Source organism: Leptosomus discolor, chromosome 6, assembly GCF_034619465.1.
Source record: "Leptosomus discolor isolate bLepDis1 chromosome 6, bLepDis1.hap2, whole genome shotgun sequence".
Lineage (NCBI taxonomy): Eukaryota > Metazoa > Chordata > Aves > Leptosomiformes > Leptosomidae > Leptosomus > Leptosomus discolor.
Window position 1 is genome coordinate 21,365,238 of NC_141396.1, and position 144,179 is coordinate 21,509,416.

The following is a 144,179-nucleotide window of genomic DNA, read 5'->3' on the forward strand; positions in this document are numbered from 1 at the left end:
GTACATCAGCTGCACAACTCTGACCTGACAAGCCCCTAAAAATAGCAGGTAGAAACAGGGAAACTCACTGCCTAGCATCCCCTGAAAAGATCATAAGGCAGCTCAGAGTAAAGAGCCTGGTGTCTACTTTGAGCTTCCAGAAACTGGCCTCTTCTGGAGCATGAGTTCAATCTGGAGGTTTTATTGTGAATCAGAGACCTCCAAGCATATGTGGCGCTCACAGTTCTGTTGTATCGTTACAATATCTTTAGGAAGCAGTCCTCCAATTCTTACTATTTTAAGGCTCTATGGTCTTCAGACTATCTTCAGCCACCTGAAATCTCCAGTACATGCAATGTAAGCTGACAGCTCCTGATGAACCATCATTATATCTTGGCTGGATACCCAGCCTAGTGAATCATGAAGCTGCCAAATCTTTTTATTATGAACAATCTCTCAAACTTCAGTGGGAATAATGAAGAAGACTGAGCTAAAATCCCTGCTTGGAAATGAGTAAATACCTCAAGCTCCACATTTGCTTTAAGCAAGTCTTATGAAATACAGGAGCCATTTGGAAGTGCAGATTAAAAGAAAAGCTTCCAAGTTTCTTCTTATTTTCTCTGAAGATAGGGAAAGTTGAAGTGGGCTCTCTCCTGATGCAAGTGGGCTCTCTCCTGATGCATGGTAGCTGCCCCACAGGCATGCAGATCTGCCTCTCCAAAGTAGATGTAGACTGAATCACTTCTCCAAAACTACCAGAACGATGCAATTTCCACTCTTTACCTGAAGCCCAGGAACAAAATGCCAGAGATTGAGCATCAGATCTAGCCTGATGAGAAAATAACAGATTTGAACAAGTCCCAGTAGAGTCATGTACCCTAGCCGCACTGACTATCAAATGGCAGCTCAACACTAAACTTCCCTATGTTCTTGGGAATTTTCCACATTGAACCCCTATTTCTACTGCCATCATCTTCCACGGCAGGAAACAGGGTAGGCAGGAGAGGAATGGACTATCCCACTTATCAGGAAAGCCTGGTTAGTCCTGATTTGCTGGGATGTGTGATGCAATAGTATCTGCATAGCTCCACGTGAAGCCTTCTTTGATTTAGCAGACCTTGTAGTAAACTGGAGGTTTTCAATCTGGCGGAACATGAGCGACAGAGTCACTGAGGTCTCTGTTCCACACCTTCCAGTGCTTGAATACAAGAAATGCAGTGCAGGCACTGGGAGGGCTCTTGATGTTTCAGGCTGGACAATGAGCAACAGCAACACCATGCTGCCCTAACTAGAAAGGATTAAATATGTTTATTTTCTGCTATCCCAATGGTTCAGACAGACTGGGTCTAGGAGTTTGGCTCTGTGACAAATAAAATGTCAATATTGCTTTCCAGTTGGGTTGGCCCCAGAGGCATAATTAGTGCTTCTGTCTGGCACTGCATCTGATCTAACGGACCCTGGTGAACGGTACTGGCTTGTACAAGTCATTTGTAAGTCAGACAATCCACCTGTGGATAAAGAGGAGTTGACTACAGCTTTGTAGTCTGCTGGCTTTCAAAGACTCAATTTTTTTTTGCAGGGCACTGTACTGAAGGGGCTGACTTTTCACTAGGACTACAGCTGTTCCGTCTAATGGAAGCATTACCTTTATCCACCACCTTGCTCTTGTGGTTTCAAGACCTAAGACCTAAAAAACCAGCGTTCCTGTAGAATAAAAAGAGCATGTTTTAACTCTTCAGCCAGGATTGAGTACTATTAGACTGTAAATGTTATGAATTAACATAATTTCAGCTGCACAGTACATGCAGTACACTGTGTGGATATATTTCAGTTCAGAGCACACAGTATTTCATATTCCAGACCTGAATTGTGCCAGTGGTCACCTCACAGACTGGTTCTAGTTTCTGCTTTGGCTGCTCTGGTATTGTTCACCATTCAGCAACAGACATAATGTCCCAAAATGTCACAGGAGTTTTGAATTCTACAAAGGACAACCAAGAAGGGAGAGAAAGCAGATGTAAAAATGCCTCTACTTTTCCCTCTCACACAAAAAGCATACAGCATGCATTTTAAAGCAACAAAGTTATTCCATGGGAGAGGGAACAGAGAAGGCAATTATTCATCTGTCAACACAGTATAAGAAAGCTAGTTGTCACACAGATGTGTGTATCTGCTTTCAGCAAAATCCTTTGTTTGAGTCACAAAAATAGGAGCCTCGACCGTGGCAACTTGCGCTAACACATTTGTTCTCACAGAGATGTGTGTATTTATTCCTTCACCCAGGCATCCATGCAGACAAAACCACCATTCCCTATGTGTAGCCACAGAAAACAGAGAAACAACCAGCCAGCCAACCAACCAACCCAATCCAAACACAAGCAGACTGAACCAAACACAAACAGATTGAACCAAAATGTGTAACTTGTGAAAATAGTCACAAATTTTTCCTCTCTCTTCATACAGTTCACATTCATGTATCCTTTTCACAAATTAAAAGAAATTACATTATCTGATTGATGTTCAAGATATATACAGTACGTTCTTGATTAACAATCCTCCTATCTATTTTTGGTAGCTCTTGATTTTAAAAAATGTTATATCTCTTCAAATGTTTCTTGCTGACAGGAAGAGTAATCATATACATATATATATGTACACATGTATAGACACACACACACACACATACATGCATTCACAACTATACTTAGAGCTATAACCTTCTATGATTTTGCCTGTTCATCATCGGCATTTGAAGAGAAATATTTTAAAACTAAGAGCAGTCACTTTCACATCATTAGTAGTGGAGATTTCTTCAGCAGTACTAAGTAATACTAACTTACTTTAATCTTATTTACATTATTGATAAACTTACTACATAATGTCAACTCCAATAACAGAACACTAAGTAATGTGAAATTGTGGGGAATGACATAAACAACTTATTTTACACAACAGTGAAGCAAAGAAACCTTTTCATGGAAAGTGAATTTTGTAAATTAAAATAGGTCTGACCAAAAATTATTTGTTTCCCAACAAAATACTTTGTTCTGTGAGCTGGTGTTTATTAATAAGCATTTGCAAGTAACATATGACTGTACTGTAGGAAAATTGTATTAACTGACTCACAGCATTAAAGACATGGAAATATCCACATAGAACATACTAGGATTTAGCCAAGTAATTTCTTCTGCAAAATCTTGTGTACAATCTATAATTCTTTACACATAATTTATTTTTGTACTTTCTCACCTGGTTGTATTATGTTCAGATAATAGAAGTTAAAGTAATATTTTGACTTTACATTAATATTTCTATGGCTATAAATCTATTTTTTTCTATAGGATGATATCTCTACAGAGTTCTATAAGGCAGCTCTACTTTGCTTTGAAATAGTGGAAGAAGCTTAAATACCAAATAAATTGGCTTTTTCAAAGAGCAGCCTATGCTTCGGTGCAGTTTTACACATGGAAAGAAATACATCTCAAATACAATCTCCCAATCTTCCCGTTGCCTGAATAAATCCCTCTCTCTAGCACCAATTTTCTTTCATAAATGGTAACAAGAGCTGTCAAGCACTAGATTTTGCATTTTTAAAAGCCAGAAGTAAAGGATACCTCCTGAGCAATAATTTATTATTAAATTCTGAATTTCCGAATGCATGAGTGCAACCGCTTTTTATTTAAGAGCAACTATATTAAAGACATAAAAGTATTAAAAATCATGTCTTCCGTCAAGTTTTTACTGACATTTCTTCCAACCAGTACCTGTCAGATCACAGAATAATGTCATTAAAATGTTTCAAACATATCTAGTGGATGGAATTCCTAAAGAAACCTTTTCATGGAAGGATTTGCAAATGCAAAGATCAATATGACATTTTGCAGTGGCAACAATAGCAGCTCCTAACTTACTTAACCAGTAGGAAATTTCTACTATGGAACATGGGTAACCTTCTATTAGATACAAATAGAGAATAACGATGTCAGCTATTCCAGGGAAGTCCACCAATTTCTTAAAAGCTAATTAGACCCTAGGTAAGTACCTAAAACCGCCACGATGCTCGGATCACCGGTCGAAGCTGGGAGGCTGAGGAGAGCTGTCACCAATAGAAAGGGCAACCGGTGCTCGGGAGATATCAGCGAGAGTAGAGGGGCCGGGAGGGAAGGAAAGTGCTATCACCTTCGGGGCTGCCGAGGGGGGCCGCCTTCCCCCCCGCCCTGAGCCGCCTCCGGATCGCCCCCGGGCAGCCCGGGGACGGTCCCCGCCGCCCGGGGGATTCCCGTCGGAGTCTGTCGTAGCCGCATCGAAGCGGGCGGTGACAAGGTCGGGGTTAAGCACTAGTCACCCCGTGCCCTCGCCTGCTCCTCGGCAAACCACCCCCCCACGCCCCCAGGGCAGCCTGGCCCCGGGCACGGCAGGTGCCGGAGCTGCGGCAGCGCCCGAGCTGGTCGGGGACCCCCTCGGGCCGCCTCTCCGCCCCCGCCGCCCCCTCGGTGCACACCGGCCGCCGGCACGGCCCGAAACGCCACGGCCCCCCTCGCCACCGCCGTCGCCCGCTCCGGGAGGGCAGCGCAGCGCTCCGCGGCCGCGCAGCCCGGCCGGGAGGGACGGCGGGGCGCTGCCCGCTTCGCCGCGCTCCGCCGGGCCCCCCTGCGGGGCCCGTCCCCCGGGCCATTGCCGGCCCCTCTGCCCCGGCTCCGCTCACCTGGGTTCCCACTGCAGGCTCTCCGCGGGCAGAGGCTCTCCGGCACCGGGGTCCCCGCTTTGCCCCCTTCCCAGCGCGCAGGGCGCAGCCCTCTGCCGGGATCCCGCTACGGCCGCGTCCCCGCCGAGCCCTCACCCCACCGCCGGGGCCGCCCGGCCCCCCAAGAGCTGCACCAGCAGCCCCCCGCCGCCGCACAGCCCCAGCACGGCACCATCCTCCTCCCCCGCCACGGCTCCCCGCCCAGAGCAGACCCCGAGAAACGCCTACCGCAGCGCCTGCCCCCCGGCCCCCCCGCCGGCACCGGGTGTTCCCCCTCCCCCGGGACCCGCTGCCACCCCCGCCCGCGGCGGTCGCGGAGCCCTTCCCGAAGCAGAAACCATCCCGGGAGCGGCCGCGAACCGCGGGGGGGGGGGGGGGGGGGGGGGGCTCAGAAGGTGGGCGGGATTCCCCCTTGTAACGGTACTTGACGAAGAGGAGTTTCTCTGAAAGTTGGGGGGAAAAAAGCCCAAACCAAACAAAACCACTTCCAAAGCCTTCTTGCCCGTTGTCCTTTAGAGCATCTGACAACGCTTTTGAATATAAGGCTGTTCTGGGAGCTGCAGGTATTGATGGGAACGGCTGAAAAAGAAAATCATTGCTTCACAGAAAGTACTCGCAGGATACAAAATTAGGAATTCGTCTGAGGTTTCAAACGATTTGTGGCACAGCTGGTATGCAAAATAAAACCATCAAACGTCTTGTCATAATCAAATATTCCCTAAATCTGGACTAGCGACATTGCTTTTGAAAGATGTCGTTCCATATAAATGCCTTTACCGCCTGGTAGAAAATTCTTATGAACATGTTGACAAATGAAATAACCCGGGTTATTTGATTAGTGTCCATGTAATCTGAATATTGGCTTGTATTGGGAAAAGAAACGTCAATCCTTTAATGCTTTTGAAAGGATGGATTTTCGCTGCAATTAAAGAGCAATCTTATACCAATAAAGAGGGTGAATAACGCTCTACGTGTTTTGTGCTACGGGGATTAAAGAGGAGGAAGTCAAGAGTTTATGTTTTCTTTTAAAATTCAGCTCAGGCAGCACGGACGAGTTTACAGAGCCTAACGGGGTGTTGGCAGCTGACGCATTGCTGTGGGAAGATCTGCGTCCTACCACCCTCTCTGGGACGGGTTTGTGTGCCGGTGGCATCTCTTAATACTTCTGTGGAAATACTTTCTGATTTGGGGTGCAGATGTCAGGAAACCGAGATGAACAATTCCCACTGAATTCATATCGCAAGAGCTTACATGTTTGCAGCCTCTATGCAATCAGCTACCGAAGGCGTAGGAAGGGATAAATTAGACGTTGTCCCTTGCCTTACGGAGCTCGGACCTTGTGGGACAGTGCGCTGAGGTAACCTGTGTCCCAGGGTAAGATCCGCATCTTACGGTCACCTCCTCTGGCGGTTGGTTTGACTTTCCTTCGAGCGACACCCGAGCACATGAGCCCGGGCGCCCGGGTCACCGGCAGTCCTGGGGCTGCCCCCCCCCCCCCCCCCCCCCCCCGCCTGCCCGCTCCCCTGCCTTGGACAAAAGCACTAGCCCCTCCGGTTTCGGACCGGTCAGGCTTGCCCGGTGGGTGTCACTGGAGGGTCTCACGCAGACGGGAAACCCGATTTGTGGAAAACGGGAGGCTGTGGCGCCGGGAGGATGCTCTGCAGGGGCGGCCCGCAAGCCCCAGCCGCGCCCGAACGTCCTGGCAGGGGCTGGCCAGGCAGGGAAGGGGCGCTGGCCCCACATTCCCCAGTACTATTTCTGTTCAGCACGAACCCTGGCAGTCGCCAGACAGCGCTAATCGCGGGGGTACCATGGCTTTTGCCTACGTCCACCGAGCCTTAAAGCATGCCCCCCTCGCCAGGACCGCGTATACTTTGAAGAAGGCAGGTGAGGCTGCCTGCTCTCTTTGCAGAGTAAGACGATTTATTAGTGATCAGAGAAGGGCAATGCACATTATCAGAAAACAGTTATAGACAAATTTGTCTTTGTCCTGCCTTATTCTGCTTTGGAAAATCCCTTGAAGTCTGCCAGGTGATTTTACGAAACAGTCTGACGTTCACGAAGCACGGAGGGAACCTGAAGCTATTAGCGGGTTTATTTCGTTTTGGAAGGCCGCAGTGGCTGCGGAGCAGGACGGCTGCTTCGGGCAGGGGGTAGCGAGGGCGGCCGGGACGCGGTGCCGGGGCTGCGGCTCCCGGGAACCGGGCAGGCTGCGGGCGCTAGTGGGCACCGTCGAGGCCGAAGCCCGGCGGAGAGGGAGGAAGGGGGGTTCCTGCTGCCCAGCAGCCGCTTGCTCATTTTTTGTGAATGTCACCAGGGAGGATGTGGGTTTCTTGTATTTCTCCATGATCTAAGTAATCGCTGGGTCTCAACTGGCCCGTGCACAAAAACCTTTAAAGTGGTTAGCTCAAGCAGCACATTCAACTTCTAGCTGTGCATAGCTAAAGCCGGGCGAGCGGCTAGAAGCCGGTGGACCCTCTAATCTTTTCTTGATAAGTCCCCGACCACCGCCGCGGTTGGATCTCTCTGAACTCGGTCCAGCCCAGGAACAGGGAACTGAAACGGAGATGCTTTTCCCGCAGCGCAAACTTTATGTCAGACTCGCAGGCGGCAACAAAACACTCGAAGGGCTGCTGGAGCGGGCATCGGCTGCGGCGGGGAAGGAGCTCAGCGCGGAGGGGGCGGGCGCGCCGCGCCCACGCGTGTCCTTGTCGGGCGCAGAGGGAAAGGGCCGGGCGGCTGTGCCGGGGCACCCCGCCGCCTCCCGATGGAGCCGCACACCCACCGCAGAGCCAGCAGGGCCCAGGACAGAGCTGCCGTGTGCTGCGGGGAACACCCGCACACCCACATGCCGCAGCCCTTCCAGCGCCTCCCCGCAGAGTCCCGGGCTGAGCCTCCACGGGCGGGCCGTGCGCCCCCTCGGCTGCCAGCTTTGCCGGGGGGAGGACAGAATCAGAGAATAATAGAATCATTAGGGTTGCAAAAGACCTCTAAGATCATCAAGTCTAACCATCAACCCAACACCACTAAGCCTACGAAACCATGTCACAAAGTGCCACATCTACACGTTTTTCGAACACCTCCAGGGATGGTGACTCCAATGCTTGACCACTCTTTGAATAAAGGAATTTTTCCTAATATCCAATCTAAACCTCCCCTGGCACAACTTGAGGCCATTTCCTCTTGTCCTATCGCTTGTTACTTGGGAGAAGAGACCGACACCCACTTCACTACAACCTCCTTTCAGGTAGTTGTAGAGGGCGATAAGGTCTCCCCTCAGCCTCTTTTTCTCCAGGCTAAACAACCCCAGTTCCCTCAACCGTTCCTCATATGACCTGTTCTCCAGACCCTTCACCAGCTTTGTTGCCCTTCTCTGGACACACTCCAGCACCTCAATGTCTTTCTTGTAGTGAGCGGCCCAAAACTGCACACAGTATTCAAGGTGCGGCCTCACCAGTGCCGAGTACAGGGGCACGATCACTTCCCTACTCCTGCGGGTCACACTATTTCTGATACAGGCCAGGATGCTGTTGGCTGCCTTGGCCACCTGGGCACACTGCTGGTAGGAGGTGTCACTTTTTCCTGTTATCAGGTAGAAGCGGCTTCTGGCCGGAGCATTATCGCTAGACTTCTCAGGTGAAGAGGCCCCCAGTGAAGCAATGGCTGTTTGGGGGGCTACTGCCCGATGGGACAGCGTGCCAGCACCCCACAGGGGATGGACTCCCTCGACCTTGACTCGTGTTCAAAAGCCTCCCCCCAAGAAAAAGACAGAAACGTCTAGTCCCAACTGTCATGCAAAGTGACTCTGCTCGCATCCCTCCCCGTGGCTCTTTTCATTAATTAGGGGCTGCAAAGGGTGTGGGGGAGGGGGAAGCGGCTGGAAGCCACTAATTATTCAAACTTTAGAGACAGCATCCAGATGAGCTGGGTCAGCTCTTTAGGGCAGTTCTTTGTAACCTGTGTGTATCAGGCTGAGGGTGATTATGCTACTGTGCAAAGCCTCCGTTAAGAGACTTCCTTTCATCACTACTAATTGCCTGCAGCATGTGTGCAGGCTCCAATGTGAGTAAACTAAGTTTTTTTTACCACGGAAGAGGAGCAACTTGCTGTGGCATGAGAAGGTCGTGAAAACCTGCCCTCACCCCCAACCCCAGCCAATAATCTTTTTAATTGCATTCATCTCCTGCAACTGAATTTTTCACAAGTGCCCCCTCGCTCCCCCCACTCCCGGTTTGTCACAGATTTTTGCAGTGGCACCCATCTCCTACAGCACCTTCTTTCCGCCTCGGCGGCTAAAGCCCCTCAGCCTCGGTCACCTGGGGCCCCTCATCGCTCCCCGAGCCTGCGGGAAAGAGGCAGAGCGGGATGCGCAGCCGAGCCCCGCCGGGCTGCCCCTGCCCTCGGCCGGGGTCCTCTCCCGCCGGCGGCAGAGCCCCCCGCCCCTTTCCCGCTGCCCTGCCTCGAGCGCAGCCGGCGCGGAGCCGACTCCGCGGAGCACCGCGCACAGCGCCGGGGGCGGCCGCGCTCCCTCCCCGCTGCGGCTGCCAAGCGCCCCGCGGGCCCTGGGGCGCAGCGCTCCCTCACCTCGGCCGCCGCTCGCAGCAGCCTTTCCCACCTCGGTATCCCGGAACAGGAAAGTCCCAGTTCAGCTTTCCCCCATAAGATCCTGTCTCCCTCCCCCGCTCTCCTCCCTCTGCCCCTTCCTGCCGCTGGCCCTTACGAGAGGATCCGCTTCTCTCCGCTCGAGACGGGGCTGAGCCGCCCGGGGCAGCTGCCGAGGCGGCGGGGTATGGGGAGGGGGCGCTGGGGACCATCCGGCCGGGCTTGGTCCCCAGCCCTGAACCAGCAGTCCGGTCCCTGGCAGGCAGGGCTGGCTTGAGCCCGCAGGGCTGAGCCGAGATCCTGAAGTTAGTGGGGTTTTAATTTTTTTTTTTTTTTTTTTTTTTCCTTTTCCCCTCTGCCCTTGGTGCCTCCGAAGAGCCCGTAAGGTCTGCAGCGAGAGAGAGACAGACTCGGGGGAGGAGGAAGAATTAAAGAAGGGAAAAGATGGCGAGTTGCAGGAGCAGTGTGGAGAAAGCAGCATTTTTGTGCTGCTTCTTGCTGGCAATAGGGAGCTTAACCTCCTGCGCCCGGCCGGAGGAGGAGGAAGAGCAAGAAGAGCAGCGCTCCTGTCACGGTGCCTTTGATCTCTACTTCGTCCTGGATAAGTAAGTGACAGTCGCATTTAAAAACATTTATTCACCCTTCAGTGCCTCCTTGAAGCGGCAGGGACGTTGTTTCCCCCACCTCCCCGGCTGCCTTCCCCCACCTCCGCTGGTGCTAAACACAATTTGCGGTGCACGATCTTTATTTTTGCTCCCTAAAACTTTCAGGTTTCCCAAGTGGAACATTTAGGGGAGCACCGTGCTTTATCCTGGGGTAGTGGCACAGTTGCACATGCAAACCTGGGAAATCAGGTCGCCTTCAGGTTGTAGTGTGTGGTGGGTGTGCTGGAAGCATTGGATTTGAGGGGATGTGAGTCAGTGCCCCTAGCACTCTTGGAGTTTGGTGTCAAGACCCAGGCTAAGCTCTGAGATGTCAGCTGTGGGATTTAGCAGTGCCAGGACTGCGCAGACTTACCTAAATTTCAAGACTAGACTGCCCATATGTAGTGGTTGCTTTTTTACAGACTCACTGTAAGGTTTTATAAAACTTGTTCTGCTGAACTTCTTTGGGTTTGTCTAAACTTGTGTTTGAGTTACATCTATTAAAATAGGTTGGCAAATACTTTTCTTTAATACTATGTTAGCGTAATTTAGGTATGGCCAGAGGGTATGGTTAAGCTCACAGTTATAGGCATGTTACAGCAAGAACTAGCAAAGTGAGAGTAAACTGGTGCACCCACAGGTGTTTTTCAGGAGGCACAAATTTCTGTTTATCCTGGTGCACTGCTCCAGCTTGACAGCCAAGGGTTAAACTCAAGGAGTCAATTGTTAGTCTCCCACATATACTCAGTGTGTTATCTAATATATCCTGGGTTACATATGTGACATGGTATGATGAAAGACCGAAGACTTTTCTTCGTGATTCTTACCCACAAGCCAGGTATGAAGTTTGTATTGTGCTGTTTCCCAGTTGGGAGAACTCTTCAGTCCATCAGGCCTTCTGCACGGCCTGCGTGAGGCAAAAAGCCACCATCACTCAGCAGCCAGTATATTCCCATGTTCATGAAGGACAAAAGTAGCATTAAGTAGTGATTCTGGTTTTAGAGCAAAAAGATAATGAAGATCAAAGGCATTCTGCCTTTCTGAAGGATGCACTAACACACCATGTGGTCACTACCTTGTTTTATTTCACTAAGAACTTGTTCCTGAAGTAACCTTCATGTCTAGAAAGAGCGCTGCGGGGGGCTAGTGTTAGTTCTCAAATTCATTCTCGCCAGACTTTCAAGAAGTGACTGGTACTGTTGTTATGCTCACTTCCAGTATTGAATTTCCACTAACAATAAATGTTGGTGATTGCGATATGGATTCTCGCTGTGACATGCTATCTGTCTTCTATAGTGCAATTTCCTTGTTTACAATGGCATTGTGTGTGTATCCTTAGCAATCACCACACTGTGCTCATATGCTACTTTTCATCTGTAGATCAGAAAGCACTTTACTGGGGTGATCACTGTTAATCACTCATGTTGTATTTGGGGAAATTGAGGCAGAGAAGAGAGTGATTTGCTCAGTTAACTGATATGTCAAGCAATAGGAAGTTGGTTATGTAAGCAAGTTCCTCTCCACATGGACATGAAATCATACATCCTCTTCCCTGTGGACATTAAATCATACGTTTTCTTTTAGCAGGCTACAGGTCTTGTGTCTGGGCTCAGGTGCTATCCACTCAGCACAGCGGTCCAATGAAGACCGGACCTGATTATGGTTGAAGTGAAAGTCATGCATGTCAGTTCCAGTGTGAAAATTCTCTTTGGCTTCAGTCACAAACTGAGTGTTTATAACTTTTGAGACTTATATCAGAGTTCTGTTTTGGTAAAAAGCTGTAGTAAAAGTTACTTGGGCCCCTGAGTAGTTTCAAAATCCATCCCTGCCCTACCAAGTCTGTGGCAATGTGGTGGCAAAGATGCTTTTGGCCTCAATGAGATCACATTACAATCCATATGGGTAATATTAGTGACAGATCTTAGGAGCTATAGGTCCCATGCTGGCTGAGGGTGTATTTAGTCCCAGCTGTATTCTGTGACATCTGGCACAGCACAAGGAGCTCTGTGGAGGCAGGGAGGATTGACTGAGTGGATAGATTCTAGATCTTGGGACAGTTCATCTGGAAAGAACTAGGTAATCCGTTAGTGTTGAGAAGGGTCAGGGTATTCCTGGTGGGGAGAAGGCCGGAAGCTAGTCAGAAGCAGCTGGTCAAATCTGAAAATACAGTAGACACATTTGTGTTTTAGAATTGGATCCATGCTGATACGTATCTGGGAAGAATTCTGGTTTTAATTTCTAATGGGAGAATCCCCAGAAAACCCATCTTACACACCACTGAGTATACCCATGTGGCCTGGGGATTGCCTCCCTTCATTGGTGACTTGCTAGTCTGGAGTTACATGCATTCAGTCTTAATTAGCTGTCTAACAATGGGATTGAAGCATTGGCTGTATGAAAACTGCAGGCTTTAATCCTATGACCCTGTAGCGTGCTCTTTAGCTGAATGACAGGCCCTGTCTTAAAAATCAGCCTGGGTGAACCAAAATTATTTTAAATCTACTTTGCTTTGCTTTGTTTCCTCATAGGAAGATGTAATCTCACATCAGTAGGAGGCAAATTGGAAGAAGATAACAAACCTTTCTCCTTATGCATGTAAGCACTACGTGTTACTGCAATGACTTTATTGGGGCATGATTTTTCCTTTTCATTTTGCCAGGCGAAGTCTGTGGGGATTTAATCCTGCAGGCAACAACAGTCAGATGGAAAATATCATCTGCTGGTGAAGTTATTGGTATAATATATATGCTGCCAATTAGAAAAAGAAACTCACTGATTTCTTGCAGTTTTTCTCTGCCTGAAGTTGATTGTAGCCCTTTATGTTAACTCCATGGGATAGGCAAGATCAAAGCAGTGGAACTAAGCCTTGGATGCCCAAGAAACTGGCATGGTGATACGGAAAAGCAGCATGTGTGGGAGGGAGAGCTGCCACCGTCCTCCTTAGGATTGTCTGACTGTGCCAGAGCCACATTAGGACTGCCTTGTCTCTGAGGATACTTAAATGAGCAAATCTCTTGAAGCTAGGAGAACTGGACATCTGTTGGCTGCAGAGATGGTTGCCTAGAGTCTGCAATCTTGTGCTGTCTGTGTGTCCTGTGTGTCATACTTTACAAGTTATGCAGGCTTGAGCTTATTTGGAGGTGTGGAGGAAGACTTTAAAGTATCATACTGAAGCAGCAGAAATTTTTCTGTTTGCAGCTAAGTCAATCCCTCTGCATGAGGTAAGGCAGTATGCAGTGCAGTTGGCATAGCCATCTCTTCTATGGCATGTAGTAAGATCAAGTCACATGTGGTATCAAAGATCTCATGTTTACCTTTAAACAAGCATTGCTCTTAAGCCCAACCTAATGGATAGCTGAGTAGTTCTCACTCGCTTTGGTTGCTTCATTTACTTTGGTTGTCCAGGTGCGTGAAGAACTTGTTTCAGTCCCATCCCAAACTGCCGAGGACAGGTCCTCTTAGGGATTTGATTACTTGACTGTCAGGTCTTGTAGTGACATCCTTGTGCTTGAGTGTGTAAATAACTCCTTTTCATCCCTGCCTTGATGTTAACATCCAGTTGTTGTTTGTAATCATATTGAAATGCACTTGCACAGTAAAAAGGATGACTGACCTCTAGTGTTTTCTAATTATAACAGTGCCTGGTAGCATCGTTATGATTGTTTATTAGTGCAACAAATAGAAACCCCTTTAAAGTAAGGATTTATAACTGCCATAAATATCTACTGCTGGTGATGCTTGATGTGACAGATCTGAGCTGCAGAGCCATCTGTATTTTATATTTACCAAATATGAAGAAATTTCTTTGATTATTTTTTGACTGTAGTACAGAATGGGAAATGGGAGGGGTAGAATGTGGGATAGTCAAAAGTATTTTCTCAGTTTTCCTGCTGGGCTGTTTGGTAAGAAGTTGTTTGGATTTTGAGGAAAAATGAGCTGCAAAGCCTTGGGAAAATGTTTTCTTTTTCCACAGCATAGACCATGGCAATGCAAATATCTTCAGTGGGACCCTGGGTAATTCTCTTTTAGAGCACTGATTATAACTTTTTTTTTTTTTTTTTTTCCTGCAACGATGCTGGCCTAACTACACTTTTGCCACTCCTCATCTTCCCCCTGACCTTCTGGGTAGTCCTTCTTCATGGTACTCCCATCTCTTGGGCCCATAACAATATCGCCTTTCACATCAGTTTTTCTTCGTCTCCTGTGCTCCCAAGAGCATCCCTGTCAACAGCAACTTTGGTAAAGACATCAGTACAATGTGGCCAGTCTCTCACTTGTAATCCATTTTCCAGCTGCCTCTCTTTAAACTTGGTAATCCTTGCTCCAGAGGTGAAAGTCACTGGTAGGGAGCTGGTGGGGAGGAGCACAACCTCTGATCAGATGGAAAATTAGCTACCCCATCCCATGTCCTTCCTGGATTTGATTTTTGGATCTGTGTCCCCCTCCCCAACTTCCCCTTGAAAAGCAAGTTTTGTGGGGGAGGGAGGTGTCAGGAGGGAAACAGGAAGATACTTCCTAATTCACTTCAGGCAAGCCAAAAAGCCATCAGAACAAGAGGCATTTCAGGAGCTGCGAATTCTGGGGCAGCTTTTATCGTTATAAGGCAGTATAGTGAATTGCTGATCTTCACATACCTTATTTTTTCACCATACGCCATATTTAAAGCAAACGAAGAGAGTTTGGTAAACACATTTTCTTTCTCCCCCCTCCCCCCATCCCGATGATTTCCTTGCCAATGATTTGAATGAATTTAGCACTCAAGTACTAGTACATACAAGTACTAGTGACAGCAAGTATTTTTGGCCTTAGGCTCGCACTGTAGCCCTCTGCCTCTCTTCCCACACCCACATAGTCCCAGCCCAAGACTGTTAGGATGGAGCTGGACCTGTGGGAACTTCTGCAGCTTCCCTCTCTCCACACTACCTAGGTCCAATGCCATTCTGTGTGCTGGTTTTACACAGTGCATGAGGAGGGGAAGAATACAGCCAACATTATGGTTGGAAATCAGACTGCTGGCAAGGATGGGTGCCTGAACATGTGTTCTACCTCCTAACTTAACTGTATTTGAAAATCTTGTATTGACTTAAACCACTGCTGAGCTCCCTTGTCTGCAAGCAAGAATATCTACTTACTGCAACCAGGCTTCAGTTCATCATAAGATGTAGGACCTGATGCAGGTTAGCTGCCTGTTGAGATTGAGAGGAGTTGCTGTCTGAACAAAAGTATCAGCTTTGTTCCTTAGATTAGCATCGATTACTGTGCTTGTATAATTAAAAATGGCTGTGTCTGTCTTCCTCCTTTGCTGTCTCACTTTTTTTTCCCCTCCCTTTATGATATAACCACATCATCTACGTGACACCTCTCATACTCTCCAATTGCCTGTGAGCAATATTCTTTATTGTTTTCAAAACATAATCTGTTGGTATTTTGCCTTTGCATCTTTCTTTATTGTGGTTATATCACAGCCAGTGCTGTGATTTTCTTACAACCAGGTATAATTGCTTGGAATGTTCCAAAGCAAATTTTTACTCAGCTTCAGACATACCTATGTTATTGGAACCAGGTTTTATTTGTTTGTATTTTGTCTGATATTATTCTGCCAGATTTGCCTTTTGACAGGAAAAAAATATTGAGGAAAACCAATTCTCCCTTCTGCCCCAAGAAAAAAATTCTTTATAAAACACAAGGCAAAGCTAATGGGTACTGGTTATTTGACATAAAATGCGTACAGTTAACGGGAAGAAAAAGCCATGGCAGCTTGTCATTTGCAGTCTATTTATGCATGTAACTAAATCTGATTTATTTGGGGCTTGAGCCAAGGAAGTAAACCGTTAAGATTCCCACTGACCTAGGATTTTTGTTTGTGCACACTCAGTGATTGAGAATTTCATTACTTTTGTCTGAGCTTGCAGGCCAAATGCTGGTGTGAATTGTTTGTGTGAGTCGTAGTAGGACTGAACCTTTTCATCTCAAATGCAGAGAAGATGAATTGACTCCTGTGAGTTATTCACAGATCAAGAGTTGTATCTCCCTGCTCCTGGCTATCATTTGCACTTTAAGGGTGCTGCAGTGTGCCTGGGATTGAGCGCCCTGCTTTGCTCCCCATGTTGTGCTGAAGAGGACTGGGATGCTGAGAGCAAATCTTCCAGCCCTGATGCTGTGTCAAGCAGCTCTGGAGATTTACAGGGAAATCAGAAGTGGTTGGATGCAGTCTAAGCATGGCTTCTAAATTTCGCTTTGTGCTCTTGTGTTGGCTGGGAATGTAGCAAGAGCTATAGGACCAGGCGGACAGGACTTGTGGATTACTGTAGGAGCAAAGGGCGGTGTTTTGAGGTATGACTTACAGAAGTCTGTAATGTTGCTGCAGACTTTGTCAGTAGTTTTGTAGGAGAAAAACTATCTATAAAATGAATATTTTGGTCATGAAAGCTTTTGGATTCAAATTCTTTGGGTCCTGTGCTTGGGGTGCTAGCCTACAACTAAAATCTGTTTTCCAATCACTTTTCTGCATCTTACCCTCCCCATTCCAGCCCTTGTCTTGTCCATTAATGTTCCAAGTACTCTGAAGCAAGGACTGTCTCAGAATGGCTGTCTCTGCCAGTGTTTCTAATTGCCGCTGGAGCAGATAATATAAACTTGTCCTTCCTTGCCTGGATGAATCACCCAGCCAAGGTCCCTTCCATGCTTGCAAGAAGCATTGTTTGGAAGAGGAGGGTTCTTGTCACTTTGAATGCTCTGCTGGCTCAGAAGGGAGCAGAGGGGTGGATGAACACACACGCGCGTGCATGTCTGAAACCACAACAAACTAGATGCCCCAGGGTTTGCTTTTATTTCAGAGCCGCTATTACCCACGTGCAAGAATTCTGTTGTCTACAGCGTGATTGTGACCACAAAGAGCTCTCCAAATAACACAGCAAAGTGTCACGTTTCTGAGCAATGAGCTGTATACAGGGCCACCATTATTTGGCAGAGATAGAGACTTAACAGAGACCTGCAGACTCCATGGGTGTTGTACTCTCCTGACACCGTACTCACACTGAACCCAGCATCAGTAATAATGGGTTTGGGTTTTGCTCCAGAATCTCTGGAATTGCTGCCTTCAGCTAATCTGTAACAGAGGCAACTGTGCATGGAGGGAGATAAGACTAGAGGCAGCTCTGTATCTTTAAGGGGTTTCACTTTCTCACTTTCAGCAGGGAGGAAAGGCTTTGGGTCTTGCTGCTTCTCTCTGTGTACACGTGGTAATAAAAATATTTACTGTTTGGGTAGTGCTGGGCTTCTAACTTTCACTGCTAAGCTGCAGGTCTGATGTATATTGCACAACGTTGATCTGTATAGGCTCCTGACAATAAGTTTAGCTGTAACTGTGAATCGCATATACCCGAGGACAGACACGTCACAACTGACCCTCCTGGTTTTTGCCTGCTGAAGTAGCTGGGCTGAGAGCAGCACCCCATATGCTGGGGCTGTGTTGCTTGATTTCTCTGAGCTCTGGCTTCCACTGCCTCTGGGACGCTGTTAGGAAAGAAGAGGAGGTTTCCAGCCCATCTTGCACTTTGTTGACTTCACAGAGAGTGGTGAAATACCTCGGATTGCTGTAGGCGTGACTCTAACATGCTCACTTTTTAGACTGATGTAGAGCTCCGCTAAGCTAGAAGGAGTCACTCCAAAGTAAGCAGGAGCAGAATCAAGCCTTGCAACCACATCACTTCCTTCCACGCCCAGAAATACTCACTGACCTCCTCTTTTCCCCTCCCATCAAGCAGTAGCGATGTGAAATTCAGGAAAACAGCAGCAGCAGGAGCTGCAGCAGCAGCTGCTCCTCCAAGTGAGTCCCGATGAGGCCGGGAGCACATTCTTTCCTATGTTGTGGTTTGCTGACTCTTCTCTTTGTCTCGTGTGTAATGGGAACACAGCTCGTGTAGCAGGGAGCACACTTGCAACAAATGGCTCCTGTGGGTGTTTTCACTTTGCTTGGGCCTAATTCTGATCCCAGTTGCATAGCTATGAACCTGGGGAATTTCTGCTGTTTCTCCGGACCTTCTCCAGGTTCACTCCAGCAGAACCAGCAGCAGAAATAGGCCCTGAAATACTTTCTGTGGCACTCTGGCTGCCCGCAGCAGCTGTTCATTGCTTTGCATTTCCTTTCGCCGTGAGAATTAGGTAACCTCTGAGGGCTGAAACCTCACCATCCCGCTTTGACTCTGAAAGGCGCATGAATGCTTGTTAGCTGTGGGTCACTATCTACAGAGGTCTTTATCTTGTGGGGCTTGGTACTTTGGAGAGAACATCAGGCTCACTGGGCTGCTTTAGCGGGGAGAGTGTAGGAAGGAAGCCTGGGGCTCGGCTGGGTGGTGGTGGCCATTTTGATTGCTGTGAGGAGTTGAACCAGGTAGATGATGACTGAAAGCAGGAAATCTCTAAGGCGTGAGCCAACAAGATAGGTCTATCCACTGATACAAACCTCCACAGCAAGATACGTAGGATTCCCTGATTGCATCGCTTCCCCATGGCTTCTCCTAGTTACTGGTGAGGGAGAACAAGTGTGTGTCACATGCCCAGTGCTTTTTCTGCACAGCGCTGATCCTTTCCATGCGTTATTTATTCTTTCCTTATTATTCAGAAGTCTTCAGAGTTCCTCTGAAATCTTCCAAGAGTGTATCATTTGGTGGCCAAACAGGCCAGGCAAGGAATCTGTTTGTGGTTAGTTACTGATGGCCTTTTGGGACAACATGCCAACTCTGTCCAAGGCTCCTATTAGCACAGATACGCTGATTAACAGAAGTTTGTTCTTAGTCACTGTAAGGTTCTAAGGGAAACAACAAAGCACCAAAACTGCTGAAAAAATCATGTTGTGTGGATGTCCAAGAATAACCAGTAGGGTGGAGCATCACTGAAAGACCCTGTGCTTTCTCTGGGCTTGGTAACTGTGGAATTAAAAATAAGTATGCCTTTCAAGCATTGGCCATGGTCAGAAAGGAGCTTAGAGTATGCTTGGAGCCTCCCACTTGCCGTGGGAAACCAAAGCAAAAACCTCCTAGTCTGATCCAGCCATGAAGGACAGCAAGTTAGTTTATACTGCCAGCAAAAAGTGATTCTGCAGTGTGACAGGTAAGAGCCCAAAAGTGGTGAAATGCATCAGTGTTTTCAATAGTGTTGGGCAACTTCTCTTTGTCAGTGTTGGGAGTAATATTTGACAGCATTTGGCAACTTGGTATATAGTTTAGCTACAAATTTACTGTTGTAATTTTTTGCTACAACAAATTTATTGTTGTAATAATCTGCCATTAAAATTGCCGTTGCTGGTGGTGCACGTTAAGGCCTCTGGGTCAACAGAGGAAACTATCAGGAAGAACCCCAGAAGCCTCCAAAAAACAGCAAATAAAAATGCTTTACAAACACGGATGTTTAGAGACAAGCTTGGGCAGGAGGCAGAGAAAATCAGGTTCTTCTATAAGCCGGGTCATCCCCCCGGTGTTCATGAGGGGTTTGATATGACCGGCATTCTGGCATTTGGGCATCATTTGCAGTGGGAGATGACACACCTGGCTTTGGAGGAGTGTAGTGTGTAAAGTGTTTAAGTGCTGACCACTTCACTGGTACTCTTTATATGGGATTTTGAAACAATAACATTTTCTTGCTAGAATTTCTGTCTGGCTTTGGCACTTCCCAGTTGATGGATTGGACCACTTTGACACTTCCTAGCTGATAACCAACACATGGGTGCAGAATTCCTCCTAGTGGAGAAGGAGACCCACTGCCATGCTGAAATACCTCTGCTCAACAGAGTTGTAGCTCAGTGGTGTAGAGCCAGGGACTCAGAGCGCAGCATGATTCCAGTGAGGACTAGCCCATGACAAAGACCTCCCTGGCTTTTCAGAGGTGGGCATCTATAGATTTATTACTGCCAATTCTTAATCTCACTGGCTGTACCCTTTACAAGAAGGGTTGTTTCATTGTAATCATAGTACATGGAAGTGCACAGTATTAAGGTTATCTGTGCATTTTCACTTTAAAAGTCTTCATGTTTTTCCACCATTAGTGGCTTATGATTTTCTTGAATTTTCAGTGTCTAGGCTGTTTTACCAAGGTGTTCTTTGGCTGAGGGGTAGACAAAAAAAAAAAAGGGTGGGGGGAGGGGGGGGGAGAGTAATTCCAACAGTCCTAAAAAGGTACTGGAAATGATGATTTGTTGCTGTTATAAAGAAAATTCATTGCTATTTTCTTTTTTTTGGATTGCATCAGTGCCTCTGCAGCTGGCAGTAGAAATTTGATACCTCATCCAAAATAGGTCAGTCTTTTTCAAGTAAGAAACTGTGGTTATTCTATATAGGAAAGTGACTCCGTTGGAAGTTGCAGGAATTGGATTTAAGTGTGATGGAAAGCTCAGAATGAAACTGAAAGTGTCAACTCTAGGGGGGAAAGAACTAAAAAAAACCCAAAACTGGGAGCTGTTAATTCATCTTGCATAGATTCAAGGAAAATCTCTTTGAGTTCATCACATTTAGAGATTTAGCCTGCAACTTTCAGAAAAATCCTGCAGTATTATAGGTGTTAATCTGCCTCAGATCCCTTTTGGAAAAGCAGTCTTTAAAGTACATACCTTGCATCAGTAAGGATTATCTTTTAATGGTGAGAAAAGGGCTCATTTGCTAATAGTGTCAGCACCCTTAATTGGTGCTTTTCACAAATACATAAACGTGTCATTGTGTAGCACATATGATTTGGAGACTGTAGAGGATCCAGACCCTTGGTTTGAGCAGTCCTTGGTGCTTTGTTGCCCTCTCTCAGTGTCTGGCAATTTCTTCATTCTTTGGTAACCATTTTGTTCTGCGAATGAATCACCAGTTCTCCAGAAGAGCAGTGTGAAAGCACAGGGTTACGTGAGCAAGCTTATTCTAGCTTGTGTGCTTCAGGGGTCTCCTTTTGGTCCTTGTCCTTTTATCTTTGCTCTTCTCCTCCACTCCATCAGCACTGTTGCAGGGCAGGCAGTGCCATATTATATTGCACATGTGGGCTTCTGTATGCTGATCTGTACCTGACGTACAGGGGCAGGAGTGACTGGCATAGGGTCGCTTGGAAAGCCCATAGTAGAACGAGAATTGTAATACGGGATCATTTTCTCTTTTTTTTTTTTTTTTTTTTTTATACTTACAGAGGAAAAATGTCAAACAGCAGTTGGAGGAAACCTACAGCTTCGCAGTAGTTAGATTTCAGAAATTGTATAGTTCTGCATCTAAGCCTCTGTGATCCTTCTGTATGTGCTGTTGTTTTGCTTATCTTTATGCCTAAGACAACGGATACATGAGTTTGCCTTGCAAGGGAAAGTGAACGAGCTGTTCTTTCATAAACACCACAGTCCTAGGGAGGCCTTTTAAAACCATTGACTTCTCATGCTTCGTAGCCTATTAAATGGCTTGAAAGTGTATGGCATAGATCCACACCGTAGAAATTGCCTATCATTTAGTATAGGGTTGCTGCGTGCAAGGCTCTGTTTGAGGTCTGAGTCCCAGCAGACTGTGAGGGTTCCTGAGAATGTAAGGCTAAGCAGAAAAAAGCCAGGAAGTGCCAGTAGTGCAGTTTTATATGTTCAGAATGGCAGCACAAATGTGTAAGTTTGTGCATGTAACTAAGTTGCCCTGGTTTTCACAAGAAATCTGTGACGGAGCCAAGCATTGACTGTCCAGAATGCTAGTCCAGCGAATTAGCTACGAGTACTGCCTTTCCCTTCTGAATTACTTCAAAAGCTTTCTCTCTTGAAACAAACAGTAATTCATGCAAACACTCTCCCATGCATTCTGGGAGAACAGAAGATCAGTCAAGACTTACTGTATGACTGCAAGGGCAGAGCTGTGCTCTAGGAAAGTGAATAATCTGCTAGCAGATGATTTAGTGAAGTCAGATAAAATCAGTTAAACTAGAAGAAAATGTTTATATTTTATGTTATAAAAAGAACATAGGTGGAAGAGGTACTGAACTTGTTTCAGAATTGTATACTAAACCATTTCTACTTCTCTTTGAGTAGGTGGGTATTTTCATGATGGTCCCTGTTACAGCTTCCAACACAACTGCTATAGAAGCCTCAACAGAGTTAGCTGCCTTGTCTCTACAGACGTCTATGTAATTTGTATCCCTAACCACCGTCGGAGTAGCTCAGGCTTAAAATTCAGAGTGGAACAAGGAATTTTGCTGTGAAATAAGATTAATGTAATCAATTATGTTTTGTATGCAGGTCTGGAAGTGTCAGAAATCATTGGACTGAGATTTACTCTTTTGTGGAAAGCCTAGCTGAGAAGTTCATAAGGTAGAGTTTTCTTAAGATGATATTTTAATTTGCTGTGTATATAATTTATTTTTTTCATTCACTGCTGCTTAGCAAATGAAAATCTGCTGAAGTAATATGTGTGTATGACATGGATCTGGCTTGTTCTTCTGTTTCAGTCCAATGTTGCGGATGTCTTTCATTGTTTTTTCTTCACGAGGCACTACAGTCATGAAACTAACAGAAAACAGGCAAGTACTTCCTGTAGCTTTCATCCAGAAATACCCTCCATCCCTCCTCTCAAGCAGCGAGTGCCCCCAAAACCAGAATTCAGAGGTCCTTGGTGTGGCACCAACTCAGGCACCCACTGAAATCCTTTCCACCATTCCCAACTGAAAGAGGGCTTAGAAGGCCTTTGGGTGTCGCATTACCATTTTGTTTTCAGCCGTGTAAGAGAAAGGCAGCACTGGGCTCTCTGTCCTTTATTGCAATATTTCAGGGGAAAACTGCATTTTCCATGAATGATTCATGTAGTACATCCTCATTATCCCAAACTACCCAAGTACAGGCAGTTTTTGTGTAAGAGATCTCAGACACTGAGCTGATGAGCGAAAGACTGTACAAAAGTCCTACAGTGCCCTTTGAAGTGACCCAAAGCCCTGAACTTTGTGCCAGCAGCTGGTTGTACCTAATGCTGGAGCACTACCTCACCAGGCCGTCGCACTCCTCTCCTGGGCTGCCTTCAGACAGCACCCATGCCAGAGGGGGTTTGCAAAGACAAATGACAGGCTGCTTAAGAAAGGGAGTCTGAGGCTGGAGCAAAATACTTGTTGCCACCTTCACAGCTATATAGTCTGAAAAAGCCAAACAAACCACACCTAAAAAAACCCACCAAAAAACCAAAACCACCACTACCAAAAACCCCAAAACATCCCCCCCCCAAAAAAACCCCAACAAACCACCAACCAAAAAACCGCAAACAACAAAACAAAAAACCCCCAAATAGTTTTGGATTTAATTTGCCTTACACACAGAAATTCGTATCTTGGAGGTGTTTCTAAGTATTTTCTCTCATTTCATCTTAAAGCTGTTGCTTTTGCTACTGCTTCTGTCTGTGTGAGAGGCCCTCAGTAGTACCGTGCACCCTGTAAATAAAGGGGACTCTGGATCACTCTTGAAAGAACCACACTACCCTCCCTTTGGTACTCCAGGGCCTCATCCAAAGTCGGAAACCCTGCAGGGGTCCTGTGTTTCTGCTGGCTCTACTGAGTCTTGGCTCAGATCTCCATCTTGTACCTTGGTGACAGAGCTCAAAAATGCTTACTTCTCCCAGGTGGATTTGCTCTTTGCAAGATGGAAAGTAGACAGGAACCCTGTGGCAATGTGTTGAATGTGGTATTAGAATGTTCCCCCGCCTAAACTCCTGTTCTCTGTAAGGATCACCATGTGTGCCTTTTCAGCTCATTTTATACTTTGAAAGGGTAAAAATGCGCTTTTTGCCCTAAGGACATCCCCAATCCCAGCTCCTGATTTTACCTTCACCCTACACGGACTCCTGTAATTGGGATTGTGCCACCTAAAATGCCCAGTTGCAAAACGAAGCTTAGAGAGGCCATCACTATGTTTTTAAAAAAGGATGCCCCATAGCATCTGGAGCTGATGTTTGGACTGCCTACATCTTGCCTGTCGAATATTTGTGCCTTATTTGCCTTATTTGTGTTCCATTAATTTAATGAAAATCTTTGCCAAGGATCAGGGTCTTTTAGTGATCAATGATCCATAAAATTATTAATTTCCCTGAGCAATTCCCTTGGTTAACAGGTATCTGTGGAGTAAGAAGCTATGCAATAGGGGTCATGGTATCAAAGTCCCTTTCTTACCAGGGTGCAATCCGTGCCCCAGGAAGGCTGATCAGTCCCTGGTCTAGGATAGGAAATTCTTGTCATTCCCATCCTGTTCTTTTATCTTTTGGCCTCTGTCTTTATAATGGAAAAGCCCTGATCCCAACTGTCCTGATAATTGATTGAATACGGAGTTTTTATTTGTCCCGTTTTTGTGATGGAGTCATAAGCTTTTAAATTCTCATTCCGTCTGCAGTTTGTCAGGGTTTAATATCTGGCATTTGCTTTAATTCAGTCTTACGCTGACTGACAGGATACCAGAATGAGGGAGCAGGGACAGAATTACATCCTTAAAATTTGTTAACTCTAACATCATATCATATGTCTGGTTTTGTGCTCCCATGGGTATTTGGCTGAAAAATTTTGGGGTTTGAAAAGTCTTGGTTTTACCAGTGTTTTAGCTGATGTGTATGCACTCTGTGCAATATCTTGACAGGGTGCATAATCTACCTGTGGTACGGGCATATCTTAAGAAAAGAAAAAAGAACTTTCATTAAAATTTTCTCTCTCTCTCTCTCTTTTTTTTTTTTAATCCAAAGGGAAGCCATAAGACGAGGGCTCGACATTCTTCAGTATGAAGTGCCTGGAGGAGATACGTTCATGCATGAAGGATTTAAAAGGGTACACATCACAGTATCTCCTTTCTTTGATTTATACATATAAACTTTGCTTTGCTTGCTGCCAGTGTACTTAAGAGCTAACAATGTTCTACACTTTGTTGCAGGCAAATGAGCAGATTTACCATGAAACCTATGGAGGTATGTGTTGTATATCACTCATGTTATATATCTGCATTGAAAAGACGGGGATGATAGTTCCTTATATGACCTGCAGTAAACCCGCCAAAAGAAGTGTTGGAGAAGGAATTGGTGTTACACAATCACTACATTCCATTTTGACTACGGCTCTACTTTTAAATGCGTGATTCATGGTTTATTAAGACCAGAGGAGACCAGTATGATCACAGATCTGACCCAGTGCAGAATACAGACCAAAGCATTACAGCCAGAGCTGCCTGTCCTGCACCCAGGGGACAGAAATACCCAGATTTTCCTCTGCCCTTCTGTCCTGATGCACTCAGCCCTATCTGCCTTGTGTGCCCAAGTCCTTCTTCTCATTAGTGTTGGTATAAATACAATCAGCTGAGATTTTTGCATCGGGGTGAATGATTTGGGATCAGATTCTGAGTTCCTAAAATGTAAATTCTCACTGAATTTCAAGGGGGAAATGTATTTGTGGGGTTTTTATCTGTACCGAAAGAAGACCTAATTAGTTAAACTGAACACTTCTTGTCTGGTTTGTAGCCTGGTGTGAGGTTGTTCTCATTTGTGGGCTGACAGTCCCTTTGGAAGATGGAGAGATGGGTCAGTGCCTTTTTAATGAAATAAGCTGAGAGTATAGAGTCTTCAGCAGTGACTGTGTGGCTTCTCAGGCACTTCTGCCAATGAAATCAAGAGTCCTGAGGAGTCCAACTGAAAACTATTTTACCTCTTCGTAACATGTAACTAGAAACTAATCAACTGTAAGTTGCTTAGGAAGGAAGAAAGAGTAGGTGAAAGCTGGACTTATAAGCTAAAATATCAAGGAAGAAACAAGTATTCAAAAGAAAACAAAATAAGATCTCCAGTTTTTCAGCCTTTTTCAAGCATGCTGGGCAGAAAAAAAATGAGGAATACAGGAATCCAAGCTATTTTTTTAAGATTTATGTCTGTGTCTGACATGACATGGGAAGGACTGCATGGCATAAGAAACTTGTCAGAACTAATCAGTCTTTAATTTCAGACAGTATGGGGAAAGACACTTGAAATTGTAACAGCTTATTTGGAAAAAATAACAAATACTTCCCTGAAAGTAACGTGGGTGGGTATTAGTTACTGTGCTTAAGAACTATTGAAGCAGAATGGTTGATTCAACCATAGTTTGCATATTAATTTGGTTTAATTTTGTTACCATGTCACATTTTTCTAGGTAGTATTGTATTCTATACTGCGTTACATATATAGCTATCCAAAGTGAATGCAACATTTTCACTTAAGCGAGATATGAAATGTCTTATCACAAGACATGAATTTTCTCCAGTGGACCTGATCTTAAGGTTTTTACATGCTCAGAATTCCTATGAACTTTACTGACGGCTCTTGTTGCTCAGGAAGTGTGGGACTGAACCCCCCTGTAGAAGCACATTTCATGCCATGTTCAGTGGGGTTGTTCCTTGAAAGTCTGCTCGAGGGGAAGGTAGGATGACAGGAAAGCTCCTTTTGCAGAGGTATCTCCTACCACAATCTCTGGGCAAGGGTTGTGTAGTGACATATTCATCAAGAGAAGAGAGGAAACCTCTCACGCTCTGCGGGTCCATTTTGCTACTTCTTCCATGAAGGGTCTAGATGTAGTCTTGGTGGGTGCTATATGTTACTCAGAACAGTGAAGTTTGTGTGTGGACCTTGTTAAAGCAGTACTCCCACTTCAGTGATGCTTGTGATATGAAGGTGCACAGGTTTTGGCTTATTGCATTCTCTTACACATCTGACCTTCAGCTAGCGTATATCCAATAAAGTCCGTAAAATCAGGCCAAGAGTCTGACCTTACGGTTTTGGGTTTATTTGTTGGCAAAAAGGAATGTCTCGCTTCAAACTTGCTTTTCATTGCTGAATCTTGTGTCATACATATGCAATCTGTTAACTGTCCTCCATGTAGGAGTTCGGACCGCTAGTGTGATTATTGCTCTGACGGATGGAGAGTTGCAAGATGTTCAGTTTTATTATGCAGAACAAGAAGTAAGTCATCTTCATGTTTACCCAAACTAGCTTATGTCAAACTTGTAGGTATTTACTACTGGCTCCATTGATTATATGGCTTTGCACTTAATGGCAATTTTTTTTTTTAGGCCAACAGAGCCAGAAGCTTTGGAGCTATTGTTTATTGTGTTGGAGTGAAAGATTTCAATGAAACTCAGGTAACTTTGCTTGCTTTCTTCTTGTTTTGTTTTTCTGTTATACTAGTGCAAAAGTAACAGCATCAGATGAAGGCATTTAATTACTTGAGGCATAAATCATTTCGTGTCAGTATGATGTCTTTTAGTAAGTATGAAAGGGCCCAGTTTTGTTCACTGTAATTTTGTTTTCCTCATGATTTATGATTGTCTTTCTTTGCAGCTGTCAACAATTGCTGACAGCATCGATCATGTTTTTCCAGTTACGGGAGGCTTTTATGCCCTGAGAGGAACCATTGATTCAGTAAGTTGAATATTCTCAAACACAGAAAAGGGTACCCTTTCCTGTATTAAAAGCATAGATAAAAATGATTGTCAAAATGCCATTGTCTAAATCTTCTAGATTCTCAAGAAATCTTGCATTGAGATCCTAGCGGCTGAACCATCGAGTGTTTGTGCAGGAGGTAAGTTTCCACAAGAACAATGTGATAAGGCAAATGACTGACAATGATGAAATGTCAGTAACTACCTAATGTGGTATTGGAGCTGAAGCCTGTGGATGTGTTAGAGCATCCCCTCAGGCCGCAGCTAAGCTCTGTGTGTTCCTTCTCACTTGAGGGGAAAAAAAATTGTGCTGATAAACACGTAGCTGCTGTGGCTGAATGCCAGCTTAGAGAGTTGACTGAGGTAGCACTCGGGGAATTGGGGACGCTGCTTTTTAAAATATCCAGGAGAAGGAAGAGACAGAAGTGATGTAAAGCCAGGCTGCCAGAGGTGCTTTAGGGTCTAGAGGTCATGTCTCACAAGTTTCTGGAAAGGCTTCATCTCTGGGATCTGCTAGGTCTTATGAGCAATTAGAACAAGATTTTGCAGAACATTCTCAGAAATTTCAGGTTTATTGAACCAGATAAAATTAGCTGCACAGGCCAAGGTACCTGATGTGTTTTCCAAAGTACTACTGTTTTTTTTACTTAATTGCAATGGAAGAACTGTTAAGTGTATGTGGTAAACGGGAAGAATCCCCAGAGGAGCTGTTGATAATTTCATGCCTTTCATGTCTAGTATATTTAACTTGGGTTTGTTCTGGTTTACATTAGCAATGCACTTGCTGCGTTTTTTGTCTACTTAAGAAGCTATTGCAGCAGAGTAAGAGTGACACCATAAGTTTGCTGGAAGGTACAGTTTACAGCATGGTTATTTAGATCTGATGTTTACTGTCTTGTGTTCATTTCCTTATACACTGTGAAAATGAGCACATAAAAATAAAATAGCAGTGATGCATGAATGCTGACCTTGAAAACAGATAAAAATAGGAAACTCAGGAAAAATCTAATAAGTATCACAGAGAAGAGGAATTGTTCACTCTTCTTTTCCACATGTCGATCACAATATGATCTTGCCCTGAGTATTTAAATTTAACATGAAATATCCTTGTATCTTTTGAACTGTTCCTAAATATATAATTGTGGAGCAGACATTTGTGATAAAATCTTGTCTGTGGAAAAAATTAAAAAAGGAATGATTTTGCTTTTAAAAACCTCCATGTGGAGTTGATAATAAACAATTTTGAAGATTTGACATTTCAAAGCCTTTTTATTTCATAGTGATAATTTTTTTTTTTTGCATACTTATTGTATACTAGTCATTTTTTTTGTGCAACAGCTTATTGCAAGCTTTCCTGTTCACCAAAAATTGCATTTAGCTACAGAAAATGTGAGCGTTCCAATAGGAGGGATTTCAGTAGTATTCTTGTAATTTTTTGGAACAATGTTAAGAACATTGGAAAGTTGAATTTGAAACCATTTTTTAAATGGAAATTTTGCAAGCTTCATAGGTAACCAGTTTATGACAAATGTGATTAAAAGGACAGAAGTACACTGAAAAATAGTTTGCCCTACTTAATAAAAAAAAATAAAATGTTGTATTACTTGCATCTGTAAAAGTTTTTCAGTGTCTTTGTGGCTTTCAGATCTGACCAACATAAATCAGGCAGGACCAGTTTCTGTGTATTGCTTTTGATTCAGCAAAATATTGGCACTTATTTCACTTAAATTCTGAGGTTTGTTCTGTCGCTGTTGACAAAGCCATCCAGCAAAGGCTGGCACACAGCAGAGTGTGGTGCTGAGTCACCAGGGCATGAAGACTTGGATCTTGTGTGCTTGCAGCTTTGCTTGTAGCAACAGGGAGCTTGAAAACAGGAGGAAGCCAAAACTGCACCTCCGAATGGTGCATACTGTTGTAGTGGGTTAAATGGTCTTTAGCACCAAGAACCAGGCCTGTAATAGCTTTTATTATGAGTCTAGTCCTGCAAGACCTGGCTGAAATGAACTTCTGCAAGAGGTTTTACAGCATGAGGCTGCAAATATTTACACTTCTTCTTGGCTTTATTATCCTTTATGATCCCACTTATTTCAACATAGCCAGAGGTTCATCTTTATAGCTGTGTACACCACTGTCTCCTGGAAGGAATCTCCTGGGATTGAACAACTTTTTTCATGGTAGTGTGAGTCCAGATCCTGAATCCAGTTCACTGTACAGTCAGATATAGTTCCACTCTATATGTAAGCATAGAATCATAGAATGGTTTGGATTGGAAGGGACCTTTAAAGGTCATCTAGTCCAACCCCCCCACAATGAGCAGGGACATCTTTAGCTACATCGGGTTGCTCAGAGCCCCATCCAACCTGACCTTGAATGTTTCCAGGGATGGGGCTTCTACCACCTCTCTGGGCAGCCTGTTCTAGTGTTTCTCCACCCTCACAGTAAAGAGTTTCTTCCTTACATCTGGTCTGAATCTACCTTCCTTTAGATTAAAACCATTACTCCTTGCCCTGTTGCAACAAGCCCTGCTAAAGATTGCCACCATCTTTCCTGTAGGTCCCGTTTAAGTACTGGAAGGCTGCTAGAAGAACTCCCTGGAGCCTTCTCTTCTCCAGACTGAACAACTCCAACTTTACCAGCCTTTCCTCATAGGAGAGATGCTTGCAGCCCCCTGATCATTTTTGTGGTCCTTTCTTGATTTATTTTTTTAATGTATTTTATTTGGACTTTGACGCAAAAGTGCTGAAGACTATGAAGTCACCTCAGAATTTTAATGCATTTTAAATTTAGATAATTACTAATATAGTTTACTGATATTATGTAGGTAAGAGATATAGGCATTGAATCCTATATAAAAGTATATATAACCTACTTTTAGAACTGGCTGAAAATTAACACTTTCTAGAAATGCAACATTCCTCCCTCTTTTTTCTAAGTTAGGAATTGTGGGGGTTTTTGTTTTAAAATACATAATTGAAATTTGCATTTCAAAATTTTGATCGAAAAATAGTAGACCTTTTGAAAGAGTGCAATGTGTTATCACATTCTCCAGCAAAGAAGCTGGCTTGTTTACAGCCTTGAAATGTGGCTCTGTCTGTGCTTTTTGTATGAAACTTTTCTGAGCGAGGAGGTGATAATCAATTTGGCTTTTATTTAGCATTTTTACTAATTTTTAGAATCTGGTATGAGGTCATGAGGGCTTTGTGTTGCCCAGTGGAAGCCAGTCATGATTGGGGCTTAAAGCAGAGTCTGACCCACTCCTTGTAGCTGTTCTTGCAACTCATAATTACTACTGTGTTGGTGATTACTGGTGATCTCTCTTTCACTTTTGACTCGCCAGAGGTTTAGTAAAATGCTGATGAAATGATTTCCATGTGGTGACAATTCCAGTTGGGACTGGCTCTCTGTGACAAAGCTCTCTGGCAAGTCCATTTACAAATTGATCTCATCACGTTATGACAGCTATCGGATGCTTAATGCTTTTTGACCCTGCAAATTTGTCATCCCGTTGTGGAGCAATGTAGTTGGGTCCTTCCTGTTCCCTCTGATTTAAAGTGACCAAGACGTGCAGCCTGTAAACAGGCTATCGGTGCAGAATCAGAGGTGCCTCATATCCTGTTTGACAGCATCATTGCTTTGATTATGCTTACGGTACACAGATGTGATTGAAAGGTTTTGTTGGATGTGGCATCCTACTGGCCACGTCAACTACCAGGTGTGGATGCAAGCCGTCAGCTTCTCATCAGAGTCAAAGAAGCGAAGCCGACAGCACAGCCACCACACACCAGCTTCAACCTACCATCTCGCTGCCAGCGCCGCCCGGTTATTTCAGTGCTGACCTTTTTCCCTTCGCTGTCTTGTCAAAAGCTACAATCTACGATCTGACAGTAACTAAGGAAGAAAAGGACGCAGCCAGAGCCAGGGCGCAAAATTAAATGGAATTAGCCATTTCAACAGACTATCATCCAGAACACATTAATGCTCTGGAGCATCTGAAGGGGCAGGCTTCTTAATAGCAGCAACCAAATCCAGTACCAGCTGTTTACATTTCCATGCAAGTCTGGTATTGAAACTATATTGTCAGCTTGTGTTGGTGGACAGGTTACTACTCAGTCGGTTGTTCATGACTGACTGTGCAGAGTGGCAGTGATGGTGAAAAGAAAGGCAGGAGAGGTAAACTGTCTTGACAAGACTAAACTTCTAGATGTAGTTTTTATCTTCAGTGTTTTGTGTTGAAAGTCTCTTACTTGCTGTGTCTTTTAAAGCTACTGAAATAGCTATCAAGTAAGCCTTTGTGGTTGCTGCCTTTTAAGACCATTAGTTCAGGGGGGCGGGGCGGGGGGGAGTGTGGAATCTAAGTGAAGTTTTATTTTAGCAAGCCGCTTTTATAATATAAAATTGAGAGGGGGTAAAAAAGTAATTATCGTCTTAGCTGGGTCTTCAAGTCAAGGTGGAGTGGGCTGACTACACAAGCAAGTCTGGGGTAATGCATGGTCCCAGGCAGGCAGTTCTGGCAGGTGGGCAGAGGTCCAGTTGCCCTCGGGGCTGGCCGTGACTCTCAGCTCTGCTGGCAAAAAAAGGGATGCTCTTCAAGAATAATTCTCAGCGTATCAGCTGGATTAGGTGTGGAATGGCTCAAGGCATGAATCAGAGTAACTCCAGATTCTTATAGAGTAAGAAGCAGCAGAATCTGCCCTACAGTCCATTTTTATTTGCTTAAAGAAGTGCCCCCCACCTCCAGTGGGAACCAGGAGGTATAACACTTCCCTTAAAAAAGAGGCCAAATTCTGATGCTGGCTTTGTGTGTTTGGTTGTTGATGTGCTTAGTGAGGTCTCAGAGTTGATCATATTTCTTCAGCAAAATGCCAAAGCGTGTTTCACTTTAATATGCACTCTGGTAGCTATTTTCTTTTACCCCTTCCAAAATATCTTCTCAGATTCCCATATTCCTTGCGGCCTCCGTCAGTTCAGAGTACTGCTCTAAAGGAAAGTTACCATGAGGAAAACCAGAGTATGGGCTTCCAGTGCTTGAGCATAACTTGTGCATGCCCTTGTCCAATTCACCTAGAGTTGCATTAGACTTTAGTGTAGTGAGAATGTGTTTTTGGCAAGAACATGCTGTTTGCATGGAAAAGTTAAAGCACTCCACATCCTCATGCTAGCTTGCCTTGCAGTAACTTGATAGTGAAGAGCAGGCAGACTAAGCTGAATATGTATTTCAGCCACCTTCAGGCCTCCTGTGGTGTTATCCAATAACAAGTCCTTCCTCCAAAGCATACAAGTATCATGGCAATGTATCATATGAGATGTTGTCAAAAGCCAGATCTCAAATCACTAAAAATTAGGTACTGTTTCCCTCAATCCTATCAACATTGTTTTCCTCTCATTTTTAGTATGTTGATCAAAATATAGTTGATAATGCATGTGGATTTGTTCATGGCTTTACTTGCTGCTGGTGGGGAGCTTCTATGCAGTTTATTCTTATTTTCGTATGTGTACCTTGAAGATTAATTGGTCTTGTGTTGTGCTGGTATTCCCCTGGTATTGGGCTGGTCTCAAATGCTGTTCAGTGGCTGGTATGAGCGAGCTCTGTGGAGGATTCAGCTAAAGCAGGAGATTTATGTGTGAAAGTGCAATTTTTGTGCTTTCTCTTGCTGCATGCCATGGGTCTCGGCTGTCAGCTGGCTTCTTTCACGGTAGCATCAAAGGGAGTTTCAAAAAAGTATTTGGCACAGAACAAACTTGTAACATCTTTCCACCTGCCTGTGTTAAAGGTGTTATCTCTGTGGTCCGCATAGCAGCTACAATGCATTTTCTGACCTAGGGGGGGAAGTTTACCTTGATGCTTCCCCTCCTGGTGCATCTTGTACCTAGCTTGGCAATTCAGGCTGGCCCCAAGAGGAAGGAGACTGTGGCTCTGCGTTGGGCTCCACCTGTGTAAAGTGAAAGGGAAGGAAAAGCAGCAAATAGTTGTGTTGTGGTGTTATTGAAGCTCTGAGAAGTGTTACCTGTATAGGTTACTAAGAAATACTTTTTAAAGCTTGCTGTGGAGAAACTGAGAAACCAAACCAGGCTTCTTAATACCTTCTTCCTCAAATTATCATTCCTGTTTCTAACTGTCACTGACTAGAGAGGGTTTCACGATAGACCTAAACTCACCTGATGCTACCATGACTTGTCTCTGTCGTTTCCCTTCTCCTGCACATTTCTATTCCCAGCAGATGCTCAGCCAGGCAGACCACTTTACTGGTCTCTCTGGCAACAAACAGAGGGTTATTTTTCAGGTGTGTGAGCAGGCTCAGTGCACTGCTACAGGATCAGGGGTGCCAACAGTGGAGTGCATGTGAAGTTGGGATCTCACTTCTGACAGCAGCCTTCCTAGCTTGGCTTTACTCAGATGTGAAACTGCTCTATCAGTAAAAAGACCATTGAAAGGTTGGCTTAAAAAATTGACAATGCTTTTCCTTACTTGAATGAATCATGGTTGCCTATCGCAGTAATGACAAAAATCACAGGTCCGTGTGTCCCCCGCCCCCATCAAGACTGAAGCAACAGAAGTTGAGAGCAGATGAAGGGAAGATTTAGGAGCACTTGCTCTGGCCATCAGACAGTGTGTGTGATGTGGCACATCTCTTGTGCTACTGGTGGCTTCTGCTGCTGGGGCAGGGGTGTGGGGGAAGAAGAAGCACAAAGAAAACTAAAGCACCTGGGTCTTCAGTCATTCCCATGCACAGCAGATGCTAACAGGGCTGTGCACAGGCTCAGTTCTTATACTGACTGAAAGATTGTATTTTTCCAGGACTTGTACCAGATGCAAAGCTTCCTCTTTGATTCACAGGGGGGTTATGAGGGGAGTCCTGTTTGTCTGCGTCTGTCTGAACAGACCTGCTACTGAAAGCCAAGTGCCATCTGCTGTGGAGATAGGAGGAAGGACTGGTGCTTATGGTTAGCAAAGGTGCCTGGCACAAAAGCTATGGAGGAACCACGAGATGCCATCAGCCATGTCAGGCTCACAGTGTTTCTGTGGCACCTTTAATTAAGGCATTAGGCATCAACGGGATGCCTGTGGGAGCAACCTTGAGGTGAGTGTTGCTCTGTGAAGCATCAGTGCCACTATAGCACTCTTGACCATTGCTGCTGAACGTTGAGTGAACATTTGTTTCAGGTACAGGGCAGAGAACAGATGTTGTCATGTTGTAATTCAGATCACTTTGGAAAGAAACACTGTATTTGAGCTATTTTTCATTACTCTTCTGTTTTACTTACAGAATCATTTCAAGTTGTGGTAAGAGGCAACGGCTTTTATCATGCAAGAAATATCGACCAGGTACTCTGCAGCTTCAAGCTCAACGACAGCCTTACTATCAGTAAGTTTGCAGGCTGATGGATTCCAGTGCCCCCTGTGGTTGTGTCACCTGATGAGTGACAGAGGTGACACAGCCCATCTGTCATCCATGTTGGGGGAGTCCTTGCAGTGGATATCGGGGGAGCTAAGTAGGGATCTACACCTAACAGAAGCTTGAAATGCATCTTCAGTCAGTCCTGTGACCTATGGGCATTGTGTCACAAGGGCTTACATGGGGTGTGCTGCTGCACAGTGAATTTTAGCGTAGTTATAATGGTGCACATGGGTGATGCATACAAGTGAAGACTGAGTATCAAGTTTTAAGAGGGAGAAATAAAATTTCTCCCTATTCCCTTGTTCACCACCAGTAAAAAGAAATCGTGCTATCTTGATCCCCTGGTGGTGTCTTTAGACTCTTTATTCCCCCTGCTATAGACACTCACTATAAAGCAGGGCCTTCCCAGACGTGCTCCGTCCCTCCCTGATGCCAGTTGCTGATCTCATCGCAGCAAGCATGTAACGTGGAAACTCCCTGTCATTGCTGTGCAAAATAGGGTCTTTTGTTTGCTGTCTCAGCAGCCGGGCGAAGGACTGAATGGCCAAAAATATTGAGTGTCCAGTTTCTTAGCAGTCCTCATTTATTCCCGAGAAGTTGTGTATGTCTGGCAGGGTGAAGCACGGCATGGAGAGGGGAGCTTTGCTCCTGTTCTATATATGCTACCCTTGTTGGCTGAGCACAGTAGGGGCTTTCATATCCTGTCGTGGTCAGACTGGAGCTTTCCGTAGCAGTGAATTCACTTACAAGTGGGAGCACATGAATTGCTCCTTCATTTCCCATCCTAGTTGCCTACGTGGAGGCTGCATTAAATAAACTCTAGTAGTCTGTCATTCCACTTAGAGATGCCCTTTGCCAGAGGTTTGTTTCTTGTGATTTACCAGGTAGACAGACTTTCAGTTTTTTTCTTCCTTGTCCCTAATGCACTGGCACCTTGACTGGACTTCACACAGTGAATGCTGATCTGGGCCTGGAAGTACACAGGAGGAAAACTACCCTAATTCCACATCTCCTCCATGCTGTGTTCTCCTTGGGTCAGGTCTGCAACAGATGTTGTGATGAGACACTGATCTGTGCTGGCTGGCTTTTCTCCCCTCAGGCTGGGCCTAAAACATCACTATGGTTTCCATGGTCTTATCCCTGCCAAAACAGGGAAATGAGCTTTGTCTTCAGGTGTGTTTGGGGTGGGTAAAGTATGAAAGAACAACTTTCAAATCTTTTGTTGCTCAAGTTAATTTTTTTTTTTTTTCCTAGGTAGAAAGAGTAACGTAGTCTCTAAGGTTTGAATAAGATGGCAGCTTTTACTGTCCCCTAATTCACTTGGATTATACTTTTGTGAACCAGTCTTTCTCTGGACTAGCACTTTCTCTGCTTTGGGCCATTCAGAGCTGAGGTGCAGTCACAGCAGTGACTCGTCTGCTCTTGTGCCTATCTCAGCTTACGCACTTTTAGTGGAGTGACATTGCAGGATTACTGCTAGGTCTCCTCTCTGTGTTCATGGGACTTGGCTTTCTGGATGTGGCTTTTCAAAGCAACAGGATTAGCACTACTGACTGGAGCAGCAGAGTGCAGGGAGGTAGGAAAACACCCATGGCCTTGCTTTTGACTCTGTCTGCACCAGAACCCTATAAACATGCGCTGTTTCTGGGTGATGCTGCCACACAGGGGAGATTGGGGACAGGAAAAGCAGCAGCTAGTGCAGGACAGGTCCTCAGAGTGACATCACTCATGGCCCTTCTCTGCCTGTCTCCTGTATGTGACCAACCGTGGTTTGTTGTGGTTTTTGGTTTTGATTGTGTTGTTTTTTCCCCTAGTGTCTGTCCACTTCAGCTCTACCCCATCTCTGTTCTTCCTTTTCCCTGGGCTCAAACAGTGCACCCTTGGCTTCTCCTGTGTGTGTATTTGGAAATGGCTAAGAAAAAAATCGAACCTATGCTTTTGACCCCATGAGTAACTTGTGGTGTCTGAGTATTCAGTATGAGTAGAGTTTGCATGCACTTGTCAGATAGACAAGATGAATATTGCTCAAAGCTGGCTTCAAAAGGGCTGATCACTGCTGTCGGGAACAGAGATATACTTCCACTTCTTAGCTGTGGTATCTCTAGCCTGATAACATTGTATTGGCATCAACAAGAATGGTCATCATAGTACTTGGCTTTGTAATCAGTACCATTGGGGAATATTGATTCTTGCCTATATACTGAATTTGTCTGTGGCTCTCATTGGTGTCAGCACTTCTCCAGGGGGTGCCCTGCTTGGGACAATTTTCTTTTTTGCATCCCTGACAGTTATATTAATTTCTTTTCAGGTGAAAAGCCGACCTTTGTTCACGATACTTACTTACTTTGTCCTGCCCCAGTCATAGAAGATGCTGGACAGTAAGTATTCCTTTCCAGCATGTGTCAAGAAAGAGGGGACTTCTGGATGTGGATGTTATTACTGAGCCAAGGACTCAGAATTTTACCCAAAGTACCAAGCTAATAAATTTGTGTGTGTGTGTGTATGTGTGTGGCAGAATTGCCTCTGTCCCTTTTGTGCCAAATTCTTTCCCAGTGTGAGCCGGTGTAGCTCTATTCAGTGTTGGGTCTTTAGCATAGCTTAACCAAAGGCCTTGTTGGACCATGGTCCCATATCGCAGAATCATAAAATGGTGATTTCTCATTGTTCCTGTATCCTATTTTTTCAGACCAAAAGGTAATTGAATTCCAGGCAAACTTTTCAGTTTGATTGAAAAGTGCTTGATTTGAATTCTTTTGCTGCTGTTGTAGGTGTTGCTTCTTGTGTTTTGCCCTGCTCTGGCTAGTGTTGGCATTTTTCAGCTGTTGTAATCCTGCAGACTCCTGGGAGACATGGCATAAGGCACTGCCTTTCCCCTAGGTGATCTTGTGGGTGCTTAAATATTGTACTGGGTGTGAGGGGGGAATGCCTCTCTCCCCCTTCCTATTTCTAGGTGAGGGAAATTTGTTTGGTGGTTTTTTGTTTGGTTGTGGTTTTGTGGATTTTTTTCCTCAGTCCCTTTCTCTGATATTGGAGAAGGGCTAGGGCCAAATTCTTTAATTTCATTGTCACTTCAGTATTTTTACCTCTCAACCTCAGTGCAGGTATTCTGGATTTACTTGGATATAAAAGAAAACACATTCTGGCTCTTTAAGCTGCAGAAGGGATTTTTTTTAAAAAAAAAAAAAGCTTTAAAGTTTCTTTTGCTATCTAGGGTAGTATTACAAATGTCTGAGACTTTACATTATGACTCACTAGTACCCTTTGCCCCAGGTGGGATAGAGGGTTTTTAATAAAAAGCATATGCCCCAACTCAATTAAGCCTATAAAAAAGGTAGCTCCTGGGCAAACAGAGAGACAAATGCAGGTGAGCACCTGAAGCTATGAAAATGCCTTGACTCAGCAGGACATTTTACCCATGCATGTTCATGAGCCAATGGCTAAAATGCAGCCAGAATAAAGGGAACAATGGGTATAAAGATGACACTAAAAATAAGTGTATCTATTTTGTGCTTTAGGGTGGTTTTCCTACAAGTCAGCATGAACAACGGGCTAACATTCATCTCCAGCTCTGTCAGCATCACCAGCACACAGTGTGTAAGTAATTGCAATGGGGCTTGACAGAGAAACCATGAGATCTTGGAAAGAGACGGTGGCTCTTCAGGCAAAGCCTCCTTGAGTGAGCATGAGCTCTCTACAGCTTCTGCATCATGGTTATTGACTGGATCCCAGCGGTTCTTTGAAAAATAACCAGGGCTAGTTAAGTCATTATTGATGACGCGCAGACCATGATAGATTTACTGAATAAAAAATTACAACAAAAGACACCCTGCCCATTTCTATCCCAGGAAAGATTGGTCTTCCAAAGCTAGATCTGACTAGAAGAGAAAATGAGGGAAGGAGCATCAGGAAGCAACACCCTTTTGAGCTTTGGGATCCCTTATGGGATCTGGGGTGAAAGGTGCAACTGCCAGGACTTGGATCTGGAAGGACCACAGCATGGAAGGTCCTCTAAATTTACATGGTTATTTTTTGTTTGGAGCTTACAGCATTTGTTCTTAGATCACCACAATTTGCCTTTACTAGTTCTGGATTTGCTAAGGCATTTTTACAGTTTTAGTGACAGGAGCTGGTTGCTTTTCTCTTGTCGTCATGGGGGATGACCAGAAAGAGATAGCAGCCTCAGGTCCTGGGATGAGCTTCTTGATAAAATGCTGCTGCTCAGCCCAGCTGAGGGGAAATATGCTGCTGTGGGACAGTGATGGCTGTGATATGAGCATCTCCTGATCAAAAAGACCACCTATCCCCAGGTGGAGTGTCAGAGACCAACAGCTATATGTGATCCTTTATCAAAATCTGATCTTAGAATCAAACAATCAAATGAAGAAGCTGACTAGTAGATAAGCAGTCATCTTTCTTCCCTTGGAATAAAAATAGGCAACACCCATAGCTGGTGCAAGCAACTACAGTAGCTAAAGATTTGGCCTTGTTCTTGTGGACTAAACAAAGTTTGCTGAAGTACCTGATAGCAAACACTTTGTATCAAAGTTGAGCTTTATTGATATTAGTGTCAAAAGGACTTTTATAGCCCACGCCAAATGCTGTCATATTGATTTGTAATCATTGTTGGCCTTTTTGACAGTTGCAGAACAGAAGGGCAGGAATGAAGATAGAGTCAGTGACTGGAACTTGCAAATCTGATTTTCTGATGTTTTCAGCAATGAACCTGGGAAATCTCACACCAGATTGCTGGAACAGTCTTGGGTGCAGGGACTCAGAATTTAGCAGTGATGTGTTTGCTGCTTCATCTGATTATTTTTACAAAATTTTCCTCCAAATTTTCTACACTGAAGACTAATATTTTAATGGTTTATTCCTCTCTTCGACCTCAGGTACAATAAAACCTTTTGAAACACAAGTGTTAACTGGTGCATTTAGTTACCCATATGTAGCTTATTTCTGGTGAAGACTGAAGTCTTAGCCCTAGCTGGGCTTCCTACAGGCCAGAACATGGACAGAGGAAGCTTTCCTCTCAGTAGCCTTAGGATAAAGAGAAGAATCCGATCTCCACTCCTGTCAATCTGAAAATTTTTGACCAGTCTCTTGCAGATTGAATGTGAAGGAGGCAGGGAGACTGATTCTCAGATGGTATAAAAAAAGACTGTCTCTCTCCAGTTACATCCCATAAGCAGGGAGGTTGGCAATTCAGTTTCCAACTTTGTCTTAATTTCATGCATTTCACTCTTCTTATTTTAGAGACTCCCTCAGTTTTCTTTCCTCTCCTGTTTCCTTTTCTGTGAGTGGCAGTCAGCTGGCCTGCTGAGCTCTCCTCCACAGCTGGCCATTCTGTTCTTTCTGTGCAGTAAGTATCATCACTTTACTCCTAAAGCCTCTGTGTGATCACTGTGCTTATTTCTGTTCAGCTGCATGAAGTCTGCTATTTCCTTTTCAAAGTCCAGCTTCACTATGATGCTTTGTATATTTAATCATTACAAGAGGACTCTTTAGCTTCTTGCTGCCAGCAGCTCCTGAGCTGCTGCTGGCAAATGTCTCAGCAATTTGTATGAGCACTTAGCATGGGAAAAGCAATGCCTGGGAACAAAGGCTACAAAACAAGAAGCTAATGTGTGTTTGAAGTAACAGTAGTAGTGGTATGTGCATCTGTGGCTTACACACTGCATTGGTGCTGTGCCTGGATTTCTTTTCAAGGAGTGCAGCAATATAAAGTTATGCTTGACTTTTATTTATCCTTTTCTTAGCAAATTGACTTCACTGGGAATTTATGCCTCTCAAGTGTCTGCTTGCCAAATGCATTAGTGCTACATGAGGCCACAGGAGGGCCAGAGAGGAGGATTGCAGCACTAAACTGCAGCTGGGTAGTATGTCTTTTAACAGGACCCATTTGAGCAGGGGGTCTTGCCCATGTCACAGCACTCCACCTTGGCTTGCAGCTGCTCCCTGACCAAATGAATGAGGTGAGCTGAACAGTGTATCCCAAAACAGGTCAGCTTGTTGCATCTATAACAAGAAGCCACAGAGCAGTGGAGGGATGGTGATGCTGTGACAACAGAGATATGGGATACTAGGCTACCTGCCTAAAAGCATGGAGTAGGAGCTGTGGTTGTGTTAGTCCCATCTTGAACATGTCAGTCCTGACAGCTCTAGGACTTGGCCTGAGAAAGAACTAGGTACCACCCAAGTCAGCCACTCTGGGATCTGACCCAGACTTTGCAAAGTTCATATCAGCGGGTACTTTCTTTTCCACTTTCAGCCTTTTCGTTGTCCAAGGGGAAAACAAACCGACTTGGAACAGTGAAGCGAATTCCTGTTTTAAGAAGGGGCTAAACATCAGTTACTAGTGTCATGGGAATTGAGCAAGTAGTTTCAGATTTAATAAGGTTCATCTCAGGAACATTATTCTCCATAAATCTTTAGAGTCTGCTTTCTTTCCATTTATCCTCCCACCTATCCTTTGGAAATCTCTTACAGCTTCCTCTCCAGGCAGCTCCTATTCCCTAAGCCTGATTCTTCAGCTTTTCTTCAACCTTTCTTCAAGCTTTTTTCATGTCTTCCTAGTCCCAGACTCTCCTCTAGCTTGCTGCCAGGTTTTACCTGTCCTCTGGTACCCCTGTTGCTGGTCAACTGAACCCCTTCTCAAACTCAGAAAATCTACCGTTGAAGAAGTTTCTTTTCCCAGTATAAAAGAAATGGCTGGAGCACCAGCACTAATCTTAACCTGCTCCCAGAGCCCGATGCAGTCCAAGGAAATGGCATGCCTCAGCATGCCACTGCCCTTCTGCAACAAATGTTTTATTTCCAAAAAGCCATGTGCTTTGTATGTTCTGCAGGGGCCAAACAACATATGAAGACCTACTTTCTTGTAGTCATCAGAGCAATACACAGAGTCAATACCTCTCCTGAACACACTGACATGAAATGCTCCGAGTGCAAAGAATCCATCAGATTTACCCAGGAAAATCAGAGCTGTGATTCTCTTTGGTTGCCTGGCTGCTCTGAAAAGCTAATTTCAAGTGTTAACACTTGAAATTTTTTGGATTCTAGTCATTTTAAAGAAAATTTAACTTTGATTTTAAATGTAGACCCTTAGCTATCCAGCCCCAGAGTCCCTCCATTCTCTGCAGAGAAATGAAATATAAAAATCAGAAATGCTTAAGATTATGAATACAGCATCTCATTAAAAATAATCAAACCAGCCCTAGGAAGAATACCAAGAACCAGCAGCATTAAAGACTAGTTTGCATAATCACTCAGTCTGGGATTATATGTGAATCAAGAAGTGATACAGGCAGGCTTGGGAGCTGAGGAGGCTGAGCGAGTAAGTTGTGCTCTGTTCTGTGATGTTGACATGCAAACAGTTACCCATAAGCTCTTAGCTCCAATGTTCTTTGAATATCAGCATTTGCATATTCTGCATCTCCAGGGATGAAAGACTACTCTGCACACCAGAGAACCTGGGGTGATACAGTTTGCAATCCCCCTCTGACAGTATTAAGTGACCTATCAGCGCAGATTTGGGAATGGTTTGTATACAAGTTTAACACCCTTGAATCTAGTGGGCTATAAACATACCATAAATTTAGACATAAATTATACATATACACACCACAAACAGGAGGTACTTCCCTGGATCACGACTTCAAATACGGACTTGTCACACCAAATACTGATGTGACCCTAATGATAATAGTGATTACTGTGCAGTCTACCTGAGACCTCATAGTGAGTGGTCTAAATGTGTAACTTCAGGGTTTCTGCCTTGTTTGTGACACATGCAGATAACTCAGAAATAATGATCTTGTTTGCAGCTGACTGGGACCATCCTTTTCATTGCCCTCTTGATTCTCTTTCTGCTGATGGCTCTGGCTCTTCTGTGGTGGTTCTGGCCCCTTTGCTGCACAGTGGTAAGTACAGGGTTTTATTCCTTTGACTTCTCTTCTCTGCAAAAACGTAGAGTTAAAGTGTTAGAGTGGGTGGTTAACTCTGTTTATGAAAAATGCTGCCAGGTTTGTAAAGCCTTGATTTGACAAATTGCTTGAAGTTCTTGTTGAAGTCACTCTGGTCTGGGGCTTTGAATGTTGCAAGGCCTACATGATTTTGGCACAGAATGAGAAGTTATAAGTGAGCTTGTGGACATGGGCCAAGTTTCTGTAGGGATCGAGACCTCCTTAGAGCAAGATTTGAAACCTGCTGCAGATAAGTGTAATAGAACTGATTCATTAATATGTACGTAAGCTGTTACGGTCGTTTTTAAAGAAAAGAGTTAGGCTTTCTTTTTTATTCAGAGGAGCTGTGGATTCTGAATGAATATTTTGCACTAGCTTGGTAATTATATGACACTTTTAAGGCAGAACTAGCAGAATATGGAGCTGTATTATGAGTTACTTAGTAGGGCACTTCTTGACTATTCGGGTAGTTCAGTGTGGTGGGTTTAACTTCTCATCTGCATTTATTTTATGCCTGCTGAAAAGCAGTGGGGCTAATGAGAGGATTCAACGTGGGGGAATGGAGCAGGGCAACCCATCTGTGAGATGAGTAAGAAAGCAGAAAGGATATAGCAGAGATGTATGAACCCTACCATTATCTCAGATTCCTCCCATTGTTTATGTATTCCAGGTGATCAAGGAGCCGCCACCACCACCACCTCCAGAGCCTGTAAGTATGCTGGTTTTGAGCTGTTGCACTGTCTGCAGCCACTCTAGTGTATTGTGCTGCCGAGAAACGTCAGCCCTGTAGGTGTCTTAATGACACCTTGAAGGCTGTGAGAGGAAGTCTCTTGGGTCAGGACAGTTATTTCTGCCTTCTGGCCTCTTTATATACATACAGAAAGATTATTTCTATCCACAGAGAAAATAGTTACATAACTGGGAAGTCCACAGACCAACAGTTCCTGTGGTATTTTTTTCCTTCTGCCGAACATCAAATGGGGGGTGTAGGCAAATCTTTGCTTCTCAAGCTGTGCTGAAAGCTGTCCCTCCTCCAGTAAAGCTGCCGTTGCCCTCAGCAGGAGTTTAGCCCAGAATGGAAGTAAGGAACAAAGTCTGGCAACTGGAAGAAAGGACGGTGAAGGCCACTTTCTTGTGGTTTTGCTACAGGAGAGGGAGACAAGAGCCTGCCCTCGCTGTAGCTCTACTGCAGAGTGACCTTTGGAAAGACATTTAGCTATTCTCCATTTAGAATGTAAGCTGTTTGAGGCAGTGTTGTATTTAGCTCTTTTTGAGACAGTAATACACTGACCCTGACCTCAGCTTAGTTTCACTGTGCTAATTTCATTAAAATAATAGTGATTAATAAAAGTACCTCCAGAGAAAACTCATGCCTGCCTTTATTTCTTTCCTAGGCATAGACAGTTAAATGATGGAAAAATACTTGCCTACCCACAAGAGAAGCTTACAGTTTGCTGCTAACTTGCTGTAATTTGGCATGAATATCAGGAGGCAACCACAGCTGCTGTTTTGAGGTTGCCAGAGGCCAACATTACTGTGTATGTGATCCTGTTGCTTGTCCTGGGCAGCAGCATTGTGACAATTTAACTTTAGAATATGCACCAAAAATCATGCTGGTTGTTCGGTGATTATTGTTGTCATGAAGCATGCAATTGCAGCCATGCTGTGTTTGAAGGAGGTTTCAGAGAGCATCACACCCCTGCAGCAGTTCACAGATGCTTTGCAATTATTCTGGTCAGCAGAGATTTTAAATACAATCAAAGAGTCTGTGAGCTGATGTAAACCTTCAGGAATAACACAGAATACGGATGTTATCCATCCCTTTACTTGGTCTTTTCTTTATCCAGTATGAATTGTTGTTTCATTATACTTCGCACTAGTGTCCCTGTGTATGGTGACTTGCCCTTTGGCTGATGTAGTCTGGGATCACTGCTATTAAACTGAATATAGTTATCTAAAACTTGTTCTAAACAGCAAGCATTAGATTTCCATTACTTTTCAAAATGTAGGTAGTAGCTGTTGATGTTGCGTTGCTATGTTCAGTGTAGGGGATATTTGGTATAAAACCTTTATCAGCTGGAAAAGTATCAGTCATCACTATTAACTGTGTCATGCTATTGTCAGGCTTGCCAGCAGTAAGAGTTGTTCTAGACATGAAGACTTGAAATCTGTGTTACATCCCATGGAGGAGGCAGGATATTTTATATAGTACTCAAGTTCAAAATGAAATCAAATATAAATTAATTAAAACTGCTGATGTAGTTCACTGGGTACTGTTTTAGTTGTGGCATAAAATGGGATAAAATTTGTGTACCTGTTATACTCTTAAAAACAAAGAAACAAAAAACCAAAACCAACAACAAAACCCACCACCAAACCATATTGCCTTCCTTGTGTATTTATTTCCCTGACTTAGGATAGAAAACAAGAGAACAACAACAACAAAAACCCAAAACAAAACAAAAAAATCAAACCCAAACCCCCTTACTACTTAATGGAAATCTCAAATCTAGTCTTGCCTGGCCAACTAAAGAATTTGTTGGAGGAACTGACCCGTGAACCATAGCTGAGAGATCAGATGTCATTGAATAACTGATGGGAATAACTTTCTCCAAGGCATAACCTGAGAGTTAAATATGAACAAACAAAAGTTAAGGCATGTTTTTTAAAAACTATTATTGGTTTTGGGACTTTCAATTCCTTTTACATTCCAGTAGAAACATGTAGGGCAATTTTGAGAAAGTGTCACCTAGTAATCTGACAATGATTTGTGTCCTCTTCTAGCATTTGTATTTCACTTGATTTTTTTTTTTTTTTAATAAAAACTAAGTCCAGTGTTTCTAGAAACATACTTGTACTGATGAAAATTAGCGGAAAGCACTGTGCATGGCCAGTCCAAGAGCAGCATGCACATCTGCATGTCAGCATGAGGTGTAGTTGCTTGTCTTTGTTAAAGAGTGTGGGGAATGAAGATGGTATTGTAGGAGGCTTGTTGGGCCCTTTCCTCAATGATGTGTGTACTTGGAGAGTGTCATGGTATAACTTTCATCTGCCTTGACGCAAAGTAATGATAGGGAGTCTGAGAAATCCCAGTGACTTCTATGAGCTCAAGATGATAGAGCTGGAGATGTGTTCCCAGGGTTGCTGAACCAGAAACACTTGCCAGCTTTTAGTTAAGAAAGAACAGTACAATAAACCTGAAGTAAAACCATGACTCAGACTCTTCCCACGAAAAATAATCTGCAGTCTGTATAATTGCAGGTCAAAAACTCTGGATCTGAGTTTCCTGGTTTCCTGATAATTTGGAGACGCTCCAGTCTGAGTCCTGGTTCCAAACTGTACAGCTTGAGCCAGACTCTACAAAGAATCAAGCAGCATAGAATAAGTGGTTATAACTGCCATGAGAAAAGAGTCTGATGCACATGTTAGAAAACTCACAGTGGTAGCTTTTTTCCCCTGTTAGGTGACATTAAGTTCTAAAAGCACAATTAATAAATGATTTCTTTGGGCTAACTGATTGCTACATTTTCTGCATAGCATAGTGGCAAGCCAGTATAATGTATGATTCATCTCCACTTTGCCTTCCCTTACAAGTCAGTTGTGATTTTGAAGCTCAATGCATATTTGACTAAATAAAAGCTGCCTGGAGAGAGGAATAGGCAATCCTCTTTGGCTTCCCTAGTTAAAATTGCAGCTGCAGAGACAAGAGACTTTTGTTTTTTGTCTCTGCAGTATAAATAAGTATTACACACAAAGCCAGATCTCCAAGCATTGGACCATAGGATGTTCAGTTGTTTTCCATAGCTTATGCTGTTTATGTGAGAACAGCATAATGTCTCCCTGTCTTTCCCATAGGAATCAGATGATGAAGATGGATTGCCGAAGAAAAAGTGGCCAACCGTGGACGCATCTTATTATGGAGGTCGAGGTGTTGGTGGGATTAAGAGAATGGAGGTATTTGGCTTGTTCTTTAGTGTTGTAAAAATCAACACATTTCATTATAAACCATAGCAATATGTTTTTATGTGATTTTCAAAAAGCTACCTTGATGGACTAGTGACTGGGATTTAATTAGGGCTTGTCCATCTGGTTGCACCTGCTGTCCAAGTAACAGACATCAAGCTGCCATCATTCACATGAATAATTAAATTAATCCAGCATTATGAGCCAGAGAAAATTTGCAGCTTAAGAAATGGGATAAGCACCAAAAGAAGTTTTAATTTACTGAATCAAATCCTTCAGTGCAGTTGGGTACGGTTCTCTTATCTCAGGCAGAGTTACACTAGTTTTGAGTATTTGAGGGTGCCATTTACACTGCCTGGCTGGCTGGAAGCAGTTGGTTTGGGGAATTTAAACCCGTGATTTTTCTTTTTTCCCCTCTTTTTGTCTGTCTTTTTTATTTGTTTTGGGTTTGGTTTTGGGTGGTTTTGGGGCTTTTTTTTTTTTTTTTTTTTTTTACAGTTAGGCGTTAACTCCTAATGCCTAATGTTCCAGGGAGTCAGTGGATAATGCTGTGATCAGCTGCTAACTCCTGTAAATAATGATGTTAGTGAAATCAATTTGATGTCCCTAACCATGGATAATGTAAGGCAGGAAACTGTCGCTCACCTATATCAGCTGAGAGCCTAATGATGACTATTAGAGATGTCACACCAGAAACTTTCATTAGATTTAATTAGTAGCTGAGGGAGGTGGGCTAGTGTAAGTCAGCCAAGGATCTGGTCCAAACTAGGGCTAAGAGAATGAAAGCAATGGCTTCTCAGCAAGTCCCTGCGAGTCTGCAGTTGAAGTATTGCATTTTAATATCCTTAACCAACCTTGATGCTGAGTAACCCTATGGATCATATATTGCCCTTGAATGCAGGGTCACATTTTCGTTTGACCTAAGTCAGACAACAAAATCAGAATTTCAGCTTGAAATAAGTAGTGTATAGCATGTGAAGATAAACTTACTGACCTCTCCTGTGACTGTGCAAGGTCATCTTTAGAAGACCTGTTTTTAGTAGTACCTGCACATGTTTGAGGGCTGATGCTCTTAAACCATTCACATACTTGTCCACTGGCCCTTGTTTCACTTTTGAACTGAACAACAGCAGCTGATTAGGGCTAGCTGTAAAGACTGCATGCCTTCAGGTGGTGCTGCTGCCTGCTTTTAGCATGAGGCAATGGGAAGCCTATTACACCTGTGTCATAGCAGAGCTGGGCAGAGTGCTTCAGCTCTCGCTTGGAAAAGAGTTAATCTGCCCTGGATGCTGTGAATTCCCACAGCACCTTAGGCTACTGGGAGGTACAAAGGCTGGTAGTACAAGAAGCTTTTGGGTGAGACTATTTGACTCTTAAATGTGTATTTCTGATAACAGTGAGAGTTTGGTGCCTTCATAAATTTGGTTTCATGTCTGGTGGCATTGGGTGATCTCATGGGAACTAGGTTAATGTCTATGAAAACCACCTGCTGGTGAGGACTGCTGAAATGTCTCTACTTACAGTGTGCTCTCCTGACTTCAGGTGCGATGGGGAGACAAGGGGTCAACAGAGGAAGGAGCAAAATTGGAGAAGCCCAAAAATGCTATTATTAAGTTGCCAGAACAGGAGTATGAGCCATGGGAACCCAAGCCAAAAAAGCCCCATGTGAGAAAGCCACCTTCCCAGAGGAAATGGTATACTCCAATCAAGGTAATGTGTCTGTCCCTCAGTTTTACCAAGTCTCTTATGTCATGCATGTTGCTACATCTATCTTCCTTAGCACAGCCTTTCTTACAGGAGAACTATTTAGAAAAATGGCCAGTAACCCTCAACTTTGCCCATTTCTTGGAATGTGCATTTTACCTGGCCCTGTGTTGCCATAGTTTTTTGAGGAAGAGTGGAGGGTATTGGAAGGCATGAGCAGAGATCTCCCTTCCCTCAGCTCACACCTTCTTTTCAGGTACTTTTGCACAGCCTAGATTGCAACAGCAGATATCTCAAGTCTTGGAGAGCGTGAATGCTGTTTTGTGCCATCTCAAGGGTCAGATAAAGTGCACCATCCTTGCTTTTGATTGCACTGTGGCTAAGGTCTTGGGTTGGGATTCAGCTCTGTTCCCCTCTAGTTCAGCCACAAGACATAGTGTTTGATTTTGGGCAAGTTGCTCAGTCTCTCCACGTTTTCATCCCTATTTCTCCCATGTCATTATAGTATCTGGTGTCTCCCTGTCTTTTAATGTATGTATCCTCACACAACCCTTGAGGAAGGCAGAGCTGTTATCTCTACTTACAGAGAAGGAAGCTGAAGGGCTAGCACAGGCCAAGGGAGCAGCATACCACCAGAAACTTCTGGCCACGTCTCAGACCAGTGCTTTGTGGGACGAGGTCCCCCCTTGCCACCACGCTCACCGATCAGTTTAACAGTGCTTGAATTTATTGTCTGGAAAGTACCTGTGAATTTTAAATCCTGCCTAGGGTAGGTAGTCTTGTGTCTATTTATCCATGTTTCAGCTCACCTTCCATCAGTACAGTACTTTTGTCATTCTGCCTTGTGTTAAGGTAGCAACTGTCTAATTGTGCCTCTTAGGGGAGTTGTTCATGTTAAACTGCAGTGAGTTTCAAGCAGGTTGAATTTGGCCCATTACATATCAGGTATATGTTACCCCATTGAGGTCTCTTTTTTGGCTGTCCAGATAAGCAGTATACAGAGGGCAAGGGCACAGGAGCAACGTTTGTGTGGACAGTTTAATACAGAAAGGCTGTATCATCTCAACTGTAGTTTAATCTCATGCTGTTTTTCTCAAATTTCTTGGTCATGTCACTTCTTGAAGTGTTTGTTTGTTTTTACTCCAGGGCAAACTTGATGCACTGTGGGCTTTGGTTCGACGAGGCTATGATCAAGTCTCTCTTATGAGACCACAGCCAGGGGATAAGGTAAGGTGTCACAAACGCACTGGCATGTCACTTCTCTGTTAGCACAGCAATGCTTTTCCCTCCCAACTACCCCATCTTTCTTTTTTTTTCTTTTGTTTTTTTTTTTCCTCTTTGTGAGCTTGTCTCTTTTCACATTACCCTAAGGCTAAAAATTTGTCACAAGAAATGAGCTAAAATGTTTGCTGTGGCATCTGTTTAAAAGTACTGCCCCAAAAGGTCAAAAGCAATGTCTCCACTGTGATGATCTGAGCAGACTGAGGAAGAAGTTGGCTGGCCACAGTGGTATATGAGACCTTTTTCAGCCATATAAGTTCTTAGCCTTTTTTTTTTTCTGGGCACACATGTTGAAGTCAAAGGATAGGTTCTTTCTTTGTGGCTTGTGCGGGACTGCTCATTTTGAATTTAATATGCAGTAGTCATTCTACAACAGTAATTATCCTTCCTACCCGACTTCATAAAAATGCTTCTCAGATTTAATAATAGAGTTAAGTGATTAATGAGAGAAATTATGAACTGTGCAGGTGATGAAGAAACAAATTATAGCGAAGTTAATGGAGAGTAAAGTTTCTGTAGGATTCTGTGTAAAGACACATTTTTGGGGCATATCCTACATGTAGGCAGAGAGTATCTCCTGCCTTGATAAAGTCTATTGGCCAGGCATGGGTCAGGAGTGGATTCCTGCTGGGAGGAAGCAGGGAGTTTGTGCCTTTCAGAGCCACAGATGTCTGTGTGCTGCCCTGGGTCACTTGCGATAGCTTAATTCAGAGCTCTCAGTTTCCTCATGAGGGCCTGGCACTGTTACGGTTGTCTCTATCTTGTTATTCTTGGGGGACAACTCCGTAAGAATTGAGTGCTGCTGCTTTGGGCTCTTGCATTTTCAGATTTGTCTTTCTGTGGTGGTACTTTGAAACATGAGGACTGAGCAGAGATGACAGCATCTTTCTCCCCGCTGTGGCCCCTCTCTGGCCAGAGTCCATACATTTCATCACCTTTGCTCTCAGGGGAAGGAGTTATAGATTTACAGTAGGGGCCATAAAGTGCTTTTCTTGGGTAGGAGTGGTGCAGATGCCCAGAGGCTGCACCTGTTTGCCTGGGTGACTTTCACGCCTAATAACAGACTTAAAAAATAGCCCTAATTTGCATCATCTAGGGCAGATAAGTTGCATCCCTCTGGCTTTTGGCAAAATACCATTATGACATTTATCTAGTTATTAACCAAAAATGCAGCTTCAGTATTTAAACTTTAGTCTTTTCCATTTTTATTTTGCTGTGTAAGGAAACCAAGAGAACAAACTCAGCTTCCTATGATACTTTGTAAAATGGTCTTAACTGTTTCACTAAGCTGCATTTTCAAGGCAGCTGTGTTTGAGACACCTTATTTACTTTTTAAGCACGATCTAGAGCTTCTGAATAGGCTCTTTAGGCCCAGCTGTATTTTGATAGCACTAACATTGTATAATATGAACCTATTCTCTGCCTTTCACTCCCTCAGTTGGTACATTTCTATCAGTGCAGAGCACAACAGAGCCTCTGTTAGCCTGCGCAGTCAAGAAGCATGCAAGGGGCTGGCTCCAAACAGGGATCCTCAGTTCCTTGCTTTCCAGCTCTGCTGTGGGGAGGACAAGGGGCTCAAAAGAGGCAATGTAAAACAGAGCAAGCTGAAGGGAAAACATTAGAAAAATCAAATGTACATCTGGGAAATAGGGTGGAAAGAATCCTATTGAGCCAGATTCCGTGGAAGAATAGGATCATCTCTGTTCCCTGGCCTGTGAAATTAACTAAGGCTGAAGAATATTGAAAGCGAAACAAGAAAATGACTAGACATCCTTCTGCTGTTTAAAAATAAAAAATAAAGGACATCACAGGCCTGTATGTCATGGAGAAAGCTAGCACAGAAAGGAGCAAGGTTATTATATATTGTTGGGTTGACTTCTCTAGTAGCAATCCCTCAGTGGAGAATTGGCTCCTTATGAGTTAGGCTTTTGGTGGGGGGGAAGTGTATAAATGTACATGTATGTACACGTAAGTATATATGAGCATACACACACGTGCACACACTTACCTTGTGGCTGAAGAATGGGGAGAGCAAGTCAGCGCTATGAGTGACTGGCAGTGTGGAGAGCCTGGAGTTCTGGCTGTACAGAGCTGGAGGAGCCTGGCAGCCCCAGGAGCAAGCCTGAAGCTCTGCTCGACCCAGCCCTGGTGGGTACAAGGTCACTCCTGTACAGGTGTGCTGACAGCAGTCAATGGATTTTGGTTTACTGTTGGGAAGACATGAAAGTACAGTCTGACCTGCCTCCCTGCATGTTGTTCTTCCAGACTGTGCCATCCAAAGGCCAGTGACTGCGTCGTGGTCTTGGAGAGAGATATTGCTTTGCTTTATGGAGTTTTGAGGGATTTGGGGGAGCAGGGGGCAGAGTTCTTTGGATATTTTAGTTTGCCTTTGTTTGTTTAATTTTCAGGCAATTTCATAGTTGTCTTAGTTGTTCAGGAAAACTTAGAGCTCAGAAAGCAAAAGGAACACAATTTAACTCTGTTTTGGGAGTGCCATTTGGACTCATAATTCAGAAAATTCCTATCTCTGAATTTCCCAGAATCAGTCAAATTATTATCTTTGCATTTTCAGAGATTACCAGAGATACAGGTTGTTTCCCACTGAAACAAGATAACTCACTGATGTTACATTTTCGAAATTTGTTTCACACTTTATCTCCATTGAAAAAAAAGTTTAATTTTCCAATTTTACTACTTCAGTTGAACATATGTTTACTTTTTGCAGCCATTGGGAGAAATTATAGCAAACCACTTTTTTCTGCGTAATGAAAATACTAATTATAGAGAAGAGAACATCCACAGTACAGGGAGAAAAATATTTTTCACAAGGCTTTTGGGGCAGGGGAAGATGACAAAAGAGAATTTTTTTTACATTAAAATATTTTTTAAAGCCTCTTTTGAAAAGTGTAATTTCTTTCATCATTTGAAAATGAATACTGTGGTTTGGGAGATTTCAGCACCTTCACCCACAACGCAGCCCTCTTATCTTTGGCTCTGCAAACCTTACAGCGAAGGTTTTCAAATCATGACTTCTCCCCGACTCCCATCATGAAGTGAAGTTAGAAATGTCACTGTATTTTTTTGAGTCTTCATGTGGTCAAGGCCATTTCAGAGTGTGTGTGTGAGAGCCTTTCTGTGGAAATTCGGGCTGAAGCATGTGTGCAGGAATACAGGGCTTACTGCTGCAAGTGACTTTCTGTTGTCCTTTGCCCTGGGTGGCCAGTGCTGCTGTTCATCCATCCTCATTTCTTCCTTCATCATGATCCTGTTTGCTTTCCCAAACCACCTGCTCTTTCCCTTACCTGTGCCTCACTTGGACTGCTGCCCTAGATAGTCCCTTCCATTTCCTTCTGTGGTTTCTTGCTGTCTCAGTCCTTATTTCCTTGCACTTCCCCTTGTTTCCTTGTACCTCCCCTTGGTGAGACAGACTGGTGCCTGCAGTCCTGCCTGCTGGGAGCAATGGGTTGGTGACCAGCCTCCTTCCCCTGTTCCTCTTACGCTGCAAGAACTGAGCTGCTGGTAGCAGCATGCCCTGGGCTATGGCCTCGCTCCAGAGCTGGCTGAAGCTCCTGAGAGCTCCCCTGTCCTGGCTCATGCCTTCCACAGATTTATCAAGAAAAGGATCTTAGGCAGGATTGTATTAATAGGACTGGTGGTGAAAATAACAGGCACTTTTCAGAACTGCTTATTTAAAGAAAACCAGCCAAGCACAAGCTCTGCTGCCCATTCTCCTGGGAGCTGTGCCCACAGTGTTTGGCTTGGCTCTGCAGACAGCTCCTCCTCTTGGTCCATATTCAAGATCATGTCATGGCACCACTGCTGAAATTGGTTATTAGTTTCACAAGTACCTCAGTAAATGGTCACAGGACCCCAGTCACTCGAGTTCTGCAGGTCACCCCTAGCAGAGGCTTCTGTTGCATCAGGATGGGACAGCAAGGGATAAACACACTTAGCTCTACCCCATCATTAGCAGATAGGCTGCTATTTGTGGGATGGCTTTTTGCTGAGCTCTCAGCATCAGGAGAGGAGCAAAGAGATGAAAAAGGGCTAGTGACTCTGCTGCAGATTGCTGGGCTTTCTTCCTTGCAGTAATGTACAAAGGTGAAGTCTTCATAGGCATTTGTGCTGCCGTTGTAGTGATGGATCCCTTAGAGCTAGGCTGCTATTCTTCCCTTCCTCCTGCAGAAATTTGCGGTTTAGAGGAGCAGCAGTCACTCTTTTGGCCCAAGAAAGGGATTGCTGAGGTGGGGACACTGCTCATCCAGTGACAGGGAGCATATCAGAGTGGCCACATGGCCTGGTGAGCTATGTTTTGCTCAAGATACTCAGGCTGCCTTGAGGAATTGCCCATCACTTTTGGTGTCCTTCTGAGCTTGCAGGGGGCTGTTATGAAGATCAGAGTTTGGGAAATACTAATGTCTGGCTATCTTGAAGTGTCTCATAGAAACCACAGTAGCTGGTGGGGCAGGTTGTCAGTAGTGTCTGCAAAAATAAACTTTCAAGCTCTTCCCCTTGGCCTCATGGAACAAAAGTGGGGCTGTTAGCAACTCCAGCAAGTAAAGCCCGAATGTGTGCAGAGAGGAAGATGAGATGCTTCTTTCAAATGGTCTGCTTAGTTGTTGGTTTCAGCAAATCCATTCAATTTTGCATTTCAGCACATACTGTCACAGGAAATTCTCAGCGGCTTGGTTTACCAAAAACCTCAACTAAAAAAAAAAAAAAAAACCAAACCCACATTTTTCCTCCCAGGCAGAATTGCTCTTGTTTACTTTAAACCTTTAGAAAGTGATCTCACTTTTGTCACTGAAAATTACCTGAAACAGAGAGTGAGAGTGTAGACTGGATTTTACTGTCAACATCACCCTTGTATACTCATGGAGCTTTACTTAAAAAAGCAATGCATTAGCAGTACTACCCTGTGGTTTGCACACACAAACCCCTTTCCTGGGCAGGCTATTGTGCAGAAATATGAAAACTTTTTTTTCCTTCTTCATTCCGTAAAACTGAAGGTAAAAAGGCTACTTTGCAGCCAAAAACTTCACAAACTATGAGCTGCTGGTCATTTTGGAAGCCAGGACTTCTGTGTCCTTTCAAGTTCTCACCATGGAGTTACTGTGTGACTTTGAACAAGGCACAGCAGCAGGAATTTTAAACAGCAGCCTCTGAAATGATAACAGGAGTATTTGGGTTCCTTATTCTGTGCATCCCTTTCAAAGTGATCACTCTTAAGCTGGTAGGTTTGTTAAAGCTCGGAAGGTCGGATTACCCTCAAATTTTGAGTGATTCCTTGTCATGCTGATCATGACATATGTGTGCCTTAGTTTTCCCGACTGCAAAATAATCGTGAGAATGCAGTATTTACCTGCCTTACAGCTGTGAGGTTTAGTTAAATCTTGCCAGGCACTTGGGACTCCTCAGATGAGTGGTGGGACACCAAACCTGTGGATTATTAATGATTACTAATTACTTGCTGGCTGCTACTTACAGGTGGTCAGCAGTTTGAATGCAGCCTATGGAGATGGCAGCACCCGTCTGTCACTCCATGCTAGCTGCCCCCATGTTAGTGCTATCTGGAGCTCATTCTAATTATTTCTTTTCAAGACTGAGTAATGGCTTTTAATAGGCTTCCCTGCTACTTGCTTGGAGATGTGTCGCCCAAGTAGTAACTGACAGAGCTACAGGGGTTGCTGGAAGAGCAGCGCCAAGCTCCTTCAGACTGTATTCGTCAGCGACTGCTGCCTGGTTATGGAGCTTTTCTCCCTTTTCTTAACCTTTCTGGAGCCAATTACTTTCATAAGCTGCTGAAAAATTAAAGAGACTGAGACATTGCCTGCCACAGTAGGTGATCTCACTTTGTCATTTTCAATGAAAATGTAACACATGTAGCTCCTGTTTTCCTTTTTTCCTTTTTTTTTTTTCTTTTTGCAAAGGACATCAGTATCTGTAAGGTTCATGCCTGCTGTAGCAGGCGTGGCATGGGCGGGGGGAAAGCTCTCTGGTGTGCGACCAGTGTCCTAATGCACAGTTCTCAGGATGTGCTGAGCACTGCAGCTGGAAACATGTAATCAGTGACTCATGAATTTCCTGTCCTGCAAGAAGCCCACATACTGGCATTACCGCTCACTTGTGCCAGGATCATGTTATTTCTGATGTGGAAGAAGAATTCACAAATAGGCTTTGGGGATAGATGCTACCAGTCTGCCCTTGGGTGGATCTAGCGGTCTGTCCACATCTGTGGGAGCCAGAGGCATGCTCAGTAACAGCCACGAGGCTCTTTTGAAGGATGGGTACAAATCTCAGGGCTGGTGCCACTTAGCATGCACCAGGATGAAGAAGAATTTGCCTTGTGGTTAAGACACTGAGATGTGATTTCTGAGACCCTGGCTGTAGCTGATGTAAGCTACTACACTTCTGTTGTACTGTAGTTTGAGTGATAAGTGAGATGAACAGTAAATTCTAGGAGAGTGAGACCATGTTCCTGACAGCACTTTGAGCTGATGGACTCTGTTAGGTAGACAGGGGGCTCTTCTGCCACTCTTAAAGTGTGCGTACCACTTTGATATTTCTTTGAGATTTATGATAAATGAACAGATTCATCAGGTCTGATTCTCAGGTTTTTATAGGGAAGGTGACTTTGGGATAAGAACTGGTGACTTAATCCCTTGGTAAAGGTAACCGTGACATATCTACCTTGGGGGAATAGGCTCTTACGTGTCGTTATCAGAGTTTTCCAGGCAGCACTTCATTGATGCTCCACAATTACACTTAGAGTACAGTGTGTCTAAGCTATGCAGGTCTGGCTTGGAGTCAGGTGATTATCTTGAGGCTTAGGAGGAAGCCCATAACTAAAGGTACATCTTTCTTGATAAGACAAGTGCACAAATGCATATGCATTTGCTTACTAGGACTGCATGTACAGAGCTACGATTTGCACATGCAAATGAACAGATATGCTGCGGCCAATATGTTTATTTGTTTTTTGGCAGCACCCCTGAATCAATGCTGAACCCCATGTTACCTTGTTTCAGTTTGATTGCTGGGAGCTGTCCATCCCTCATTGTCTTCTGAGTTGGGTAACAGTCCAGAAATTAACCTACCCAGCCTTCCTTAGCTCTCTGCTTATGTACTTCTAGTAGCTGTGTAGGAATCTGTTTCCCCATATGCAGAATGAGTAATGCCATGACCTTCCTCTGAAGGTGTTTGAGCACTACAAATAAAGAACACTGTGTAAGATAATGTATTAATACTATTATTCATACAAAAGTTATTGTACAACTAAAAATCAAAAAGTATTGCATCATTACTTTCCTCAGAGGAGCTGTAGTTCAGAATGCCTCTGTTTTTGTATAAACTACTGTAGTTCATGTTGTGATACCAGAAGAAAACCCAAATCACTGTGTCTGCTGTTGTACAAGTAACACAAAGATCCTACAACCTGAAGAGCTTATGAGCTACGTATGTTAAGTCTTAATCTTAACTTAATCTTGCTTTGAACATAAACATCAGGTTAATAATAAAATCCTCTAATTTTATATGCCAGTTTTAGTCTCAGTTAGGAACTGTTCCTGGAACAAGATGACTGCAAACACTTTGTACTCTTTGCAGCAACACTAGTGGTTTCTGCAGCATTTCAAGGTCTTTCTGGCTTTTTTTTTTTTTTTTTTTTTTTTTCCCCCTTGGCATGTAAACATACTCATTCTTTTCCTCTGCTTTTTGGGTTTCTTCTAGGGAATGCAATTACCCAAGTAAACACCTCAGTCTTCACTGGCTAATAACTTTAAGGAGTGGGATATACAGAAACTTTGAAGCAAGGCCTACCAGGAGCAGTGTCCCTCCTCACAATGCTAAAGGCCAGGCACTCTGAGTGGAGCAGACATTTGAAAAATGAGAGAGGGTATACCTGGTTTTTTTCTACTGTTGGGGGGGCAGACCAGCAGATAAGCTGAGACCAGGGTGTATAACAGAGTTTGAATGAGAGAGGTGGCAATGGGGTGCTCTTGGAAAAGAGTAACTTCAAAATGCAGCACTGGTACTTGATAGACGGGTTGAGCTGTATAAGGGAAACATGGCAGGGATAAATTTGCATAGAGTGTTAGATCTCTATAGCATACCTGCAATGGGAAGGGAAGTTCCATGTCAGGGCTTTGGTACTTGAGTTGCTTCCTAGTGTATTCATTCCTAGAAATAATTAGGTGGTTATGTCTCAAGGAGCTCTTCCATCCAACTTAACATAGGAGCTTTTTGGGGAGGAGAGGTTTTCTGTGCTTTGTAAATGTGTCAGCACTGATAATGGACTGTGTGAGTCTCATCCCAGAAGAAGAAAATCCTTGTGAGATAAGCACAGAGGAACCTGGCGACTGTGAGTTTACCATCTACTTGCTCTAGGTAGCAGCAGAGCCATTTTAAGGGCCAGTTACCCAGAAGCGGGTTGGGGATACTTATATCTGTTTCCAGACTCTAAACAAAGAGGCAGCTTGTCTGTGTGATGGGCCAGGATCTTACATTTTTGGCTGAGGCAAGAAAAAATAATAACCTTTTTCACCAGAAATCTCTCTGAGTCTCCAGCATTATCTTATACCCTAGGCAGGTCAAGAATATCATGCTCTTCCTCGCCGCACGCCATACTCCTAGCTTGTTCCTGAAGAGACAATCAAATAATTCACCCTGGAAAGCACAATAACACTTAATTACAGTTTGAGCAAGACCAGTTATGGTTTTTTGTGGCCTAATTTGCTCTTCCCAGCAAGCCACCAGTACCATAAGGCTGAGCCTGTTGCACCCAGCAAATGTTTGTTGCTCTTGTTGCTATGCTCCAAAGCCGTCCCCATTCTAGTGATGGACAAATGCAACCTTTTCCCTGAAAAGGCCAAAGGAAAGAGAAAAATCTTTTGCAAACCAACCACTTGTTTTTTTTCTTGAACCACATTCTAGTCTGGTCAGCATTCAAGTGCGGAAATGTGTGGTGCTGTGGTTAAAACAAGGGATGTGAGTCACGAGTCCTGAACTTGTAGATACCATTTTTCCTCCCCCAAAGCTGCTGTGTAACCTTGGGTAGATAACATGACCTGATGGTGGCTCTTCTCACTTCCTCCACTCTGGGAGCCTCATCCATAAAAGCTGTCAGAAAAGAGGAAGTGAGTATATCATGCATTGTGAGTGCAAGTATAGGTTAAGATATTTCTCTTAGGTTTGGATGGCATTTGGTCTGGCATGATTGTACTTTGAGATTGGTACTGAATATGCCTGATAGACCTTAACTTTCATTATGCCCACTGTTGTCCTTTTTGGTTCCCTTTGCCATTTCAGCTTTTTTAGGGCTCAGAATCAACTGGCTTTGTTATGGATCTGCACCGTGTGTTACTTCAGCCACAACCTCAGCAAGGTCCAAGACATGTGATATTTTGTGCATTCCTGCAAGTTATCTTGTGACTCTGGCCATTCTTTCAGGAGGTGTCTGTAGCCCATTACTGTGTTTTCCTGCTAAGGCAGGGCTAGAAACAACATAGAGCTCCCTGCTAAACCGAGTGTGATACAAATTGTTTGAATAGCCCTGCCTTCAATACTGGGATGGGTTCTCCATGTCACCTGCTCCCTGTCTCCATGTTGCTTTCCTTGTGTGCCTAAGCTGGAAAAGTGGTATCGGACATGTGAGAGCTGGATGGTGGGGATGTGTTCAGCACAGAGTTTATTTTGCTGAAGGGTCCTGGTCCTAGCTTAAAAGGCCAGTTTCCCTGGCTGAGCTATTCCTTCCTCAGATTCCTCATCATTGGCTGGTTCTCCAGGGGTAAATTTGAAGTAGCTCACTTCTCTTCAGTGTATTCCTGCACTGGTCTTAAAACTAACTGACTAGACTGCTCCTAGAGGACCCAACCCTGGTTTCAAGCAGTGCCATGCACAGTGGGGACTATGAAATGGGGAGTAGTGTCTGCAGATGTGCATGTGTTGGGAACCTATCAGTACTTGATTGTGTTCAGCTCTCAGTATTTTCATTAAACAAGTTACAGTAGCCTATTAATCTTACTGCAAAACAGTTCCTATCTTAATTCCCAAGTAGAATTCCCTGGACACCATTTTCCACATGACTCTCTTTGTTTGGCTAAAGGCTGCTTCTTTAGATGGTCTGTAAGTATTTTTGCATGTTAGTAGAATTATCTGGAGTGGAAAAAATACTCTTGAAAACATCTCAATATTTTCAATTTTTGTTTTGAAATGCCTTTTCCGTTCAAAACTCAAAGAAAAAATATTTTTGATTGAACAACATAAGTGTTTCAAGCCCAAGTGAAACTTATTTTCATATATTTCTTTTATCTGAGAAATGAAGACTTTTGATTGTTGTTGACTTTTCGCTTGGCCAGTGAGTGAACCGGAAGATGACTTTTATTGCCACTGTTATGTGTGATGCATGCCATGGGCCTGTTTGTGAGTTTTCCCTAGCAATCTACCTCCCTTGGCCCCTGGGGGATCCCCTGGACTGCATTATCACACACTTGGTGTCAAAAGAAGAGCTCTTGCGCTCTCTCCTCTCTTCCCCACTCTATAAATCCTAGTTTCTCAGCTATTTGATTCCCATAGCCAAGGTGTCTGAGGCATCCTGGGCTTCTGAAGGATTTCTTCTCCTAGCCCCTTTGCAAAGCAAGGCTGGTTGCCCTTTGCCTCTGTGAGAGGGGCTCGGGCATCTCAGCTCTCGTCTGGGCTTTCTGGGCAGCAATGTGGGCCAAACCTCAGCTAAGCCAACAGGTTTTACTCTGAATGTGTCAGTAGACCAAGGCACTACTTAGCTGTTTCTCACTGTCACCATATGCTCTGCTTCCGGTCCATGTGCAGCTCTCTTCTTGTTTGTGACTTGGGTGTCAGAGTTTCTGAAGCAGGAAATAACTTTCTGTGCTGTGTCTCCCTGGTGCTGCACCAGTGAGCCAGTGACTGGGGCTTGTGGGCGGTTTAGTTCGGTGTCCAAAATAAGAGAAAAGGCAAGGAATTTGCTTATAAGAGTGTCTCTGTGGACTGTGAGAAGGAGCCGCGCATGCCTCAGCTGCTTTTAAATATCACTGCCCCTTCCTGGGTCAGGACACGTGTCCTGTTGAATGTTGTGTTACCTCACGCACCTTAAAGCTCATTCTAATTCCTTTTGTGATGTGAAGCACATTTGAGTGAGCCCAGTAGGTTACACCTCTTGGCAGTACCACTTCGCTCATGCTGTGCTGTAAACAGAGTTTTCTGCTGCTGCTTGGATCGTCCTTGTGCATTTGCATTCATCATTTTCTGATTTGCGATTTGAATTTATCCGATGTACCCAAGGCCATTATAGGGTCCTCACTGTTACAATGTGAGCGATTCACAGTCAACAATGCAGTGATTTCTTTCCCCTCCAATAACTCCGTCACAGAAGAAGGGAGCAGGAGTGATATGAGTCTACTTATGAACAGGCCAGATAGTACACTGGATAAACAATGGGCTGAACTGATTCTCCTTTTTAAAAGCAGCACTAAAGAAGATAATAATTATATTCTCATTGCTGGATACTGACACTTTGCTGGACCTTACTTTTAAAAATCCTCCACCCTTCAGTCAGCCCCATGTTCTCTTATCACTTCATAGGTTTGGATTACCATCATTCTAGGCATCAGTACTGAGCTGCCAAATAGGTCCCTAAAAATTGTTAGTGACAAGAAAGGACTTACTAAACTGGAAGATATTTAAAGAGTCAGATTCTCATGCAAACAAATATTTTATGTTGGTGATCTATAATATTTTGATTTGAGACCTAATATCTTTAAATGGCTATATATAAAAATTAATTACAAGTTAATGTATTAATTGTTAATGATTAATGCAATAACTGCAGTATAATTAATAATGATCATTAAAATTTAATTGTTAAATAATATAATTATAAATTAATTATAAATTACATGTTTATTGACCTGAAAGCATAATCAACCACCAAACTTTTGATATGGGAATTTCTCACATTTCCAATACTTTATTTTTCAACATGAAGACAATATCTGAGTCCCAAATGCAAGAGCAGGAGTTAGTAAAAGTTACTTGAATATATCTGAAAACCAGGCAGGCTTAGGTTTTATGTGACAAACTGTTTCAGTGGCTTACTAATTTCTAGCCTGTGTGCTGTGGAGTAATCAGTGCAATTCCCAGGAAATCCGTGAAGGTTTTAATGAACCGTGACATGTTCAGCACACAGTCAGCATGAAGCAGTGCTGTGTGAGGAAGCTTTTGGCAAGGGCTGATGCACATAGATCCTGGCTACTGAGGATCCAGCTGGTAATCCTCACGCTTGCCCAGGGAACTCAAATAGTGGGAGCTCTTTAGCACCTCAATTCAGCTCTTTCTGTATAAAATTACTGTATCTGTAATCTACCGCATTCATAAATATATTTGCTAAACAGGTTTCCCATACTGTTTTAAAACTCTGCTGTTTTAGGATACTCTGTGTAGGTGTTTCTGCTAGAACTTTTGTTCTTTCTTAGAGGACAGGGATTACCCTGTCCTCTAATTTTTCTGAGATTCAACTTTTGCAGAAGTCATTGATCTTAAAGGTATATATCTCATTGGTTTCGGAGTGGATTAAAACCTTCACTTAGCTAAAGCTGACTTACACTTCACTTACAAAAAGCTGACTTTTTGTACATGCTTGCTCTTGTGGTTTCGTAGGTAGCATAAAAACCTGAAACTATTCTTTTGAGTTTTAGAGCTCCACTTTTGCACTGAACTATCGATAGATATTTAGGAAGTGAAGCTACATGCTGACAAACAATGTCCATAGCAAGCTGGCAGAGTCATCCCAGTGAGATCTGTAAACAAAATTGGGGAGAAAGGTGACTGCTCATTTGAGCCCAAGGAAATTATGTTCATTTAATATTTCAGCATCCTAAACATAATACTTTTGACTGGGAGCTACTTTATTTTTTTAATTTGGTGGTCCAGTGTTCTGGATTGCTATGCTCAAACTTTAAAGGACTGGTTTGATTTTAATACGTTGTAGAATATAGAGGCAAGTATCATATTCTTACAAAGTCAAAGACCAAGAAATTTCAGTAAACATTTATGTGAAGCCAACTCTTCCTCAGTGAGATACCCACCTCTGCTAGTCAGAATTGCAGCGCTGAGGCTCCATAAGCAAAACCAAGGGTGAATGAAAACTCAAGTGAAATTTGTAACAGGAAGGATATATTTTATTAGGTCAACTAATGCAGCTAAAAATAAGAAACAGACATACTTTTATGCACACAAACACTTTGGCATGCACAGAGATGAAACTGGATTTTGGTTTTGTTAAATAAACACCAATGCATGTATTAAAATGAACAGAAAAAAGGGACGGCTACTGGCAGATGGGGTGGATTTTTAAAATTCTTTTTGCTGAAGTGCTCTTAGTGTCATGAGTGAAGAGACTTGCCCATGGCGCTCTGAATTGCCTGGATCATTTTGACAGTTGTTCCTTTCCATTGAAAACTTGCTGAGTAGTAGCTAAAGATTTTAGGGGAGCAAGCACTGGGGAATGATGTACTGAGCACGATGATTAAAGTAGCCCAGAAACAAGATGCAGTGGCTTTCAAGGGGTTCCTCCCTTCCTTCCCCCCCTTAAACCACACACAAAAACACATCCTAGGTGGTCGAGGAGGTATTGCTTAGAAGTACAAAGTGCCTGAATTGCACATGTGATTGTTACAATGGGATAAAAACTGGAGTCAGGATAAGGGCAGCTCCCGCTGCTTCAGTATTTGTACTTTTTGAAAAGCCAGTTTGGCAAGCAGCATAACAAGAGCCTAACAAGTGGATGGACATATGGGAAGGCAAAATAATTAATAATTGTGCATTAGGAAGACTGTGCAGATGTGAGCTGAAGTAAGGGCGTAACTCCATATGGCACATTGCTGACCTTCAGTTGGTGCCTGAATGATAGTACGCGGTGCAGGTCGCACCATCTGAGGGATGCTGTACTGGGAGCAGGGCTGAAACCAGACAGAACTGGATTTACGCAGATTGTCTGCTTCCTAGAAGACAATAAAGCAGCTACCGACAGCTGTTGTGCCAGAGATCATCATGATATTACTGCACCTTGCAACTCTGACACCTTCCCTAAAACACTTAGTGTATACCATACTTCTGGCAGAAAATAATGTTACCACTACTAAGGTCATGGTGGGTCTTAATCCCTGTTAGTCCCCTGTGCAGGGAGAGCATAGGGAAGTATCTAGGATACCTGATTTCTGTCCATGCTCTCTATAGTTTAAAAGTCTTTATATGCCTTTGCAGAGGAAATTATTTAATCCTTTCAAACACAGAATATTAAAAATCCTGTGGTTAGCATGTTTATTTGATAAATATCATGGATTTTTTTATAAACTAACCCCAGAGGGATGTACAGGTAGAATAGCTGTGGCACTCTGTTATTAGGAAAGTGTGATGAGTAGAGGGCTTAATTCTTCAACCTAGAAATCCTTTGGTGAAATATGCTCAATAAATCCAAACTGTGACTTATGATTTATTATAATTTGTTCCTCCCTCTCCCTTTCAGCTGTTAATCCTAACACTGGCTAAGAGTTCAGCCTCATTTTATCAAAGGCTGCTTGAAGTGCTTGGGAGGATTTGGTCCAGTATTCACCAGAAGTCTTTGGTATATGAGATTGTAGGCTAACACCAATAATCTTTTGTGAGGAAGTGTCACAATATATACATCGATCATCCCAGCCTCTATCTGTCAGACTCTCCCAACCCAACCGTATTTTTCATGACAATGCGGCGCATGGCCTTTAAATTACCCATCTGTCTGACAAATCAGTGAGTGTGGCAGAAACTGGCAGCAGTTTGACGTCGCCTATCACTTTAACTGAAGTGAAAGTAATGCAAACAGATTTATGGGATCCCCTTTGATTATAGGCTATGAATATATTTGGAATTGATGTTTGAGAGGCACAACAGAGAGGCAGGAAAGGCTTGTAGGCAAAAGCACTAGTGTTGGGTTTGCAGCTTTGCATTTACTATGAGGGACATCATTCTGTCCTTAATTTTTCCTTCCCCATATAGTGCATCTCATCTGAATACCTCTGACTTTTTTTCCTTCCTTTTTTTTTTGTCCTGGGTGATTCTTTAGCCGTTCTAAATTTCTAACTTTATGAATATCAAGGCTGACTTTTCTTAGATGTATTTGCCCTACAGCTGTTAAATGTATCTATAACGTTCATTGCACAGCAGCAAATATTGCCGAATTTCCAAGTGTACTCTGAATATAATGGAGCATAGCAGGAGACAGCTGACAAGGATGGCTGCTCGCTGTAATGCTGGTGAGGACTTGGGTTTTGTGATGGAGTAGAGCAAAGCGTTGTCTTGTTTTGTTTGATCCACTAGTTTATCTTTGTTGCAGAAGTAACCAAGACCTTGACTTTTGCCCTTTGCTTCCATGCAAAGGCTTGGGCCCCAGTATAGTGTGCGTTGAACCTGGTTCATAACCAAAGTCTGCAGTAACAAGCCTGGATTTTTAGAAACGGGCTTTTATCCTACTTATTGACACTGCTGTTTAAGTGTAGTAGTGAATTGTGATGGTGAAAGCTAGGACTGAGAACTACTGAGTATGTCTCACGTACAGGCAACAACACACCCATTCAAAGAACTCTTGGTTGCAGCTAAGCTCTTGAAGCCCTGAGCCATCCAATCTGATTACATGGTAGGGTGGTACCCTTTGGGCGTTAGTACATTTGTTGAATCATTTTCTGAGCTCTCTGGAGCTTACACAAGCTTCTCTTGATATGCTGCTTGCCTTTCTTCAGAGAAACCATAGACTTAAGTGATTCCCTTATTTTTAAAGAAATAATTTTCATGAACAAAAGTACAGGCATTGGAAGTCACTTAACAAAACAGATAGTTGTGGTTCAGCTGTGATGGCTTTTGCCCAGATTCCAGGGGAAGCTGTGATTTGTGGAATTGCCACAGAAACTCAGCCCATTCCCTAAACACCTTCAGAATTTCCTCATGCCAGGCAGCACTGAGCTAGCAGGATCTGCCACTGGTATGGGTTTTTGTATTCCCCTGTTATCACAGCTATTGGTAGCTGTCGGGATTGTGGTCTACAGCTGCTTAGCTCTGAGATAAGCTTTTCTAAATATGAAGTCCTTCTCCTGAATTTTGCTTGGGAGATGTTGGCATAACCTTGAGCTGAATTTGATTTGTGGATTCCAGTGTGCCATTTAAACCTCTGGCTGTCATCAGCATCCCAGCTCTGCAGGTCTTTCAAAACAATGTAGGGAAAATACCTTCTGGGACAGATATTTTCTAAACAAACCAAACAGGTTTTTTTCCTTTTCCCCCAGCTAGTGTTCACCTTGAAAAGAGAAGAACAGGTAACATTCCCCTCCCTGCTAAACTGTAGAGGCCATTTTCATTAGGATTATTGCTACATGGAACAAAACAGGCCTGTTGCGCAAAGGAAAAGGTGCTGGCAAACTGAGTTCATCACTGATGTGTACTTTCCAGCCCACCGTTACTTATTTGGAAACCACATCCCAGCTCCTGTAAATGGGCTGTTGGCAGTGTCACTCCTGCATTTTCAGGCAGTCTTCATCTCCAGCCTTTGTACATGATGATGACAGGCCTTTTGGATTTCCAAGCGCAGGCTTCTGCCAAGCTTGTGGCAGCTAGGTTCTTGCATAAACATCTCCTTCCACTTCCCTAGGTGAAGAGGTGGAGGCAGTGATGCCAAGTGTTGCATCTCCTCACACAAGGTTGTGTCTGCATGATTTCATGAGGCATCCACAGAAATAGTGGGTCAGTTTGTAACAAAACTTAGAGGTCTTGGGGAGAAAGTAGTGCAGCAGATCATAGTGTCTCACTGAAGTTGCCATGTTGGTTTTCAAGTACCCAGGAGCCTGCTCCCCACAGGAAAGGCACAGTGGTCTTTGGGATCTGCCTGTCTCCCTGTCTGGAACTTGATTAGTGGGAACCTATGTAAAGCTTTGTTTTGTCTAAAGTAAACCCTGATGTATTTGCATTTAGCCCCTAGTTGACTAGAACATCCCCAGTACTTGCTGTTTTTTCAAACCCAAGCTACTCCTGTTTTAAAATCTCCATCCACTGTTCTTCCATCAGGTTCTGCCTGCCTGGATCCCACATCCATTCTGAAAACACACTCATTGGAGAGCCCTTTGTGCAAGTCCCACACCTTATTGATGTTTGTGAGGGAAGCCACACTACATTGGAGCACAGAAGACAGATGTGCTACCCCAGTGTAGTGTTCAAAGCATGGACACCAGCTAGGCTAGCATCACTGTGAAAAGAAAAGCTACAGATGATGTCTTTGCTAAGATTGTTACTCTGGTATAATCCTGTCTGTGCTATGAGTTATTTTTCAAGCACGGCTTTGTTGGTCAGGGATCTTGCCAAGGCAGGCATGACTTTGGTGGAGCTGTGGCTTTAAGCGTGTTCTGCATAGCTCTAGCAGCAGAGCAGAGGGCACATGTGAGCAAAGTCACAGCGGCGTCCCTTTTGGTTTAAACCAATCTAGGCTATTCTCTGTAGGCAGGAGCTCTGAAACCCAATGAAAGCATTGGTTTCTAGTGCAGACCTTTAGAACAGCATGGTCTGAATGTCATGTCTAGAACCCAGTGAATGACACTGGATGAAGATATCTAAGTGCAGCCTGGCCTCTCTGTTTATAGTCCCTTTGGCTAGCTGCTGCTGAGTCAAAACACCTGCTTTTTATGAGTAATGAATTTTTCTTTAACTCTAGGGAAGATGCATAAACTTCACGCGGGTGAAATCAGATGGAACCTCTGACCCTTACAGCCCACCACCGAAGCTGCCGCGGCGCAATGATGTTCCTCTCAACAATGCTTCAAGGAATCCTTCTCCTCCTGTGTCTCTGCAGCCCCCTTCCAGGCAGCCACCTCCTGGACCACCCCCAGCCCGAGCTCCTCCTGGACCTCCTCCTTCACGCCCACCCCCGCAGCCCATGGCTTAGAGTGCAGCAATTCCCTGATCGACAAAACATGTCTCTTTGCTGAACACGGCATATTTATTGAGTATTGGTTTACAGTTAATGATATCAGAATTTGTTGCTGGTCAGCAAAAAAATAAGAAAGGAAAAAAAAAAGAAAAATTGCCAAGTGTCAATTTTAGTGTATGAGTATATTTATACCACACGTGCTGAGCAAACATTCAGTGGATAGATTCAGAGCTATGGGGTATAGAAACAAACCAAAATGATCATCTAGATACAGTAGCAGCTTTTGTATGTATACATTTGAAGATCTATTTACATAGGACATTGTCTGACTTGGTGTGTCAGATCATTCATTAATAACTTTAGCTGGTACATATGCATCAGTTCTTTTGGTAGGTGCCACCTGCAAGTTGGTTAAACATAGTTCATTGAGGAATTTGCTTTTTTTTTCCCCAACAGTACTGCATCCAGATGTTAACATGGAACAATAATTGCAAAGATAACTTTCTGCCTTTGGTTCTGCAGGTGGAATTTCCATTAAAGTTTATAAGAGGGCTATAACAATAGTGAGGTGATATGTGACTCTGTGCCAAAAAACTAGCAACAGTAATCTAGCATAGAAAAGGGATATCTTTTTCTCCTGAGAAAATCAGTTTTGAGTCTGCCATCTCTGCGTATGTTTAGGTGTGATTGCATAGGATAGCCACTGAAGGCCAGATATTGGTTCTAGAAATCCAAACCTTGGACAAGACCTGGGTTCAGATTTGTCCAAAGTTCAGAGGAATTTTGAGAAAAACATTTTGAGTAGGTGTTTGGTTTTTATTTACAGAAAGCATGGTACAAAATGGATCAAATATACATGCAATTTGAGCATGAATGCTGTAATATACAAACAGCATGTATTATTTATATCAGCAGCATTGAGGGACTGATTCCATTGATATTTAATTAGATAAATTTCCTTTTGATCTTACTGCCAAGCAGAACTAGATCCTCTTGTGATTTGCTTTTTAGACAGCCCAGATCCCACTAATATGTAACCTTGCAGTCTATCTGTGGGTGAGAGGCATGGCGTGAAGTGTCAGCATGAGCTTTTATCCCTGTTGTGTATAATGTTGGGCTAGAGGATTTCCCAAATGTTGTGGCTGCTTGCCCATGGCCTCAATTCTGTGTGTCATCAGAAAGTGATGTGAGCACCCACACAGAGATGGGAATTCATGACGCGGGACTGTGGGACAGCCCACGAATATTATTCACTAAGTAATACTTGAGTGGGTTGTGCCCAGATCATTCCCTAGTGAATCAAAATAACACCTGAACTTGCTTTCCTCCACCACTACCTATCATATTGGAAAGGGTGGCTACAAATCCCTATGCTGATTCACTTTGGCATTGGCTGTGTTATTAGGATAGTTGTAGAAATGTTTATGTTTCATTATGACACGGCATATACCTATCTCTCCATCTGTGTGTAGGCATGGGTGTGTAGCACATCACAGTAGTTATTGGCACATAAGTCCAAGATAAAACACTAACTGTATCGTGCAGTTACTCCAGATTTAAGGCCTCTTCTTGCAGTTTTACAGGCACATAGATCTGCACTGGTACAAGTAGAAATCAGGCTTACTATTCCCAGTGGAATTCCCACTTGCAGAACACCATACCAAGCTCTCATCGGTCTATGCTGATCACTGTGACGTGCCGTGTGTATGCAGCTGAGGCTGTCAAAGATAAACTCAGAAGAACCACAGAGCCTCTTTCTCCTCTTGCACTGCTCCGCTCTCTTGAGTTATGCTCTTACCTCATGTATATTGGTGCAGGTAGTGGAATCATGGTTGCGGATGTCAGCTGGCCTTGGAGCTGTTCCTAATTTAGGCCTGAGCCAGCAAAGCACTCCTACATGCATTAAAATGTCCTGCAAGTCAAGAGGAACATCCTTATGCCCAAGTACTTTGCTGACCTGTGACTTCATTGTGATCAGAAAGGAGGTTTGGGGTGCACTCAACCCTATCCTCATTCTTTTTAGTCACTTGTATAGGGTCTGCATAATTTGGTCCATAAGAATGGATTTCTGTTTGGAGGAGAGAGAAGTGTGTGTGTGCATGCGTCTGTGTTTGTGTGGGAACTGTGTAGGTTTTTGTTTGTTTTCTCTTCCTTTTCAAAAATTGCTTGGAGAGTAGCACTCATGAATGGAAAGGCCTTTTGCAGCCACTGCGACACACAGTCATTACTTACTTACCCATTTCTTTCATCTGAAAGGTGAAACTAAAACATGTCCAATTTTCCACTGCAGTTGTGGTGAAGCTCTGCTTTGACACCAGTAAAAAGAACTGGATGACTACAGTAATGGGGTAGGGACCTGGATGTGGGGGAAGGTGCTTTACAAGCAGAGATCATCGGCTAACATTATTTTGGAAGCCTATGTGAAAAAAACTTGCTGGGTCTAAGACTACTTGTAAGTGTAAATACAGTTGAACCTAACAGCCTCTCATGTTGGCTCTCTAAGAATGATTAGCCAGCAAATGCTAACCAGGAATTGAAATGGCAGAGTGTAATAAAACTTATTCCCCTGCCAGGACAAAACATGGTGTTTGAGGTTTAGCTGCTTGTGGGGGTGGGGCAGACCACTGCTCTGTAGATGCCAAGTCTCTTATCAGCAGGCGGTGATGAGATTGAAACAATGGTGGGGCTCACAAATGACGTAATAAGAAAAAGGAAAACTTGCTTATAGAATTAGTATCTGCTAATAAAGTTGAATTGATGGGTCAGGAGTAAACTTTAGCTAATGGAAAAGCCTGGGAGACAGATTTTTGTTGTCTTGCACCTGTACAGATGTTGAGAGGGGTCAGTAAAGTTGTTGCAGATTTGCATTGATGTTAACATTGGAAGAATTTGACTCACTTCCAGTGAGAATGGAGGTGTTGGCTTAGGGAGGGCTTCTCACAATCACACATCCAGCATGCTTGTTCTTTGCTGGAATAGCCAGTCTTGCAGATAACAATTTCGTCTAACGAAGTACTAACAATTTCTGCATAATTTGAAAGTGCAGCGAGGCTAGGAGTGGTTTGGGCTTCCAGGTGATCAGGTCCATATATATGATAAAACAGGAAGTGCCATGAGTTTGAAAATTAAATTCAGCATAAATGGAGTTCCAGCATTTTCACTATATAAAATTAAGCATTTGGTATGTAACTCAAGTTTTGGCTGCAGCTTCTGTGACAGAAGCACTGCAGGTCTAGTTTGCCAGTAAAGCAGGAAGAAGAAAGTGAACCTGAACTGAAGTGCCTTTGCAAAGGTGGCAGCTGTAAGTTGCACTGGCTACAGAAAGGCCTTTGGATTAGTGTGTAGTAATGTACCTGTTTGCAGCGATCTCAGGCACTATTAACAATTCGGTAGGAGAAACTGGTTGCTATTTTACCATTTGTTGAGCTTGATCCTTACGTGGTGTAAATCAACATAGGCCAGCTGAAATCAAGGCACTAATACTGGTGTCTATCAGCTGAGAGCTGGCTCAAAATAAATGAAGGGACAAAATCCCTCTAACTGGCTTGATATTTCAATGTTTGGTTTGGTATGCTTGTATGTCTGTTGTGTTTACAATAGTTACACTGCTAAGAAATGTTCTCGTGTGGGATGATTCTCCTGTATTTTCCAGCATACAGCATGATTTGAAACTTGCAAAAAGCGAGTATCTAATGCTTCCCCAAATCCCAGAGAAAAACATGGATTCAGGGGACCTTTGTCTCACACTTAGCACAGATGTGAAATGACACAAAGTGCAAAGCAGTGGGGAGGGAAACCCCATGTGTTTAAAGCTGATACAGAACCACATTGATCAAAGCATATTTATGGCCATCTTTCAGCCTCAGTGCATGTATTGCCATCTGTGGGAGTAGCCTGCAGAGCAGACGGTCCTAAATGTAAAAAGGATAAAAAAGAAAGGAAAAGAATCAGCTCCTCATCTGAATGAGTGAGTATAACAATGAATGACATTATTTCATGAACTGTACCAGTTCAAATACATGTGCACCTGGTGCTCCTAATGCTTTTTACTCCTGTTGGTCTTTAGACAACTTGATCAGTAATATGCTTTCTCTCTTTAATCGTTTGCTGGTTTTGTTGTTTTGGTTTTTTTTAAAAAAAAAAAAAAAACAAAAACATTTCACTGAGAAAACAGCCCTACTTCTGTAAATATAGAGTTTAATTTGGAGGAGACAGCACACTTCTGGATGTTACTGCTGGACAGTTATTTATTAAAAGGGGCTTAAGGTGAATAAATACAGGTGGCTCAGGATACATGCATGCAAGTGTGATAATGCAGTATAGCGTTTTCAGTTCTCTGTAGTTTTGGGGGAAGGGGAATTTTTGAGTCATCCTAGTTTGTTTAGAAGTTTGTTACTGATCTGATACTTTTGAATAATGCAATAGAGATTCCTAACATATAACAGTGCTTGAACAGATGTGTAGATTATGATAGATTTTTTCATTTGGGGGGGAGGGGGTAGTGAAGGAGAAACATTATCATTTTTAAGGGAAAAAATGTACTGTACTAAACTTTTTTTTAGAAAAAGATGTATGTTTTCAGAAACAATGGGGATGTGGGCTGATAGACAGCCGGGGCATGGAGATGAGGGACAGAGGAAGCAGTTGGAGTTTTGAGGGACAATGAAATTTTACATGGGGGTGTGGGTTTGTTACTGGTACATGTGGTACAAATTTCTGTAACTGACATGCTGCTTCCATGTTATAATCATATAACCTTTATGCATTTTATGCGCCTGCTCCATTTTTTTCTGAGAAAACCTTGCAAATGTAATGCCTGCATGCAAATGTGGGAGATGTAGCCAAAGTCTTATAGTCCAACATAATGTAGCCTTAATGGATTCAAAATCAACAATAAAAGTGCTTACTGGTTAAACACTACAGAGAATTTCATTGCAAGGTCATTTTAAGAGGGGATAAGCTTGTCTGTACCTGGTTTCCAATCAGCACAGCCATTGGATGGTCAGGAGGAGAACATGGTGTTGGGCTGTCAGAATTCCCATTCCCAAATTGCTACTGATTTATTATTTGACCAGAGACAATGGTATGTTCTGTGCTTTGATTTCCTGTTTCTAGCCTGAGAATTTCGATCTTTACCTAATTCAAAGGTAAGATATTGTTTGTTGGAAACCCTTTTAGATCTCAGGTAGCAGGGTAGAAATGCTGACTAAATTCCACTGGAGTCAATGCTCAAACACTGATTAACACACGGGGCAGGATCTGAACTTACTGCTGCTATCTTGAAGAGAAGTTGTTTAATGCATAGAAACAAAGTAAAAGTCATGCAAGATAAGATGGTAGAGCTCAAGACTTTAGCAAAGAGGAATTCTATGGCAAATCCTACAGCTATGAAAACACTAGAGTCACCAGGCTTCATGCACAACTACCGATTTGTAGGAGTCTTGCATGAAGGATGCAGGACTGGATGATAAGACCCCTTCTCCCTCACTGTCTCTGAAACTAGTTTTTTCTTCACTCCCTGCTTCTAATGCTTCCTCTGTATCTCTTTGAGACCCCTTGAGGGCTGGGGGGACACGGGGCTGGTGGAAGCATAAGACAGGCAAGAAGGTCAGCAGGGGTTGGCCACAAAAATCTCCAACCCCATCAGGCTGCAATTATGGGTAATCAAGGCTGCTGCAAAGCTGCTGAGCTGTGCTACGCACTGGGTCTGCCCAGCATGGCAGCCACAGCCGTGTATGTAACAAAAGCTGGTCCTTGCACACATGCAGCCCCCTAAGCCCATATGAGCCTCATCTGCAAAAATGGTGGGCACTGATTTTTGAGGGCAGTAGCCACATCAAGTCATCGTGGCAAAGCAAGTGGGAGCTGCATGGTGGCTGGGCAGGGCACGGCAACCCCCTCCCTCTTGGCAGCTCCAACTGGCCATGCTGCTAATGGGAGCTAAAATACTTTGCCTGGAGCTGTGCTATTTGTCAGAGGCTCTGTATTTGTCAGGGGCCCTGACAAAGAGCCCGGCTTGCTCTCACTCTGCTCTCTAAACTGGCAAGACAATACTCAGCCAGAAAGGCTTTGTGGCCTTGGCTCTTTTTTGTTCCTCCATCTGCTTCTTACGCAAAAAGCAGGCTCCAGCTCTCGAAAGAGATCAGATAAACAAAAGTGGTCCTGGAGCCAAGGCTCTGGGCATTTTTGTTCTGCATTAAAGAAAACCCAACACTGGCTGCAGCTGCGGCTGGTTAGGTTTATGCATGCCTGAGACAACAAAATTCAGATTTGACCTGAACTTCCCCAGAGACAGGGAATGTGCAGATCCAGGGCTTTGGTTTACAGACTTGTCTATAAATAGCCTGTAGTGCTGATTTAGCATCTTTCATCAAACATACTTCACAGTCTTAGGAGTGGCATTTACATGTGAACATACACCAACATACCCTATTTGATTGCATGGAAGTCAGCAGCAAGAATTTTACTGGTTTCAACAATCTGAGCTAGGAACTGAAAAAATGCCCTTTCCCCCTATCCTCCCATTCCCTAAGAAGCCACAGGCAGAGCATGTTGCCCATGCTGGAAGTTGTCTGATCTTTGTGAATGTGCTTTGCCCTTTGGGTTAGGACTCATCTCAAGCTTCATTGGTTTCTGCAAAAAGTTCCCCCTTCCCTGCATGTTGAGGACCTCCCTTTTCACTGCAAGGGAGGGTACACTGGAATTTTCCTAGCCGGGTATTACTCTGATTTCTGAATGCAGCTTAGGAGAACTGTGAGACAATGACATGAGATACAAGATATAAGATGAGATGATGAGATGGAAGAGTTCCCTGAAAGAAAGGGAACATCCTGCTGAAAGGTTTTGCCTGTGATATAGGTTGAGAAACGTGTTCTTTTAAGCTTTCAGAGATGCAGGACTGTAGTGCATGGATAAATACTTCACTGAAGGTCCTTAGGTAACCCCATCTGTATCTCTGCCACAGAGTTCACTCAAGTGAGTTCTCCTGTAGGAACGGAGGTTCCATGTAGCAACTGAGTTGCCTTTCATCCATGCTGGTGTCCTCCTGCATCCTGCTGAGCCTCTGGGCTGTAATTCTTGGGTGCAGACTGTCTGTTTCTTTGTGATAGAAATAGAGGCCCTGCAAAAATGTCCTAGGTTCTGTGACGCAGAACACCCCACATTGGAGGTATACGCTTTTCCCTCTGATGGCAAAGTGATATGGATTTAGAACATGAGCCTTCCCAGAGGGCACAGGGGAACATAGCAGTCAAGACCTATCCATATGTAATAAACACACGTGTGTTTGACACAGGTTACTAAGTAAAACAACTCTTTCCTTGTTGATCATGGTTCATGCACTGTTAGGGTAAAATATTAAGTGCCCTCAAATGTTTGCTAGTCTCCATTTTTTAGGTACATAAGAAGATGTTTTGAGCTAAAAAAAAGGAGTCCCAAGATTCCCCTTCATCATCAAAGGAATTTTTGGCCAACCAAAACCAATGGGAAAATATGGCAAGCATATGTGGCAACTCATCCTCTTCAAAAACACAACTATGGCTGCTTTGTGCCTCTCTTTCCTTGTGTATCAGGAATAGCTTAGTTAAAAGTGAACATGCCTAGAGGTAGGGGTTAGTCCTGGTCAGCTTTGGGTTTTTTCCCTATCCTTTTCTGGATTTCTGATCCACCTGTGTAAGATGTGTTGGGAACTTTGGTGATAAGGTGATGCCAATGCAGCAGTGAGGCTGTTGGGCCTGATTCCAACTGGGAAATGCTGCAATGTCCTCAGCAGACAGGAGCCTTCAGAGGTAGCTGATAATCCTTACAAGCCATCATCATCATGATGGTAGACTTGGGTCTACCATGGGTCACCAGGTCACCTGTTCCAGGAATGCATACAGCCTCTATCTGAGAGTGACAGCCCATCCACCAGGACAGTCACAGAGAACCTGATGGGGTCTCTCTCTCTTCACAAGCTAGCAGGTATGACCAAGTACTACTGCTACCTCAGAGCACTTGTCCTTCTCTAAGGGAAAAAGTGAGCAGGGAGAAACTGATAGCTCTCTGCAGGCTCTGGAGTTTACCAGCCATCTGGCTATTTTTGCTAATACTAATGGTTTGCATCACTGAAGTGGTCAAAATAGCAAATAGCTCATTTCCCTCCTGGCCACTTGCAGGAGTACTTCTAACCCAGGCCAGCCTCCAAACCCAGCACCACCCCAGGAAAAGCAGGCGGGATGCTTCCCAGGTGGCCCCAGGCAGCAGCTCTGCCATGGTCTGTACATGGAAGGTATATCTGGAGGGTGAGTTTTCTACACCTGTTATCCTGCTTTTCCTGAGCCACGCACAGGCAGTGGTTGTCTGCTCCCCGGGGCCTGAGCTGCAGCCTGCTGGTGCCAAGAGGGGCTCCAAGGAGTTGACAGAGCACCCCTGGGTTCACCAACTCTGCAGGGTCATTCTTGTGAGGTGGCACAGTCAGTATTAAGCCTTGCCTTCCCTCCTATGATGCTACTGCAGGCAAATCAGGCTATGGCTGTTTCTCTGTCCTCCGTTTTGTGTCTCAGTTTCCCTTGCTGTAAGGACAGAGCCCAGCTCTGACTGTTTGAACTGTACAGCTCAGCAGTCCTGACCAGGCAGTTTCTGCAGCTGTAGCTATGGTGGCTCCTCTCAGACTAAGCAGCTGCCAGCTTTCCTCTCTGGGTACCTTTGCAGGTCCCCCTGGGGCAGAGGAAAGAGGCAGGAGAGACTCCTGGTGTTGGCCATGCACATGACTCATATCTGGCATTACAGCATTTTTGGTAGTTCAGAAGCAGCCCCAACTCAACAGCAGGAAGAAAGTGTAAAAATAGCCTGTCAGTGTGTTTGCAGCCAAGCAAAATCAATGAAGTCTCTCTGCCAGGATCTGGCCACAGCAGTACCTTTCCTAACCAGCTCTTGGAGAGCTGTATGGAGAGGACAATCTGTGGAAAAGCACTTGCCTCTACAAATCTGTTGCTGCTCAGACAGCAGGGTGAGGGCAAATGTCAGCCCTCAGAGCCTGTTGGCTTGTTATTGTAGGGTTTGTCCAGTGAGGGCTCACGGAGCCTTTTCCAGCATGGATGCTATGAGACCCACATTGATGCCAGCCAGGAGATGCTCCCTGGCAGGGCTGTCATCTGCGGAAGGGAGACCACTACATACAGGTGCAGGGACATTATGGCACATGGCACCACCCCGGAGCGGCCACTGGGGCTGCGGCCCCCTGACAGCGCTCAGAGCTTGGTAAGGGCAGTGCAGGGCTCGCTGGGGCTGAGGAGGGGGGCGGTGGCCATGGTGGTCAGGGGGGCAGGCCTGGCCGGGCTGCCGCTGGAGGGCAGGACTCGGCAGCCTATTTCCCACAGCGGAGCAGCCTGCTCGGACTTCTCCAAAGCAGAGTGGGAAATCGTCATTGCTTTAAAACAACCAAAAAAATCTGTTTCCAGCTGCTTTTTTTCTGTGGAAACCCTGCTTAAACCGGCAGTTCCAGCTCCAGCAACAGACTCTTCTATTGCCCACAAAATGCACGTGCTGTACAGGTGTCCTCTGTTCATCTGTCCTGCCAAGGAGCAAGTCCCTGGCTGTAAAACCTGTAGGCCACATCGCTGCCGTTCTTTCTGGTCGTCCTCACCTTCACAACCGATCAGCATCCGTCTGAGCCACTGTGATCATGAGATCCACATGCTTGGCTGGCGCTTGCACAGTGACTAAGCAGGGAGCAGCTGGAAATATGTGCTCGCCCTGGTAGATCATGTTGCTTTTGTCCGTAGTGCTGCATGCCTGTAATCTTAGAAGGGAGTTTATGCAGATGCGTATCTATGTGATTGAACTGCTTCACGCAGACACACACGCGGGCACACTCACATCAGGAGAGAGAACTGCCTTTTGATAGAAATGGAAATTGGAAATGGGAAGTGTAAAAGTCCCTTGGGATAAGAATTTTCATTTGTTTCCCAGTTACCAATGACTTGGGATGCAATGCAGTACTTTTGCTGCTCATACAGGAATTGCCCAAGCCTCTGCTGAGTTTCCCCAAATCTCATAGGACCAGAGCTGAACATGTTAACCTAACAAAAGCAATCCTCCAGACATCACACAGCTTCTGCAGCAATGTAATGCTTTCTCTAATGCCCAGCACTGGAGAAGATGACTGTATCCTAAGCCAACAGCATCTGTTGTTACACACCTTGTACCAAACTAGCTCTCTGCAATTAAATATGGTCTGATAGAATCATCATAGAATCACAGAATGGTTTAGGTTGGAAGGGACCTTGAAGATCATCTAGTTCCAACCCCCTGCCATGGGCAGGGACACCTTCCATTTGACCAGGTTGCTCAAAGCCCCGTCCAACCTGGCCTTGAACACTTCCACAATGATGGCTGAAGTCTCCCAATAAGGTTCAGTTCTTGGATTGGGCAGGATTCAGCATTTCTGGGCAGAAAGAACAAAAAATGCTAATTTCCGTAGCAGAACCACAGCTAGATAACAGTTGCCTGGTAATCCCACTGCTCAGTGTTCTCTGTTTCCACTGCTGGCTGATCCATGAAGAAAACTTGGGACAGGCCTTAGGGCTGTCACCTTTCCTCCTACCAGCACTCATAGATCTCTGCCACAATCAGTCCCTCCTCAGCTCCTTCCATGGACACTATCTCTTTGCAGACTCTTTGCTTTACCATCCTCAGAGCCACTCCTTCCTTGGCCATGCCCCTACCTCTTGCAGCCTTCATGCAGAGCAAAACTGGTAATGTGGCAGCGTGCATGAGCCTGTGCTGTGTTTTCTACACTGAGCTTCATACAGGCCTACTCACTGGTGAGCTGTGACCTGGTTGCTATATCATAATCAAAGAGACACAGATCAGTCCTGAAATATGTGCTGAGTAAAATCCTCCAGGCGAACAAGTCCTATCAATTCTCTTCTGTTCTTGCACCTAACTGAGCTGATCTATGAGCTGATGACAATGACACTATGTCTGAAATGTCCAGCCCTCATTTATCACCTTTGTGACAAAAATAGTCACTGAAAATAACCCACAGTTTGGGACACAAGATAGTGTGTTGAGGCATGAACGAATACTTCATGCTGTTCTGCAGTTGAGACACTGTGGCACTGTGAGTCTGGCTCTTGTTTTGATTTCTTGCTCTCTCTATGACCCTGAACACATCCTCTCTGGTTTGACCCAGTGGGCTCTAACCACCTCAGTATCACAGAGGGCCTGATCTTAGATTACCCACCCATATCTGGCAGAGGTCTCCAAGAAAAAACTTGAACACTTGGAAGATATTCAACTAACACAGCTAGACCACAGCCCTCAGCTTAAGGAGAGCTGGCTGTTTTAGCAGCTATTTTTAGTGCCTTTAATGCAAAAGTCTTCTCTGTTATAGGATTATTTGCCCTATTTTCTGTTCTTGTTACTAAAAAAACAATTTGTGAAATATGTTGGTTTCTCTTAGAAAACAACAGCTGTTGTGTAAGCACACAATAAAATACAAACCCAAACAATTCCCCTTCACACATTTCCAGTAGCTGTGAATTCTTCAAGAGGTCCTAGAAGCTAGCATCTGTGTGAGGAGGAGGATGTATCTGTCCACACTGTTGTGAGATCTGGCTCAGCAACTACCTTGAATGACAAATTGTCACAGGCAGACCCATTTATCAAAGCCTTGCTCCTGCCCATGAGCACAAGTGAGTACTCAAGTAAAGTATTCCCAACAGTCTGCTTAGGTGATGAAGGTCATAGATACTTGAGTAGAGATTGAATGCCATGTACCCGAGAGAGGAAAGCAATACTCCATGTCTCTTTGCCAAGATTTTGAGATAAAAATGTCTTTGCTATGTCCACCAAGACATCTGAATGGACACAAACAGATGTCTGGATGCCAACTGCAGTGTTACTGACATAACTGGCATGGCCACGCTGACTTCAGTAATGTCCCTGCAATTCTGCAGCAGTGTGAGGGGAACTAAAGTCAACGACCAAAAGGCCATGGGTCTGGCTCAGTGCTCACTGAAATCATTGGGAGACTTTCCACTGGTTTTACAGGTGACGGAGGAACACAGAGAAATGTCTCCTGGTGGAAAAGTTCTTCCTAGTGTATCAATCCTATACCTGTTTCTTTTGATGACAATGTCATGATAACATTGTGAGCTCATTAAACCAGCGATTGCTCTGGGGCTCCCTACTTCTTCAGACTCAACAGGGCCATGATCTGAAATATTGTTTTAGGCCCTTGGTACTAGCACCCAGACACAGTACTACTATGCAGTGTCCCCAGGCTGTGCCACTGAGCAACAGCAAGCCATTGTTCCTTGCCTAGCCAAACTAGTAGCATCTCATGAAGCATACTCCAGCATGCTGTCTTCAGTGTAGACAGGTCTAGGCTGGAATATGGCCACTTCAGAGGTCAAGGCAAATCTAGATGTAGAGAAGGACATGAAAAAAGCGCTAAAAGCAATCAAACTGAGATATATAAGCAGACAAGGAGTCAATGACAAAGCTCTATGTTCCCTGAAGTACCAGTATTACCTCTAATTTTACCAGGAAATCAGAAGTGACACCATTTTCTTTGGTTTTTTAACCTTAAGCTCCTTCAGCACAGATCACTCTACAATGCTTGAACTCTGTGTGGATCTCCAGTCATCCAGATGCAGCTGCTACTTTTGGGGCAGTACTGCATGATCAGCATCAAGGCAAGCCTGTGGCAGAGACTGTTGTCTCAATTCCTGCCACAGAGTGAAGCAAGTCAGTAGGGGCCACAAAGGATGGCATTAGATTGGTGGCCCCTGGTTCCAGATGTGTCCAGCCTACCCCAGCCCTCAGCAGGACAGCAGGATTTCTGAAGAGTTATTACTGTCTCTCTGAGCTAGGTAGTGTGTGATTTGTAGCACTTGGCCGTATAATGATATTGGTAGATACCTTGGCTGATCAAGAAGGCTGGACACCTACATTGTACACCATACTAGCAGTGTAATAAACCTGCTATTTTTCTACCCTTAGTAAAAGTAATTTATGTCCCATCACTACTACTGATGTAAAAGTTGGAGAAAAGCACATCTTACCAAGAAAGGCTGTCCGACATGCTGGTCAATGCAAGCAGTAAAGGGTATGTTGCGGACTTGCTACCAATAGCTGGACTTCAGACATGTCCAGGGACCTTTTCTCTTCTTCCTTAGGCTGCTCTGTATAAGTCTGGCTCCATTGCAGGGTCGTTTCAAGCAGCAGGACTGTATTTAACTGTGTACAAACACCTGTACTTATTCCACCAAGGACTACATAAAAATCAATCCCCATAGAGCTAGGTGGGACATGCACAAAATATTTCACACGCAAGCATCCAAAAGCTTCCTGAATTGCTGCCTACCAGCCACTGCTGACATGAACTCTTGGCATCTGTCACATCCCCATGAGACCCAAGTGAATTGCCATTGCCCACTTTGATTTTGAGAGTCCTTTCTTTGTTGGCCTTTCAGGGTTAAATAAGAGAAGCAATTGCCTGCTTTGTGTGGGGAAAGGTTGTTAGGATGACTGGGAGGAATTCTTTGGCATTAGCACTAGCACAAGAAAGGAATGAGCAGAAAAATGCTCTGCCAGAGTCAGAAGCAGAGCAGAGGCAGAGCAAACCAAGGGGATGTGCCCTGCTGAGTTGGTGTTAGTGCCTCACCCTGGCTCTCCCACTGGCAGCAGAGGGGCCCTGCACAGCAAAGGTGCTCTGGACAGGCAAAGTCACCCTTCAATAACCTCTGCAAACCTCTGTGCAGAGTCCCCTGCAGCTCTGGCTGTCTCCGCTGACCCCAGGGCTCGTCCTCCTAAGCTAACAAGGTGCTGAGGGGACTTAAGCCCTGAGTTTTTACTGTAATGATGCTTCTGTGATTGAACACCCCCCACAACACATAGGCATAAATTTTCTCTTACGATACTTGGCACAAACCTGCTTGTGACAATAAAGGAAACTCAAGCTGTGCTAGTATTTTCAAATTGAAATAATCCTATTTTGGGGTCATTTTCACTGTGAAAGGTGGTTCAAAGGCACAAGAGGAAAGGGCAGGGTAAGCAGTGATCTGCCAGGTAGGCGAGTACAATTTTTTTAGGCTTTAGTGACTTTATTTTTGCATTATGGATGCTCTCCTTGCTCAAAACTTCTGCCTTCCCCATCTGCTTGTTTTCCCCAGCTCACACGTCTTTCATAAACAGACAGTTACTTTTTGTTTGGAGTGACTTGTTGGCAAATTGACACAGCTTTCACATATAATGATCTGATTTCAGGTGATGGTGAGCTGATTAGTAAGATGTAATTCTTAAGAATTGTGAGGGCATTCTGCTGCTATCCATTTAGGTAGTGATAAAAGGGGGGGGGGGGGAGAAAAAGGGAGCAGCAGAAGAAGGTAGTGCCTGGTCTCTGTACTTGTTTATGCAGAGGCTTAAAATCTGCAGGATGAAACTAGTGTAGTTTGCACAGTGAGAGAGTGCAAGCCTGTTTGCAAATGTAGCAGCTGCGGGGGTAAGAGACTGGTGTAAGTCACTGGGTAGTAGGGCAAAGTCTTGTTGGTAATAGCTGTAGAGTTACAAGTCTTGTAAGTAAGGGGGTAATCTCCAGACCTGGAAAGCATAGTACTGCATGAGTTTGGTGATTTCTTTTATACACCAAAAAAACACAAGAAGCTTGCAGTTTGCTGAATTTGGTCCTCATCAGAGCTGTAGTGCTACACAGTAATGCTTACAGACTGGATTGGAGAAAGTTATTTGGGTTTTAGCATTGTAGCAGAATACCTCTCTCATGTTTGGTCTAAGGGGTATGCTCTAATTTCCTCAAATTTCAGTAGTTATGTTATGCTATTATCAGATTATTTCTTTGCACAAAACTATCTCTGTGTTTGGTCTGTTGTTTCCACAATGATTCCACTTGATTTCCAAGTTTCTGGCTGAAAAAAAAAAAAAACAAAACAACCAAATACAAACTTTGGGGTGAAATTCCCAATGGGCTGTACTGTTCTTATTAGGCTTGAAAAAGTTATATTAGAAGTGAAAGCCATGGAGTAAGTGAAATTGCTGAGCAGCTGAGAACCTGGTTTCCATAAGTTTTCATATTACAAATCAGTCAGCTCCCAGCCTGAAATTTTCCAGGCATAGGGCCAGACTTTACAAACCTACAGATGGGAAAGGGGGAAAGGGAGCTGCCTCTGCACACTAGAAGACTTTAGTCATCCTCAATCTAAATTAGAGCATCCTTTAGACTGCTCTCATTCAACCTAAAACAGAACAGCCAGAGCTTAATGGGTAGTAAAAGCTTCTTGAGGTAATGTCAGTAATGCACCTCTCTAAGACTATCAGCACCTTTTTGACGTGCCTTAAACATTGTTGGTGTTTGAAAAAGGTTGAGTAAAATCCTACTTGTGATTTCTTTTATAATTTTCCTTATGCTGGTTGAGTATGCATCAGGACAGCTCCAATGTCATTGATTCAAGCTTGGAAAGTCCCAAGGGTGGAGTCAAGAAAAGCTAAAAGTACACCGGTAGTTTCTTCATTTTGCCTAGCTGAAAATTGATTTGGACCAAATGGCTTAAAAATGCACAAATCAAACCTGATTATGGAGCACGTTTTTCTGCTGGAAATTTCTGCCCACTCTTAACAGCTAATGGCTGTGCTGGGTGTATCAGCAGGAGCAGGGACTCTCTGAACACCTAGAGGAGGCCTGGGGATGAGGCTTGAGAAAGATTCACTGTGTGGACACCCTATGGGTGTCTGTACCCACAGCATGACTGACCCACTTCCCAGGTATTCCTCCTGCAGATAGCTGAGAGATGACTGATTTTGTGGGGTACCACAGTACCCTGCAGTACAAGCAAACAGGATAACTGTCTAAGTCAAATTCTAACCACCTTTATATGGTGTTTGACATAGTTTCTATTGACAGTCTTGTTAGTGTGTTTGGAGTTCACTTTCCAAAAAGGAGTATTACTTGAGATGTAAAAATGGTCTCTTGGGTGGGGGGTGGGGTGGGGTGGGGAGGGAGCAGGGGGAGAGACAACGAGGCTTGGGAGAACCCGTGCATCATTTTCTGCCCCTTTTCTGAAGTGTTGTATGTTTCTGAGGGTAATTGCTGAGCTATATGTGAAGTAGTGCCTTACATAACTTACTTGTGCTGTAAAAGATGTTTGTGTCTCTCTGGTACACAGTAGTAAAGTGCATGAACCACGGATAAGCTCACTCACACAGCATGTGTGTTACGGGAGGGACAAGAAGTGTAGTGACAACGAGTCTGTTCATGTTTAAGGTTGCTCATTTTAACAACATCTGCGCAAGCAAAAGGGATATTGGCCCATGGTGTCTGCCCCCTGCTCTGCTGACCTGCGAGTGCTGGTTGCTCTGGTCTGTATTAAGACTGTGCAGCTCTGCTCTGAGCCTTTGCCGCAGGTTCAGGTTTTCCAGACCTGTCCTAGGCCATCCATATTGATTTCTTAAAATCTGGCCAGTGTTTCTCTATGTTAGTCTGCTGTTGTGTCCCTTTGCAGACGTTTTAGTTCATGCTGGCAAGAATGACCACTTGGGCTTTTTCCCATTTTCTGTCTGGTTTGGTCTCTGTTTCCCTCTGTGACCTACAGCTGTTTGCTGTAACTCTGTGATTTTCTGTCTAGAAAGGCTTCTTTGCCCTTGGAGTCCTCAAGAAAGCTAACCTCCACGGCAAGCTGACCTGATTAAATCCCAGCACAGGGAAAAGATGTATGTAGCCAGCCAGGCACACCCTTAGGATCCAGCAAAAGCAAGTCCACGCTGCTTGTGAAGCCACCTTACCCCCAGGAGGATGAGGAACGAAAGACTGCTCATGAGCTCTCCTTGCTGTGCGCTGTTGATGAATCTGCCCCTCAAACATGGCTAGGAAAACAAGCCAGTGGAGACCTTAGCAGCATGTTTATTATGCCAAGGGCAATGCCGCCTCCTTCACAACTTGCGCTCGCCATATGATGGATGTATTTGAGGCAGGAGCAGCTGCCACAGCTAGTGCTCTTGGGAATAGCCAGGGCAGCTTCCCAGGCCATCGTGGACCCTGCTGGGTTAAGTGGAATAGCAGCATGTGGGAAGGAAATGAGAGGCCCATAGTCTGGTGTTTACCCAGCATCCCACATGGGTCTGTAAATGTGAGAAGGGACAAAGCTCCTCTATAGCAAGGGTTAAGCTATAGCTGGTGGGAATGTTTCCATCAGGGCAGCTTTCAATTTAAAATAAATAAATAAATGCTTGCATGGGTGGATTCTGACAAAAGTCTAGACAGGAAAATACTGCTACGACCATACAATATTTCAGCTGATTTCACAGAAACATTTCTCCAAATTAAGACATTAAAAGCTGTTCAGTTCTTTTTGAAACAAACACAAAAAGGAAAAAAAAACCCAAAACATTTCACACTCCACTCCTGAGCCTTAACCTGTCATAGCAGCTAGTCCAAGCCCTATGACAACTTTGCTGTGGTTAGCATTACTGAAAGTTGTCAGCCTTAAATGTGCTAGTCCTATATTAGCCTAGAGATGCTTCTTGACTCATGCCATGCGAGTCTAGGTAATGGATGGGGGGGACCTCCCAAGTCTCTCTTCAGTCTGCTGCTTTATTGAGCTTTACTGTAAGGCACAGGCCCATGCCAGAGGCCAAAATGTTAGGAGGGAAGGGTGTGTGTGGTGAGAAGCAGTGGAAAAATTACAATGAGATTTAGTCAACGGGGTTGAATGTAGGGCTCCTCATAAGGAAAACCTTGTTTATTAAGCAACTTGATCTCTGCCTGTGAGATCATATGTGAAAAACAGGTTGAGCCATGTCTGAGGGTGTTGCCCCATAGAATTTCTAGATAAGGATGGTTTATAACTGCGTGTTCCCAGCACAGAGAGGCCAGTTACATTCTGCAGCTTCCAGAGGGAGTAAGCCTCCTGAGGAGAACAGTTATTCCAGTCGTCTTCTGGTAAGTTTATTGAAAAGAACTTCTGTTTCTTCCTTTTCTCCCACCACCTTCAAATCTCAGATTCCCTAACCATGAGGTGTGATATGTGTGGTTTTCTTCATCAACAGACCCAGGTTTTGCTACTGAGACTGCAATGGCATGGTGGAAGGCCTGGGTAAGTAGAGGAAATATTGAAGTAAGACACCTGGACTTTTTTGGCACCGTAATAACACAACTTGTAAGTTGCATCAGGCACTGTGAGGGAATGAAATGTTTCCTTTTAAAAATCAGCAAGACTATTTTCTGCTTTTCTGACTATAAAATAGTGTTCAGCACTTCAAAAACCTTAAGTAAGGAAGGTGTTAACATGATTGCTGGCTTTAAGAGCAGACTCTCCCTGGTCCTTCGGTTGAGAGTGGTGCAGGTGGCTGTTTGCGTGCTTGTGTATATGGTGAGACTGTATTGGGGAACAGCAAAGTTAGACACCTGAGGTCTGCAAACTGCAGGCTCCTTGACCACTCCCTTCTCTTGTGGCAGTGAGTTCAGGGCACTGGTCTGTCCCCATTTTGGTCCCCAGTTGTGCTGGCAGGCTGTGGTCAGATAGAGACATGTGGTCAAGCCACAGTGTCTTTTTCTCTGGTGGGTCTTTAATATTGCAATGACAATGTGGACTTGAACACTCTGTCCGCTAGGAGCCAAAAATGCTGTGTATGTTCTCTTTTAAATTCTTATGACTTCGAGAGAAATGTGGCAAGATGGGGAGATGCTCATTTGGTGCACTGAGGCAGCCTCCAGGGTACAGCTCAGGCCAGGCAGCAGGCAGCTCTGATGATGTGCACAGCTCTGCTGCCACCCATAGCAGCTCTCCCATTAGCTTCCGTGGAAGGCCAGGTTTATCCCCAGACTTTATCTCCAGATCACCATAAGCCAAAGCCTAGAAGAGACTCACTGGAGACATGTGATGGAGGAGTACCGGTAGAGAAGTCTTCTTTTCAAGCCCTGTCCTCTGTCCAGCACCAGTGCCAGTAGCACACAGGCTTTCTCTGTACTTTTTGTCTTGTTTGTGGAAAGATTTGTCCCAGAGTCCGCTGCTGCTTGTTGTGATGTCTTCATGTTCCAGCAGCCTGTGCAAGGAGTGAGCCTGCACTGAGACTCCAGTGCTGCTGCTCCTCTCCCAGCTGGAGCACTGGCAGTCCTGGTGCTGCTGGTTGAGCAGGGGGCAAGGGGCCTCTGCTGCCACAAGCCAGCAAAGGTACCCAGGAAGTGTAGGAGAGCTGTCTTGCAGTGTATTATATTACCTCAGGTGCAATACATTGTCAAGGAGTGAGAAATCATTTTGCACGGACAGGACCTAAAGCGAGCCTGCTTTAGCAGAGGGGGTGGACTAGATGATCTCCAGAGGTCCCTTCCAACCCCTACCATTCTGTGATTCTGTGACCATTTTTCAGGTTCTCAGTTACAATTTTGCAACCAAGGTGTGGGAACTGGAGAAAAAAAAAAAAACCACAAACAAAACCAAGTGGGTTGGGTAATACCAGGGTGTCCTCATTTGGCTGGGACAAAATCACAGCCCAGCCATGCCAGGCAGGCCGTTAGCAGTTTTAAGTCAGCCAGGGCAGCTGACCTAAGTCAGCTACAGGTGTAGCCCACACCATAATGTCGTGGTCATTGTAAAGGCGGAAGGTTTGCTAAGGAGAAAGAGTTCTTGTGGGGTTCCTGGTTCTTCCTGCTCCTCCTCTGGCTTTTCCTGAGGACTGCTTTCCAGTCAAGTGTGGTGACTGGATGTTCATGTGGGTAAGTATAAGTCTGTATATCTCTGTTGGTATTGGTGGTGTTTCATTAAATCTGTTTCACTTCAACCCATAGGTCTGCTCTCCTTTTTTCCTGATTCCCCTCTCTGGCTGGTGAGGGGTTGTTGGGAGGTAGAGTGACTGTTATAATTTAGCCCTGGGTTCAGACTAAATGTAGTCACAAGCTAATTTTTACTTTCCTTCAGATGGGGATGGGAAACTTTCCTGATGTTAAAACATATTATGATCTTTTTTTTTTACCCAGAAAGATTAAAATTGTAATCTTCCTTTCTGCTGATTTCCCTCTGCCTCCTTATTTCCTTTTGGAAGTTTAGTATAGTAACATTGATTTTTTTTTTTTTTTTTTTTTCCCAAAGCTTGGTGTAGCTCTCACTTTGATTTTTCCCTTTCTGCAGATCTGTTCTCCACTACCCCCCAAGTTGGAAATAATTTGAAAACTTAGTCTGAGAAAAGAAGGAGGAAAAGCCCTCGAAAGCTCCAGCAATCTCTGACCTGTTAGTGTTGTAGGGGGTGGTGGCATGAGAAGAAGCTAAGAGGTCAAAGGAAGGATGATAAAAAATTGTTTTGGTATTCTAAACCCTTCATAAACAATACAGTTCAAAAGCAAAAAGAATGAAAAAATGTGAAACTTTTTCAGAAACTTTCCACTGGAAAAACCCCCAGTAACCTCACATGTCTCCAAATTCCAGCTTTTCAATCAACTAGTATTTAGATTTGAAAATGTTTTCATAGGAAAACTTTTAATTCCCCTCCCCTTCATTTATAGGTAAAACTTTTTGGAGCATCAGCTGTAAGGTATGCTGATTCTATTGCTTTCATGTCAATTATTCATCTTAACATAAGAGTTACGGTGATGCCTTGAGTAGTTTCAGTTAGGCAACTGTAGGATCAATTCATCTGGGAAACAAGACCAAACTGAACAGGGTTTCTCTTAAAAATTCTCTGGTGATTGTACCTGTGCTTGAACAAATATGGAGAGTGAGGTGTATGGGCAAGTCATGACTGTGCTACTTGAGCTGGAATGGGCTGTAAATGTTTATTGGAATTAGTACCAAAAAAGGCCATTGTTTCATTTGTTAGCGCTGCCTCCAGACGAAAGCTCAGCTTTGCACTCCCTCTTTCACTGAGCCACCAGGCACAGGTCCAGAGTGTTTCTTTCACATGGTCCTTGCATGCAGCTAGAGAGGCTTGTCCACCCTGCTTGCCAGGGCAGTTGTGGTGATGCTGGCTGACTTCACAGAGGACCAGAGCAGCGCTTGCAATGCTCCTGACATCTCAGCCAAACTCTGTTCCAGGCTGATGACAAACCATCGGGGATGGCGATGCTTGTCTGTCACTGCTCTTTCTGCAGTGACAGCTACACCTTATCCTTAAACTTGTTGCTCAGTAATTGTTTGGATTCAAAGCTGCATCTATTGAGAAGTTTCCTGTTGACACAATCTGCTTCACAGCTGCTCTTTCTGCTGGGAGGAAGGTGCGGTAGCACAGGAGCCTGTCTCTGTGCTGGATGTAAAGCAAACTTCTACAGATCTTGCTGAACTGATGAATATACTGCCTCTCTCAATACTCATCATTGCCTTTTGGTTTCCTGCCAGTGCTCCCAGAGCTTGGCTGGAATGCAAACATGTGCCAGCTATATCTGCTGGTAAGGCACTTGACAAGGACACCTGAGCTGGTTTGCCAGTGTGGCCATGCTTCAGCTGTGGTGCTAGGCTAGACCTGGCATTTGTTGACAGACACTCCTGAGCACATAGCCATTAATCTTCCAGCCTCTCATTAAAAACCAGGCATGGAGGTCCTGAAGGGAATTTCCACAAGCTTTTCTACCTGGCAGGTATTGCCTGAAGGATTTTTTTTTTCTCTGGGGAGGACTTGGATGATCTGGAAGAACTCTAGATAGAGCCCTCTTTCACACAGGAAATAAGAGTAGAAGGGATTTGCGTCATAGCAGGAGGCTGCTCGGTGGCACCTGGTAGTCTGTGTTATGCAAGTCAGACAGGACAACCATAGTGATTCCTTCTGGTCTGAGCCCCGATTTGAAGGTATTTTTATCTGACTGTGAAGAGACTCACATTGAAAAATCAATCAGGTCATACTGATATCATTAGTTCAATATTAACTCTAACCCTGCAAGTAAATTTATGAGAATATAGTAGTTTCCTGGGCCAATTTAAATCTCTCTGCTAAGAAAGAGAAAATTGTGTCCATTGGAATAAAGTGGTGATGACTCTTTATGCCTAACTTACTCTGCTGTTAATAGGTATTGTTAGAGATGTGTCAATATATTCAAGCCAGTCCCTTGATTAACAGCTTTTGTTGTGATTCTGTGAAGCTCTTAAGTCTGGATTCTGGTTGACAGTCACACTACCTTGTGGTGACTGGAATAAGTCTCAGCAAGTCTTTCTGCCCTGGGACTCTGTCACTGGCAGCGCTTTAGCGGTCTGTCTGGAGGCTTCCTGTGTAGTTGGCCCTTGGTTCAAGGGAGAACATCAAACCTGCACTCCTCCAGATGGGTCTTTTCCTTCAAAATAATCTCTTGGCCCAAATCCTTCCAGTGGAGATGCCACCTTCTTGAAATCAGCTGTGCAGAAGTGCAGCACCAGCAGAATAAAGCTGCTACTTAGAAAAATGGTATGCGAGAGCATTACTATTCCATGAAATCAAACAAGTATGTGTAAAAACTACCCTGCACGAAACCACTGGGAAATGCAGTATGATATGACAGCATATGTGCTGTGAAGCATTGTATTTAAGGGATGAATAGGAAAGTCTAGCCTACTCAGCTTTTCCTGCCAGACTGCCTGCACCTAATGACTGTTGCAGCGGTGTCGGTCATGCTTTGCATTTCATGTTTCTGCCAGGAGCCAAAGGCTGCTACAGGCAGGTGGAGGCAGGAAACTTGTTTTCTCTTTGGAGCTCTGCTCTGCTGAGAGACTTTGAACAAATCCCTCCACTTTTCTGTCCCTTCCCCATGTGTACGCAATGAATAATTTTAATGTACTTTCAAAATACTTTTTCTTCAGCTGATGAAAAGCAGTGGTGGTAAGTCCTGTGTTTTTCTTCTTTCAGAGTGAAGCAGAGGGCCGGTCTGTGACAGGTGCTTTAAACTTTGACCCTGCACCTGATGCTCAGACTCTGTACAAGGCCATGAAAGGGCTTGGTGAGTTGACTCCAACGACATGTGTAAATTCTATGTTCTGCTTATAATTTCCAAGTTGAAAGACATTCCTTAAGAACATTGCGGCCAGAGATATCACTTTTTTAATGTGGAAAGTTTGGCTGCTCGCAGAGTTTGTGGAGTCTCCTTCTCTGGAGACATTCAAAACCCGCCTGGATGTGTTCCTATGTGACCTACTGTAGGTGGTCCTGCTCCAGCAGAAGGGTTGGACTAGAAGATCTTTTGAGGTCCCTTCCAATCCCTAATATTCTGTGATTCTGTGAAAATTAAAAATAAAAATTTCCTCAGTGCATACTTAAACTTCTATATGAAGGCAATGACCTAGGGAAGGTGGTGTGAATATTCAAATTGGGATTTTGGACTAGTTTCAACTTATTCTGTGCACTCTGTTTATGGCTGATTGTTGCTCTCCACAGGGACTGATGAACAAGCTATAATTGACGTCCTAACCAAGAGGAGCAATATGCAGCGTCAACAGATTGCCAAATCCTTCAAAGGACAGTTTGGAAAGGTTCTTCCAAAACCAAGCCATGTTCAGTCACTGTTTCACTGCATGCAGGATGTAGTAAATGGGTGTATAGCTCATCCTGCAAGCACAATGCAAACAATATGCAGACCATCTGCAAATAAGTAGATTAATATTTATTTATAAGGCCTGCTGTAAATGTGTGAAATTAACTTTTTGTCAGGAAAAAGTGGCTTCCCTGCAAAGATTGTAATTTTTTAAAGATATATATTAACTTCTAGTGTAACTTCTTATTGGTTTTGAAGCTGTAACAAAAATTTTTGAGTAAAATATTGATTTGGTTTGGGGCCTTTTTAAATGTCAAAAAAAGTTCAATTTAAAGACTTATTTAATTACATTTGTTTAGAAATTCTGAAAATGAACTGTGGTTATTGACAACCATGTTTTACTATGGCTATCTTTCTATCTTTGATAACATCTTACGTTTATTGGGAAAACTTTTCCACCACCAAAGTTTGCCACTAGCCTTACTCTGGAGTCTCTGATGATGCTTGCTGGAAAGGGGACTGCCATGCAAGGGCCTCAAAAATGGAAGTAAATTGGGGGGGCAAGGGAGCTAAGTATGGGACAATGAATAGAGTGCTTGCATCCCACTAAAAGAGGGCAAGTCATACCCTAAAAACCCTGCATCATAGTGAAAGGAAAGTTTGAGGCCTATCTTCAAACAGGCTGCATGCCTGATTCTGAAAAAGTCCTGTATGCATCTTCATGTGCAAGCTTTGGGAATCAGCTCTGTCTGAAGCTACAGCCCTTGCTCAATTCAAGGCCTTCAGCTGTCTGGTTCTGCTCGCTGGGTAAGGCAGGGTGGAGGAAGATTTTCATCTTCCCTACTCTGCTGCAGAGTTAATCAATACCTGGAGAAGCTCGAGCATCGGGACAACAGGGAATGTGGAAGGACCTAGACAAATCTCATTTTGGAGTTAGGTGCCTTTTCAGTCTCAGGACCTTTTCTAATAAACTGTCAACACAGTATTGTCATTCAGCTTCATTGCTGTAGGCCACGGGGACGGAAACAGCACTGGGCAGCAAAAAGATGGTGTGAGGCTTTTTTACGTAACTTTGTGTTGTGTGTTTAACAGGATCTAATTGAAAGCCTGAAGTCTGAACTGAGTGGCAACTTTGAGAGGCTCATTGTAGCTCTCATGTACTCCCCGTTCAAGTATGATGCCAAGGAGCTCCATGATGCCATGAAGGTAAGCGAATTGCATGCTTATATTTAAGTAGTAGCACAGATACAATGCTAATTTCCTGTAACTGTGCTTATTAACACAAGTGGTAATAACTGGACTGTTATGTGATTAAGTTTGTTATTAGCAGTAGCCTTTGAGAAATAGTTAATTGTACTATTAAGGCATATTCTGGGGGGAAATGCTGCTTTAATATTTAGGGCTGTATGGGAGTTTCTGTAGGTACATGTCTCACAGAGCCTGAGGAAGGCAACAGCAAAACAAAATTCAGCTTTGGCAAGGAATGAACACCCACAGATTATAGTTTTCAGTTAAACAACTCTTTGCTGCTTTCTGCAGTGCCTCTCCTGAACAGAGCTCAATGACACAAAGATACTGACGCCCCACCCGAGATGTGAAACATTTAAGAAACCAAGGGGTGGTGGCGTGAGGGCCAGGCGGGGGTTGGCTGGGTCCTACCTATTGGTACAATATCTTTACAAGTTTCAGATGCAGAGAGGTCTATTAAAATAGTACGAAGATGGACTGACTAGACAAGCATTGGTCTCCCTGCATCACTCTAACACTGTCATCAAAGATCCGAATCCAGAAATGCATTGCAGAAGTGCAGGGTTACATTAAACTGATCCCTTATGAATTAGACACCTCAGTAAAAGAAACCGTGTTCATACCAAATGTGCTTTGGATCTCCAGCTTTCATCATGGTAGTTTCTCGCAGCTCAGCACACAGCCTAATGCTTTGCTGCCATACGACTCCTCATTTGGCCATACTTCTCTAGCAATAAATTACACTCCATGACTAGATGCCTTTCTTCACCTTTATTTCTCCACTATGTTTTTTATTAAAGGGTGTGGGAACAAGTGAAGGTGTTATTATAGAGATCCTGGCATCCCGGACAAAAGCGCAGATCAAAGAGATAATCAAGGCATACAAAGAAGGTAAAGTGCTTGAGGCTCTGATTTGTGTGGTCAGAGCAATGTGTGACTGCCCGATTGCACAGCAGGAATGGTGTTACCGACTGGCACTGTCAGCAGGAAAATGGATTTTTTTAAAAGCAAGAAGGTTCAACCTAACTCTGCTTTCAGCCTGGCAAACAGAACATGGCTATGCTGAGAGAATTTGAAAATCCCTTTCTAGGTCTCTATCTAGCTACAGGAAAAGATCAGCAAATCATAGATTTGGTTCAGCTTGGCCACACAGGCTATTGTCAGAATGCAAACAAACTATAGCTATACACTTGGCTTTTTCTCTCCATTATATACACTCTAGATGGGGAGAAAATGTAAATATTTTATATCTATTTGGTCCCTTAAACTGTATCTCAAACATTATCTCAGTGTTTATGCCTTGGACATCAGTGGAGCTAATGACTCAGTCGGATCCAAATGCCAACCTGCGTATCACTGATGGTGTGAAGCTGATCTCAGCCCTTTTTTTTTTTTTTTTTTTTTTTCCCCTAGTGACCTTCTTGACTAGTGTCAGGCTATTTTGTCTCCTTGGGTGACTAGTAATAGCCTGACTATATCACCCAAATAACAAATCCTTCCCTTGTCCTTCTCTTTCCCTTGGGCAGAATACGGTTCTGATTTGGAAGAAGACATAAAATCGGAAACAAGTGGCTACCTTGAACAGATTCTGGTTTGCCTTCTTCAGGTAATGACAGAGAAGAGAAATGAAGGTATAAATATCTTCACATTTTTCTCTTAGTTTTATATAGAAGACATGCAATAGAAGAGACAGTACAGTCATGATCATCAGTTAAACTGCAGAGACAAAGATGTCACTTGGACTGGATCTGTGTTTCAGTTTCAGCATGACTGAAGCAAGGAACCTTCCCTCCCTCAGCAGCAGTAAGAGAGCTGGGAACTTAGCTCTGCTGCAGGGAGCCACATCACTTTTACACATGTGTAAAGCCATTGCACTCTGCAAGGGTCTTAGAAAACAATGCCCCTCAGCTATGATTCACCACTCTTCCAGGGTCTGTGCTCTCAATGATGAGTGCATTCAGATGCATTTATCCTATCATGTTTTTCAAATTTTCCTGCCTAGCAGCAGAATAACTTAGCAATTTTTTGATTCCACTTAATATAACTGATTTTCGTGCCTTTTGGTGAAGGAGTTAGCACTTGTGCTATCTGAAACATTACTGCTTTTGAGTAGTCTGCAGAAATAGATATCCAAGAAGGATAATTGATATTTGCCCAGAATGTAGGCTGTGATCCTTATATATGGAAGAATCTTCATGCGACAAAATGGTTACCTTTCTTTTTCTTCTCATAGGGTGAGAGGGACAACGCCACTCTCTATGTGGACACAGCACGGGCTCTCCAGGATGCAGAGGTACTCTCAAATGCCTGTGACCATGTGACATGCCTGCATCTCGCCTGTCTTGAACTTCAGAGTGCTTCAGTGGGCAGCAGAGTGTTGGAGCCACGATGGTTTGGGGAGGGGTGGTCTTCAAATGGAAGCAATTTGGAGTTCTTCAATTTTGCCTGCACTGCTGAGCCTTGCTGTTCCAAAGAGCAGTAATGAGAGCTGGGCTTGGGCTCAGGCTCAGCTGCTTTTGATAATGTGAAAGTATATTAGTATGGTGGAGTGGGACAGCAAAGAATAGGGAAGAAACCACAAGAGTATTGTTGGCTGCTCCAGCTGCTGCAAGAGGCATGGAAAGGGTGGAGATAGTGGCTGCTCCAGTTTGACTAGATGGCATGGTCAAGGGTTTCATAATCAACCATTCTAAGAATGTCTAGTTCGCACAATGTTTTAGGTTGCTTCAAACCCCTTTACCCTAGTAAGGCCTTAAGCCAAACTCTGTTCCTTTACCAGCTGCACACACAAAACTTCTCTCTAACAATTGTGTGTTAAATTAGACTCTCTATGCTGCCGGGGAGAAGATACGGGGCACTGATGAGATGCAGTTCATCACCATCTTGTGCACAAGGAGTGCCACACACTTGCTGAAAGGTATGAAGCAGAACTCACACTCTCAAGCCTCTGAAATGAGCCAAAAAACCATGGCAGGGCTATAGATGGGAGAGATGGGTGGTCAGAAATAAGTACCTGAGTCTTCCTCCTAATCCTTGGTCACTCATTGACCAACAGCTGCCAGCATCTTTCGTGAAAACTAATGAAGACTTAGTGCTGCTGAAAACTAGGTGGCTTATATAGGAGTCCTTACACGGTGGTGGCTGGATGGTACAGATGTTTTTATAAACCCAAGGAGAGAATGTGTCCCTTCCTAACCATGTAGGAGCATGCACTGGACAGACCCATGACCCCTTGGATGTGGGTTCCTCTGGGGAAAAAAATCACTGGAAAAAGTAGCTGGTTATTCAGTGCTGGAGAATCATGGGGTTCACCCTGTATTTCTGCCCCAGGTCCTTCTGAGAGAATCACAGGCTGCTCGGAGGAAAGACACCAACCCAGGTCCAGCTAAGGGAGCACTCAGCTCCCCACTGCCCTGTACAGCAGAGACTTGGCCTTGTCATCTCAAGACTTGAGGCAGTCCAAGGCTCTGACTAACAGATTTTGTTATGTTGGCTGAATGTAAGCACTCCTATCGAGTACTGTGTAAATCAGCTGGACATAAACTGATAGATTAGGTGTGCCTGAGCTTTTTCAAGCTGACGTCTTCCGAGGCTGTTTTCTAAGCCCTGGAGGCCGGCTCCCCCTTGTGTTTCAAATCTAATCTCCCAGCATCACTTAAAAAAAAAAAAAAAAAAAAAAAAAAAAAAAAAGTGATCTCTAGTCTTTGACTGTGTCTGCCTTTAAGAACTGAATTTCAACTTCTTGTTGGGATGCAACCAGCCTTTGGGACCTACTGTATCACCAAGCAAGTCATTTCCTCTGTGCTACAGCAGCCTGTAACTGTCTTTAAAACTTGAGTGTAACTGCTGCAGCTTTTTTTTTTATTATTATTTTAATATGGAGAGTAGGCCTGAATTGAGAAAGTTGTATCCATCTGTCCATTCTGTGCTATTGCCTTTCCCCGAAGTGTCTGAGTGTTAATGTTTAGGTATCTGATCTTGAATGCTGAGAAAACTTCATTAAGATGTCCATTGCACTACATAGCAGTTTTCATTCTTAGCCTGAAAGCTCCAAATCAAAACTGAGATTTGTAATTCTGAACCCCCGAGTATTGAGTGCACAAAGTGAACAACTCTCTTGCTGAGCTTTTGTTAATGTGGGAGTTCAAATATCTTGGAATCTTCACCTGTGTTCCTCATCTTTTCTGAGTTGGGGTTGATTTTTTTTATTATTAAATTGTAATAAGTTTTCCCAAAATGTTGTAATTATTTAAAAATCCAAGGGCAGCATAGTCCTAGCTTTAATTTGATTTTACTCTGGCTCCTGAAACTAGTGACACCAACAAACACAAGACCAAATGATAGAGTTGTACCTAACTTTCTATTGTCTGCTTCATTTCTGTGGTTAAAGACAGTGATGAAGGGTCAGATTTCCAAATGGGTATGAAGTGACTGAACTTGCATTTTCGAACGAAGGCAGGGAATTAAGACCTGTGGATGGATTGGGTTTTTGAGACTGTTGCCATCCATTTTTGTAGCTGATTTCTGACTGCAGACTTCTGAAGTTGGTGCAAATGTGGCCATTGCTTTAGTGGGATCTCTGTTTTTGTATTTCCGCACAAGCAATAGCAGTAAATATTGGGTATGAAACACCTAAGCAGTTGCTTGGTAAAAAAATTGAAGTTCTTTGTGTTTCAAACAGTGTTTGAAGAATACCAGAAACTGGCCAATAAGAGCATAGAAGACACTATCAAGAGTGAAACTCATGGGTCACTTGAGGATGCCATGCTGGCTATTGGTAAGAGTGGCTACTTTTCCCTCTTGTTTGTCTGAGACTACTGCCTTTTCTTCTGCAGCGGTTGACTGCTATAGGATGGGTCTACTTTATAAAGGTGTCTGGTAGGAAGTAAAGTACTGCTTAAGAAAGGTAGACTCAGATCCCAGGTGCACACTGAATTAATGGAAATCATGTGGAATTTCTGTTACCTGCTGCCCTGGACTGGAATTACCATTGATTCTTACTGAGCCTTTTTGTATGCCTAGTGAAATGCACGAGGAATGTCCATTGCTACTTTGCAGAGAGACTGTACCATGCTTTAAAGGTAAGATTCTTCATTGTTTTTATAAACCAAACACAAAAAAATAGTTCTTTGTGTTTTCATACTGGACTTAACTTGTAACCTGGCTTCCACCAATCCAAATTAGAAGAGCCAAGGTTTTGGTGAAATCCAGTAAGTTTAGTGCTATTGTTGCAAGTAATAGTAGAATCCCTTCAAACACCTTGGGTAGAAAAGTACCCTTTAGCTTGAGATACCAAGGGAGTCTGGCTTTTCTGGCTTAGGAGTCTACAAGGAGCCCTGTCCCACCTTCTAGAACTTAGTCAAAACTTCTGGGAGAGGCTTTTCTAGGAGGTTGGTCATGGAATGGTGGAATTTTGTCCATAATGTTAACTTAATGGACTGGACCACAATGTTTTCTTTTTAGGAAGCAATTCTCTCAATGGCAGTATAAAATGAAAGAGTTCCAAATGTGGACACAGAAGGCATCTGCAGACTGTCCCCCTGTAACTCTTAACTGATATGTAAATATGTCAGCTCTCCGAAGTTTGTGGAAAGCTGAGATGACTGATTGGTTTTGTTATCAACATGATCTGAATTTTCCTGTGAGTTATTAAACAGTATTGGTTAAAGCCAAGTGACGCTTAGGTGATGCTGCGGAAGGACAATACGTATTCAGTGCCTACCTCCAACTCTGTAACATGTTTGCTTTTTCATTTGACATGTGCAAAGACTTGCAGCACACTTGCATGGCTGGCTTGTGGTATTGACAGTGGCCCCTGGGAGGGGGAGGTGGGGGTTGGCCCTCCAGAAAGAGAAGCAGATGTGCTGCAGAACATGTGCCAAGCAATGTTTGAAAGTTGACTCCTCCTGTCCTGGACCACTTTGCAACAGCTTATCCCTTGTACACCCTCTAATGTCACAGACTGATACACCTGTTATTCCAGGGGGCTGGCACCCATGATGGGACTCTTATAAGGGTGATCGTTTCTCGAAGTGAAGTTGACTTAAATCTTATAAAGGCTGAATTCAAGCGTATTGCAGGAAAGTCTCTCTCCAGCATGATTCTGGTAAGCAGCGTCTTAATATGATGGTACTTAGCCATCACATGCGTTCTTAACCTGGCCAGTACTGTGGGATGCTTTCGTGGTTGTGTTCAGTAAAAATGTCATTTCTGCTAAGATCATAGCTCTCCTTCATTAGGCCTGTTAACAATCATCTCCTTGAGAGACATACATGCCTGAAAGGTGAGTCAGGTTGTATGCTCTGTAAGTGGCTTGGGCAAAGCCAAACCCAAGGAGACACTGCTCCATTTTTTTTTTCACGGACCAGGCTCTATTTGTGCACTTCATGATCTCCTAGATTAATTTAGATTCATTTAATCCTCCCTCCTAGATTAATTTAGATTCATTTAATCCTCCCTGTTACACCTTTCGTGTACTGCTGTGCCATTTTCTCCTTTCTCTCTGCTGTCCTTAACTACCTCAAGTCAATGCCATATAAGTCAAAACAGTGCTGGGCTTTTCTGTTTTCTTTTCTTTTTGTTGTTGGTGGGGTTTTTTTAGCTAACTTATCCCAGACGAAGGCCTAGTGTATACTGTGGTGAGACAGGTTTAGAAACTGAACCTCGTCAACACTTATTATAACTTTTGAGGTTTGAGTCTCAGCTCTGAGTGAATGACCCTCCCCTATTAGGGCTGAAATGCTGGGGTTTACCATTTGTCCTAAGGACTGTGGGACATTCCTCTCCCCCAGCACAAATGGCACAGAAGCCCTATCCTTAGCAGTCCCTATGGGAAGTCTAGTTCTGTAATGAAGGCCCTTTCTTCTAATTGACACTGTCAGTGTCTGTCATGTTGATTAATGATCAGTCTTCAAGGGTCTGTACAGAATATTCATTCCTTCTGGGAAGTGGAACTGGCTTTACACCTGTCGTCACAAAACATTCAAAGCGAGCAAATTTTATATCTAGTGATATTTTCTGTAGTGATTCTGTAGACCAAAATGACCGTATTTGTGTCTTTTTAAAAAATGTCATGTGTCAGGGCTAACTGTACTGCCCTTTTCCTTCCTGTAAGGGGGAGACGCTATACAAATATCCAGGGACATAAAATCTGAACACAACAGGCTTGGATGCTCTCATTTGTGCTGGCTTCATCTGTGTTGCTCTGTGGGATGGAGTCCTGAAAAATTGCTCACCTGGATTCCAAAGAAAAGAATTGGACTTGATAAATGTTATTTCAGGTGACAGCTACAAGCCTCATTTCTCCATTTTCTTTTGATGGTGTGTCAGCTGGCAGTAACTCTACTGAAGTCTGGCTTGCTCTTTCCAAAGTCCTTTTCCTGTGTGGGCATATTCCATGAACTGACAAAGTCAGCACTCAGAGCATGCAGAGGAACTTCCACATTCACTATTTTTTTATTTTTTCTCCTGTCAGGATGACACTAGTGGTGATTACAAGACAGCCTTGCTGAATCTCTGTGGCAGTGACTGACAAAATCTAGAAGGAAGATGTTGAAATGGATACAGAGAGAAAATACACAGTGAACAAGGGTCTGAAAATGTACACGTAGAAATGTACATGTACATTGATCCAAGTGGGGAGAAAAAGAAGATCAAATTTATGATCAAGATTTCTAAAGCTTTCTGAAGGATGTGGATGCTCATTACACATTAAAAACTATTCACTTCCCCAACAGTTTTTAAAACACAAGTGGGAATATTTCTTTTTTTGTTTCCATTTTGTTTTGTGCAATTTCTCTTCTCTTTTAACACACAGTGAAGGGTGGCACTTGGATGTGAAATTAAAGGCTTTTCTAAACCCTCTGTAGGTGTTCCACAAGTCTGAGCAAGCCTACAAAGCCTGGGCTGTCCTGAAGCCTTGCTATCTTCACTAGGACAAGCTAGTACAGCACCAACCATTTGATTCTAGCAGGGTCAATCTGGGAGGAGTCCCAGATATTAACGAGGCTTTAGGGCATGGGTCAGAATGGAGAATTCAGTCCTGGGGGGCTGGTTTAGCAGCCTTATCTGCATAACTTCAGTGGGGGCTCCCCAAGGAGCAGGGAACAGCAGAGCCAAACTGGCTGTAAGCATGTGAAAGTTGAAAGCTGTGTGCCTGATTTCCTTCTTGTTTGTGTGAGTGTCTGGGGGTGGTTCCAGCAAGTTCAGGGTGTGACATCAATGTCAGACATTGGGGAAATCAAAACTGGGGTGGATCATATGTTTTTGGTGAATACAGGATATTCTGCTCTTGGGAGCAGACCTGTTTCTGCTCCTAGTTTCACAGTCACGTCACAGAAGTCAGTGGACTCCCTTGGAAGTTCCCCCCCCCCCCCCCCCATGACTGCACCTACCACTTGCTGAGTGAGGTCCCAGATTTGGGCAGTGATGCAGAAAGAATAGGATGAAATGCTTTGAGAAGCTTGCGTCTGCCTTGACCAATGATTCTTCATGCTTAAAGTAACTCATTCACATGTGTAATTACCAAAAGCCATTATGTTCAGAGAAGTACCTTTTCTGATCAAGCGGGTGGATTTTCTGGCAGGGGTGGTTCCTCCCTTGCACTACTGCAATGAGCAGGAACCAGAGCAGTGAGAGTGGGGAGTTCGGAAAGTCTTAGGGAGTCCAGGACCCAGACCCGGGGTCAGAGTGGTCTGTATCCCTCAGAGGAACATGAAGATGAGGAGGTTTCAATCTCTGATCCTTTAAGTGTGTGTGTTTTCAGTGATATCCCTGGACCAAAATGAGTTGGAGACACACCTCTAGACTGAGCGTCAAGAGGAGGTTCTTCACTCGGTTTTGGGGGGATGTGGCCCGGGAATCACATGTCCCTTCAGCTGGCTAGAGGACCCACTTGATTTTTCGGTGAGCCACTTGTTCTCATGGACGCTGATGATCAGCCTTCACCGGCTTTTTCTTAAGAGCGGGTTCAGGCGCTGATTTCTACCGAGAAGCATGCCAGGACCGGGGACGGGGAGGACATGGGGGGGTGGTCCGTGCTGCGGAGAAAACCGTGCTTATACCACCACCTTCTGGGTGACGGCCTGTGCGCAGCCCGGCCGGCGGGAGGGCGGGGGGGCAGCTCATGGACCCACGCGAGACCCCGAGACCCGTCCGCCGAATGGGCGGGTGAGTGCGCGTCCCGGTCACCGCCCCGAGCGGTGCCCAACGCCTGGGTCACAGGGAGAGCTGCAGAGCAGGCGTGGAGTGGGGAGGTTTGCTCCCCTCCGAACGACGCTTTCCCTCCCAGCTGTTTTTAGCGCCTGTAACGCAGGAGTGCATTTGCTGCCAGCTGTCCCCTTCGTGACTCCGTTTAGAGACTCTCACCCTGCAGCCCCTTAGCTCTGGTGTGGCCAAGAGGCTCTGCAGAAATGCTCTCCTCTGACCAGATCCATGCGATGAGGTTTTAGTGAAAATAGGAGCCATTGCCCTGGTGTTTGGCGTATTATTTCAGAAAGGCCAAATGGGAATTTGTAATTGCCTAATCAAGGAGCATAAATTATTTGTACAGCTGTACCCACAACATTTGTGTTTCCTGAGGTTGGACAGGCAGCAAGTGAGAAGTAATCCCAGCTCTGAGGACTTAAAATCCACCTAGAAAAGCCTAATGAAAGCTCAGCTCTTCAAAGATATTTTAGTTCAGAGTCGTCTTTTGCTTTCACTGAAACTTTTGTGCTTGTATTGCCTTGGATCTCCTGTTGCTATTATTATCAGGTTATTCAGGTCAGAGGTTGGCTTTCCTCATTGGCCTTTGCTTAGCACAGTGGGTTAGAATTAGAGATATTTCAGTGTGATTGTGATCCCAATTTATTAATAATAGCCTGGGAGATGTAAGGTGAGTTGCCAATAGGCTCACAGGTGACCAGTAGTAAAGCTGGGAAGGAGGAACAACTGAGGGAAGCTTTTTTTATCACCATAATTGCTGGGAAACAAAACAATTGTAAAACATCAATAAAGATTTAATTATATATTGATTGCTGCTAAAATGTTCCCTGGGTGAACAGATGCTTTAATAAAGCAGAATCAATTCCTAAGCTGTTCCAACCCATCTTTTCCAAATGCAAATATTGACTTAGGGCCTTTCTATTTGTTCACAGTTTAATTAACATGATTTTATTGCACAAAAATCAGGATAAAATCTCAGCAAGGAAAAGGTAACAGGGGCAATGTAAAAAATGCCCAGGACTGGTGCAAGCCTCCTGCTGCCTGTGTGCCAGCCTTTTTCCACCTCCTGTGCTGCAAGAAGACCTGTGTGCAGGGAGTCTTCAGGGACTGCACCAATGTCACCTTGCTGTCCCTCCCTGGGTGGCTGCTCTGTGTCCTCGGATGCAGTGCACACATGGCAGGACCTGTGCTAACTGGCAGTGTGGTGGGGTGTAGGTACTTCAGCCCTCTGCTGAGCCTGCACCCAGGGGCACATAGACTCTGACTACGAATTGTATTCTTGACACCTGGGAAAACTAACAAAAATCTGTTCCAGATATGATGTCAATGCACATAAATCATGTTTAACCCTTGAAGGCTCCCATTCCAGAGAAAGCTGATTGTATATAGTATTGCTTAATTTTCCCAACATCTCAGTGCCTGAAACCCAGAAGACCACAGGATCCCCAGGAAGTGGCCAGCCACAGGCAAGCAAAGCCTCTGCTTAAGAGGTATCTCATCACTGTGACTTCTGGAGAGAAGAAAAGATTGGATGGGTATAGCTTCATGTGTGTTTCTATTTTGCAACAGTTTGGAGTAATTTTTGGATAAAATATATTTAAGCATTCAAACTGACGTTAAAAAAAAATATTGTTCCTGTTGGGAAGCGGAAGAAGAGAATGGCAAATACCTTAGTTGGGCAAAGTGGGAGATCTCTTTCCCATCTCTCCATGCTTGGGAATGTCTTTTAAAGGGGAGGAAATAATCTGAGAACGATGTTCCATCTTCCTGGTTCCCCGTGGTTTCCCCAGCAGTGCATGGAGGCACCCCTGGGTGGTGTAGGCTGTTGAGCTGGGGCTAGGATGGAGTGGGGAAAGAGCCTTGCCTGGGGTACCAGAGCTGGCACTGGGGCATCTGTGAGGCAGACCAGACAGCTCCTCTCTTTGGAGTAGTGTATTTGGTTTGCATAGCAAGGTTTTGGGAGCAAGGGGGTTACAGCAGTGGCTTCTGTGAGAAGCTGCTAGAAGTTTCCCCTATGTCCGATAGAGCCAATGCCCATCGGCTCCAAGAGAGACCTGCTGCTGGCCAAGGCCAAGCCCATCAACAACGGTGATAGCACCTCTGGGATAACATATTTAAGAAAGGGAAAAGTTACTGTGCAACAGCAACTGCAGCCGGAGAGAGAAGTGAGAATATGTAAGAGAAACAACTCTGCAGACACCAAGGTCAGTGAAGAAGGAGGGGGAGGAGGTGCTCCAGGCACTGGAGCAGAGATTCCCCTGTAGCCCGTGGTGAAGACCATGATGAGACAGGCTTTCCCCCTGCAGCCCACGGAGGTTAATGATAGAGCAGATATCCACCTGCAGCCTATGGAGGACCCCACACTGGAACAGGTGGATGCCCAAAGGAGGCTGTGACCAAGTGGGAAGCCCACACTGGAGCAGGTTTGCTGGCAAGACTTGTGACCCTGTGGGGGACCCATGCTGGAGCAGTCTGTTCCTGAAGGACTGCATCCCATGGCAGAGACCCATGCTGGAGCAGTTCATGAAGAACTGTAGCATGTGGAAAGGACTCTTGCTGGAGAAGTCATGTCTGCTGTGAGGGGGACCCCATGCTGGAGCAGGGGAAGAGTGTGAGGAGTCCTCCCCCTGAGAAGGAAGGCGTGGCAGAGGCAACGTGTGATGAACTGACCGCAGCACCCATTCCCCATCCCTGTGTGCCACTCAGGGGGAGGAGATAGAGAAACTTGGAATAAAGTTAAGCCAAGGAGGAAGGGAGAGATGGGGGGAAGGTGTTTTTTAAGATTTGGTTTTACTTCTCATCATTACCCTTCTCTGATTTGATTGGTAATAAATTAATGCAATTTCCCCAAGTCAAGTCTGTTTTGCCCATGACGATAATTGCTGAGTGATCTCATTGTCCTTATCTTTACCTATGAGTCTTTCGTTGTATTTACTGTCCCTTGTTTAGCTGAGGAGGGGGAGTGATAGAGCAGCTTTGGTGGGCATCTGGCATCCAGCCATGGTCAATCCACCACAAGCAGAGGGTGGGTTTGCCAAAACACAGGACAGCACAGCATGTGGCCTAGGGGGGAAGAGGAGGTGGGTCGCGCTGGCATGGATGGCCTCATTAGTCACTCTGGGGTGGGCTGAAGGGCAGTTTGAGGGATGAGCATCCTCACTGCTGGGCAGATGAGAGCCTTCCTAAATGGAAACTGCTGATTATTTTTTATTCTTAAATTGATAAATCAACAGTAAATCAGTGTTGATTTATTAATGTAATGTGCTGTGATGAGGAAATACTGCCTACCACAGGCATCCAGATGGGATAACAAAGTCTCGTAGTATTGCGGCTTATTGCCTGGCTTTCTTGAAGGAGCCTGTTTTACTGGCAAGGTGGCCATCTGATGACAAAATTGTAGACCTTCCTTGGGACCTATGGGATGGCATCTCCCTTGCAGGGAAGATAGTACCAAACTGTAAGATGCTACGATGTGACTGTGCCAAAGACATAACAGGCTTTCCTTCAACTTCTGCTCTGAACCCAAGTGCCTGAGCTGACTGCAAAGACTCTTCACTTCTTTAGTGGTTGGGGTCGATAAGTGCAGCACATCCTTATATGCCTGTGAATCCACAGCAGCACAGAGATGTTTTGTTTGAGGCAGTGCAGTGAGCTCTTCTCCTCAGACCACATGTAAACAAGAAGGTCACTCCAATTCTCCATCACTCCCATTGCTGCAAACAATACTGGCCTTGTAAGTAGCTGTTGTTCAGTCTTCTGGTGTCATCCATTTGAGCACAAAGGACTCATCCTCGAGGTTCCAGGAAATTATCAGTAAAGAATTTGTTGTTTACTAAAAACCTTATGTTAGGCTGCAGGAAAAAAATCATACTTTAGGTTTTATATCTGACTGTCCTCCCAGAAGATGATAGAAACAGTCAGCCCTGTGGACCTAGGCTCCCATCTGTTTGGAGGAAAGTATGATTTGTTCAGGATGTGCTTCTGTTTTACTAATGTGCCTTCCTGTTCCAAATCTCAATTAGCCATGGTACATCAGCAACATGCCTTGGACTGCTTGTGTCTGTTGGAGGCTTAGGACTGGCATTTCTGACTGAAAGTTTTATGCCCGATACTTAAGGGTGTCATCGTCATGGGAGCTCAAAGCTCCCAGGGACTTTATCCCATAATACTCAGTATTTCTTTGAAACTAGAACAGTGCATATTGTTATCTTTTTCTATGACATATAAATCATATAGATATGTCCAAGTGGTTTTATAGTCCTGAGAAACCTTTTCTGCATTACTGGCTAGATAAAAGTACTTATTAGAAAAGAAATGCAGATGGCTGTAGATTCTGTACATGCAGAGATGAAACATTTGGAGAAACAAATAGCTTTAGATCACACAGAGGAACCAGTACTGTTCTCTCGGTGGTAATGAAGAACAGGATATGTTGTAGGCACAATATTATTAATATATAGTGAGCAATGCAATACAAATCTGTAATTAAATTTAGGATTTCAGCTGAAATTGCTCTTTGGAGTTATAGATGTTGCTCTTTGGAGTTCAGAGCTCTGAAATTGAATTACAGTCCAAGCAGGAACTGAGTCATGTGTAGCAGTGTTCTAGGAAAGCGTAGAATCACAGTCAGCACTCGGCAAAATGTTATTGACAGTAGTGTACTCACTGAAAAATGGTATTTGGTGGGCATAAATGAAATTTAACTGAGCTTGTAGAAGAATGTCAGGCAGAAAAATAGGGGAAAAATGAAAGTCAACAATTCCATGCATAAATTTTAAAATGCCAACATTATTTGAAAAGATGTTTCAAGCTGAAAAACTATTACTAAAAGGTTTCATTAATCTGAAGCTGAAACATCCCTTGCTATTTTAGCCATAATAAAGGCTGATGTTCTTCAAAAGGGAGGGAAGAGTCATTGCTTTAAATGCCACTTGAAATCTTCTCCAACAGAAAAGATCAATGTTATGAGGGCTAAATTCTGAGTTTAAACAGATCCCAAAAGGTCTAGACAAGAAGAAATAAGAAGAGTACAGCTGGTGTCAACTTCTAGCCTTGTCAGAACTTTCTGTTCTAAGTTTACGAAGCATATCAGAATCAGTCAACATCTGCTACCATCCTGTGTTAGTCACTTATCCTTTCAACAATTTCCAGGGTTTCACCTTAACCTTGCTTCATCACTTTGCTAGGAAGGAACTATGACACATGCATATGAAATATTTTTGTGAGAAATTCTAAGTCATGGTAAACTTTCTAGTTTGCAGCAGAAAAGTAGCAAAAGGAAGGTGCAGAAACTTATTCACAGTCTGTGCTGAACAATCCCACACACAGCTTATTGTTCAAAAATTTATTAGCTATTTAGAATTCTTTTTCCCTAACATAAAATACTAGAATATTAATTCAATATTCTGATATCCTAAATTCAAATAAAGATGCCTTACTAAATAAACAGAGCTACTGCTTTCCCTAAGATCGTATCAAGCATTCATATGAATTCAAGAAATTGCTGCTTAAATACAACAGGATCTCATGGTTAACCCCATGCAGTCACAATCTTGGCCTTAGGTCTATCTTTGCAGGCAAGGTAGAAAAAGATTTCAGAGTCCATGCCACACACGTGCAGTATTAAAGGCTGAGTGTAGGGCTGAAATAAAAAAATATCTTGCAGGCTTTGAAAATCATTATATAAATGAGAAGGCCCTGGGGAGACCTTATTGTAGCTTTTCAATACTTAGAGGGGGCTTATAAGAAAGATGGGAGAAAGTTTTTAGCAGGGCCTCTTGTGATAGGAAAAGGGGTAGTGGTTTTGAACTAAAAAAGGATACATTTAGACTAGATACAAGGAAGAAATTTTTTACAATGAGGGTGGTGAAACACTGGAAAAGCTGCCCAGAGAGATGGTAGAAGTCTCATCCCTGGAAACATTCCAGGTCAGGTTGGACGGGGCTCTGAGCAACCTGATCTAGCTAAAGATGTCCCTGCTCATTGCAGTGGGGTTGTACCAGGTGACCTTTAAAGGTCCCTTCCAACCCAATCTATGCTATGGTTCTACGATAAATCCACTTATTCCTCACTGCTTGTCATGCTTCTGGGACTGAAAGAATATCCCTGCACAAGGCAGTTTTCTGCTCTGCAGACATAATAGCTCTGGATTTCTAAGCCAGAGCTGTGTTACCATGAGAAATGTGCTAACTGTAAAAACCAGGCACAGACAGATCTTTACTTCCTGGGACTGTCTGCAATGAGGCTAAATTGATTCATTTCAGGAAAGTGTTCAGAACCCATGATAGAAGCTGTTAAATAAATAGGATTTTCAGTCAGTAAAGCACAAGATCATTTTCTTCTGAAGAACCAGCTATTGTCCACAGTTAAACTGGTGATCCAATATAATATACTTTATAAGCACCACACTAAGTCCGTGGTTCCTTTCTCTTCCCCTTTCGTCTAGATCATCCTGTAAGAAATCTACAGCCACACTAATTATCTCTTTTTCTGCCAGGTGTTCTGGAAAGGCTGATCAGATAACCTACAATACTGAAACCCAGGCTAAATTCAAAGAAGAGCTCGTCAAGATCATCTGTCTTCACGTATGTAATAATTCGTCCAACAGCTGATTCCCAAATAAAATTATACCAGGCAAAAAGTTGGAAGAACTGTCGGCTTGATTTTTGGTGGGAGATAAGGAGAGAAGTCTCTTCCTAAACTAGCCAAGTACCCAGTAGGCATTACTACTCTTTTTCTGGTATCCTGGTGAACTTCTCACATGGTTCTAACGGTAAGTCATAACCACTTTGTTAGATGTTTCAGTGACAGTAAACACAGCAAAAATAATTGTCTAGATTACATTGTGCCTTAAAGCTCTCTCACTGATTTAGGAAAATTGTAGTTAAAAACTGTGGCATTTGGATGACCTTCCTTTTGCTGTTCTTCCAGATACTACTAATACTCATTTCTAGTATAAATAAAGGCAAACATTAGTGATAATAAACTTTCAAACTCAGTCATTGACTTGTTTATAGCTCAGTTGGTACTTGAAGGATCCAGTGCAATTTAAAAGGCAATAAATTGAAACAAACTCACTCCATTTTGGAGGCTGTTTATGAACTCTTTTAATTTGGTGTCATATTTATTTGGGGAGAATTAGATTATCCTATTCATTAGATGCAGAGGCCGGTGATGAATGGAACAACATTCCACATCAATGGCATTAATTGAATCCTTGCAAGCACAGATAATACCCCTGCAGGAAACAGAAGAAGATGGAAAAGTTCTCCAAAGTAGGTCTGCAAATACTGCAGTGAAGAGGGAGTGCTACTGGATAGCCAGGATCATTTGCAGCAGTTCAATGCTTTTCATTTTTTGTGAGACTACTTAAAGTAGTTATGGTCTCTAGGCATACAATTAAGATTGGATCCCCACGGTGATAGGCATTGCACAAGTGCGTGTTAAGGGGAAGCTCCTGTTCCAAGTTTAAGTAGAAAAATCACACAATGTATGGGACAGGTGGTAGATCTAGCCAAGGGGAAACAGGTGGTTTAGGATGTGGTTTAATGACACAGGCTAGCTGCTGTGCTAGCTACCTGCTGCTTTAGCAGACCTGACGTACTTCCTTTACTCTGGCACTTAGCTGACTCGGTGATGAGCTGGTTCTGGGGACAAACCAGCAGAGAACTTATCTCAATATTTGTAGCCTGAGGCTGCAAATTTGTTTCAAGGTGTTGCCTGAACCAGCTGAACAGCTCACTGGTGAATGCAAGCTGTTCCACTCCCCCTTCCCTGCCGCTGCTCCCAGGCCTTGTCTGAGCACATACCAGCCCTAACAGCAAAAAACTAGCTGAGCATTTCTTTGCCTAGGAAGGGAATTGCAGCATCTTAGCCTGAGATCATAGCCAATGCAAGGGAGAAATCCCCTTTGGTGGGCAGGGAACTCTTACTTCAGCTCAGTAATAACAAACCTGCCTCCTTCCTTTCCTGCTGGCTCAGACCCTTGGTCAGATCATGAGATTGCTGGTACCACTACAGGGGAGACAGTGGGGTGGACAGAGGGGAGGGTCACACCAGTCAGCCTCCTGGATTGCCTTCCTTGGATTTTGGCATTGCACTCATATAGGTGCTTTTGAAAACAGGACTCTAGCTCAGCAGACATGCGAAACCTTTTCAACATGTCTTGTCCAGGATCACCTATGGTGTCTGAAACAGAACCAAGGAGAGAGCACAGGTCTCCGAGCTGCAGACTAGTGCCATAACTAAATCCTTTGTCACAGGGGAAATTTACTCTATTTCAGAGGGAAGCCGTAATCAAAAAGACTGGCAGACCTTCCAGCAAAATTGATTTAAACCTCGGGTTTGTAACAAGACGCAGATGATTTTCTCCCAGCTCATCAATAATACATGCTTGGGTCTGTTGAGGATTTCTCAGAAATGTGTCATTCTTTCAGGGAGCGTGTCCTATTGGTAGAGCCATAAGCCACTGACAATTAATCAGGGCATAATGTGGTATTCAAAAATGAGCATGAACTTTCCATGCCAGTCCTCTTTGGTTCATGCCTCCGCTATGATTCATGCCAATCCTCTTTCAGATGAGAAGCTGTTTGTTTATAAGCAAATTACTTTATTGTCAGTGAAAGGTGAAATCAGCCTGAGACATTGATGGGCTTAGGTGCAAAGAGCAGAAATCCAAGCTTCATTACATTCTGAGATTCCTGGTTGCTTTCTATGGAAGATGCTCTGCTCTTGCACATCCCAATGGCACAATGCAGTGAAGTGGCAAAGTGCATTGAAGCAGCTGTGCCCTGGATGTATGGGATCCCCCAAGATTCTTGATGTGACCTATGAAGTCCCTGTTTTCCTGATGGATCCTTTCTATCACTGATATGCTTCCAGTCTGCAGGCAAGGGGTCAGTGTCCTCAGCAGTGTGTGCAACAGGATTGTTTTCCTGGGGGAACTCAGGGACAGTAGTTGGAGGCAATATTCCTGAATGTTTTGAACACATCCCCCAAACCCTCCTGCTGGTTAAATGAGAGGGGCAGGGCAGCACGTGTCAGGAATGGTGATTACTCATGCAAAAAGGAGGTGCCAGAACTGGCCACTGGGAACGCTGATGACTCTGAGCTCTCCCATTGGCATGTCCTCTGCCAGGGGCAGGAGGGATGGAAGGCAGTAAGAAGCATTTGTCCTCATTTTGCTGAGGCAGAAACAGAGGACAGTAATTGGTTCAGGGTCAGCAGTGGAGCAGAGATTAGGATGCAGTTCATCAGAGACCCAGGCAAATTACCCACCTGGGGACTCCTCCTCTGTCTGCTTGTGCTGCAATATGTTTCTCTCTGACCTGCACTCTCAATATTGCAGTCCTGAGAAAGTGCTCTCAGCCAAGGTCTCAAAGAGGTTAAAACAGTAATAGCCACAGAGGGAGCAACATAGGCATCTATAAAACTAACCATTTCAAAGCACTAATTTCATCAGCAAGCTAATTGCAAATGTCGTATCTAAGAACATTTCCAGCCATCTGCAGGACGGGAATGTTACAGTGCTTGAAAGGCATCGTGTATTTATGATTGTGTTTTGCTGATAAATAAATCTGGCACCGTAAGTTTTGGATGACTGACGATAATCATGGAGAACAAACATCTCTTGCTGTTACTGTTAGGTATTTACACAACACCTTTATCGTGGTATCTGAACACTTCCTTGTGTGTGTAAAGTCCTGTTAAATTTCACCTCTGTTTTAGGGTACAGAACTGAGTGAATACAGGGACTGTTGCTACTCCCTACAGCAGGGCTTGGCTGTGCCTGTTGTCAATCAGGAAACCTGTGATGCTGCAAGGAACAAAAATCACATCTTCCCAGGTCCAAGGCTGGTACTCTGCCAAATGCGTCTCCCTCTTCTATTGTGGATCCAGATAAATATTTGCAGTCTCTAAATAACTTTCATCAGAATCAATCCTAAGGTGACATGAGTGTCAAAGGGACCAAGAAAAGGTAGGTTTGTGTCCCATTCCCAGAGTAAGAACAGCAGCAATGTCAGGAAAGTGGAAGTTTGTGCTGTCGCTGTCCCTGTGCTCTATGTACTCTGGCTAAATTGAAATCCTCACTTCCTCGAACTGGAGATTTTGACAGGCACCAAGTCTGCTGGAAGGTGAGTAATCTTTATAAAACATACAGGGCAGGATTCACCATGTGGTACAGCTTTGTTTGGCTTTTGATGCTCCCTGAATCAGGCAATGGAGTTTGAGCTCTAAATGAATCTGCCACCTTGTGGGTTGGGCTGTGGCACAATTTGCTTTTCTGTCTACTTGGAACCAGCTCTCGAGGCTTGTTGCCCCCTGGGAACCAAGTTTTCATGTTTGGACTGTCTCACATAACTCTCAAATCATCTGTGTTTGTAACCAACCCTTGTGTATAACATATAAATAAAGTCAGTTATGTTTACCTTTTTCCTCCTGTGCAAAGGTGACCTGTAAGGACCTGGCATGTGAAGCTACCTGATGAGGTGGCAATGTAACAAATAACCTGCATACAGCCTCCAGGTTTTGTGAGTTGACAGCCAAGGAACAGAGTGTTTAACATCACCACAGGTCCTACTTTGCAAAAGCCAGCAGCCTTTTTAAAAGAAGCCAAAATTATTTTTAAAAATACTTGTTTGATAGTCGGTTTAATGAGGTAGGTTGTCCCACTGGTCGCTCTTATAACACTTGTTCTGACGCTTCCCTCACCTGACAATCAGTGGAGACATATTCTGAAGTCTCAAAAGTTTGTGCTGAGACAAACATCCTACCAAGCACAACAGCAATTCTGTCTTGAGGGCAGGGTGAAGTTATTATATCCAGACTTAAGGCTAAATAACTCCAGGGGTGAAGACATTCAGACTGAACTCACAACATAGCTCTTAAAATATTTCTTTTTTTCCTTTAGAATAAGCCAGTTGAAAAAACAGTTGTATTTCTTGTTAATTTTAGCATGTGGCTGTTAATGAGACCTTGATATTGTGTGCAAAGAAATTGAAACCTTACTCTAGAAATAGCTCACTTTAAAAGGATTTATTAACATTCCAGCTTGTCTGGGCTGTGATCCTGGTAGCTGTTTTGTCTGAACAGATTCAATGCTAGGACGGAGCACCATGGATTCTGCTGAAGTTCTCTTGGATTGCTGGGGTCCAGTTAACATCTTCTGAAAATCATGACCTATGATCAGAGCAGAAAGCTGCACAAAACTTTCTTTTCCTATTGACTTTAATAAGAGGTGTGGAGGCTAAGCAAATTTAATAATAAATAAATGTATGTGTATAAAGTGCTTGTCATAGTAAATAGACAGAAGTAGATGCTGAGTCACAGCAATGTGAGGTGACCCTCCAGAAGGATCTGCCAATGCAAGCTCTGGCAGATCACTGCCCAGTCCTGCTTTTCCTATAGTCTGTGTTGTATGTCTGCCCTATAAACATATGGAACACAAGATTTTCACTTCTAAAGGCCTAAATCATTTGCATGTGAATACCAGGACACAGTCCTAAGAGTAGTTTCCCACTCTGAAGTCTTGACCATGTTCTGAGAGTTCAGCTTTTCGTGTTTGTGGTTCTCACGCACTATCATTTAGGGCAAAGGCTGGACAGGTATGCAGTATGAAGTCTGCTTCTACTTCTGCTCTGACACAGACCAGGCTATGTGATCGGAAGGCATTGGTGTTGTCTGGGTACACCGGACAATTTTTTCAAAACTACTGTGTTAATTAAGGGTGTCTTAGTGCCTCATTTGTGAGTCTGGTAGTGCTGGTAACATACATACCGTAATTAGTTCATAGAGTCTGTATGTCTGTGACTCCTCCTGGCAGAGATGATCCACAGAGGTGACACAGGCTTAAGACAGTTAAACTAAAGCACACCTAGTCACTCAGTCTGCATGAGCAGAAGAGCAGAACCATGAGCACAAACCTATGCTACCTGCAGCGCACCTAGCACCAGGCCTCCCAAAGTCTGAACCCAGGTCACTGGAAAAAAAATAGAAAGTCCAGTTCATGCTGGCTGAGGTTTCAATTCAGAAGTAAAGCTTCTTCCAGTCTTTCATGCCTCTTCCCAAGTCAACCACTACAATGATATTTTTGTCACAGCACATGGAGGAATGGGGCATCATTTTCCAAAGGTGTGTAAGGCAGGCAGGAAAATTCACCTCAAATTTTGAATGTCTTACAATTTAACAGAAGGCCCGTTGAAGAAAACAGGGCCTGCACAATATTTTTTGTAATATATTAATGGGAACATTAGCGTACAAGAGTGGTACCCTTAGAACAAACAAACTTTGATCTTTAGACTGTGAGACAAAGTATTGTCTGAAGAAAAAAACAGCAGGTTCACATGTGGACAGCACTAAGGTTACTTCCAAATGATGATGTTCTTTTGAAAACAAAATCCTGATTTAAGGACAGAATTCTCAGCATTCATGGAGTCACTTAGGAATGTAAATCTGAGCAGATCTCAACTTACAGCAGGTGGAAAAGGACCACTGTTTTGACAGAACAAAAATAAATTGTAACACAGATGCACTTGATGATGCATATGTAGAAAAACTCCACCTGTTTGTTTATGCCTGAGCTCCCAATTCAGGATGCCTCAGTGAAACAAAGAATGAAATAACCTGCTAACTAAATATATTTCACAATGGTTCAAAATTGCTTAGGCCTGGATGGGGACTGAGCTTTAGCCCAGCTTCCCCCATGATAATGACTTTGTAAAGCTGCAGAAGCCATTTACCATTCACACAAGTGACACCTGTTTCACTGACTACGATGGTGCTCTGCTGCTTACAGCAGCTGAAAACCTGGTTTTAATTCGATCAGATGTTAACTCCCAAAGGCTGGGCAAGTCCTGACTGTCTGGAAATAGGTTTTTTAAAATAAAATACTCTTCCAGCCTCCCCTACTAGTGTAGCTGTCACTTCATCTATCATAACATTTGGCTGGCTTTCAAGATTGTTGTGAGGCTTTGTTAATGCTTGCAAAACATTGCCCCATGTTTTGCAGAAAGTAGCTTTTTAAGTACAATGCACTTTCACTATCTTTAAAGATTAAAAAAAGTCATAAAATCGGAAGCACATTGATTGCAGTTTATTGGGAACACCTGGGTATAAAATCATCACCTGAGACATCAGAGCATGGAGAGATGAGAAAATAATATTGCATGTAATTCCAATCTAAGATAATTGATTGAGGGTTGATTGCTAGGGAGGGGCCCAGAAAACTTGACCTTCAATTATGCTATTTAAGGGGCTGGACATGGGGCTCTTAGGTGAGTTGCTAGGGAAGGTGAGTCTGGAAAGAGGCAGGAAATTAGTACAGCCTTTACTCTTGAAGCCTAGTGTGTTTCTAAATAGAGTAATTATTGTCAGAGATCTAACTAAAAGATCTTTACTGTTTTGTTTTCTAGTTTGGGTTTTTGTTTGATTTTTTGTTTTGTTTTTTGTTTAGTTTTGTGGTGGTTTGTTTTTTGTTTTTTTTTTTTTTTACTTTTAGGTATCCTATTCTGAGACGCTTATTACTTATAGAAATATTTATTTGGTGCTCTGGAAGCTTCAAGGTGTATTTCTATCCCAAAAGAAATGTTTCCTACCCTTACCTGAAGAGAACAGGGTGTGATTGTTGTGCTACTGTGAACTGCCAAAAGATTTATGCTAGCTCCTTAAAAAGGAGAGTAACCTAAGCTAATGGCATCGTGGGGAAGCTTGCCCACAAGAAGCTTCTGCAAAATCGTTAATTTGTTCTCTGTGTGTCACAGAAAGACATATGAAGGCATGGAGAGGTTAGTGACTTGGCAGGCTGGTATGAAGGCAAGAGACTTCAAGCAAGGCTGGCATTGAGATTGTGGTGGTCAGTCTGATACCACAACTACATGGCAGCAGAGCCCAAGACTGTAAGAGCTGGCCCACAGCTATCATCGCTACAGCACCAGGTAAGTTTGTTTACTGGATAACCAGGCTTTATTCTTACAGGTACTGTGGTAATGAATGTGGTACCTCAATGAAAGCCTTCCAGTTTCAACCCCTACACTAGCTTGTTTTCATACTAACATTGCCCCTTTACCTGAGCTGCCTTTTCTTTCTCTCTGTTTTAATTTGCCTGATGCAGATACAAAAGTCAATTGCAGCCTGAATAGCAAAGCTCTTTTAGTTACTTTTGGTATATAGATTGGCTGTTTCTCTGATCCGAGTAATTTTGCTTTGCAACTTGTCCTGATTTCTGTAGATTTTTCCTCAATGTGGTTCTCTGTATTCTGGATGAGGTCCTTACACAACCCCATTTTCATCAGGTATTGCAACTATGTTACTCAATACATCCTCAGATTGCATTTGTACTTCTCATAGCTGCTTCGTGTTCTGATCCTCAGGGTTATGGTGCATAGCTTAAAGACTTCACATCCACACAATATTGAACTAGTATTGAATAAACAGATATTGCAATATCTCTATAGCACTCAATTGTTCACATATGACAATGGCAGGACAATTAGGAGAGATGTAGAGAGATGTCATACATATTCCTTGGAATAATGACTTGTGGTGGGCTCTACCAATTTTTCTGTTCAATGATAATTTACCAGCTCATGCCTGCTTACATATGTATTCACTCAGTTTTTATCAGCTGACACTTCAGAGCATTTGAGCTTTATGTTGACTCCTTGTTGCTGTTCTTTGGTCATGAAGAGGCAAAAAACCCCCCTAATTTTAATAACTAAATATGTTTGTTTATCCAACTGGATAAACATCACTTACTGAGTTACTTACCATCTTCCCTACAGTGTTGTGTAGGACAAACTAAAAAATGAGGCTGTCGTACTCCACTGTGATCCAGAGAGGATCTGAGCCAGCCAAATACAGTTATGCAAGCTGGAACACGAACAGCATCCAAAACATACAGTAGGAATTCCCTTTGGCACAGTAGCACTCAAAAAAACATTCCATACATTTGCAATAACTACAGAGGGTCAGGATCTCAGCTTTATTGCTCATTGGAGAAAACAGACTTGCTAGCTTATTCTCATTAGTACATGTACCAGACTATCTGGTTTCTTGTGCTGCACTCTCCTCAGTATTCTGAGCTGAGAAAAGCCTATGATGTCAATATAAGAATGAGATATTTCTTCAGAACTTAAAAAGCAAAAGTTCAGCGTGGGGTACTTCTGCTCCATTTAGTACGGAACTTAAGTCTTTGTGATAGAAGCTTCTATAAAATGTGCTTTTGGGTGCACTTGTGATCACTTGCAGTGGTTGTAAATACTGCAGCAATTCTACTAAGACCAGTAAAAATATTTCATCCAAATCAATGCTAAGTACCTTCTGCCTTACCATAACAATGTCTGCATTGTCAATATAGTGCAGAATTTTTCATTTCCTGCTCTGAAAAACTGTTTAGTTCCACTGAACATTGTTAAACAGTTGTAACATTTCCCCCAAGAGCTGGTTGTGTTTCAATTCTGGATAAAGTGGTTCCTGTAAATAAGCCTTGCAAAATGCTTTTTGTCTGAACAAAACTATGGGTCAGTTTTATTACATGCCATTATAATAATTATAGGATCTTCTGCTTAATCAGGATGTGCTTAATTAGGATAGCCATTTAATTGGGACATCTCCCAAGGAACCAATTTAGCTTAATGTTATTAGTACTGTCTAATCAGGTCAGCTTAGAAAAAAATTCCTTTTAAAAAATAAGACTCCAGCAGAGGAAAAGATAAGCTGACATTTTGCTGATCTGATGTGTCCAATCCATTCCCTAAATGATTGGACTGCAGCACTGCTCAAGCAGCTACAGGGATGATCTCCTTAACATAGTGGAAGGCAAGCATGATCATCCTGATGTGAAAGTACCAGACACAACCTTCACTCCTGCTGTTAGCTGCCATGTCCTTGCACCAGAACACCCTTGGCAAATGAAACCTGTGAACTTCATGTTGTACCCAATGGGGGGTGGGAGGGTAGGGGAAGTCTCTCACAGATATAAATGATGAAGTAGAAAATACCGTGTTTGAATCATGAGGGTATTTACAAGGATATGAAATAAAGCAACAAGTATCAGATCCTAAAAGGAGAGTTCATCAAACAGATTCACGATGAAACTGTTTGTCATAGAATCATGGAATGGTTTGCATTGAAAGCGACCTTAAAGATCATCTAGTTCCAACCCCCTGCCATGGGCAGGGACACCTTCCACTAGACCAGGTTGCTCAAAGCCTCATCCAGCCTGGCCTTGAACACCACCCAGGGAGGGGGCAGACACAACTTCCCTGGGCAACCTCTTCCAGTGTCTCACCACCTCCACAGTAAAGAATTTCTTCCTAATATCTAAACCAAGTCCACTCTCTTTCAATTTGAAACCATCACCTCTCAGCCTATCACTACCCTCCCTGATAGAAAGTCCCTCCCCACCTTTCCTGTAGGCCCCCTTTAAGTACTGGAAAGCTGCTAGAAGGGCTCCCTCCCAGAGTCTTCTCTTCTTCAGGCTGAACAACTCCAACTCTCTCAGCCTGTCCTCACAGGGGAGGTGCTCCAGCCCCTGATCATCTTCATGGCCCTCCTCTGGACCTGCTCAATCAGGTCCTTGTCTTTCTTGTGCTGTAAGTGCCAGAGCTGGATGCAGCACTGCAGGTAGGTTCTCACAAGAGCAGAGCAGAGGGGCAGAATCACCTCCCTCGACCTGCTGGCCACACTTCTTTTGATGCAGCCCAGGATGCAATTGGCTTTCTGGGCTGCCAGCGCACATTGCTGGCTCATGTTCAGTTTTTCATCTACCAGCACCCCCAAGTCCTTCTCAGCAGGGCTGCTCTCAATCCACTCATTGCCCAGCCTGTGTCTGTGCTTGGGATTGCCCTGACCCAGGTGCAGGACCTTGCACTTGGCCTTGTTGAACTTCAGGAGGTTCGTGTGGGCCCACCTCTCCAGCCTGTCAAGATCCCTCTGGATGGCCTCCCTTCCCTCCAGTCTGTTGACTGCACCACACAGCTTGATGTCATCAGCAAGCTTGATGAGGCTCCACTCAATCCCACTGCCCCTGTCTTCAACAAAGATGCTAAACAGCACTGATCCCAATATTGACCCTTGAAGAACACCACTCAACACTGGTCTCCACTTGGACAATGAACTGTTGACCATGACTCTTTGAGTGCGACCATCCAGCCAATTCCTGATCCACCGTGTTCCATTTGTCAAATACAGATCTCTCCACTTTAGAGACAAGAATACAGTGTGGGACAATGTCGAATGCCTTCCACAAGTCTAGGTAGATGTTGTTGGTTACTTTTCCTTTAACCACTACTGCTGTAACCCTATCGTAGAAGGCCACCAAATTTGTCAGATGCTATTTGCCCTTTGCGAAGCTATGTTGACTGTCACTTATCACCACCTTATTTTCTATGTGCCCTAGCATAGTTTCCAAGAGAATCTGCTCCGTGATCTTGTTGGACACAGAATTGCAACTGACTGGACTGTAATTCCCTGGGCCTTCCTTTTTTTCCCTTTTTAAATATGGGGGTTACGTTTCCTCTTTTCTAGTCAGCAAGAACTTTGCCAGACTGCCACAGCTTCTCAAATATGATGGATAGTGGTTTAGCAACTTCATCCACTAGTTCCCTCGGGACCCATGGATGAATCATATCAGGTCCCACGGACTTGTGTACTTTCAGGTTCTTTAGTTGGTCTTGAACCTGATACACTCCTACAGTGGGTGGCTCCCCATTCTGACAGCCAGCATTTTTGTCACTGAGCTTTTGTTCATATTTTACTAAAACCCCCGATCTATTTGTTCTATCTTAGGTTTTGAAGTTAATGTCGTTGCAGTCATACATTCAGCATTGCCCAATGAGCTACCACCACCAAACAGATGCTGCTGTTGTAAGGAAACACAGACTCATGAAAGTTAGGCCTAAATTTCAATATGAAGTTCAAAGGCACTACCTTCTGTGATTAAACCTAAGACTCCATCTCGGCCTGTGGGCTAATGTGTCTCTAGATGGGCAATATGAGCCTGAAGCTGAACTAGGGCTGAATTTACAATTTCAAATACTAGTCAGAAACTTGGAGTTAAAGAAAACAAAGTAGGGGACAGGATTCTAGTTGGTGTAAGTCAATGACATCCCATTGCAATTGCTGCAGACATACTGGTCTTCATGTGATGAAGACTGTAGGTTAAGATAGGTGCAGTGTTATATTTGCTTGTGCAAGGTGGTAGCACTGGAACAAGGTTGCTCAGAGAGGTTGTTGAATTTCTGTTCACGGAGATATTCAAAACCCATCCGGTCATGGTCCTGGGTAACTTGCTTGTGGGGATCCTACTTAAGCTCAGGGGCTGGACAAGATGACCTCAAGAGGTCCCTTCTGACCTCAGCTGTTCTATGTTTCTATGAAAGTTCTGACCGTGCTCCCCTCAGTATAAGTAGTGAACAAAGCCAGAGACTGAGGGTTTAGTTAGGAGGTATGCTGCCTTGGTGAAGCTTGCTTAGGAAATCCCAGTCTCCAACATTCCACCTCTTCTGCTTTTTTCCGTGCTGCAAGGTCACTGTTTCTTTACTTGTGGTGATATAACTATTTATGGGGCCACAGCACTAACTGGATCAATGACGTGACAAGGTCAAAAATAACAAATTTTCTTTTTTTGTAGAGTTTTTTTTAGTGCTATTTTTAAGTGCAAGTCAGTTCATATATGCAGTTCCCAGATCTGCTGGAATGTACTGTCACAGCACATGGGATGATGAACAAATGGGTGGGAAGAAAGCTGGGAAGAGACTAGCATGATATCTGGATCCAACATATTGTATAATTGCACACTGACTTACACTGCCTCTTGCTCAAAGCAGGAATATCTGTTATCTGATGTTAATTTAAAAAATCAGACCTCTGTCCAGCTGACTATACCTCTTGGGTACTTTTCTTATGAGGATAGGCAGAACATATAAAACCATGTATGCTTTCTTTAGGTACAGTTGAGGATGTCTCATGGTTAACCAAATAAGAATTAAAATTATGTGAAAGTGTACCCAGCAAGTTCTGCACTGGTACATGTTCCTCAGGGGCTGGATGGCTCATTAGCACTACAGAGCCTGCAAGAACTGTTCTCATTCAAACTAAACTAATTATAAAATCAAGTGACTCCCCAAGAAGGGGAATTGTTCTAATTGTGTCACTGCCCACTCTTATTCAGGTCACCTTGTACAGCCCCATCTCTTTTCAGTGCTCTTATTCCCTGAGTGTATTCTGGATTGAAGATGCTGGGGATGCAGTTTTTGGAGATTCAGGTATGGTTAAGGTGGAAGTGGATTATTGATAATTGTACTGGTGAGGACTGGGTTCAACACCTGCTTAAGTACAAACTCCTTGCACGACTTCAGCATGTCACCTTGGACCAGATTTTGATGGAGCTTAGGCACATATATTCCAAAACAAGATCCTCAAAGCTCCTCCTAACCTTAGCCCCCTGCTTTGCTCCTTCCCTGGTCCACTTGAAATTCTGCTGTGGCTGTGTCCAGAATCCCCTTTGTTTTGCCACCACTGATGAGCTGTTAACTTCCCAGTCCATGCTACTGTCTGCAGAGCAGATGCTGCCCAACCTGTGCTTGCCCAAAGGCCTGCTCCATTAGATGTGCATCAGCAGCCTGGGCATGACAATACCCTTCCCCTGCACTCTTGTATGACTGCCAAGTAGCTGATGTGTAGGCTGTGGATTGAGACCCTTCTTCACTTCCCTGCACAGCTTCTGCAGTAGCAGAGTGCTGTATCTGTAACACAGGTAGATAGGCAAAATTGTAAGTAAGTCCTGTGTCTTCAGGGTTCTGAAAAGAGAAAGGCAAGGTGTAAACCTATTTGATTTGTTAGTGTATTCTGTTCCCAGGAGTTAATCATCTGCACATCATTGCTGTCTCATGAGGCAAAGAGCAAGTGCTCTGCAGCTGTGTGTCTGCAGCCCTGAATGTGTATGCATATCCATGCATGTGCTTGTGGCATGTAGGAAAACACCCAGTGGTGGCCAAGTCAGTGTGCTTCTGTAACTGGAAATCCACTTCTCTGAAGTTCCCTACGCTTAATTTCTGTGTACCATGATGGCACTGGGAAGCCTGGAACTCATTGTAGGAGATGCTGCTGGTAGTTATTCACAATTAATGCATGTTAACAGAGGATGCAACACAGATATTCTTTCCTAATAGGGCAGTGATCTGTAAACCTCTATTAAAACACTTGACAGTGCTTTCCTGAATAGATAGTATAATTTTTTAAAAAAAGTTTGGTAAGGAATGGATGTTCCTGGAAACTGGTATTACTTATTGGCCCCATGCCACTTATTAATTTGGATTAAGTTATAAAAGGAAATATTAAACATAATTTGCTCTTAGTATTACATGGGAGATTGCCACTGATAAGCATGCTTAAAAGAAGTATCACAGTGGTTATTTTTATTCCTTAATTATGATAACAGACTATGGAGATAAAAATGAATGCAGCCAGTCCAGCTGATGCCTGAATCATACCAACAGCATCAACTATTTTGCTCCCAGGTCTAAAAACAAAACAAAAACACACAAAAAAGACTTTACATAATCTCCTAGATTATAGAGGATTAAGGTTAATGTCTTAAATCTGTTCCTTATGCTCAGATACTCTCTCTGTATGCACAGATGCCTACTACTACATCATTCATGTGAATTCTATTTGTAAAAAGTGATGCTGAGTTAAACTGATTGAAATAAAGGCACATTCATTCTTATACTTAAGCTATTAGCTGTTCTGTACAGTCCAGTCACAATAGTGCATTCGTGTGCTTTAGTGTTTATCGTTACTGTACTTTCTTTATGGTCTTTCTAGTGAAGCTAATGTGTTAACCTAGGAAGTACTGCATAGTAGGAAGTCTAAAACCAAATTACTTCTATTCCTGATGTAATTTCAAGTAAATAATTTTTTTACAACATTTAATGTGTTTGCAGAATGAGGAACTGTTCTTCAACATTGTAAATTGTTGCTTGAAAACTGTCAAAATACAAAAGTGGATTTTCTTAAGGAATAATTTTTAGAATGTAAAATGGCCCAAATCCGGAGAAATTATGTGGTCTTATGATTCATCTTATATTTTAATCCTGGAACACTTCACACGTTGTTCTAACTGATTGTGGTTTGTGGAAAACTGATCAGTGAAAATGTATTAAAGCGTACAGCCTCACATTGTCCTCACTTAAAGTTTAACCTTTGCAAATCTGGAATGTCACATATTGATTTTTGCAGTGCAAAGAACTGAACATATGCTAGATCACAGTTTTGTTTGCAAATATATTGCCTGTTGCTGTGAGCATGTAGAACACTTCCTTTTGTTTTGGCCAAATAATTCCCTGTTTCCTTCCCACAGATAGTAATATACTCTTTATGTAGGGCCTCTCTACGCTGCTATCTGTTAACAAGTTGCCCAGACACAGAACATAACTACACTGCCATGAAGCTTTCCCTTGCAATGCATGAGGAATGTATTCATCCTATTAAAACCCATGTTTCATAGACTATCTCTGAGGGGGAGGAACAATATTAGCAGCTTGTAGGCTTAATAGCAGACCTTTTGGTCACCGTTTGCTGCTGAAGATTAGCTTTTATGCTGTGAAGTTGTACATGCCTCTGTGTGTTGTCATGTGGGATTTCAGTGGTGGCTCAAGGAAATGTGGGTTATTATGAAAGGAGGCTTCACAATTTGCAACCGTATAGCTGTATTTCTGATGAATGGAGTTGAGTACACACTAGATATTAAATGGAACTCGTGTTGTCAGATGATTTCATCAGCTTTAAAAATCTTAACCACAGCACTGGCCAGGTTCTGCTATCTTTGAATCCTGTGAGCCTTCCCAAAACACAGGCCCAGAGGTACATGTACATTACGCTCCTGAAGTGGTCTGTGTATTTGCCATTAGTTTAACAAAAATCTCTGACTGCATTAATTCCTGTGAGTTTAATGTACATGCTGAGGAGACTAGAACTTTCCAGTATTTTTCAGCTGTGTATCTGCTGTGAAGTGTGTTTCAGAAAATGGTCTTTAGGAGATCAGGAACTTCAATTTCAAGACAGATTGTAGAAAAGAAATACATGGTACATGTAATTCTAGTCATTAAGTCTAGATTAATCAATGTTTAACTTACTACAGGCATAGCACAGGACAAGTGCATTTTACATGCAGTCAACTTGTAATAAAACAGAATCAAGAAAAATATTTATGAAAGATGAGGTAGTGCTACCTGGACTTGTGCAAATCATTCAACACTGTCCCATGCTGTATCCTTGTCTCTAAAGTGGAGAGATCTGGATTTGACAAATGGAACAATTGGTGGATCGGGAATTGGCTAGATGGTCGCACTCAAAGAGTCATGGTCAACAGTTCACTGTCCAAGTGGAGACCAGTGTTGAGTGGTGTACCTCGAGGGTCAGTATTGGGACCAGTGCTATTTAATGTCTTTATCGGAGACAGGGACACTGGGATTGAGTGGCTCCTCATCAATTTTGCTGATGACACCAAGCTGTGTGGTGCAGTCAACAGACTGGAGGGAAGGGAGGCCATCCAGAGGGATCTTGACAGGCTGGAGAGGTGGGCCCACACGAACCTCCTGAAGTTCAACAAGGCCAAGTGCAAGGTCCTGCACCTGGGTCAGGGCAATCCCAAGCACAGATATAGGCTGGGTGATGAGTGGATTGAGAGCAGCCCTGCTGAGAAGGACTTGGGGTGCTGGTGGATGAAAAACTGAACATGAGCCAACAGTGTGCGCTGGCAGCCCAGAAAGCCAATTGCATCCTGGGCTGCATCAAAAGAAGTGTGGCCAGCAGGTCGAGGGAGGTGATTCTGCCCCTCTGCTCTGCTCTTGTGAGAACCTACCTGCAGTGCTGCATCCAGCTCTGGCACTTACAGCACAAGAAAGACAAGGACCTGATTGAGCAGGTCCAGAGGAGGGCCATGAAGATGATCAGGGGCTGGAGCACCTCCCCTGTGAGGACAGGCTGAGAGAGTTGGAGTTGTTCAGCCTGAAGAAGAGAAGACTCTGGGAGGGAGCCCTTCTAGCAGCTTTCCAGTACTTAAAGGGGGCCTACAGGAAAGGTGGGGAGGGACTTTCTATCAGGGAGGGTAGTGATAGGCTGAGAGGTGATGGTTTCAAATTGAAAGAGAGTGGACTTGGTTTAGATATTAGGAAGAAATTCTTTACTGTGGAGGTGGTGAGACACTGGAAGAGGTTGCCCAGGGAAGTTGTGTCTGCCCCCTCCCTGGGTGGTGTTCAAGGCCAGGCTGGATGAGGCTTTGAGCACTGGTGATGATTGCATCACATCTATGGCATACAACAACATGGCAGGCAGGTAGCACACTCCTATTGCACTCTTTTATTGTGTGTGTAAATGTAATAAATGTAACAGTTATAATAGCAAAACCTATGGTCATCTCTAGTACCTTGGTTTATTTTCCGTTGAGGCAGGTAACCGAGGTCAGAGAAATTTACCAGTTCTTTTGACCCAGTCTGAGTTTCAACAAAATTTTGGTAAATGTCTCACATTGGTTTTCATCTCCGCAGTCTTGGTTACTTTCTGGTTGGGTTTCTGGTCAGGGTTCAGGACAGTGTTTTGCCTAGGACACAATTTCCCATGCAAATTGGGAAGTCTGTGAAGATGAGCTGGGTCCTGGCATCTGAATATACCAGTGTCCAACACTGAACTTTTGATACTTAACCTGTCCTTGCCTCCTCAGTTGGCTGTGCTGCATCATTGTATCCTTGGGAATAATGCGTCAAGCTCTTAATCCTCCATGTATCAATGGCTTTTATGCAGCATAAATTGTTTTCTTTTGATAAACACTAGTTGAGAAATAAATCTTAGGCATTTTGTTATGAATAGTATCATGCAATTTTACAAAAGCAGGCACGGAAGTGAAGTAACAGAGGCAATACGATTTTATTTGTTGTTGTTAGACTCCCCGTAGCATGCCACTTATCACACAAATAAGCTGTTTTCTTGCTCTGGAAACCTTACTACTTTCTTACAACATGTCATGAGCCAGGACTATAAAAAGCTTTATAAAAAAAAAAAAAAAGGCCAGGGCAAGGTCTTAGAATTGTATGAATTCATCATTTGCACGACTCCTGCATATTTCCCCAACATTGCTTTTGTTACTTTGTAGCAGAACATTGTAAAGAGCACACTCAAAGGCATCACTGTATACAATGGACACAAAAAAGTTTGATCCTTCTTAGATATGAACCCTATTTGTTGTTTACAAATGCATAAGATGTATGTAAACTAATTCTGTTCTGTTACCCTCTGCTGGGATCGAAGAGACATAGGCTGCTTTGGTTGCATCAAAGCCTCAAAGCGACAAATAAAATGACTCTTTCAACCATGCAGGCGTAATTGCATCCAGCCTTGTGCCTTTACCTTCAAAGGGAACAGAAAACAGTTGCTAGAGCAGTTCGTAAAAACTAGCAGCATAATACCATCTACTGCATTTATGCACAGCTGCATAAGCCTTGATATCCAGACAGAATGAAGAAGTGGTGATAAAGGCACCTTTCCGGTTATGACTATTTGTGCCAGCAGGTTAACTAGTGTGTTAAATAAAGACAGGGCTTACACATGGAACAGATACTTAGTCCTTTGGAACTAAGGGTTTTTTTCTGTTTACTCTAAAGTTTATTTAGTTACCCAGAGAATTTTAGAGATTGAAAAACATGTATCTCAGGATGGTATGTAAGTAGATGGATAGGCAGCAGCTCGTTGGGAGCTTTGGGGACATGCATTTTTGCAGTTAGATACATGGGTGTGGTTTGGAGGTTTTTAGTGTTTAATTCCCTTAGTTTATCCAGTCTAAAGTCTGTTAACAATAAACGATACTTGACTCCAAACTTGACACTTCCCTTACTCACTAGAGGAAGACATATCCGATTGTATCTGGGTTACTGTAAAGTTGGATCTGCTTGCTTTATGTATTTACTTGTGATCGTGGATACAAATGGCCACATGAATTATAGTCAAAGAGTCAGGCTCAGCTGCTATTTCTAGTGTTTGCAGGAAGAACTGGGATCTAATGCACAATGCCAACACATAGCTCTAATGGCAGGTCTCTGACATACTGTAAGTGCTCTATCAAAATGTTTTCACTTAGAACTAGCGACAAAGACACATTCATGGAAGTACAAATTCTAAAGGCAATTGCATTTCCATTTAACACACTGGTGCTTGAAAAGTTGTATACTTTTCAGATCATAAATCAGATAATCTTCTATGTTCATGTTCAGCAAAGTATTCTTGTGATAGCTTGACAATCTTAATTAAATGTTGGAATTATAACAAATGCAGGCAGAAATACTCAAGGCTAGTTGGATTATATTCATCCTAAAGACAAAAATACTACAAAGTTTAAGCAGTGTTTAAGCCCTCAAATAATACAACAGTTCTGCTATAAATCAAGGTGATGAGGAGGAGTTACTGTATTTTGTACTACACAGCATCGCATGGCTGTATCAGCTCTTATTTCAGCAACAGTAGCAAATTTCAAGCTGCATATAAGACAGTCCTCTTGTTCTATATTTCTAATAGACTCAATGTCCAGTCTGGAAATGATATTGCATACAAACAAATCAAGAGAATTGTTCTCACCATACTGTAGCATGTAACAAAGGAAAAAAGAAAGCAGAAGTCCATTTGAAAGAAGTAAAGATGCCTTGCCAGGTAACTGAGGAAGATTCAAAAGGTAATTGTATGTGAAGTCTCTTACTGAGATATACAGGTTCTGCCCAGAATTGGAAGAGTGACTGCATCAAAACAGCTTCTGCCTTAAGACTCTGCACTCAAGAGTTCAAGTCCAAACTTGAAATTTTGCCGCTGATTTCTGTGCACCCAGCTCATGGCAAGGGATTAAGTCCAATTTCTGCCAGCTGAGGGTATGATCTCATACTTGTTGATAGCTCTTGCTATCCCATAGCGTAAGATTTTGCTCTTGTATTCAGATGCTCTGTCCAACATATTGCCTGTCAGACCACTCCATGAGAAGAGTTTTTTCCTCACCAAACTATTTACCAACTTGTCTAATAAGAGAGCTTCTAGCTAAGGGATTTCTAGCTGTCTGCATAACTATACATTGGATAGCTTCATCTCAATGCAAACCCATTGGCCACAATAAGTAACAACTGCTTATCATAGCATAAATCAGGTTGGAAATTACCTCAGGTGCTCACCTAGTCCAGTCTTCTGCTAAGGTTAGTTTAACAACTCAGGACAGAATATTCTTCCATTTTTCTTTAGCATTGACCTGGTTGCTGCCTTTTTTTATAATCTGTTCTCCAGTACAGGCTTCTTGAGCATATCTACTTCCTGGTTTCTCAGTAGTCACTAAGCAATATCTCCGGCTCCAGAGGTTAAAACGAGTTTATGGTTTGTAGGTTTTGTGGACAAAGACTAAAAATACCACAGATGTGAAAAAAACATGATCCTTACTTTAGTAAAGAAATCTACAATACTACTTATTTACATGTAGCTTGGCTTCAGCCTGACCTGGATTCCTCTTGTGTATTTTCATTGACCTTCTACTGACTAGTTGGAATTTCAGCTCCATCTCTGTTGCTGATGCCAATGAGTGGGACTTGTATCTGACCTCTGGTTTTATTTTAATAGGAAACTGAAAGCCTTCATGCACATGCTTATCTCTTTAGGAGTGTATCCACTCTGAAAAGACACAGTTTCTACAAATACGTTTTCATGCCCATTCTGACCTTCTGAATGATATACTTTGCAATTAAAGTACCAAAGAGCTGCTAAGTGACATCTTGCTACCGAAACTTGTAACAACTCCAGTAATTCAGCTGCCTTATACCATCATTACAAGCAGTTTTAGCATTGCAGAGCTTTGTGACTGGCAGCAACAGGAATTGCAAAGTCAACCAGACTTGTTTTCATATAGATCACTAACTTTTTCATTTGCTTAAAATAGTGCTCAGCATCATCTCAATGTTTTTTAAGGGTTTAATCCATTGAGCAACATTTCCATTTGCCACCCCTCAATGAGTAACTGTCGTCTTCACATACCGGGGTTGTTGTTCTGTGTCCCTACTTCCAGAGGCAATGGCTATTCCAATCCTACATGAAAGAGAGAGAAGTTTCGTAGAAACATCCAGTTGTTTGATGTGAACTAGATCTGCTGAAAGATGACTGTTACCTAATGGGCTATGAGAGTTGGTAAAGCACAAAATTTTATATATTTACATATTTTTGTTCCACTGCTGTCATCTGTGTCTAAAAAAAAAAAAAAAAAAAATCTTTCTAATACTGAAAAACTGAGTCTTCTCTAATGCAACTTTTGGCAGCCTGCAGTGCTGAAACTGGAAGTTTGGGTTTCTACTGCAGCCGTGGTAGACATGTGAGCTTAGCTAATGAACCCCATGCCAGTCTATGTGTAGCCACAACTTAGTTACTGATCTGTTAATGCAGCTGCATATGCATCAGCCAAGTAACCTCGATGTCTGTACCATCTCAGAGGTGAAAAACTTGTGTACCACAGGAGCTACTGTATACATTTACAACCTTCCTTTGCCTGTTCTTCCAAAAATCAGGTAGTGATGGGTTCCTGTTAACATCCCAGCCATGGCATCATCAGTTGCTTTTTATACATGCAGATAGTAATTGGCACGTGGTGTCAGTACACCTCTCTGAAATGTTTTATGCTAGCTAGATAGAATTATGTCTGGAGTTCAACATCAGTGAGCCCTTGGAAATTTCAGTCTGCATGGTAGATAAAGGCAAATGATCATATTCTTCCATTGATGCAGTTACTGAATTATGCTGGCAGCTCAGAATCAGTGACTTCACTTCTTTTTTGAAGTTGCTATTGAGGAAACCATAGATAACAGGATTGACACAGGTGGAAGCCATAGCTACCAGGTGGCACAATGAGAAGATCAGATTGTGGTGGCAGGGAGAAATAATTTTGTAATTCCAGTCTACAATGCTATTGAAAACATGCAGTGGTAGCCAGCAAACAGCAAAAGCAGCAACCATGGATGCTAACAAAATATTTATCCTTCTTAGCTGAACTGCTCGGTTGCTATATTCACTCTTCTCAAACATGTCCTTTCTCTTCTGTAGACGTAAGTAAATACGCAGGTAGCAAAGTATAATGAAGAACAGTGGGATGCAATATTGCAAGAGCAGTAAAGTGGTAGTGTAGATAAGTCTGTGTTGCTCAGAAGGCCACGAGTCAATGCATATGGCCTTGTCAGTGGAAAAATTCATGATGTGTGAGAGCTGCTCATACAAATCATTAGACAAGATGGATGTGGTCAAAAAGGGCAGGGACATGAGACATGCTAAAGTCCAAATTACTCCAATTCCTAGATAGGCTTGGGAGATACTTGGCCTCCAGCCAGTTGGGTTTATGATGAGCTGATGTCTTTCCAGAGCAATAAGGACAAGGGAAAGTATTGACACTGTCACAGATGTGCACTGAGTGAAAGAGGTCATTTTGCACATGACTTCCCCAAATACCCAATAGTCCATCATGGTGTAAACAACAGTGAAAGGTAGACAGACAAGACACATAAACAAGTCCGAAATTATTAAGTTGGAAATTAGGATGTTGGTGACGTTGGCCTTTTCCTTCTGTCTGGCGATGACAGCAATCAGACAGATGTTTCCCACAATGCCTAAGACAGTCTCCAAGCTGTAAGATGTGGCTAGGAAGACAGTAAGGTCACTGATGTTCCTGCACTGATTAGAAATATGCATGGGGAAGCTTCGGTTTGAGCTCCAGTTCTTACTATTAATGAAAGAAGAACCATCATTAACACCCCTTGTCTTATTCATCCTGAACCCCAAACTGTTCATCCAAAAAGGTGATAGTCAAACAGAATCTGAGTCTTCTGGAGCCAGCCTAAAGAATATTTTATCTCTTCTGCTTGGCTGTGGAAGATCTGGGTATATCTGCAAAGGAAAGGAAAAAAGATTGATTAGTTATGCCACAAGAAATTAGTCAAAAGGGTCATGGGGGAGATAGGGAAGAAAACACCAGGGATTCTGTGTGTATTCTGCAAATCCCTTTTACATAGTTTATTAGATCATAAAATGGGCCTCTTTGCTAAACTGTTATGGAAGTCTGTGCAACTCTATTAAGTTTTGACTGTATTTACTTGTCATGAGGTTGTCACATGGATTTAAGAACATCTTAACTTCATCATTTAATTCAGTGCAGTATCTTGAACATCACTAATGCAATAGCGTGGTGATTCAAGAGAGCTGGATCAAAACACATTTGGGGGTAAAAATTGTGTGTAATTCTGGTTCTGCAAGCTTCTGATCCAAAACTGAGCAGAGGATGTTTTGTAGGGCTGCATTTACCTTCAATTGATCTAAACATCAATGTGGAAAGTAAGGCATATTAGGTGTATAAAACCAACACTAAAATATCTTATGTGAGTTAATCTGAGGAATGCATTTGTGATTGCAGCCAGAACCCATATTTGTTGAGACAGTCACCGTGAAAAAATTCAGGCTCATATCCTCAGGAGGGACAACATGGGACAATTTTGAAAATGTCTAAAATAATTCAAAATCATTTCGACATTTTTAAGCCTCTACATAGCTGTGATGGTCATGGGAACTGCAGTCTAATTTTCCTGCTTCCCCATCCTGGATGAACTCCAGTGCCCATGAAGCACTGATGTCTCCCTCTGGGTGGCTGAGGCGGCCATCACAGGGTTTATCAGAAATACAGTGAAGTCTCCTGATTTTGGCTTTAAGAGTGGGTGATTTTGAGAATGTCTCTTAATTTCTTGTGAGAAGCTTCTTATTGATTCTCCCTCAGCATAATTTTGATTTTTTTAATCAAGAGAATTCAAGTGTTGTAATACTATGTGCTGTCTCTCAGATACAGCTCCTGCGCAGGCAGATGGGTCTGCTTCTTAACTGCTGCTGCAAGCCCTGAGCTGGGATTTTCAATGGGGTCCTAGGGAGCCGAACTCATGGAGTTAATTGGGGCTGCACATTTTTGAAAATCTCAGCCAGAAGACTGCCTGGACTCCACCAGATGGCTTCTGGGAAGCTGTCATGATCTGCCATAGCAGAGCCTGGTCTATAATCCTGACCCTGGAGTCCAAATCCTCTATGTCCAGGAATCAAAGAAAAAAAATCTGACACTGCTGAGAGTTCTCCTCAGGCCAGAAGCAGTTTCATGCTGTACAAAGGCTTGTAATGTGAAAAGTAAATAAATACTTGAGGGGCAACACTGTTTACAGATGGCATGACCCTTTCCTCAGCAATAAAATGCCACAAGTTTGTAGGGTTGTGAAAAACTTCTGAGCTTCAGAAAAACAACTGGTCAAGTTATGAATACATAAATAAAATGGTATAGTGATCTTATTGATTCATTTGAGTAGCATTTACTGCTGAGCAACTGCATGCATACAGGTGTTCAATACTGTACAAAAAACCACCTACCATCCTGCAATTTTTTTGGCCTGTCTTTCTCTTTATGAATTTTTTGTATGCTTCTAGAGATATTGCCTCTCAGGAAGTAAAGAAAGCAATAGTGTACAGTAAATAAAAAGATGTTTTGGGATTGTCATTCTGCTTGGTCAGCAAAAATTAGTACAGTCAATTCTTTTGCTGTTTTGCTAGACCCGTTTGTTTATCTATCTGTATCTATCGTCTATCCGTGTCCATCTGAGACAGTCAAGACAGACACATGAGTAAAATATAGTAACCTTTTCTTCCTCTTGTTATTTCATCTCCTCAGTAGGTTAAACCTTAATTAAAGAGGGCAAAGGAAATTTTCCAAACTGTGGATGTAGGTATGATTCATTCAGTACACTCACTTTTGTGTTGTTACTCAACCTGTGTGAACAGATTGATTTTTTTTCTGGAACTAAAAGAAGAGGCAATGATGATGCATGGATTGCACAGTCAGATATGGGGAGAGTATGGTGGTCTGTTTCAGTGTGAAAATGGATGTAGAATGAAAAACCATCAACCAGCCCCTTAACTTTTAATGATTGCTGGCCCGTGGAGATGCTGCAAATGAAACAGGCAGTGGGATCAGCAGCCTGCAATGTTATTTGGTACCAGCCAAAGGAGCTCGGTCTTGGCATCAGGACAGGACAAACAAACTCTGCTGCAAATAAACACATGAGCTTTTTACTACAGTCCCAGCCTAGTGTCCTTAGCTACAGTCTCCTTGACAACAAACACATGTTTATTGCTTGAAAAATGTGTGCTGAGTTATTACAAACATCTGTGCCCCACAGAGCAAGCCCTCTCAAGGGTCTCAGACACTTTTGGACATGCTGAGGCATCAGTAAGGAGAGCTAATAATGTTGAAGCAAAAAATCAAAGTAGTGGAGCCACCTGAAAAGCAGAAGCCAGATGCCATAACTTTAAGGTACATGTTCTAAAGAGCTATGCCAAAGGCAAAATGTGGCTGTGTGTTTGTCGCAGGTGGCAAACGTGGTGGGGATAAAGAGTATCTCTGAAGTCACTGCAATGCATTTTGTTGGGTTAGGAGCTCCCTCTCTTTTAGCAACTTTCATTTCATGGTGTCTCCCACAACATGGCTTTCAAGCACTTGCTGGGCATTCATTCTCATGGTACTGCCCAGAGGTAAATAAGGAATAATCCCCTTATCACATATAAGAGGACTGAGAGAGGGAGATGAAACATGAGCTGTGCAGTGTCTCAAGGGAATCTGCAGTGCACTAGCGGTACTTAAAACTGACTGCCAGCCTGATGTCTTGGGAAAAGTCAGAGCCTAGATGACCTAGGTCCATAGTTCTCTGTACCTTTTATTCCAACAACCATAATGTAAAAAGCAGTTCTAGAAAAATAAGAGTTGCAATGACCTTATGCATCCTGTTATGGTACCCTTGGATGGCAGATTCTCAAGGTTAGTCACTGCCAAATGTTGTGTTATCTCAAATTGTTTGACTGCTGTTCAGTTTGGTCTAAATTAAGAGCCAGTAATAAGGAATGCATGCATATTCTTTTTAGACATTTGAATCAAATGTCGGCTAATATACTGGATCACCAATGCAGTGGGAACAAGGATGTTAGTCCCCTCACTGTAGCAAAAGTTTGTCGCTTACCCAGTAAAACATAGCAAAAACTTTATGGACTAAAACCAAGCTTTTGTCTCCAGAAAGTGAAGCAATACTTACTTGGCTTGTAGGAGTAAGAAGCACGCCTCCTAAATCAGTTTGCTGAGGGAGTGGAAGAAAAGTTGGATCGTTTTTATTTGCTTGTTTTTAAAGAGGAAAGACTTCTGTTCAGAACCCTTAATGAACTTCAGGAAAGAGGTCAGTAACAAAAGATAACATGCTCAAAAGCAAAGGTTTTCTTCCCTAATTGATGCAGCATGAGATAGTTTCTCTAAAAAGCGATCAGCACAAAATTCTGCAGCAGATTAACAGGATACAGAAGGAAAAAGAGAAGGAGCTTCTGGATTTAACCTTAGTGTAAGTTAAATTCCCCACTTACATCTTTTATAGAAATTCATCCCATTGCTGTCTGTGTTGGAAGCAAGGAAACAGAGCAGGCAAGGTTTGAAGGGTTTGTCTTGCTGAACAACACAGCCTCCTAGACTAACAAATGTCACTCAAGTTGTCTCAAAAAAAGGAAACAAACTACCACTAATCAGCTTGAAAATGTTGTCTCAGGGAGCTATCCTGTATTTTCACAAAAAATTCCTCAAAAGGAAGGGAATTCTGCAGAGATCGGTGAGGGAAGAAAATGAAACCCTCAGTAGGTTTCAAGGAGAATGATAGACAATAAGTGGTCCCAAGCAGTTAATGCATGTCTACCCTTTTAGGAGACCTCTGAACTTGAAGACATCCTATGAAAACCTCTATAAAAACTGCTTTCCTGGAGGCAGGATAAAGCAAGGAACTACTACTGATGCAGTCCATGAGCTATATATGTTAAAAATTTCTAAAACCTGCATTATTAGGGTATAGCATGAGTTGTGTGTATTAATATGTTACAAGTCCATAACATTGGAAGATGGTATAAATACTGAGGAAAGTGAATATTTTGTCCCCTTCTCACATCTGCACATTTTCAGAAGGAAACCTTTCAGGGGTTTTGAACTTATATTACAAGTTAACCTTCTCTGATCCTGCAGAAATCAAGGAAGTTTTACAAAACCGTCTACTCCAACTTTTTATTTTCTGGTTAAATTCAGAACAACCTTACCAAAGACATGGAGCCAGCTCACAAAGGTAAAACGTGACTAGTAGGTCAGCATACTGAAGAACGGTAGTTAGTCCCTGATTCCTTAAGAGTAAAGGCGGTTGTGACTCGTCCTGTACCCAAGAAAAAAGAATATATTTTTACAAAGGTGATCTTTACCAAAGGAGGTGGGGAATCCATAAATCATTGTAATGGGCACCTTAGTAGACAGTCAGTATATCTGGAGAGTGATGTGATGTGTACTGCCGGAAACTGCATGGGTTGGGTGAGGAACAAGAAGTCTCAGGGACTAGGAGGTAAGAAGTGTTTTCCAGTGACCAGCGGTAACCAGGAAGGCTTTCTGTCACACCTCAAGGTGGCAGGGGGCATACATGAACCCCAAAGAACCCCCAAGAAGCTGCCATCAACCTTTTACACCCTGAAAGTTTGCAAAGCTCAGTAGATACAAGGGTTGGGCCTTTCATGACAAGTCAGACTGGATCCATTTGTCAAACATAGTCACCTGCTTTGGTGGAAAATACTGGTTCAATGTACCCATACTCTGAACATTTCATGAAGCTGAAAGATGTCCTTTCAAATGCTTTTTCTGAATCGGGTGGAGGAGGGAGAACCCAGATAGTCATTGGGCTCTGCTGGGTTAAACACCAGGTTCGGTATCATCATCTCCTGTGCAGTGGTTCAAGCCCTTTGGTTTACTAAAAAAAAAAGCTCAGAAATTGATTACGATTATTTTGTTCCCAATGCAACACAATGTTGTATTCATACTAAAATCGTGGGGGTTTTGCATATGAAAATGCTTTCTTTCCCTCAAAAACACCCTTTCAAAACTATACATTTAGTATTTTGGTTCAGGCACTGACTGATAAAAGTAATTGTTTGCACAGCCTTAATCAAAGTTGAGTGGTAAACAGCAAAGGCCTCCCTTGTTTTTATAACCCTTCTTGCTGAGTTATTACCATTAATAATTACATAAATGTTTATTATGGTGGTATTAAAAAACTATTTGAGAATACGTCCATTTGTGCTTGGTGCTATACAGGTCTAGAGGAGCAGACAATCTCTTGAGAGAGATGCACAAGAGCTTAAAAAACATACCAAGAGAACAAAGTATTTATTACTGTTTTCCTTGCCTTGTGACTGGATTCAAAGCATGTTGATTATAGTGGACTTTGGATCAAGTTCAATATTTCTGCCTTCGTTTCTACAATGTATTTGTGGAACTGAAGGACAGTGCAAGAATTCTTTGCTTTTAGGAACTGAATTATGCACAAAGCCTTTTAACCCACAGCTTCTCTTGAATTTAAATTTTAAATCCCTATCAATATCAGTGGATCAGTTTTAGTATTTAAATGCTAAATGAACACTTTTCATTATCTCCTGTATACCTTAATAGTCAAATGAATGAAGAATCAAAACTGAACTGTTTGTAACCTGTATTCTCATGTTCTTCTAAAACTTGTTTCTTTAAATTATATTAATGTAGTAACTACTCAGTAACTCTTCCTTAAAAGTTTCTGACATATAAATCTTGCCTCGGATCTTAGGTTAAGTTTCAGGTGAATCCTTTCTTTAACATTTGCTGATTGGAAATCACTCATTATCCAAAGTAAAGGAAGAATTGAGCAGAAAGGGAATTAGCAATGATGGCGTCAGCTGTCTCTCACTCAAGCGAAAGTTGAATAATTTTTTGCAATCAAAAGTGATAACTTTAATAAAGAGATCTAAGCTTTTACCAGTCTGAAACAGAGAATTTAGAAAATTCTTACCTGTTACTGATTGAGAAAATCACTGCTGTTGCTGCACATTTCTATCTTGCAAGAAAGAAAGAATGTTGTAGCAGCAAAGTAAGGTCTTCTGTGTCCTAGCAATCCAGAAGAGAAGCTCTTCTCATTGTTTCTGTAGGTAATTTGGATGCCACCTCTCCCCTTCTCTCTCCTCTCCTCCTTCCTTCCCTCCCTTCTTCTTAGCCAATGAATTGCTGTATGGTTATGGTCTGACTTTGAAGTTCTGGCTCCCTCTGCTGTTATATAAATACAGAAATTCTACAGGTACTTGAGAGGAATAGCAACTTCAGCAAAGAGCTATGAAGTTATCTAAAGCACAGCGTGCAGTCATGCTGCATGCAAATGTGTACTCGAGTGGAAGCACACTAAAGACAAGGGCCAAAATACAGGAACAGAGCCTAACACTCTGTTCCCTTTGCTGAGGCAAGATTCCTGCAGAGCTCAAAGGGAATTTTGCCTCATATGTATGAAAAGGTTGCCAGTATTAGTTTTCTCAATTTTTCCATTCCATCACAGATTGATATTGAAATTTTATTTTAGAAGGATCCAGGCTACAAAGGGGAAGAGTTACACTATTACTCAGGCAAAGAAAGAAATAAAAGAACACTGAGAAAGTTGGAAATAGAGAAAAAGAAAGATTTGCAGAAGTGTCAGTTTTCTTTAATTTTTCCCAGGTCTTTCTCATGAAAACCAAGGCAGAAACGAGAGTGGCAGATTCTGGTTTTGCATTGGAAAAATACACAAACAGAATATTTCCAAAGGCTTCATCAGAATACCCTTATTTCGGTCCTTAATTAAAGTGGGTTTTAATCTATAATCAATTACTTAACTAGTCCAGTGGCTAATGCTATTCTGGGGCCCTGCTAAAGGTGTGATAAGTAGTTGTAGCAAATATGTGTTTTCATTTGTAGGCAAGTAATATGTCAACAGACAACGAACATTTCTGTATCAAAATAAGTACAAGCTCTTATCAACTAAACTAACTGTGAAAATAATTTTTCATTTGTACTGTATTCTTTCTTTCATTTTTTCTGATACCAGCTATTACAAATGTGCTCATCTACTTCAAGAGCTCAGCTGACTTCTTTCATCATTAGGGAAATAATCAAAACGAAAGCAGGAATATATAAGGTCTTTCTAGGGTACTTTGGCATTTCTCATATCTTACAATGCTGAGAAGCATGAAATTGAAATGTGTGTAATAAATGGTGTAGGCTGGAGGGTTGTCCTTCGTTACTGATTCTTTCTTCAGGGCATGCTTGAGCTGCTTCTTATTTTGTATTACTTATTTTTCCCAGCCTGCTTTTCAGGAGCTTTGTTTACCAGATAGTTTGAACGAGCACCCGATATCCCAGCATGTCCCTTCTACCCAGACGCCTCAGAAGGAGATGACGTTTCTGATCTGGTTAGGGGAAAGGACATGAAGTCTGTGCTCCAGCTGAGAAAGCATCAACCCACACAGATTTTGAGCCTCTTGCCAGCTCCTTAGGAAGTAGAAGCTTCCTATCTTACTGGAGCCAGAAAAGCTGAAATGATTTATTTAGCTGGCCTGTTCACTTCTGTTTCTTCCTTAATTTATTTATCATATGTTTATTTGTTCTGCTGTTCAAAGCATTAAAGAAAGGGGAGGAAAACCACCAGGAAAGAGACAGTCCTTTCACTGAGGGGTATTTTGATTTGTGAATCTATTCTTCTGATCCCCCTCAGCTTGCAGCATTCCTCAGCCAGCCTTATCTCTACTCCTTCCAAACATTTAAAGATATGCTGTGTCACTTTTATTCTTTCAATTCAGACATATGAGCAGAGCCTGCAAACCAGCAAATTAGCCTCTGCTCTTTTCTTAAAGTCAACAGAGAACAGCTGCAGCACTGTTCTTGAAAGACAGCTCAGGGCCCTGCTCCCCAAGAATCAGGAACTGACCAAACCACCAGTATTTTGCTATGGTATCTTGACAAATATTTAGGATGAACTGCTGTAGCAAGGTTCTGGCCATTTTTTTGATGAGGTGAACAGAGCTGCGTTAGAGTCCTATTATACTCATATTCTTTCCACACCATGTCCAAACTGCAGGATGAAAATGTTCACTATTAATAAGCTAATGTGGGAGCAACACTTGGGTCATTCCAGCCCTGCACTAGTTTATGTATCTGGAACTTACATGTATGCAGCAGCCACTAAGCGTAAGCCAAGAGGTGTGGTGGGGCTGGAGCTGTTACGCAGTACCTGTTTGAACTGCAGCATGGAGCGGACAATACGGGAGCTAGCTTGAAGTAAGAACAGCAGCAGCAAGACAAAGATATAGCTGGCTGTTTCCTTATCCAGGTGGGTCTTTGGGCTTGGTTCAGCACCTTGCTGAAAGGGATGCTGGTACCTGGGCTGGTTGGTTCAATAGTATCCATTGTATAGAGAAATTAAACAGACCCCGATTCAAGCAACATGGAAGTACTGTAGTCCCAGCTATTGCTAGTCATGTGCTGATCAGACTAGTCATTTCTGTTCATATCAGTAGGTTTGCACTGATTCTAGCAACCAATGGACCAGCCCCTGTTTGCTGTTGATAGGGAATGGAGTAAAGAAACTGTAGCTGGCATGGCATGGGGCTGTCCTACCCACAGAGTGATAAGAAGGCTTGCTCCCATTCTCTGTCCACAGCAAATGCTCCTGTTAGGGGAAGGCACTGTGGAACTGTCTTGTTTTCCCTGCGGTTTATTACATAAGACCATTGAACTCCATGGAGACAATGCACATCAAGGGCATACAGGTGCATGGGGAAATAGTCCTCTCTGTTCTGGCCAAATAACTTCCTCCTGCAAGTGGTTACGGTGACAGCAAGGCCTCTACCAATAAACATTCATTGGGTGTAAGAAGTGTTTCTCTGGGAGTGACAGGTTTGGCACAGTGGTGGCATTACAGCTGCACTGTGGGTGCTTTGAGGGTGTCCTCCAGTGCTCTTGTGTCAGATCTTCAGCCATATCAGCCATCATTGATGGAACCCTGATGCTCTGTCTCTTTCCTCCGAGCATGGAATTACACAGGCCAATTGTCCCACAGTACATTTAGCAAATCTAATTATGGTCCAGCATCTGGAGTCCTGCTATCTCTGGCACTGTTAAACAGTGAGCAGTGTCCACAAAGAATAGTACTAAATAGTCAATAATGAAAACATATGGAGAAAATGTACCATGGAACAATATATAGTTCATGTGTATGCTAAGCTTATCAGGTCAAGAAGGCATCCTTGTAGGTATTTTGCACAAGTTTGATTTGGCTTTATTTTGTCAGAATCTCTACCTCTCTCTGAAGCAGAAATGATATTTTAACCATTTTCAGTCTTCTCCAGTTTGCTCATAACCCACCTTCCAAGAAGAAGCTATGAAACTGATGTCCTAGGTATTTTTCTGAACTGCTTAAATGATGTTCAAGCCTTCAGGAAAGTAGCCTTGTTACTCAGGGCCCCCTAAGCAGGCCCTTATAAATGCATCTAGCACTTAGGAAGCTGATAGCATGATCCTTTATATCTGTATCATTTATAGCTATAATTTCCTTATATATATATATATATACACACACATACATATACATATATATAAAAAACTGGGTGAAATCCTCTGACCCACCCTTAGCAAGTAGAAAAGTGAGGGCCCCTGCAGTGTCTGCTGCTTCCAGGTTGGAAGGGTCATAGCCAGCACCAATGGTGTCCACTCCATTACTCCCAAGAAGGCACAGGGGACTATCATAAAAGGGAGAAGCTACTAGCCAATTCTAACTAATCCTGAGGGCCAAAGATTTAAGAAGCTACAATTGTATTTCTCATTGTGTGTTTACAGTGTTGGTGTATAAGGAAAGAGCAACCAATGTTATCTACCTGAACTTGTGCAAAGCATTTGACAATGTCCCACACTACATCCTTGTCTTTAAACTGGAGACACATGGATTTGACAAATGAACCACTTGGTGGATCAGGAATTGGCTGTATGGTCGCACTCAAAGAGTCATGGTCAACTGCTCAATGTCCAAGTGGAGATCAGTCAAGAGTGGCTTTCCTCAAGGGTCTGTATTGGGACCAGTGCCAGTTAACATCTTTGTCAGCAACATGGAAAGTGGGATTGAGTGGATCCTCAGCAAGTTTGCTGATGACACCAAGCTGTGTGGTGCAGTCAACAGACTGGAGGGAAGGGAGGCCATCCAGAGGGATCTTGACAGGCTGGAGAGGTGGGCCCACACGAACCTCCTGAAGTTCAACAAGGCCAAGTGCAAGGTCCTGCACCTGGGTCAGGGCAATCCCAAGCACAGACACAGGCTGGGCAATGAGTGGATTGAGAGCAGCCCTGCTGAGAAGGACTTGGGGGTGCTGGTGGATGAAAAGCTGGACATGAGCCAGCAATGTGCGCTGGCAGCCCAGAAAGCCAATTGCATCCTGGGCTGCATCAAAAGAAGTGTGGCCAGCAGGTCGAGGGAGGTGATTCTGCCCCTCTGCTCTGCTCTCGTGAGAACCCACCTGCAGTACTGTGTTCAGCTCTGGCACTCACAGCACAAGAAAGACAAGGACCTGCTTGAGCAGGTCCAGAGGAGGGCCATGAAGATGATCGGGGGCTGGAGCACCTCCCCTATGAGGACAGGCTGAGAGAGCTGGGGTTGTTCAGCCTGGAGAAGAGAAGGCTCCAGGAGGGAGCCCTTCTAGCAGCTTTCCAGTACTTAAAGGGGGCCTATAGGAAAGGTGGGGAGGGTCTTTCTATCAGGGAGGGTAGTAATAGGCCAAGAGGTGATGGATTTAAACTAAAAGGGGGTAGACTTGGATTAGATATTCGGAAGAAGTTCTTTACTGTGAAGATGGTCAGACACTGGAAGAGGTTGTCGACGGAAATTGTGGCTGCCCCCTCCTTGGAAGAGTTCAAGGCCAGGCTGGATGAGGCTTTGAGCAACCTGGTCTAGTGGAAGGTGTCCCTGCCCACGGCAGGGGGGTTGGAACTAGGTGATCTTTAAGGTCCCTTCCAACCCAAACCATTCTATGATTTTATTATCCTGTTTTTACCTGGTTCCTGGAATCATCTTAACGACTTTCTGGTAGGACATAGAGCCACAGATGTTTTTCTTTCTAACATTTGGTAAGCTGTTTTCCATATTACGCAAAGGTTTTGTATTTGTGTACTCTCAGCACTGCACTTGAAAATAGACCATGTGACTGTGGTTTTCAACAACAGATACTAAAAAGTATTTGTTGTTTCCATCAGCTGAAATTTTTCATTGTAATACACTTCAGCAAGGTAGAGGAAAGGCAGATGAAGAAAAGACTTATGATGTCAGTGTTGAATAAATTGAGCACACTCAAATGATTTATCTGGGCCTTTTAAGCTGTACAGAACTCTTGTTATAATTGCTCTTAATATTGTCTAAATATGTTTTATACAGTATTGCTCATATAAAGCACTTTCACGGACTTTGTACCAGGCACAGTATAGTGCCTGAAGTCTAATGACTAGACATGTTTTATAGTGTACAAGCAGCTTTCATAGGGTTATTTGTCAGTGGACTTTGATCCAAACAAGATTATTGCAGGAAATTCTACCCCAGTACAGAAGGCTACAGAGCTATTTATATGGCATTTCTTTGCAGCAGGTTGGACTCTCAGCCATGGGCTTACCTTTTTTGTAATATATGTCATCTCCTGGAGAATATGTTCCCTTGTACATCTGCACTAATCGATTGATCTAAGCAAGGCACCAGGTTGGAGGGAGGATTTCAAAGGGCTGTTTTCTGCTTTGTTTCATCCCTTTCTTCTAGTATACATATCCTTGGGGGAATGCCAATGAATGTAATAGCATAATGAATTTGTTTGTCTGGCAACAATTTATATAATACCTATTACTTGAAAAGTTAGATGATTTCCCAATCAATAATTAGATGTACAAACATTTACAGACAGCACGAATTATTTTGTTTTCAAGACAAATCAATGACTACTTAGAGGGAAAAACAGTGATTTGACATATGTGAAAATTTATTTAACTCTGGATTCCAACAGGGAAAAAGTCACAAAGTTATCTGTGGTAAAGCTTGGTTACAAATGTGTATGTTATAAGACAAACCACCTAGTGTCAGAAATGAGATAGATGTGGCACAGTTAGAGCTGTGAAAGGCACGAGGCAAAACCGTTTCTCCTGAAACCACATTACTTTGCTGCTTTCCTCTAAAGGAGAGATCCAGGCTGTGTTCAAATTCTGGGGTAGGTGCAGAAGAGGAGAAATACATCACATGGTCTTAACCAACTCCATTGTAGACTTTGCAGCTTATGTCTGGATTAGTCTTCTTCACCACTCGGATGGAACAGCTTTTCTTGTGGAATAGGCCAACACAGTTCACCCTGTCGTAGTTCTTGGGGATTAAAACCCTGTCATTGAGAAAGGCAGAGAGAAAATCAGCAGCCAAGACATGGACTGAGAAGGATGCTTACTGAGCCCCACCATCCTAGCACATCATGGATCAATTTTGTTCACGGATTCCATTAATACAAGCGCTACGGATTATCATAGGAGGAAAATAGAGCCCTAATCATGGCTATTAACAGGTGAAGTGATTTCCCAATTTTTGTTCTGTTTTAAGTGCAGTTCTTACTGATCATTCTGTTAGGGATTGGTATAAATTCCTGCACAAAATAGGGATTAATTCTGTCTTCCCCATTCAAACTAAGACTTCCTTGATAATAACAAACCATGTAAAGAGTGCTGAATCACTCTAGCCAAGCCTCTTCTCAGTACAGGCTAACTCGTTCCCTCCTACGGCTGAGTGCAACCAGGAATATTTCCTACCAAGAGTTCCTTGGGTTGTATCCTTCCTCACATACCCTTTATGGGACTCTTTCTCCCTCACCTCAAGAATTTTTCTAACCTTCTAGGGAGATAATCAGCTCACACCACTATGACACAGCCCCTTGATGTGTCATCTGCCATCCATGAGGCAGGAACATGTGAGAAGATTTAGGAAGCTCTGATAAGAGCAGGACATGTGTGTCTTGTTTTGATAAGCAGGAAGGGTTGGCTTTAGGCAGCATGGGAAGGTTGTGGAGCTGCTCTGGCCTATTTAGATGCTTGCAGGCAGACCACTGGTCTGGTGCAGATCTGCAGAAGCCCACACGTGTGTGTGTTGTGGGATGCTTAGGTATCTGGAGACAAGCTGTTGAACAGAAGGAGGAAGAAAACAGAGGCTAAAGGGAGCCATACACCCAGTTAGGGTCAGAATCAAAAGAAGAACTAGGTGATAAGGAAGAGCTGTGTGCTGGAGAGACATTAAATGAGTTTCATTTTGTTTCTTCCAAAAGAAGTCTATGTGATTGCCAGATTATTCTGCTTGATCAGAATTAGAGCTAACTGGGAAACAGGAAGAGGAATTTTGCTCATGTGAGTACAAAATTCCTATGTAAGCTTTCAGTGAAGTTTTTTAAGTCTGAACATTTCAACCAGTTCCTGAATAAGCAAACAATAATCTCGGTGAACTTACAAGCTGCAGCAGATCATTGAAGACATCTTACACCTGCATTGGTAACAATCTTCAGTCTTCCACACGGCACCAAAAACATAGAGGTTTCTGTTTGAAAGGCAGCCTGCATGTACAGACCAGAAAATGATAGTCAGTAGATTAATACGAACATGTATCAATAGACATAGACCACTGTCTTATCTTTGTGGAGT

General features: G+C 43.3%; 3 protein-coding genes across 3 annotated transcripts; 2 read left to right on the forward strand and 1 right to left on the reverse strand.

Moving 5' to 3' along the window:
• The first annotated feature begins 9,769 nt into the window (after positions 1–9,769).
• Positions 9,770–67,662, forward strand: ANTXRL (ANTXR like). Its single transcript, XM_009953985.1, has 18 exons — positions 9,770–9,930; positions 22,202–22,273; positions 22,411–22,482; positions 24,672–24,753; positions 24,857–24,890; positions 26,827–26,906; positions 27,017–27,085; positions 27,285–27,365; positions 27,465–27,525; positions 34,651–34,749; positions 37,091–37,160; positions 38,298–38,376; positions 42,606–42,701; positions 43,414–43,452; positions 46,599–46,697; positions 48,249–48,416; positions 49,557–49,637; positions 67,432–67,662. Exons 1-18 carry the CDS (start codon positions 9,770–9,772, stop codon positions 67,660–67,662), a joined length of 1,674 nt encoding a protein of 557 aa, XP_009952287.1.
• An 18,056-nt stretch (positions 67,663–85,718) lies between these two features.
• On the forward strand, positions 85,719–99,845 carry ANXA8L1 (annexin A8 like 1). Its single transcript, XM_086466513.1, has 12 exons — positions 85,719–85,739; positions 90,445–90,535; positions 90,970–91,064; positions 92,159–92,272; positions 93,115–93,205; positions 93,841–93,920; positions 94,548–94,607; positions 95,138–95,231; positions 96,996–97,091; positions 97,337–97,395; positions 98,298–98,420; positions 99,789–99,845. Exons 1-12 carry the CDS (start codon positions 85,719–85,721, stop codon positions 99,843–99,845), a joined length of 981 nt encoding a protein of 326 aa, XP_086322639.1.
• Positions 99,846–129,205: 29,360 nt separating this feature from the next.
• LOC104350077 (neuropeptide Y receptor type 4-2) lies at positions 129,206–130,339 on the reverse strand. The gene has a single exon (XM_009955806.1). It carries the CDS (start codon positions 130,337–130,339, stop codon positions 129,206–129,208), a length of 1,134 nt encoding a protein of 377 aa, XP_009954108.1.
• Positions 130,340–144,179: the final 13,840 nt, after the last annotated feature.

Bases quoted from the DNA above. Each gene is read 5' to 3' on its own strand.
- ANTXRL (XM_009953985.1), top strand. From the start codon at position 9,770: ATGGCGAGTTGCAGGAGCAGTGTGGAGAAAGCAGCATTTTTGTGCTGC. The intron at 22,483-24,671 runs GCAAGTACTTCC...TTTAATCCAAAG, and splicing joins ATGAAACTAACAGAAAACAG to GGAAGCCATAAGACGAGGGC. The intron at 48,417-49,556 runs GTAATGTGTCTG...TTTTTACTCCAG, and splicing joins AATGGTATACTCCAATCAAG to GGCAAACTTGATGCACTGTG.
- ANXA8L1 (XM_086466513.1), top strand. From the start codon at position 85,719: ATGGCATGGTGGAAGGCCTGG. The intron at 85,740-90,444 runs GTAAGTAGAGGA...TTCTTCTTTCAG, and splicing joins TGGCATGGTGGAAGGCCTGG to AGTGAAGCAGAGGGCCGGTC. The intron at 98,421-99,788 runs GTAAGCAGCGTC...TTCTCCTGTCAG, and splicing joins CTCTCTCCAGCATGATTCTG to GATGACACTAGTGGTGATTA.
- LOC104350077 (XM_009955806.1), bottom strand. From the start codon at position 130,339: ATGAATAAGACAAGGGGTGTTAATGATGGTTCTTCTTTCATTAATAGT.